This window comes from Dipodomys merriami, unplaced genomic scaffold (assembly GCF_024711535.1).
Source record: "Dipodomys merriami isolate MVZ:Mamm:240054 unplaced genomic scaffold, mDipMer1.0.p SCAF_2, whole genome shotgun sequence".
NCBI lineage: Eukaryota > Metazoa > Chordata > Mammalia > Rodentia > Heteromyidae > Dipodomys > Dipodomys merriami.
In genome coordinates, this window is record NW_027203381.1 from 12,384,202 (window position 1) to 12,528,380 (window position 144,179).

Sequence of the window (144,179 nt, forward strand, 5' to 3'; positions counted from 1 at the left end):
TTTTTTTTTTTTGGTTAGTCCTGGGGCTTGAACTCAGGGCCTGGACACTGTCCCGGAGCTTTTTTCCCTCTAATCTAGTGTCTTATCACTTGGAGCCACAATGCTACTGATCTTCAGACGTCAGCCTCGCAAATAGCTAGAATTACAGGTGTGAGCCATCGGTGCCTGGCCATTAGCTCCCATTTTTAGTTTTAAGAATATTGGCTAAATTGGTCTATAGTAGTCCACTAAGATAGATGTTGAAATTAAAATCATTTTTTGGAGAAAAAAAGAAACAATGGCTGGTTGAACCTTCGTTGCAAGCTTTTGGGCAAAGTCTGGGGTCCTGTTTTTGTTGCTTGGAAGTTATCACTTTGACATTTTGTCTACATAGATGCAGGCCTGCTCCTATAATGGAAACATACAGGCTGCCTTTTCCCCCTTTTGGCCTCCCTTGTGGTCAAATGCTTATTTTCCTGTCATGTTAAGAAATAATAAGGCTAGGGGTGGTGGTGGTGGTGGTGGTGGTGGTGCATTTGCATTCCCAGCATTGAAAGAAGAAAAAGAAATTGAGAGGAAAAAAAATAGAGCAAGAACTAAGATGAATAGACTTTACCACAGGAATTTATTACATAGTCTATATTTTTATTTCCTTGTTTAAAAACAATTTTTATATTGGCTGCCCCTGGCAGCTTATAAGCTGATTGTTACATTTCCAGTTTCATCATTCTGTGACATACACTTAAGTTATAGTAAAAGCAAAGGTGACCCTCAAACCCATCACATCCTATTTCTTTTTACTATAGCATTATTTTATTGGTTATCTGGACTTAAGAAAGTGATGGAGAAAATGTGAATGAAGTTTAAAAGTTGTCTCTACAGTCATTACATTATAGACATGTAAGGAATATTCTCTTGTTGGAAACCTATCATCCAGTTTTATCCAACTGAGGTTTTGATATGCAAAGCAGTTGTCTCATCTTTGCATTACTCATTGAGGAGAACAAAAAAGAAACAGCATTCATGGCAGAATTATACTTGCTGAGCATTTGCAGCTGTAGGTGAGCTACAGATGCAAGAACTTGGTAGATGAGCAAAAGCATGCTTGGGAAATCAGTTGCCTGTATGGAATTTATAGCAAAGAGTGTTGCGTATTTCATGATGACTTGTAAAAGGCGTGTTTCACATCTTTCAAGCCAGTTATATTTAAGATACACACTCACCTAGCCATGATTGGCTAGTTTGCAGATTGCTGGTTGGCAAGCACCTCCCAGCATGGTCCCGCAGGGGCCAGAAATAGCACATACCTGCCCTCTCCAGACTGCTTGTCTAGAGAAGTGGTTCTCCCCTGATCACCGCTGTGTGGGGTGAAAGCCACCCCATAGAGATGTAGCTGGCTCATCTTTCTAATACCATTATTTGTCTCCAACACAAACCTCCACACCAGTTGTACTAACAAATGCCTGGAAAGCAAATCCCACAAGAGCAGTTCCATCCAGAAACTGAGGGAGAACCTTCCCATGGCGAGATCGGGTTTGTACTCAGCTGGAAGATTGGCCAGAGTGAGGCCCACACACACAGCAGCTGGAAGGGAAACTGTTCATTGTTAGGACGAAGCAGAGGCTCTGCCCTTCTTTGCCAGGAGTCGCCCTTCACATCCAGTCTTCTGAAGAACCAGACCCTGGGGTGCCTATGCCAGCTGAGACAGTGGCGTTGAGGGAACCCCATGTTCTGAGCTCCCAGGTTTCAGGGGACCCCTGAGGCAGCAAGCTTCTCATCAATACCAGAGGCCTCTCAGCACAATGTCACCATAGTCCCAATGCCTCAAGTTGTACAGGTCCTATTTTTCTCAAAGCACAGCCATTCTGCCTCATACGTAGGCTCTGCAGCCCAGAGGTTTATTTGTGTTCTGCTTGTGTCAGTTACATGACAGAAAAAAAGGAAAAAGCTGTATCAAACTGAATTCCAATTTCCGCTCCCTCAGAGTTTGACCAAAACAGGACAGTTCAAGTCAGTCTCTCACCCTTCCCTGCCTGCTCTTCGGCTCCCATTCATGTTTCTGAGATGCCTTCTTTTGTTCCTGATACACCATTATCCTTTGCTGCAATCTTTTTGATTCCCAGGAGCTAGGAATATCTGCAGGGTTTGATTCCTCTGTAACCCCAAAGGCCACTCACCAAGCTAAGCCGTGATGGTGCCCAGGAGAACGGTAAGCCTGACTTTCCTTCCTGAGAGCTGACTACCTCTTCAGGAGGTGATTAGAGCTTTCATTGCAGCTTGGAACATGGATTAGCATTTTTTGTTGTTTTTTAAAATTTTGTTTTGTGGTGTTTTGTTTTTTGTCAGTCATGATCTTGAACTCTGGGCCCGGGCACTGTCCTTGAGCTCTTTAACTCAAGGCGAGCACTCTACCACTTGAGCTATAATGCCACTTTTGGTTTTCTGGCAGTTAATTGGAGTTAAGGGTCTCATGGACTTTCCTGTCTGGGCTGACTTTGAATTGAGATCTTCAGATGGGCTGGCTTTGCATTACAATCTTCAGACTCAGCTTCCTGAGTAGCTAGGATTACAGGCGTGAGCCCCTGGTACCTGGCTGAAAATTATTTTTAAATTAGAACGCAAAGTAGGTGAGAAGGGGGAAATCTTTAATTAATCTTAAAATACTCAATGACTATTTTGTGCACACTTTAAATTTATAAAAACATTCATATTGCTTTTATTTACATCCCATGGGTGGTCAGACGCCTGTGTCTTACACTTGTAATCCTAGCTACTCAGGAGGCTAAGATGAGAGGATAGCAGTTCAAAGCCTGTCCAGGCAGGAAAATCCATGAGACTCTTATCTGGAAGTGGCTCAAGTGATACAATGCCAGCCTGGGGTGAAAAAGCTAAGGAACAGTGTGCAGGCCCTGAGTTCAAGCCCCAGTACTAGCTTTCTCATGTGCGCACGCGCGTGCGCACACACACACACACACACACACACACACACCCCTCACACACACACACGCCCCTGGATATATTTTTGTCATTTATGTGTTATTTTGTAACATAGTTATTAATGGCTACACAATAGTGTATGGATGGATGTGCTCTAACTTGTTTAACAAATTGAATCATTAGAACTCTACTATTTTTTGCATATTACTAAACAACAATTTGATAAACATCTTTATAGGCACTATTTTGGGACACATCATCAATTATTTCCAGAAGAAAAATTTCTGGAAGTGGATTTGGGGGGGGTCAAAGTATATTCTAGAAGAATACAACTAAATAAGAGCCCATGTCTAATATATTTCGAGCTGTGTAACATTTGAGATGTGAGCACCTGTGGTATTAAAGCCTAATAAATGGCAGCTAATTTGCCTAGCAGACTATTGCTATATTCTACGAGATGAAATTCTAAATTCTACAGCCTTTTTTTGTTTCACAAAGAATGTGATGGAAAAATGAATTTTTTTTCCCTTTCCTTCCTTCCTTCCTTCCTTCCTTCCTTCCTTCCTTCCTTCCTTCCTTCCTTCCTTCCTTCCTTCCTTCCTTCCTACCTTCCTTTCTTTCTTTCTTTCTTTCTTTCTTTTTTTTTCCATTATTTTTTTTTATTGTGAGAATACTGTACAGAGGAGTTACAATTACATGGGCAAGATAATGAGTACATTTCTTATCAAGCATTGTTGCCTCTTTGTTTCCCCTTCCCATTCCTTCCCATACTCCCCCCACTTCCCCCACCCACTCCCCTACTCTCCCCCCCCAAAGTTGTAAAGTTAGTTTTTCAACATAAGGACTTGTACATCTCATTGTTGCAATGGGTCCACCTGTATCCCTAGTTAAACTATTTGTTTTTGCCCTTCCCCTCCACAAATTATACCAACATCAAATACAGTGAAAGCAGGGGTTATACTGTGGGGGATCATTACATTTTTTAATAAGGTTTCCTACTTAGGCCTCCCACAGGCTGGGAGTACTGATACTGGCCTTGATCCACAGTCCTTCCAGGCTCTTCCTCCTGAGTAGCTGGCCCTTCATTTTCTTTCTTTTTTTTTTTTTAATTTTTTTTTATTGTAAAGATACTATACAGAGGGTTACAGTTACAGGAGTGAGGTAATGAGTACACTTCCTCTTGAGCATTGTTACCCCCTCCATTGTTTTCCCCCTACCATCCCCTCCCTCCCTCCCTTCCCCAAGGTTCTTTTTTTTTTTTTTTTTTTTAATTGTGATTAAGTGATTACTTAATTTTCGGAAATTCACAGTATTGTGGAATAATGATGCTCATTTAAAGTCACAAGTTCATTCTAACTTTCCTGGAGCAAATTGTCTATCACAGTCTGTAATATATAACGGTGCTCACATGTTATATACCATATATGTGATCAGCAGCATGGGGATATTTGGTAGTGGTTCAACCAGATGAGTGGGAGTTCTTTGTTTCTTAAGTCCTGTTAGTTTTGTCATATCACCTAACATTTTGGATTTATCATCCACTTATCAGGGAGACCATGTACTGTTTGTCTCTTCGTTCTTGGCTTACCTCGCTCAACATGATTCCTTCTAGCTCCATCCATTTCCCTGCAAATGCCATTAGTTTGTCATTTCTAATGGCTGCATAATATTCCATTGTGTATAGATACCACAATTTTTGGATCCATTCATCTGTGGTGGGGAATTTTTTTATTACCAAGTTTTTTTTTGTTTTGTTTTGTTTTTTGTGGTCATGGGGCTTGAACTCTGGGCCTGGGTGCTGTCCCTCAGCTCTTCAGCTCCAGGCTAATGCTCTACCACTTGAGCTACAACGCCACTTCTGGTTTTCTGGTGGTTTATTGGAGATAAGAGTTTCAGGGCTTTGAACCGTGATCCTTATATCTCAGCCTCCTGAGTAGCTAGGATTATAGGCCTGAGCCACTGGCCCCCGGCTTTACAAAGAGATTTTATTTTGTAAATACAGAGACTCCAAAATCTGAAGCAATGTCTGAAATTTGAAGAGGAATGAATATTTTAAACTCAGGGTGCTCACAGAACCCCCTGGAATCTAGGGAACACTTTCCTTGTCCCTTTCTCTATGTTGTCTATTGTCTCTCTTTTGGTCACTTTCCCTGATCGGATCATGGGCAGAGAAAAGAGAAAAGATAAGACTCATCTATAACTTTGCAAAGATTTTGAATATTGGGGAAAAGCTGAGTTTCTGGTAAGAACAATTTGGGGGCTTCTGATGGATTTCATTTACCCTTTTCAGGTTTGCAGGCCCTGGGCATTGCCTGTGTGTGTTTCCAATGCCTGCCTGTCCCCATCCAGCTCTGAGCCGCTCTCACAGGCCAAAGCTTTCCATCAAAGCCAAGCAGGCCTCAGCTCAGGTAACCACTGCACTTACACAATTGTCCCTTTACAGAAGGTCAGTGGGGAACGTGTTCCTTCCTGTTTATTCCCTCTTGAAGGTTTTCATGTCCACGCTAACCCACTGCGGGCCTGGGCCAAGGCCAAGTTGCACATCAATATTTTAAAGTAGTGGTGTTATAAAATTTATGGAAGACGCACAAAGGACAATTCCCTGAAGTGATGGGCCCGCTGAGAAGGGATATTGGCTGAAAGGAGATTTCCCACTTTTGAAACAGTGTGAGATCAAGTGCCTGGCTGGAGAGGCCCTTTATATGCATGGAGCTCCAGAGCTCCGTGGAAAGTCTGACCTGGTTTCAGATCCCACCTACAACTGTTAATTTATTTGGTTATCTATTAACAGTCTCCTGGCAGCTTACTTTTATGTTTAAAATTAAGTGCTTGATTGATTATTTTCTAGAGCCGTGATGGGCTGTTGTTCTATACTTAAGCCAATCCATTAGTGGGCTCTCTCATTACTGATCTTTCCTTCCTCTCTTGGTTCAGTGTGTGTGTGTGTGTGTGTGTGTGTGTGTATGTGTGTGTGTGTGTGTGTGTGTGCATGCAAATGCACATGTGTACACCTCAAGACTGGAAAGGAGGGAAAGTGTAGAAAAAAGTGGAGCTTTTATATTCTCTTAAGTACTATCTATAAGGACCTTTCTCTCTCTCTCCCTCTCTCTCTCTCTCTGTGTCTCTCTTTCTGTCTCTCTCTCTTTTTTTCTTTCAGAAATAGTGGGGTTTGAATTCAGATCCTTGGGCTTGCTAGACAAGTGTTCCACCTCTTGAACCATGCCTCAATGATGATGCCCAAGGATTTATGGTTGAAGCTGGCATGTTCTTTCTTAGTTCTGGAGTCTGGAAGTCTAAAACCTCTTTCCTTCCCTTGGCTTTGAGGCAGGGTCTTACTTTTTGCCCAGGCTGGTCTAGACCACAATCATTCTGTTTATGCTTTCTCCTGTAGGTAGGATGACAGCCACATGATACCACATCCAGTTATTGATGGACCTAGGGTCTCTCGAACTTTTTGCCTAGATTGGGCTTGAACTTTAGCCCCTCCCTATCTCTACCTCCTGAGTCACTGTGACGACAGATGTGAGCCACCAGTGCCTAGATTCTTTTTGTTGTTGTTGGTGGTAGTGGTTGTGGGGCCTGACTCTGGGCCTGGGCGCTGTCCCTCAACTCTTCAGTTCAAGGCTAGTTCTCTACCACTTGAGCCACAGCGCCACTTCTGGCTTTTTTTGCTGAGGAATCGAACCCCCGGCCTCATGCATGCAAGGCAAGCACACTACCACTGAGCCACCTTCCCAGCCCCCTCTTCATTTTTTTATGAGGACATTTGTCATTGGATGTAGGGCCCACCCAGACAATCCAGCATGACCTCACTACGAAAGGCTTAACTGCAAAGATTCTTTGTTCCAAAACCAGGTCATAGCCACGGGTTCTGGGGCTTACGATACAGGTAGATGTCATTCTGTTCACCTCAGGGATGGGGAGCGATACAGGTAGATGTCATTCTGTTCACCTCAGGGATGGGGAGCTAGAGATCTGAAAGATCTCTGGAAGAACTGGTTAGTTCGGATCTCATAACCAACAGCGGGTAGAGGGAGCTGTGATCATCTTTCAGATTGTGCAGGACTGCAGGCCTGTGGTAACCACCCAGCTCATCCCTGAGACACCATGTCTGTGCTCTAACCATACAGTAGCCAGCAGGAGCAAGATTGTGGGCTACCAGGGCAGAGGAGGGGGTGGGCGTGGTCTTAGAAAAGACCAGTGGGGAGTGGAGAGTGAATTTAACACTATCTTCTGGAACAGTCCTTATTATGGGCAGGGGAGCTTGGTGTTTGGACTTTTCCCCTGACTGTCCTGTAGTCCCCATCCTTCTGAAGGAATGTGTTAAAAGTCAGTGCAAAGCTGGGACAGTTTCCCAAGCTCTTTTTTTTTTTTTTTTTTTTGTCGGTCTTGAGGCTTGAACTCTGGCCTGGGCTGCCCCTAAGCAGTTCAGCTCCAGGAGAGCACTCTACTACTTGAGCCACAGTGCCATTTTGGCTTTCTGGTGATTAATTGAAGAGTCTCATGGACTTTCCTGCCTGGGTTGTCTTTGAGCCGTGATCCTCAGATCTCAGCCTCCTGAGTAGCTAGTAGCATGAGCCACTGGTGCCCAGCAGTTTCCCAGGCTTTTAGCTACAGCTGGCCTGTGCCCTCTATATGGTAGAGACATTCCAGGAAGGTCCTGAGGCTCTAACTGTTTTTATGAACGATCAGCATGAGTTTAATTCACATCTATTTCTTTTCTGAGGCTTGAACTCAGGGCCTGGGCCCTGTCCCTGAGCTTCTTTGCACTTAAGGCTAGCACTCTACCACCTGAACCACAACGCCACTTCCAGTTTCTTCTGAGTAATTGATTAGGGATAAGAGTTTCACAGACTTTCCTGCTCAGGCTGGTTTTGAACTGTGATCCTTAGATCTCAGCCTCCTGTCCAGTTAGGATTACAGGCATGAGTCACCGGTGCCTGGCTAATTCATGTGTATTCTTCATACGAGGCTTCCAGAATAGCACAAAGAATTTTGCTGCCCATATATCGTTTGGAAAATTATGCTTTGCCTGGGAAGGAAATAGGTTGTGGAACCCCTAAGTTAAAGAAGAGTATGAAGGGGGTTATACAGTCTCTTCTCTTGTGATCTTACTTATGATACCCCAGAAGCAGAGAGGTCACACGGTATTATGCTTGACAGAATAAAAGATGTAATGGCTCCTGGACAGGTCTGTGTAAAGCAGGCCTCCAGAAAGCCACGTATAACTGAATTTACAGACAATGAATGGAAGCTCAGAGAGGTGAAGTGATTTGTCCAGGGCCATAGAGAGCTGACTTCCAACCCTATGGCCAGGATTCTTTCTTTCTAGGATGCTATTTCCTCTGCTTATTTCACTCTTATTTTTCTGTGGGCCCTTGCATCCACTTTTCAGTTTTTCTAGGCAAAGATACATAAATCATTTGCAAACCCAGTCTTCGCTTCAAAGAGTCTGAACCCTGAGCAGGTCTTTGGCTCCCATAGGCTATTTGGCAAACTTTTCAAGTTCTGTTTTCCAACATCAGCGTCTCATCTAGGGATCCAGATACACACACTTCGTCTTTCTATTAAGGGGGGGGGAGGACCCAAACAAAGAACTTCAATAGTCATGAAAAATAGGGACACATCCTGCTCAGCTGTCTATTTGAATAGTGTAGCTCATCAATTCACAAGTCCATCTGACCTTTGCCCTAGGGACATGTGTGCCAGGTATTAAGGACTGTTGAGAGACAATCTGTGTAGCGTGGGAGGGGACATCTGTTCTACAGAATGTCACCTTCTTTTGCAGGGTCTGTCACCTATGAGTCAAGTTCTTACTCTCCCTTCTTCTTTCTCTCCCTCCCTACCTCCCTTCCTCTTTTTTTCACTGTCTCCATTCCTTCTTTCTTTCTTTCTTTCTTTCTTTCTTTCTTTCTTTCTTTCTTTCTTTCTTTCTTTCTTTCTTTCTTTCTTTCTTTCTTTCTTTCTTTCTTTCTTTCTCCATTGTGGAGCTTGAACTCTGGGCTTGGGCGCTGTCCCTGTGCTCTTCAGCTAAGGCGAGCGCTCTACTGCTTGAGCCACAGTGCCACTTCCGATTTTCGAGTGGTTTATTGCAGATAAGAGTCTCATGGACTTTCCTGCCTGGGCTGGCTTTGAGCCGCTATTCTCAAATCTCAGCCTCCTGAGTAGCTAGAATTACAGGCGTGAGCCACCGGCACCTGGCTCCTTCTTTCTTTTTTTATGCCCATACTGTAGCTTGAACTCAGGGTCTGGGACACTGTCCCTTCGCTTTTTGCTCAAGGCTGGTACTGTACCACTTGAGCCACAACTCCACTTTCAGCTTTCTGCTGGTTAATTGAAGAATCTCACACATTTTCCTGCCCAAACTGGAAAGCTATTGAATTGTGATCCTCAGACCTCAGTTCCTGAGTCGCTAGGATTACAGGTGTGAGCCACTGGCACCCAGCTAGTTCTTTCTTTATTATTGGCCTTGCATTACTGGCTTTCAGTCTGTTAGGGAGAATGGTTCTAAAGGCCAAGGAGAAAGCACTTGGCCTTTGATGAGCCTCCCACTCCTCTCCATAGCAGGCTTAGCCCTGGGTAATGGTTGGGAAAGCCTTGATTTTCAGGGGTGGTGTGGTATTGGCACGTATAGAAGCATGTGCTGTGTAGATGGGGTGGGGGAGGGGGGAGAAACAATTTATAAATTACATCTTGCAAATCCTTCCATTTTGAGCCGGTTGTAAACTCATTTCTCTCCTTTTCTCAAGCTTTGATTTATGTATTGGGCTCCTGGGGTTTGTGTCCCTTCTTCAGGCTCTGGGTTTGGATTTAACAGTGCAGCTCCATGAAAATGTTGGGTGATTTGCATGCTCTGAGTTGATTGAGTTGCATTCTTTATAGGATCATTTCTAGATGGATTGTCTCTGTGGGCCTCTGTTCTTTTGTTTTCTGGGGTTCAGAGGTTACATCACAAACCTCCAGGCCTGCTGCCTGATGTGACCTTTGAACTCCAAGGGCACAAGATCATGAGGCCATAAAACAAGGCACAAACACTAAAGGTGTCATTCTGATTGTCCTCCAAGGACAGGAGTTTAAGGCCTAGCCACGTGATTCAGGGGAGGGGAAATATTGAGAGAGCAGAAGCAGCAAGCAATGTTCCTCCCAATCAGAAGAGCTGAGGGGGGGGGGTAGAAGGGGGGGGATGATGGCCATTGGTCCAATTGCTTTAAAAAAAGTGTGTGTGTGTGTGTGTGTGTGTGTGTGTGTGTGTGTGTGTGTGTGTGTGTGTGTATGTGGTCATTTTGGCTAAGAGTAGTCAAGAATGCTCAAATACCCATCCTGCACCTGTTAGGTGCGAAGTGTTATTGTTCCATTGTGTCAGCATTGGCAGATTCATCTTCTGTCCTCCACAACAGCCCTGCAAGAAGATGGCAGGAGTTTTGGGGAGGATCTGCCTGCTTCCTGCCACCACCACCGCAGGGTTCAGACTCACCGGAAGGAAGGACGGCAGAGCAAAGCTGAAACCTGAGACCCGCAGCCTGTGTGGCTTGGAAGGAAGAGCTCTATATTAGCTGCTGGGTTTTTAAAAGGGGAAGAAGGACTGGCTGTGAGTCAAACCTCCGACGCGCATGTCATTAGAAAGGGAAGATCTATTTGGAATAATGCTAAAAGTCTCCTAGTGGCCAGCTAGCCTTTCAGTCCAATCCAAACAAACATGCCAGGGCAACGCAGCAGCGGAGCCCTGCAGGGCTCAGGTGGGAAAGGGGAGGCCCAGGGCTCAGGATTCTTGACACCAAATAAATTATCCAGAATATTCTAAAACCATAAACGAACTTCTACTGATTTATGCAGAGGTTTCCAAGGTCTTTCAAAAATGCATGTGAGGAGCATTTGCTTTCCCTAGTGGCAGGGAAAATGTTCCACGGCAGCAGAAAGGAGAAACGCTGAACAGAGCTGAAAGCCTTTAGCTACAAATAAGCTGCCATGGTGGAAAAAAGCCCATAAACAGGACCTGGAGTGGGGGAAGGGATGTCCTTGGAGAGAGGGCAGAGGAGTTGGGTTCTGGATTTCACAGAGGGCAATGTGTGTGTGTGTGTGTGTGTGTGTGTGTGTGTGTGTGTGTGTGTGTGTGTGTGTGATACTTGGCTTTGAACACTGGGCCTTGCATTTACTAGGCTAATGCTCTACCATGCAAAACACAACCCCAGCCCCTCTTTGCTTTAGTTATTTTTTAGATAGGTCTCATGCTTTTTGCTGTGGCTCTTCTCAAACCACGATCCTCTCATCTCCACGTCCTGAGTATCTGGAATTACAGGTGAGAGCCACCTTACTCTGGGAAAGTGGCTGTTTTGAAGGAAGGGCCCAGTTTGTGAATTGCCTATGGGCTTCCAGTGTTCGGTGTTCGATGTACCTGTGCCTTGGGAAGGTGGCATCTATTTAGAGATGAGCTCAAGTCTCTCATCTAATTTACTCACTACCTGTGTCTCTTGACAGCTCCCTGAGCGATCGGAGGACCCCTACCACATCCTGTGCTTGCTTGTATTTGGACAAGTGGTAGGTTAGGCCCTTGAGTTCCTCTGGTTTTCATGAGGGCAGAAATCACCCTGTGGGAAGGGGGACAGGACCCCAAGGCTGTGAAGAAGGCATGAGAAGAGGAGAATTTGGGTTTAGGATAGGTCAGCGCTTCTCATGGGACCTGTTTTTCAGTAAAGTGGGGGAGACATTTTCTTTCATGAAACTACAGACTTTGTTTCCTCCTCTAGGGGTCTGTAATTAATTGCCAACTTTCTTCACTGCTCTCAAACTTACTTGTCTTTAAAAAACCAGGTGAAATCCTTCCACCTACAGGAAATCTGGACCAGCCTACGCCAGAATGGGCCTTCCTTTCTGATCATGTGCAGTACTATTTGTCCAGTGTGTGTCTTGCTTGTTTTCCTCCTGCTAATCAAATAGACTACTGTGCAGAAAACATTTATATATTTAGATATCAACAGCATCATCCAAAACCCTTCTCCAGCTAAATTAGGAGCATTGTCCTTCCTCCTATTCGTCTCCCTTTCTAAAAACATCTCTGGCTTAATCGATGTATCGACTTCTTGGGTGCACTGCACATCTTCTTTTGATGGACATCATTTTATTAGAAGTTTAGTTGGAGAATGTTGATTAAAAATGTTTTCCCCCAACCTTGCTAATGCCATACTCCATGAATCTGTGGGTATCTAGAATATCCATACCAAATACAGCATAGGCCCTGTCAATTCTGCACTGCTCTCCAGGGACACAGGGCTCAGGAGAGTTGAGTTTTCAGGGATATAGAAGTTGAAGCTGAACAAGACTGAAGCACCTCCAGCAGATACTCTGAGTTGTGATTCTGATTTAAGTAATCTTAGACGTTCCTAAATGACTCCTTTGTCCATCATGGCTTGAGGATCACTGGTTTTAGGGTAAAGCCAGACTATCTCCTGCCTGCTGGGTTTACCTTCTACAATTCTCATCCACACAGTTAGAATCTCAATCTCAAATGGGTTAGAGAGCAAATCTTATTGGCTGAGCTGGGGACCAGTGTCTACTTTGGCCCCCTTTAGCTATGTTCAGGGGGTAGGTTCATAAAGGATAAACCTGGCTATTGAGAACTCTATCTACTTGTGTTCTCTTTCTCTCTCTCCCTCTCTCCCTCCCTCCCTCTCACTTTCTTTCTTTCTTTCTTTCTTTCTCTCTTTCTCAAGATTATGTGCTTGACTGACATCTCCAAAGGTAACTGGCATAATTTCTGTGCAATTGTTTACTCTGAGGTCTGTGAACTCTTTAAGGGTAGGGATGATCATTTCTCGAAACTCCATCTATTAATCATGTCTCTTATTTTCTATATTTTATGATGTTTTGACATGTTGGGGCCTGGCCCCTGCCAGGGTTAGCAAATTCCTAGAGACAGCAAACAACTTGGCTGTAAGATCACCTTTGATATGCAAACGAACCAATCCCAAGTCCCTATCCTCATCTGCCACCCTTTCATCAGACACAGGCAGCTGACACCATCCTTTTGCCCCTGATCACCTCAAGACCAGGTACCAGACTACAATGGACTAGCCCTTTAGCCCAGTTAGCTCAGAGCCCACCAGTCATTAAAATTACATAGTCTTACACTTGCTCAGTAGCTCCCCCTGCCCCAAACTCATTCTTATGCAGAAGAACCATTAGCTTTTGCCTCACTCCTTTGCCTCCTAACTCACTCTGGGGCTTCCTTTTGTGGCTTTGTATGGTGTAATAGTATCTGAAGTAATGAACTGAAGTAATGAACCAGCTTTTTTTTTTTTTTTCGGTTGGTCATGGTGTTTGAACTCAAAGCCTGGGCACTGTCCCTGAGCTCTTTTGCTCAAGGCTAGTGCTCTACCACTTGAGCCACAGTGCCACTTTCAATTTTCTGGTGGTTAATTGGAAATAAGAATCCTACTGACTCTCCTGTCCAGGCTGGCTTTGAACCTTGATTCTCAGATGTCACCCCCCTTTAGTAGTTAGGATTACAGGTGTAAGTCACCAGTGCCTGGCTGGACCAGCTTTTCAATGGTGGTTCTTTCCTAATCTGTTGGCTTCATTATACCTGAATGAAATCCAAGTCCCAGGTACATTTAAAAAGAACCCAGCATCTGACATAGTACCTAGCACATAGAAAGCAAGTGATGGATATTTGCTGAATTACTTGAATGGATAGGGAATCAGGTGGATGGGTGAAGGGAGAGTAGAAGGGATGGATGAATGAGCAAGCCCCTGAGAATTTGTGGGGACATGGTATTATACTAGGTGCCTGATCTACTCCTAGGTGATGGATACCTGGACCTCCTCCCAGACTTCTTCCTGTGTTGTAAAAAAGAACCAAAGGCAATTACAGTGGAATAACAGAGTGGAGGGATCAGATGACTCTCAGAAAAATGGCAATCAGACTGTGGACCCAAGGCAGAAGTTGCCTGTTCCTGCTTTGATGAGAGTCCTTCACAGGCTTTGATATAGAAATGATGAATGAACACTCACTGACATTCATGTCTCTGTGTCTGGACTTTCTCTCCTGTTCTCTGCACCACCTCTCCCTCGATAAAAGAGGCTGGGTGTCAAAAAAAATTGTTATCCCTTCCCATCAAAACTAGGGAAACTGACAAACGCAATCCTGGTTCATTAGACCCGTGGATGAATTATGGGACTTGGAGGGAAATCGTGCCTGGCACACAAGTGATGAAGCCAGGCTATCCGGCGATGAATGGAGGGAGGGAGATGAGCATTCATCTACTCGCTTGCTCTGATGATGTCATTTTTAACCAACCATGAACTTCACCCCAGAGCCAACCTGGAGACAGAGCAGCGAGGGTTTGGGGTGGGGTGACTAAGGGAGAGATATGTAACCGGATTTCAGAATCCTCACAGTGAGCACGGCTACAAGTTCATTTAAATGCCCCATTTAGCTCTTGAATGAAAACTAGAAAGGGCTAAAACTTTCATCAATCCTGTTCGGCTGCCACACTTAGGCACAAGCAGGGAATCTAATGAAGGTCACAGGAGAAGTTTGAGAGAGAAGCTGACAATCTGCGCAGATGAATGGGGTTATGCCAAATGGCCTTGGAGATGAAAAAGAGGCCCAGGCCCTGCACCGTTCTTTTCGAACAGGAGTGGCCATCTGTCTATAGCTGGTGCCAGATTCCTGATGCCTGCCTTTTCAGGACCATGTGTGTGTGTGTTGGGGTGTGTGGTTGGGGTTTAGGGTATCTGGTGGGTGGAGAGGTGGGGTGTACATGTGCTTACCTCTCTGATTGCAAAAGTAAGAAACTGCAATAAAGGAAAAATCTTTCCCATGGTCATCCAATTAGAGACTGTAAGTTCAGGACTAACTACCAAAAGGACCATTTCATATTTTAGTGCATACATTACCTAGTCAGATGCTTTAGCCTGAATCTGGTTGTTTGTTTGTTTGGAGACCATAACTTGAACTCTCATTTTCTCATTGGCTGTTGCTCTACCACCCGAGCCACACCTCCAGCCAGCGAATTCCTGTGTTTAGGAAGGGATGATTCACTTACAGGCCTGGTGTACATCCCTGGTAGGTCTAGCCTGTGGCTATCTGGCCTTAAACAGCAGTTAGGGGGAAAAGGGGGGGGTGAAGGAAATGTTGGGGTTCAAAGACTAGCTTTGCCTCTGGGGATTTGCTAGCATCCTGCAGGCAGCTGCTACAAGATCCAAATGAGGCCACAGTCTGCTATGTGTGTGTCCTAATGGGAGGCAAGGAGGTCGATGGAGGAAAGGGACATGAGGCCCACAAAGGAAAGGCCAGGAGGCAGAAGGCCTGTGTGCAGCGTCCTCCACAGCTGCTGTGTCCACCATTTAGATTCCCTCCTCTTATTTCTCTACTGCCTCCGTCCAGAGCAACTTCATGTAGCCTCAGGCACAGTGGCCTGGCTCAAGTCGATCATATATTCTTCCAAATCTATTATTTATGCCTAAACCGTATGCCCTGAGTCCTTCAGGCCCGAGGCTGCTTCAGCTCAAAAGTCCGACTTTGAAACACAGAACGCTTCCCCTCTACCACCCCAGTCTCTGCTGTGAGTTTCCACAAGCCAATTTTGTAACACAGAAGCGAACGCTCGATTCCTTTGATTGCATTTTACCATGTCATCGCTTCCCTGCTGCAGGACTTGTGGGTGTCCCTGTGGCCACCGATCGCCGAGGCCCGCAAAGGGTGAAGAAGTGTGTGTGGGGGGGAGGGGTAGATCAAAATATTATCTGCCACATACTCTGTAGTAAACTGATTTCCAGCTAAGTATAGATGCCCTCAGTAAAATCTCCTTGAAAGCATTTTCTAATTGGTGCTACAGAATTAACAAACTAAAAATAATGAAGGTCAGTATTTGCTGGGGGTGGAGGAAGAGCCTGCAATGCTAACACTGCACTAATGTGTGTGTGTGTGTGTGTGTGTGTGTGTTCCTGGAGAGCAGTCTGGCCATTGAGAATTGAAGAGCTATGAACCAGTTTATCCCCTGATAATGCATTGGTAATTCCCCTGCTAATACCCCTTTGGGGAAATGTACTTCGCATCTAAGCCAGAAGGAGCAAATGAAAAAGCTTAATTTGTTCAGATAATCATGGCATTATTTAGAAACAATGGAACTATCCAAGACAGGAAAGTGGTTGTTAAGCTGACTCTGATCTGTCAACACCACAGGACGATCGTTGAGTCTTTGGGCTCAGGTGGCATGACCGCTTCCACAAACAACCCAGACCTCAGTGTCTTTAGCACAATGAAAGTTTCTCTCTTTCTTTTTCATACAATTTTGTTGTTATTATTAAGGTGTTATACCGAGGGCTTACTATTGCGTAAGTCAGGTAATGAGCACAATTCTTTTTTGGACAGTGTTACTCCTTCCTTCACTTCCCCCTAGTTTTCCCCCTCCTGTACCTGCCCACAAGTTACACAGTTCCTTTTTTTTTTTTTTTGGTCAGTCATGGGGCTTGAACTCTGGGCCTGGGTGCTGTCGCTGAGCTCTTCAGCTCAAGGCTAGCACTCTACCACTTGAGCCACAGCGCTGCTTCTAGTTTTCTGGTGGTTCATTGGAGGTAAGAGTCTCATGGACTTTCCTGCCAGGGCTGGCTTTGAACGGTGATCCTCAGATCTCAACCTCCTGAGTAGCTAGGATTCCAGGCGTGAGCCACTGGCACCCGGCACATAGTTCATTTTTTACATAGTTTATATTGAATACCATGACTGCATTTGTTCATCCCTCTTCCCTCCATTTCTGTGCCCTTCTTTTGCCCCCTTAGAAAGTTTATTTCTTGCCCACACCACAGTCCAGTTTAAGTGGCTTGGGAAAAAGGATTTCTTTCCTCTACACACTATCACGCAGGGATCCAGACTCCTACATTCACTGACTCTACCATTTCTTCTCTTCTTCTAACAGTGGATAAGGAAAGAGCGGGAGAACAAGGATTGTGAAGAAAGTTTCCTGAGCCACATCTGGAAGTCTGGGGGCACCATCACTTCTACCCTCATTTTAAGGTGCGTCATTTGGCTGCACCTGACTGCAAAGGAAGCTGGGAAATGTGGTGTAGCCCAATGTGAAAAGGAAACAGTTTGGCCGAGTACCAGTGGCTCAAGCCTGTCATCCTAGCCATGCAGGAGGCGAGCTCTGAGGATCATGGTTCAAAGCCAGCTGGGGCAGGAAAGTCTGTGAGACTCTTCTCTCCAAAAAAACTACACAGCAAAAGCTGGAAGTGGTGCTGTGGCTCAAGAGGTAGAGCATTAGCCTTGAGCACAAAGAGGGTCAGGAACAGCACCCAGGCCGAGTTCATGCCCCAGGGCCGGCAAAAATAAGAAAATAAAAAAGGAAACAGTTTGGAGAACAGATAGCAATAGGTATGTTGGTTATAGGGCATGTGTGAACTTACATATTTAGTAATATTAAACAGAAAAAGCGGAACACAGAAGCATGAAGTGGGGCTAATTACTAATAACCATGAAATCACAACTATGTCTATTGATCAACTCAGAAGTAATTTTACAGGTGAATTACAGGTGGCTCACATCTGTAATCCTAGCTACCAGAAGCCTGAGCTCCAAGAATTGCAGTTCAAAACCAGGTGAGGCAGGAAGTCTGTGAAACTGTTATCTCCAACCAACCAGCAAAAGGCCAGAAGTGGAGATGTGGCTCAAGTAATATAACACCAGCCTTTAGAAAAAAAAGCTCAGGGACAGTTCCCAGTTCCTGAATTCAAGTCCCAGTTCTGGCACAAACAACAGCAACAACAAAAACTCAACAAACAAAAAAAAAACACACAACAGTGCCTGGTGATGGTGGCTCATGTTTGTAATCCTAGCTGCCCAAGAGGCAGAGATCTGGAAGATCTTTATTCAGAGCCAACCAGGAGAGAAAAGTCCATCAGATTCCATTAAAATAATTAACAGAAGCTGGGCTAGAAGCATGGCTCAAATGGTAGAGCATCAACCTAGCAAGCACAAGGTCCTGAGTTCAAACTCCAATACTGCTAGGAAGGAAAAAAGCCCAAACCACAAAGCCTATTTGACACCATTGAGTTAGCCTGGAGGATATGATGCTAAGTAAAACCAGATACAGAAAGGCAAATATTGTATGATCTCGATTATCTGTTGAATCTACAAACGTCAAACTCAACGAAGCAGAGAATAGAACAGTGTGGATTCCAAGAGCTGGAGGTTCGGGGGAAATACAGAAATGCAAATCAAAGAGTTTAAACTTTCAGCTATGGAATGAGCAAATTCTGGGAACTTAGCCTGAATGGTGTCATGGATATTTGCAACCAAGATCAGGGCTGGGAAAAGAAGTTATCAGGACAGATGAACAAGAAAGCAAAGGGTTATTAGATAGACAAAACAAGTAGCTAGCCAGCCAAAGGGGTACAGACTGGAGAGTCAGGAGTAGGGTTCATGTCTTTAGTTAGGCTACATTTGGTTGGCCACTTCCTATTTTGCAGGACCTATTGATTGGTTGCCTCTCTCCTACTATGGTTGAAATTTCAGAGAGGGCACCAACAGCTTGAGTTGCCATTTCTCATATCTGTGTTCCATCTGACCCATTTCCTGGTCTTGATACACTTCCTCATTTCATCTGGACCTTAGTATTTTTATGTTTATCATGTCACCCTAAATGAAGCCTCCTCCATAGGTTGTGATGGGTGTGTTAATTAATCACACAGTGTAAAAACATAATAGTCATATAATACATACAGTATATCATAAATGAATACATCTAATCTCTGTCAAATATTTTTAAATAAAAAATTTTTAAAAATTAAAAAAATAAAATATTTTAAAATTAAAAATTTTTTTAAATTAAAAATTAAAAAGCAAATGAAATAGTATGCAAAAAAACTTTTCTCAATTATTTTGTTTTGCTATAAAAGAAATACCTCTCATAGTATAAAATTAGAAATAGATTTTTAAAAGTCTGTATCATTGCTGGGAATCAGTGGCTCATGCTTATAATCCTAGCTACTTAGGAAGCTGAGACCTGAGGATCTCATTCTGAAGCCAGCTTGGGCAGGAATGTCTGTGAGACTCTCCAATAAACTACCAAAGGAAAAAAAAGCTGGAAGTAGAGCTGTGGCTCAAGTAATAGAGCACTAGCTTTGGGCAAAAACATCTCAGGGATAGTGCCCAGCCCCAAGTTCAAGCCCCCAGACTGGCTCATGCACACACACACACACACACACACACACACACACACACACACACACACACACACGTATCATTGTTCTACTCAAGATAACCACTGCTAACAACCCTTTCCCAATTCTTTCCCTAGGCATATGCCTGCAATTTTTGTGACCCCCATTTTTCATTTAACATTATCACACTGGTATTTTTCCTTGCTACTAAAAGTATTTGAAAATGATAAGGTCTCCCCAATATTCTGTTTTAGAAATGGGCCACAATTGACACCATGATCACTGTTGCCATATCTTACTGGTAGTACTAATTCTCTAAGGAGTAGCTCTGACCAATATCTCAGCCCTCATTTCTGGCTACTTTTTAGAACAAATTCCTTAGAGAAGAATCACCGGGCTGGAGAATATGTGTGCTTCATGGCTCAGGATGAGAACTGGCCATTTTTCCTTCTGGAAAGGTCACGTCATTTATATTCTCTTTGCCACCTTGGCAGCATGTGGTGCTTTCAATATTTCTATTTTTTTTTTTGCTAACTTGATAAGCAGGAAGCTATATTTGGTGACTTTATTTCTAATGCCTTTGACTACCTTTGTGACCAAATAGCTTTCTTATGTGTATTAGCCAGGCAGGTATATTTTTTCTTCTGTAAGTTACCTATTCAGAACTTTTACCTATTACTTGTCTTCTTTATTGATTTGTGTAGATGCTCTAGAAAGTAAAATGTTAGCCTTTTATTTGTCATGTATGTAGCTAATTTTTTTCAGTCTAGTGCTTGTTTTTATTTTTTTAGCATCTAGATGATTAAAATCATTGTGTCTAATATGCTACATAGACCCTTGTATGCTGTACAAACTCCAACATGCTATACATCTTATTGACTTCAATGTTTTCTTATACTTTCCTATATCTTTTAGTATTATAATTTCAATATATATGGAGTTGATTTCATTTTATGATAGGTGATGAGGATTTAGATATTTCCCATCACCAAATCAGTTTCCCTAAAACCACGGCTGACTGACTCCTTCCTTTCTCATTTATGTCCAAAGTCTCTTTCACTAGCTTAAAATGTAGTAGGTGTGAGTTTCAGAATCAGTAAAATGGAAATAACCATCTTTTGTGAAAATGAGGAGATAAATCTGTCTGAAATAATTTGTCAAGCTATGAAATCGTCCACAAATGCTTTGGTTGCTAATAAAGAGAAAGAGAAGGCAAAGGGGAAATGAATTCCAACGTGCTTAGCATTTGCTTAAAGACAATGTGTATGAGCATGTGCATTCAGGTATTGATTACCTTGAGTCGGAGCTAACAGGAAGGTCACCAGTCCCTCTGCCTTCTCCTTTCTCATAATTGTGTCTCTCTGCTCAGATTCACATCTTACCCAAGTCTTATAAAGATGGAGAAGGACCTGTTTTATTTTAGTGTATATTGACTATGTGAAAGTCATTCTAAAAGAAAAAAATTAACAGCAGATATTAAATTCAGGCACTGTCTAGAAATTTCCATTCCTACTTATAATTTATCCCTCCACTATTCTAGGTCTTTAGATGAGAGCCGAGGATCTGCGAGGATGGAGAGAATGGATTATTAGTATGTAATAGTTTAGTCAACTGAACAAGGGTTCCCTGAGGTTCTTCCACAAAGGCCTGACTCCATGACAGATATGTTGAAATGAGATAGATTGCTGTGATTCCCAGGAGAGACCACTGTACTCATCACAAAAAAGCCAAGCAAGCTAGGGCAATATATAGCCAAGGGCCAAAATGGAAGCCACAGGAGGGCCAATGTCTATCCTACGTAACAGGAACTAGAAAACAGAACAATACATCCACGTGCCTTTCCCCAAGGAGGATGTCTAAAAAAGAAGCAATGACAGTAGGTAGCCTTAAGCTGAAAAAAAGCGAAGGTGACTGAACTCAAGTTTAGGGGCAGTCAGTCCCTGGAGAGCTGACCTGGCAGAGTGCTTGTCCTGTGGGGTCCTAGCCACTGAGTGCCGGGGTAGAGCCAGGACAAACGTGGGAAGGAGAACATGAGGAAGGGGACAATTTGTTTGTCAAGTCTCAGAAAGCTATTTCCACAGTGTCAAGACTTTAGGGACAGAAATAGTCTAATAGGGAGTGATATAAGGGTGAAAAGGGGTGGGGGGACCATCATGGACCAAAATGTCCAGTAGAACATTTTGATGGCATTTATTTTTGGTACACAGTCTAGGAAATCAAAGTGATTTTAGGGCTGGGAAGGTGGCTTAGTGGTAGAGTGCTTGCCTAACATGCATGAAGCCCTGGGTTTGATTCTGCAGTACCAGATAAACAGAAAAAGACAGAAGTGGCACTGTGGTTCAAGTGGTAGAGTGCTAGCCTTGAGCAAAAGAAGCTCAGGGACAGTGCCAGGCCCTGAGTTCAAGCCCCAGGACTGGCACAAAAATATATAAAATAGCCGGGCGCCGGTGGCTCACGCCTGTAATCCTAGCTACTCAGGAGGCTGAGATCTGAGGATCACGGTTCAAAGCCAGCCGGGGCAGGAGAGACCGTGAGACTCCTATCTCCAATAAACCACTAGAAAACCGGAAGTGGCGCTGTAGCTCAAGTGGTAGAGCGCTCGCCTTGAGCTGAAGAGCTGAGGGACAGCACCCAGGCCCAGAGTTCAAGCCCCACGACCGCCAAAAAAAAAAAAAAAAAAAAAATATATATATATAATAAAAGAAAGAAAGTGATTTTAAAACCTAACATACTGTAGTCCAAACATTTCATCATCTCTGGCCTAATGTAGTCCCAAATCCCTTGATCTGTGATCTTTCTGGACTTGGTCTCACTTGAATCGGAAATGCCAAGTATTCTTACTTTGCTAAGGTTTTGGCCACATCCACTGGCTGTATTGTTTTTAGTATTCACAGCCTTGCTGATGTCCCAGCTTTCCTTCTTCCATTTGAAAACAAAACAGTTAGATTGCTCACTATTCAGAAGGCTATGCATCTAGACAGCGCAATTATTAAGTGGGCATTTTTTTTCTCGTGGAGAACAATGATGGGATCTAAGATCTACTCTTAGCTCTGGGTAATTATTTTCTGTCATCTTTAAGGATGATGCACAATGTGTGAATATGGCCCACAATTGAGGCCTAATTACGATTCTCCAGCGAGCAAACGCACTGCATGCTGAGGAAGTCTTAAACGAGCACTTAAGCAGTAATGCCTCTGAGCACGCCACTGTGGGCATGGGGGGCGAACTCTGATGCCTGCACCAGGAGCAGCCTCCTCCCAGGCTGCTCCCACAAGCACTTTTATCACCAAGTTATTAGACCATTATGGTCTACGATTGTCTTTTACCGCCTTTGATTTTTTTTCCTGTTGTCAGACGTGAGGAAAGTGATGTGTAATATAATCTAAAATGCTCTTGTTTGTTTTAATCTACTGTTTTAATATATGATGGCTTCCTGCCATTACCCTTCTTGTGGCAGGGCCCTAGGGCCCCTTGGAGATAGCTTGAGCCTGGAATGTACTGGGCACTTTGGGGCTTTGGGGCAAGTTAGGGGCATGTATCTGTCCCCCTCCCCCCACCATATGGGGAGTCAGCTGGGAATGGATCAAGATGCTAGGTCCAGAGGCCTTGGGAGTCACTTCAAAAGACAGTGGCCTGGGTACTGGGTGGATAGATCTAACCCTTAAGAGATCTCTGGTAAGCTTTGGACTCGAGCCAGTACTTGTGTGGGTGGGGCCCAATTCTTTTTTGTGATGCTATAACTGAATACCACAACATAGTACACTTAATTCATAAAGAAAAAAGAAAATTTAAGGCCAAATAGGTTGGCTCATATGTGTAACCCTAAGTACTCAGAAGGTATAGATTGGCAGGATTGGAGTTCAAGGCCAGCCCAGGCACAGAATTCGAAACACCTCTATCTCAACCAATAGCTGGTGCGTACCTGCCATCCAAACAATATCAACGGTATCAGTAGGAGAATCAAGTTTCCAGGCCATGATAGGCAAAAAACTGGAGGCACTATCTGAAAAAGAATTCAAGCAAAAAAAGGGGGTGGCTGGAGGTATGGCTCAAGTGGTACTGCACCTGCCTAGTAACCTTGAGAGTTCAAATTACATTACTGCAAAAATAATTAAATAAAAATTAAATGAGGAAATTGATTTCTTACAGTTCTAGAGGCCAGGAAGTGCAGCAGGAAAGGACTACATGTAATGACGTCCCTCTTTGGGAGGGGCCCTGCTGTAGCATTCCAAGGAAGGAATCCTTCATTCATCCCACCAGAAACTGTTGGCTACTGAGGCTAGTGGCCAATGAGCTAAGACAGGCCACAAACAGGGCTAACATTGTGGTAATGGTGATCACCAAAGTCATTCTGGAAAGTTCCCTGGGCAAAGGAAGAACCTAGTCTTCCTGTATGCCACGCTGGTGCTACAGAGAGGGCCAGCACCCCTGTGAGCCTTTGGCCACGTGTCGGTCACAGCTTTAATGTGAGCCCTTGCCTTGAACCTTTCTTTTAATTAACTAACAAACACTTATGGAGTGCTGATGTCAGCACATTAGGTCTTTTCTTCCTTATATCAGCCCTGGGGTGAATGTGTGCAGAAAGATCATTTCTTCCTCTCGTTACAGATGAGGCAATGGGTTGCACCCCTGAGAGAGGGACAGGACCCTCACTAGAACAGAGAGAAATGGCAGGGCCCTGCAGTCACTTTTCTTTGCCAATGGGTCAGGGTTTCCCCACTACCTTGCAGATGACCAAACCCGGAGCCCTTGTTTCTCACTTTCACGAAGGCATTCATTGTTAGGAAAGTCTATCTGCACATCTTGTAACAATGCTTTAAGAACTTTGGGATGGAAAGTTAGGTCACACTCATATGCTTGGGCTCTGCTTAAACATCATTGAGATGGATTGCCATTTATCAGTGAAACCTAACAATGGTTTGGCCATAGTTAGGAAAAAAAATTGAACCATAGGAATCGAAGTTGAAAGTCAAGCCATATTGTCTTTGGGGCAACAACAACAGCTTGGGAGAAGGAAGAATATTTCCCTTAATGATGACTAGCTTGGTTCAAGATGGCAGATGAGCACAGAATCCCACAGTGTCCCCTGAAGGTATGTGAACATGAAAGCATCATAATCGCATCCAGAATTGAAGAGGGAAAAGCATCAGTGGTTCAGAGATTCTGATTTCTGTGAGAGAGTGAATCAATAAGCTAAAATGAAGTTCTTTGTATGAATGTACCGAGCTGGCTATAGAAGGCCAGGAGATTGCGGTGCCCCTCAATCGAACTCCTCTCAAATGTCAGATACCAAGTACGGGAAGGGATATAAGGAAGTGTCAGCTCTCCAGAACCAAGCTTACCATTAACTATGATGAAGACCCCTGGTTCAGGCAAGAGTGCTAGTTCTTTGTATAAATGTATCCCTTGGGAGAGGATTTATAAAGTTAATCAAAGTACATTATATGGGAATATCACAATGAAACTCCTTTGAACAATTAATAAAAAAGAATAAAAGGACAATACAAAACTGCTCACCTTCTTATAGGAAACCACCATGTTTTCCTATATTAATTAACCTTGTGTTTCACTCATAAATATGAGTGCAATCCAAGAGAAGACTAAAACAAAACCCAAAGGTAAAAACATTTCAAGAATGGAGGGATCTTTAAAAAAATCTGATTAGAATCCTTAGAGATACTCAAGAGCTTATATCTATAAAACAAGAACAGAACACCCTGAAAAAGAATTTTCAGAAAATCGAAATTATTACTGGAAGTGAAAGATAGCATTGTCAAAACAATAACTTTAATAAAAACAGTTGAAGATGAATTTGATATAATCGTCAAGAGCACAGAAAATATGGTGGAAAGCCGAAAAGTATGAGATTAAAAATTAAGAGACAAAATGTCAACCACACAAGATACAGCATTCATACAATAAGACACACACACACAGAATTATTAACAAACAATGAGCCTGTGACAGAAAGCAGACTTCTTATTAAAACACAGGAGAGCAGAAGATAGTGGTCTTTAAGTTTCTAAGGGAAAAAAACCAAGTTCAATATTTCATATCTAGCCAAACTATTAAAGTATGTGTCTTTTTTATCCAGTTGGTAGTGGGACTTGAACTCAGGACCTAGCACTATCCCTGAGCTCTTTTGCTCAAAGCTAGCACTCTACCACAGCTCTTCTTCTGGTTTACTGGCAGTTGATTAGAGATGAGAATCTTACCAACTTTCTTGCTCAGGCTGGCTTTGAGCTGCAATCCTCAGACCTCAGCCACCTCAGTAGCTAGGATTACAGATATGAGCTACCAGCAGCCATCCAAATATAATGATGAAATAAATACTTTGCAGACATGTTGGCTGGAGAATGAGGTCAATGTCTTCACTTACTAATCTGGGAAATTTTAGCTCATTAGAGAGGAATACTTAATTTTTATTTCTCCTTATAGAAAAAAGAAAGACAATAGAAAATGCCAGGGGAAGGGGGAAGGAAAAACAGAAGATGAAAGTGTTCATTCAAATACCAAAGTGGAAATACAAACTTTTGTGTGTGTGTGTGCCATTCCTGGGGCTTGAACTCAGGACCTGGGTACTATCCCTGTATTGTTCTGATGAAGGCTAGCACTCTACCGTTTGAGCCACAGCTCTGCTTCCAGCTTCTTGGTGGTTAGTTGGAGATAGGAGTCTCCCAGACTCTCCTGCTTAGAACTGGCTTCCAACTGCGATCCTTTCAGCTTCCTGAGTAGCTAGGATTACAGGTTGTGAGCCATAAGTGCTTGGCAATGTGGTCTGATTTTAAAAACTGAGAGACTATAGTAACAGGGAATCCACTTGACCTCATTCTTGGGACATTGTTCTTTGAAAGAATCAGATCATAGCAACCAATTTTCCCCCTAGTATATCAGATCACATACTTCTTCAATGAATGTTTACTGGTATCAATTTTCATAATCCAAACTAAGATTTATTTGTATTTATAGACTAGCACACGTATGCAACAATGGACACGTTGTAGCTAATGCTCGGGTGGTAGAATTCTGTTGGTAGAAGGGCAAATTATAAGGGCACAACTTTCTTCATTTTACTGTGGGATGAGACAAAAAATTTTGTGCAAAAATGATAGGCCCCAGAGGCTGGGAAGGTGGCTTAGTGGTAAAGTGCTTGCCTAGCATGCAGGAAGCCCTGGGTTCAATACCTCAGTACCACATATATAGAAAAAACCAGAAGTGGTTCTGGGCTCAAGTGGTAGAGTGCTAGCCTTGAGCAGAAGAAGCTCAGGGACAGTGCCAAGGCCCTGAGTTCAAGCCCCAGGACCAGCCAAAAAAAAAAGGGCCCAAATATAGGATAATGTATATTATTTACAAGTACAAAGATATATATTATTTAAAAAGATGAGAGCAACTAATTAAAGATTCAACATGGTAATAATAGTGCTAGTGAGACTCAGAAGAGGCAGAGATGGTTGGGCATGTCAGTGAACTAAATTCTTCTTCTATCAGAAGAGTGGCAATGATTTGATATCATTTAATGCTGGTGAGCCAAATAATTAAGACCTCAGCATGTTATTTAGGATTACTGTGGTAATGGGCCCAAAGAATTAAGAACAAAAGATGAAAAGGATTTCCTCTGAAGTATGGGGTGTGGATGGAGAGTGGATTGTTCATTTAATACCAGTCTGTACTGGTTGAATTTTTAACCTTATGCATGTATCATTTTATAGATAAGGTTTGTAAGATTTTTCAAAAATATTTCTGTAAAAATCGGTGATAACAATAGGTATAAAGAAAGTCCTAATTAAAGAATGGTTCTTCCCTGCTGTGACATTTGCTAGCTGGATCTGTAGCTAATGATATATCTACTTGTCCTTTGGGGGAGTCCCTTCTCTGCAGCTGAGTTCCTGTTCTTTGCGTTGAGCTGGTCCATCATTCTAAATCAACATGTGCACTTAACAGTGCTATTTAAACCTTAATAAATATTGTATCAGCATTCAAGGAGGATGACATGGAGATGAGATGAGAGCTCACGTATGAGAGAGAGACTTCTCTTGTTAGAGCCACTCTGTGTGTGTGTGTGTGTGTGTGTGTGTGTGTGTGTGTGAGAGAGAGAGAGAGAGAGAGAGAGAGAGAGAGAGAGAGAGAGAGAGAGAGAGAGAGAGAGAGAGAATATATATCAGCATTTTGACATATGTATGTATATGCATATAGATCTTAGCATTTTGACAATATATGTATACGTATATGTATATGTATGTTTGTGTGTGTGTGTGTGTGTGTGTGTGTGTGTGTCAGTGAGATGGACACAGAGAGGAGGCAAACTTTCCTCAAGACTTAAAATCTTAATGGAGAAACGTATTCAGTTCCTCAGGAGTGGGAGCAAAGTTAAGGGTTCCCTAGGCTGCCCTGGATGCATGCTCCTGGTCCCAGTCTACCTCTATCTGCTTCTGCATTCATCTTGTGACCTGTGAATGTTCTCGGGAGCTAGTCACCTAGAGGCCATGGTGTTGGGTTACTTGTTAGAGCCTTCCTCTGGTAAGTCAAATCCCTACCCTTCCTCTCTAGCTGGCATTGGGACTCGCCCTGGTCTATGGAAGATTGCTCCATCAGAAGCTGGCTCTTCACAGCTCAAACCAGGACACAGGGCCTTGCTTTCCAACAGAACAGGCTTCTGCCTGAGCTGAGTCGCCTCTATCCCTTTACTGGTAGAGCTCACTGCTAGCACTTGCCTCCCTACTCCTGTATGATTGAGCTCAGCCCCTCCCCTGAACTTGACTTTGTCCATTCTCATTGTTTCCACTTGCCTATAAACTCATGCTCCTTCTAATTTGGGTACCCTTCCCATATAAACTCTTGACTTTTTGCCTAGTTCTTGCTAATAAGCATTTGGTTTCTCATGGCAATTACCATGAAAGGCAAAAGAATGCACATACCAGGTGCTGGTAGCTCACACCTGTAATCCTAGCTACTCAGGAGGCTGAGATCTGAGGATCATGGTTTAAAGCCAGCCTGAGCAGGAAAGTCTGTGAATCTCTTATCTCCAATTAATCATCAGAAAACTGGAAGTGGTGCTGTGACTCAAAGTGGTAGATCTCTAACCTTGAGCCGAAGAGCTCAGGGGCTATGCCCAACCCCCGAGTTCAAGCCTTATGACTGACAAAAAAAAAAAAAAAAAGAAAAGAAAAAAAGAATATGAACACATATTTGGGTGTATGCATTCTAATCTCTTTGTTAAAAGTTCGGCAATACTATTTTATATTCCAGTTGGTTTGTATGTGGGACCTTTCCCTACAGTCAACTCTGCTAGATTCTGTTTCATGTTCTAAGTATCATCGCACTGTCTGTACCTCGCTACCCATACCAAAACAACTCAGCTTGAGAGGCTTCATGGGGAAATTTTCATGGAAATTCTTTCTATTTGTCAGGACTCTTGTTGGCTATAAGTCATAGGGACTAGAATCAAATTAGATTTACAAACAAAGGGAGTTTATTGCTTCTTTAACCAAATGATTTAGAATGGATATGAAATCATTCATAGCTGAGACAAGAGCGTCAACCAATGCTTCTGCCTCACCCCTCTCCCCCTCCACTCTGGCACAATCCTGGGGCTTCAATTCAGGGCCTGGATGTTATTCCTGAGCTTTGTTTTGCTCAAGGCTAGCATTATACCACTTGAACCACTTGAGCCACTGCTCCAATGTTTTTGGCAGTTAATTGGAGATAAACGTCTCATAGACTTTCCTACTTGGGCTGGCTTCAAACCTTGATCCTCAGATCTCAGCCTCCTGAGTAGCTAGGATTCAGGCGTGAGCCACTTGTACCTGGCTCAAACGATGCTTTTGTGCCTCATTGGCTGTCTCCAGCTCTGCTGTGCATTATGCTCCCTTCACACAAATGTCTCCATGTAGGAAGGGGGACAACTCCTAGGTTCAGGAGACATACATTCCTGTAGAATGTGATCTGAAAGGAAACCCAATAAATAGTCTCTCATTGCTCTTTGTATTTTAAAGATCACAGCAGAATTGTGATGGGCGCTACTTGGGACATTAGCCCTGTACTACTAGGATGGAATAAGTATTGTCATAACCTTTGTGGACCACATCCATCCTTTCTGCAGGCAGGTGAGATGCTCTATGCACATCGCGAGTCTCAGCACACTTCAGCTTATTTTAATTACTTCAATATATATTCACAGGATACTCACGGAAGCCAAGCCCTGGCCAGGCATTGAAGATACAAAGATGAACTAGCAGAGTCTTTCCACTGAAGATATTAAAAAAAATGCAATAACTAGTCATTTTTTTATAACACAATAGAGTAAGTGATACAGTAGAAATCTGAATGAAGTATGAGGGAGGAGGAGATTATAAAGAAGAAGAAGACACCCCAGCTTCCCTTTAAGGGGTAACTACATAGCTCTAGTATGTGTGACATGTTCTGTAGGGTTTTTTCTTCTTTTCTTGTGCCACTTCTGATTTTCTGGTGGTTGAAGGTCTTACCGACTTTCTTGCTCAAGGCTGGCTTTGAACTACAATCTTCAGATCTCAGCCTCCTAAGTAGCTAGGATTTCACATGTGGCGCCAGGCTTCTTGCCTTCTTTTGAGTTGGTTACTGTTACTGTTCTTCTTCTTATAAGTTAGAAAGGTCTGTATCTTTTTTTTTTGTTGTTGTTGTTGGTTGTAGGGCTTGAACTCTGGGCCTGGGTGCTGTCCCACAGCTCTTCAGCTCAAGGCGAGCACTCTACCATTTGAGCCACAGTTCCACTTCCAGTTTTCTGGTGGTTAATTGGAAACAAAAGTTTCATTGACTTTCCTACCCAGGCTGGCTTTGAACTATGCTCCTCAGATCTCAGTCTCCCGAGTAGCTAGGATTACAGGCATGAGCCACCGGTGCCTGGCATTTTAAATTATTTCTGAGCAAAGATTCCTCAGATTCCTCAGAAAAGATTCCTTTTGCTTTCACTGATAAACCTATAATAGGTGGATGATGGAGAAAATGATGTTCTACACAGTGGACTAAGTGTGGAAGACGCATGAGATGTTTAGGGAAATGTAGGCTACAATGTGTGTTTGGAGTAGCAGGTACAAAAAGAACTAGGGCCAAAGGCTGGGAAGCAGGAAAGGGACACATTCAATGGCATTGAGCACCAGTGAATGGTGCTGAGATTCTATTTTGTAGTCAAGTGAGGAAGCTGGGGGCTTTCAAAGGGAGGGACATTTACTGTAGCATTTTAATATTAGCTGTAGTATGGATAATGTTTTAGGGGAAGGGAGAGGTGAAGGGAATGAGCTCAGTTGGGAGATCAAGATATGAGAAAGAGATGAAGGGGTGGGGAATAGGTGGGATAAGGGAGCAGTGACATGAAAAATCTTGAAGGCAGAGATAGGAAGACTTGTTGGCTTCCATAAAATTCCCTGCTGAATATCAGGAGTCACTGTTGAGTGGTGACACAGATATGAGAATAGGACAATGGGCTTATAGACTTACCTGCAATCAAATAATCCGGGGCCCTTGAATGGCCAGAAAATCAGCTCATTGAGACCCTGAATGGAAAAGGCAAACATTATACATGCAGTCATCTTGGTCTTATGTAAATCTTAGGAGGGAGCAGACACTTCCTTGCTTGTGACAGAGATTTTTTTCCCTCTTCTTTTGTCTTCTTCTCCTTCCTTTCTTTCTCCTTTTAAAATTTCCCTTAGGTCAGGGAAGCTCGAGAAAAATGAGTTTAGTGTTTTGTGATGGGAGCAATTTTCAAGCTCAGATAGGAAGAGGCAAAAAATCAATGGGAAAGTTAGCTGTCATGAACTGGGGCTTAAGAATGACAGCTGACTCCCCTTGACCCTAGAGAGAATCACACTTACTCACCTCCCAGCTTGCTTTGCTGCTCTTGCTCCTCACAAATCTAGGCCCTTAGAGATGTCATTCAGAAAAATAATTTTAGAAGATACTTCAGTGTTCTTCAGGAGCTGTTTATATCTGATGGCAGGAGCTGCAAATTGTGTGACATCACACGATCTCTGTCTCTTGCCAGGCAGGGAGGTATGTTTTGGGAATTCTCCTGGAGTTTTTACTTTTCTTAAACAGCAGAATTTTTCTCTCTCACAATTCTGGGTAGTAAAAGTCAAGATCAAGATGCCTGCAGGTGGCTGTGGGCTGGGTCTTCTCTCACAGATGGCCGCCCTGCAATCCCCTCTTCTGGGCTTTTCTTTGGAGTATTCACCCCGCTGTTTCTTCCTCTTCTTATAAGGATACCAATCCTGTTGATTTGGGGATCACCTATATGGTCTTAGTTTTAACCTTAGTTACCTTCTTAATATCTCTGTCTTTAAATACAGTTACATTTAGAGTTAAGACTTCAAACCATGATGTTTAGGGAGACACAATTGAATCTACAATGTATATTGTAAATAAGATGCTTGAGCTCAGATCAATCATTGAGTGCCATGCAATAAGATAGCTAATACTATGCCAGCCTTTAGTATGAAATAATATGCATATGTAGATGTATATAATATACACATATATGCATATTCTTTGAGAGTCTCATATACTCAGGAGTATATGTGAAGTAGGAGTTTACTCTCAGTCATCAATGCCTCAACCTTATCACTCCTCTAGCCCTTGGGTATCTGCTGTCATCTACATCACCCCTTTGATTACTGTCCTGCCAAGATTACCAGCCATACCTCTTTGTGGAACCCAGCAGATCCCTTCCATTTCTATCTTACCATTTCTTTATTCAGCTGTGTGTGTGTGTGTGTGTGTGTGTGTGTGTGTGTGTGTGTGTGTGTGTGTGTGTGTGCCAGTAGTGGGGCTTGAACTCAGGGCCTTGTCACTGTCCTTTAGCTTTATTGCTCAAAGTTAGTGCTCTACTTCTTGGGCCATACCTCCAATTCTAGCTTATTTGGTAGTTAATTGGAGAAAGAGTCTCAAGGGCTTTCCTGCCTCCGCTTTGAACTGAGATCTTCATATTTCAACTTCCTGAGTGGTAGGATTATAGGTGTAAGCCATTGGTATCAGCTTTCTTCTGATTGTTAACTAGTGTTGGAGTAAATCCTACAAAGGATCCAAATACATTTTACGCCATAGTAGTAATGTTGGAATGAAGGCTTTGTTCTGCCTAGACTGTATGTATAAATCCCAGAAAATTGGTTTAAGATACACTCATATTACTTCATTGTGTTATTTAAGTACAATATATGTATTCTACTCCCATTTGAATTTCCCATTTGGATTACAAGCGTCTGAAAGACAGTGAATTGTCTTCAACTTGGTTTCTTTTTGGTGGCTAACATAAATGCTAGACTTAAATGAGAATGCTCCTAATTATTTGTGGGAGGAAAAAGAAGTGAATAGTATGTCTGGGGAGTAAATAGATGGTAAGTGCTGTTACCATAGGGAAAGCTCTGGGCACCAGCAGTTTTGATACTCTATTGCAAATCATTGAAATTCAACTGCAGTGCTAGCACATTTGAAAGAGGTCGGATAAAAATGCAAAGTTTATGCTGTCTCCAATGACTTCAGCTAAGTAAAATAAGCCTAGAGGGGAAAATAAACCTTTTTCTGAAAGTTCACACAGGGAGAAAGCAGAAACTTTCCCAAGTTTCTAAGGAATGACTGGTATCTACAAAAATGAAGTTTGATTAGGACTGTAAGAAGCCAAAGGTGTTATGAAAACGAATGGGGCAATTGGGAAGCACAAGTTAACTTATTTCATCAGGTCTGAGAGGGAGTGATAGAAATGCAAATCTAAAGCTGCCCCTGGATCTGCTGGCTGAGTAGAAACACCCAGAGGCAGAATCAATTCTTCACTGTTCAATGATGACTGACTTTCCACAGGGTGGAAGCACAGAGGTAGGAAACTTTCAAAGTTCTCAGGAAATGACAGGTAAATAGACAAATAATCGTTGCTTTAGCCAACCTACATTCCTTGGCTTCTGTTTCAGCCTGGAGAGGGTTTGCTATCTCTGTTCCATCCTTCCTGTCCTCAGCACAGTTGGCAATCCTGTGATTTTACACTGACTTAGGATGGAAGAGGGGGCCATAGGATTCAGTGGATCCAGAGGGCAAAGGGATCGATCCAGAGGGTCTGAAGAGGCAAGAGAGTCAAAGATTACTTCTGCCTGCTTTGGAATTTTGCTGAGGGCCTGCTCTACATTACACACTCTGTGTGTGTGTGTGTGTGTGTGTGTGTGTGTGTGTGTGTGTGTGTGTTATTGATTTAATAACTGTGTTTTTTTCCTCTGAGTTGAGGGTGAAGGCCTATTTAGGGAATGCTGGGTCCAAATGCTGAAATAAGAATTTTTCTAGAGACCCTAAGATATTGCCTCCGTTGGAAAGGTAGTGAGAGGATAGATAACTTTTTCTAAATAGAAGGCTGTTCTCCCTGAAATGAAGCTTGAGCAGGTCCAGGCAGCTCTGTGTCACATCTGCCCGGGGCAGGAATGATCTGCAGTAATGCTGGGTACCTGTGCCTGAGCCAACATTCCTAGCATTAGCAAATGAATGGATAAAAATACTGCTTTGCTAACATAGGCTGCATGGTTTCCCTCATTTGTGGTAACTAGAATGTGCCTATAAATCTTCAAGTAAACACAATGGATGGTTAGAAAAACAACAACAAAAAACATTATACAGGTCTCTAGACAATCACAAAGTGGGATATTCTTAGGAGAGGATCACAAAGGCTCAATTGCTATGTGTATATGATCATATAAAATAATATTTTACAAACTGAACTCCAAGAAATGGAAGTAGCCAGGTGCTGGTGGCTCATGTCTGTAATCCTAGCTATTCAGGAAGCTGAGATCTGAGGATCGAGGTTCAAAGCCAGCCCAGGCAGGAAAGTCTGTGAGACTCCTATCTCCAATAAACCACCAGAAAACTGAAAGTGGCACTGTGGCTCAAGTGGTAGAGCACTAGCCTTGAATTGAAGAGCTGAGGGACAGCGCCCAGGCCTAGAGTTCAAGCTCCACAATTGACCAAAAAAAAAGGAAATGGAAGTAAGATTTTGTTGTTGTTGCTGCTGTTTTTGTTGTCTTTTCCTTTTGTCGTGTTGGTTAGTTTGTCTTTGGGAGAGTAAGGGGGGCACAGAAAAGTGGGACAAAGGGTGAACAAATGCAGTAGTGGTACTCACTAAACACTATGTGGAAAATGAACTATACAACTTGTGGGTGAGGACAGGAAGAAAAAATTGGGAGAGTGTGAGGGAAGGGGTGATGGGTTCAAAAATAAATATACTCATTGTATTGCTTATGTAACTATAATCCTTCTGTATATTACCTCTACAATACAAGAAAATGTACTTTAAACAAAAAAAATTATGCTGGGTGCCAGAGGCTCATGCCTGCAATCCTAGCTACTCAGGAGGCTGAGATCTGAGGATCACGATTGAAAGCTGGCCTGGGTAGAAAAGTCTGTGAAACTCTTATGTCCAATTAACCACTAGAAAACCAGAAGAGGTGCTGTGGGCAAAGTGGTAGAACACTAAGCCTTGAGCTGAAAAGCTCAGAGACAGTGCCCAGGTCCAGAGTTCAAGCTCCACAACTGACAAAAATATAAATGAATACATAAATAAAAATTAAAAGTAAAATTTTAAAAATACTGCTTTGATTTTACCTTTCAAATCTCATCTAGCACATTTTATGACTCATGCTAACCTAGAGCTAAGCAGGGGAGATTTCCTTTCCTATTTTCTAGAAAGAAGATCCTATTTGTTATTTCACAGGAAGATATCTATTTTTTTTTTGTCTAAGACATAACTGTGACCCACCACATGACCTTAGCATCTTCTTAAAGAGCTCTTCTGTACCGTCTAAGCCATGACTGAAGACCCTTCATGGACCTTATTCCCCCTTTACCATGTTCCTACACTCAATAGCTTTGTTATTATTTTACATGTATATTGGTTTAATGTTTCCATGCTACTCACCTCTGTTACCTAGTAATATTGTCAGAATCTAACAACAATGATGGTAATTATGATGATAGCACTTAAATGGCAAATAATTTATACTAGGCCCCATTATCTAGATTCACCTAAATTCATGTGGCAATGGATGGTAAAGGGAATCCTAGTGGTGATCTCTGATTTTGGTGAAAATGAGGGAGAACACTTAGTAGCAAGCAGCTTGAGGTTTTCGCAAAATTCTTTTTCTTTTTCCCCTCTGAAGCTATTTATTGTGGAGATTTTGCCCTGATGTATCTCTGGGGATATAGGGCCCTCAAAAGGACTGCCACTAGTGGTGTACTGTCCTTCCTGCCTGTGGTCTGGGCAGCCTGACTGTTGTCCCTAAAGGTCCTTTCTGGCTTCTCAGTCCCATCTGACAGTCAGGGATCATTGTCCAGGCTGACTAACTTGGTAGGGATGGACTTGGGCTTTAGGACATTGCAGTAAGCCAATGTTGGCATAGAATGTTATTGAATCATCTTTAAAAGTTGCCTTTAAACACTCTTTGCTCATATATCGCTGATAGGCTTCTGTTATTTGTGGTTATATCGCTTTATTGATCCCCATGTCCTGCGGGCAAGCCTGATGACTAAAGAAGCATGAGTAATCACGGCTGAGCAGGAGCACCTCTCAGAAGAGTTTAAGCTCTCACTGCTTTGGAGCCTCTAGCTTGTTCTCTGGATTTATGCTGAAATGGTTGGGGGGAGAAAAATACCCTTCAAGTTGAAGTTATAAAAATATTTTTTTTAAAGTTTAATGATGAAGGCCAGGTACCAGTGCTTCATCCTTCTAATCCTAGTTACCGAGGCTGAGATCTGAGGATTAGAGTTTGCAGACAACTCAGGAAGACAAATCTGAGAAACTCTATATGTCCAATTAACCAACAAAAAGCTTGAACTGGAGGCAGGAATCAAGTGGTAAAGCTCCAGATGTGAGTAGATAAAACTGATGAGAGCAAAAGTCTCTGAGTTCAAGCCACAGTATCAGTATCAAAAACAAATAAACAAACAAAAATCCCACAAATACAAACTGGGCGCCAGTGGCTCACACCTGTAATCCTAGCTATGCAGTCTGCTAAGATCTGGAAGACTGAGGTTTAAAGCCAGCTTCTGCAGAAAAGTCCCTGTGAGACTCTTATCTCCAACTAACTATCAGAAACCAGAAGTGGCGCTGTGGCTCAAAGTGGTAGAGAGCTAGCATTGAGCAAAACAGCTGAGGGATAGTGCCCAGGCCCTGAGTTCAGTTCAAGCCCCTTGGCCAACCAAAACAAAACAAAACAGAAATTTAGTAATGAAAGACATTGTGAATGTCTTGCTGGATGGCAGCAAATTCACCAGTGAAGGAAATCTTGAGGGATGTGGAAGCTCAGATCTCTCTTCCTATTTGTTTCTCTTACTATTTGTTTTCAGCTTGGCCAACCAGGCCACATAATCTACTCCGGTGAGGAAAAAAAAATCTGACGAATTCTTCCGGGATGTGATAAGGACTTGATATGCTGCTTTTTGTTTTAATTAATTAATTTATTTTTGTCAATCATGGGGCTTGAACTCATTGTGCATGGAGAAGGTACAGTTATTCTTTATTTTCAGACCTGCATTGTTAGAAAGGAGCTGTCCCAGAGAGAACTGTCTGAGCATCCAGAGTGGATAATGGCTAGATGTGGTCTGGAAGATGCAGCTGTTACTCTGTGGGGGGACCAGTTGCCCCACTGTTACAATGAAGCATGAATTGTCCCTCTGCAGTCGATGGAAGAGTAAGAACCTTGATTGAGCCTCCTGTCTCCTCCTGGAGGAGACTGCGGGTCATTCAAATCCACCAAGCACTCATGACCCCCTTTTTCTCTCTGCTAGACTTGCTAGTAAAATGCTGAGCAGGCAGGAACCCAGCCCCGGAGGAGGCAGTGGACCAATAATAACCAGCCCTGAGCAATTGTGGGAAGGAAAGACAGTTTGGGAGCTGTCCATGGTTCTGAAGTTAACCTTGCTCTGGTAGCTGATCAAAGAGAACATTATCATTTTACATTGGACAATTTTTCTTAGGAAAGGAATGTCTCCAGTTGTAGAATAGGCCAGTTCTAGAAATAAGACGTCTACATCATGACTCCACTTAACTTCCTATTGCTTATAAAATCCACCTTAGATATTAGGTAGCTTAAATTGTAATACCATTGTAATATCATGGCATTGGATCCATGGGTGATCTTGGGCCTTATTAGAATAAGGCAGCTTTGTAGGTGCAAATACTTTTGGTGTAGGCCTGGTAAAAAAGGTCCCAGAAGTGCAAAATCTGCTCACCAATTCCAGGCTCCACAATATTACAAATGGCACAGTATTTTTATTTCATTTTTTTCTTACTTTCCCCTTCTCTTCTACTTTTTCTTCGGTCTCTTTTTTCCTTCTAAAACTTTTAAGAACAAATTATAAGAATATGTAAAATGAATAAAAGTTATAAATGGCAAATTCGTTAGCCATCAAATCAAATTAGCCATCAAATTCAGACTCAGGAACATTCATGTGTGGTGAACCTAATTCCCAATACTTAAGGATGTGTCTTTATTTGAAAATAAGCTTGTTACAAATATAATTCTGAGTAGGGTGAGCTCTTATCCAACATGATGTGTGTCCTTATGAAAGGGAGAACTCTGAAAACAGAAGTGAAGATAGAAATTAAAGGTATGCATCGATAGGATAAAGAATGGTTAAAGTTGCTGGTAGTTGGGTTGGGAAGGTGGTCCAGTGGTAGAGTGCTTGCCTTGCATGAATGAGGCCCTGGGTTCAATTCCTCAGCTCCACATAAGCAGAAAAAGCTGGAAGTGGTGCTGTGGCTCAAGTGGTAGAGTGCTAGCCTTGAGCTGAAGAGCTGAGGGACAGCACTCAGGTCCAGAGTTCAGGCTCCATGACCGACACAAGCATTCTTCCTTAGTACTTTCAGTGGGAACCTGGCCCTACCAGGTCTGGATTTCAGACTTCTGGCCTGGTTTGTGATACAATAACAGTGTTCTGCTTACTGCTGCATGGAAACAGGGCTTAATGTGTGACATCATTACAGCATTCTGTAGCTCTGCTCCACAGAGCAGCCCTGTGAAGAAAGCATACAGCTTATAAGTAAGAAACTTCAGAGAGCTTTTACATGGGATTGCCCAAAGTTACATGCATAATTAAGTGGCAATATTGAGAGGACTGGGATTTATTTTGTTTGTGGTAGTCATGAGGCTTGAACTTAGGGGCCTGGGTGCTGTCCCTGAGCTCTTCTGTTCAAGGCTAGCACTCTACCACTTTGAGTCACAGTGCCTCTTCCAGTTTTCTGGTGGTTAATTGGAGATAAGAGTCTCACAGACTTTCCTGTCTGGGCTGGCTTTGAACCAAAACCCTCAGGTCTCAACCTCCTGAGTAGTTAACATTACAGTCATGAGCCTCCATTGCCTGGCTTGGGATTTTTTTTTACTGTAAGTTTCTTTTTCATCTTATTTCCTCACTGGACCTACCGAGAAATATGATGTGAAGATAAGATGCAGAAATCGACTTCACAGGTCTTCCTTCTTCAGGATCTCTGACATCTAGCCATTAAATTCATCACTTCCTCCTTCAGGCATCATTACTGGTAATGCACAGGGAAGGAGCAAAAGGAAGCTAGATGAAGAGGGCCCAGCTGGGATTTCCTTCATTCTTGCATCTCATGTGGAGCAGTCAAAATTCTAGGACGAGTCTGCCCATACCACAGTAACACATCACCATTGGATGTGAATAGGACCCATGACTCAGCCTATGAATGATTCCTGTGCTGTAAGTTTCCAAGTTGTAAGTTGTTTTTGTTTTTGTTGAGTAAAATGAGTCCATGCTATACAATGGAAGCATCTGAAAGAGTTGACAAATGTGAGAGTTGGGGGTCGCACGACCAGGCATTGTGCCTTGAGCCTGTAATTCTCACTGTTTGGGAGGTAGAGATTAGGAAGCCATGGTTCAAGGCCAGCCGATCCAAAATAAAAAGGTTGTTAAGACTTCATCTCAACTGACGGCTTGGTATGGTGGCACATGCCTGTTCTACCAGCTACAGAGGAAGCACAATGGCTAAGCATAGATCTGTCATTTCAGCTATTCAGAGAAATGCAAATAGGAGAATCACAGTCCATATCAGCTCAAGAATATAGTGGGACTGCTCTTAAAAAATAACGAATATAAAAAAGGTGGAGGTGTGGCTGAAGTGGAAGAGCACCTGCTTAGCAAGCATGAGGCCCAGAATTCAAACGCTAGTAACTACCAAAAAAATTGAGGTTGTATTAATGCAACAGCGATATACAAAAGACAATATGGGGGCTGGGAAGGTGGCTCAGTGGTAGAGTGCTTGCCTTGCATGCCTGAGGCCCTGGGTTCGATTCCTTAGCACCACATTAAGCAAAAAGAAAAAAGCCGGAAGTGGCGCTGTGGCTCAAGTGGTAGAGCGCTAGCCTTGAGCTGAAGAGCTGAGGGACAGCGCCCAGGCCAGAGTTCAGGCCCCAAGACCGGACCCGAAAAAAAAAAAAAAAAAAAAAAAAAAAAAAAAAAAAAAAAAAAGACAATATGTTGGAAATGATCTGTATAACCTGGGGGAAGGGAGGGAAAGTAGAAGAAACTCGAGGGAAGGGGAACAAGGTTGCCAAGAAATGTACTCATGGGCTGGGAAGATGGCTCAGTGGTAGAGTGCTTGCCATGCAAGCCAGAGGCCCTGGGTTCGATTCCTCAGCACCACATAAGCAAAAAGAAAAAAGCCGGAAGTGGTGCTATGGCTCAAGTGGTAGAGCGCTAGCCTTGAGCTGAAGAGCTGAGGGACTGCGTCCAGGCCCAGAGTTCAGGCCCCACGACCGGACCTTCCCCCCCCAAAGAAAGAAATGTACTCATTATCTTACTTATGTTACTGAAATTCCTCTGTAGATCACCTTGACAAAAAAAAATTAAAAATTTAAAAAAATGAGGTTGTAGAAAACACGGGGAAAATCAAGATTTATGGTTGCATTTTCAAATTGGGCTGAACATTAGAATCTCTAGGAAAGCTTTACAAATATGGATTGTGCCTTTTAGCGAAGAAGAAAACAGAGTAAGAAATATGGCTGTGGTCTTTAGCTCTACTTTTGACAATGTAATCTTGTAGCTTCTCCCATTAAAAAGTGGAGTTTCAGCTGGATGCCGGTGGCTCACACCTGTGTTTTAGCTGCTCAGGAGACTGACATCTAAGGATTGCTGTTCAAAGCCAGTCCAAGCAGTAAAGTCAGTGAGACTCTGATCTCCAATCCACCACCAGAAAACTGGAAGTGGTGCTGTGGCTCCAAGTGGTAGAGTGCTAGCCTTGAGCTGAAGAGCTCAGGTACAGTGTGTCCAGGCCTTGAGTTCAAGCCCCATGACTGACAAAATGGGAAAAAAAGAAGTGGAGTTTTTACTTCTTCCTTGTGAATGTGGGCTGGACTTTGGTTGAGTATCAAGGGAATTCTGTGTACGTCCTTTGAAACGTAAAACCCTGCCCTGCCTAGCCCAGCCTGCTGGGAGATGAAAACCAGAAGAGCTTAGTTGTCCAAACTAAGGCCATTGTAATCTAGCCAGCTCACAGCCCACCAAATTGCCCATGGCAGGCGCATGAGTGAGTCCAGCTAGGTCCAGGGTAGCCACTCAATTGGGACTGACTCAAACTGATGGTGAACCATAACCATGGCCGTTCTTTTACTGTTTTAAAATTACTTGTCTTGCATACACCAGCAGGACCCATCAGCTGCACTGGACATTGACCAAAATGAACTAAGCAACACAATGGCAGCGATGGGAGGGAGGGAACGAGTGGGAAAGAGGGAACAGCTGATGCTATGCAAAACAAATGAAATGTATATATCACCCAATATGGAAGAAATAACTGTATTGCAAAACTCATAGAACTCATAAATGTTATAGACCACGATAGACAATTTGCCCCATGAAAGTTAGAATGTTTGTGAGTTTAACTAAGCATCACTATCCCACAATACTGTGAAATTTGGGAAATTATGTAACCACTTAATCACAATAAAAATTTGGAAAAAAATAAAATTACTTGTTTTGGAATTTTAATAGATATAGAATAAATATTTATACATCTTTATGGGGTTGAGTACATGGTTATTCTCTTAAGCCACTAAGTTTCAGAGTAGTTTGTCATGCAGCACAAACCGCTACACCAGTGTTCAAGACTCAGTCCTGTTGAAGCAGATGAATGGGTTTAGGATGAGCTTACAATCAGTCTATTTTCAAAGTTCTCTGGATTATTCTCATCTGCAGCCAGAATTGAATACCACTAACCTAGACAAAGGGGCTTAGTGCTTTGTGGGTTGAGTTACAGGTGGGTTGGATCAGAGGTTAACTTGAGACTCATATGAAGTTTGAGGATATGTAAGTTAGAAGTGAACTGAATGACTCTTAAGCTTATTAGCTTACAGAAAATAATAAGGCAATATAAGCTTTATACAAAAATATAGTGTTCAAAAATGTTTAATAAATAAAGAAGATGGAAAGAACTTTGAGCATGATTTATTCTCACCATAACTTTGTACAGTTGCAGAAACTGAAGCTTAGAGCATTTACACGACTTGTTCAAAAGCCACTTACCTAATTTTGGGCAGAGTCTAGATGGCATAGGAAGCCTTCTTGCTTCAACTTGTCTAATCATTTTCCATTTTAAGTAATCTTTAAGTAGCCAAACACACAAGTTTCAGTTCAACATCCTGGTCAATGTCACCCCTTCCATTGTTCTCCCCCATCTCCTCCAATCCCACCAATTCCCTCATTACCTGGTTCCATTTTTCACTTATATATGGTGAATATTATGATGCATCTTCCCAACTTTCCTCTCTCCATTGGTTCACCCCTCTCCTTGATCATGCCAGACCCCTGTTGTTTGTGATTGTTTTTTCCATGGGGTGACAATGACATGACTCCCCTTCAGATTTGCCACGTGATGGCATATAGAATCTATATAAGGATAAGAGAAGGATAGGAGATATCTAAAGTTGTAACAGGCTAAGAATGAGGTAATTTGTGAAGCTTCCCTAATCTTTTGTGACTGATGACAAGGATGATAGATTGATTGGTAATAAAAATGTGCCTTACAGCCTGCCAGGAAGAGAAGCTGCCCTCTCAGTATGCAGATCGGCACTGTTGTTCTCTATGAAATCGCAGTGGATTGCAACAGAAGGAAGAGTGCTTAGTTCTATCAAAAAAGAAAGAAGACAACTGAACCATGGGTCCAAGAATTAAAGCAGTTTATTTGACATTAATTGCGGAATTTACAGCACTACCATTTAGTGATAGGAATAAAAATAGAAAGAATCCAGCGTAAGCAACGTTGCAGAGGAAACATTAGGGTGGGAAATGAGCCAACTGGAAAATGCAACTAACATTCAAAGGAATCTTTCAACCAAAAAGGACTAGGAACTTATCAAGGGGAGAGCATCTCCTGGTCAATGAAGAGTTGCCCTCATCCCCATCCAGACTTCAGGGCAGCCACTGAACATGTACCCTGTTGGCCATCTCTGGAAACATCTTTCTGCACAGTCAGACTCAACACATTTGAGGTGGTGCAAAATCTGGGTCATAATAGGGTTTTGGAGATATAACGCAAGGAGAAAAGATAAAGAATGTGTGTGGGTTTTCTTTTTTCCCCCAAAGAGTACAAATTTTAAGTGTGGTTTTTTAAGTAAGTCAGGGGGACTAGGTGAAAATAACTCCCCCTCTATTATTTTTCTCAGAGATAATATCTGTAACAAGCAAAGAAATTGCAAGAGGTGGGCCAGACATGTGGGTTGTAACTAAAGGGCTGGATTTCTGGAAATGCTGTCTAAAAGGCAGAAGGCAGAGTATAGTCTTTGACAGGGAGACCTTCTACAGCAATTTCTCCATGGGTTAATGGATCTCTTTTCCATTTTGTAACTTTAAGCAGAGCGGGGCAAATTCTTTTTACCTCTTCCCTTTTTTCGTTACAGTCCTCTTTACCGTAAAGCAGTCAATGGTCTAGAAGAAAGTATTAAAGCCCCCCCCCCCAAAGCCAGCATGCAAAATTATATGGTGATATTAACATCCAAAATAAAATGGGAGACAATAGCCAAGACTAACTTGGATCAGAAGAACAAAACTTGATTAAAGAAGATACTCGAACTTTTTATTCACTTCGGTGGGAAGACAGTTTGTCTTGTATGAATTTGTTGATCCAGAAACAATCTATAGTGCCTGCGCTAATAAAGCATTAATTTGGGTAGAAATATTCAGGTAGGAAGAATGAAAACATAAGAATGGCTACTGTCTTCCTCTGCAGTCAGGGGAAACTTACTTTGAAAAAAAGCCAAGGAAGAAGAGAAGTCATTAGAACACTGGCCAATTTCTAATTATCCTTTGGCCATGAAATTCTTTGACATCCTAGCTTTGTGGAGTCATCTTGGATTGAGGGAAAACCTAAGATTTCGGCATAGCACCTAGCTTATGCCTTTATAGCTTCCATTTTTCTCTCCAGATTTCAGAAGCTCTTTACTGGTTTGTCAAGTGGGAAGTTTGTGTTCTTGACTCAGAACTTCAGAAGTGTTAGATATTTTACGACCTATCAAGGTGAGAAATCTGCTGGCACCATTTGGTATCATGTAACACAAACCAGGAGTTCAGGAAGGAAATTGTATTTACCTTTACCTAAGTATTTGTTAATAATAGCATCACCTGGGCTGGGATGTAGCTCAGTGGCAAAGCGCTTGCCTAGCAAGTGCAACGTCCTGGGTTCTATCTCCAGTACCAAAAAAGAAAAGACAAAAAAAAATACAGTTAATAATAGGATCACCTGTTTTATAGGTAGGTGGTCTTCAGCTACTTCACCTTTTTTTCTGAAGTAGCAGGCTTTCTGACATAATATGGAAAAAAGCCCTGTATCCTACATAGTAAGCCAAAGTAAGGAGTATGGGAGGGAAAAAAACCCACCAAGTTCTACAACTTTTTGAATAGGACTTTCAAGCAGAAATAAAGTAGACACTGCTGGCCAGGTTCTTGGCGGGCACACAACTGTGGCTCGGTCTGTCTTTAAGTCCCATCATCAGCATGGGAAACACGTATGGCCCACTGGGATGGGAGCAAGGCACAGAGAGACAGTGGGCCTCCTTTACTCTCTTGCGTGTTTCCAGATCCAAGAATTGGAAAGCTAAGGCATAACTAGAAGTAACACATTAGGAAACTCTACTCCTCATCTTCCCTTGCTTTTCAAATTGTGTTCTCTGAAAGTTACAGATGGGATGGTTAGCTAGTACGCAGAGAACAGCTAGAAAGGAGACTTCTGCTATGGAAGAGCCTCCCTCTCTGGGTCAAGGGCTTCACTGTGGGAATCAAGATAGTCAAGATGAACTCCTTCAGGGACAGCTCAGGAAGAGACAACCAGACCGATGACGATTGCCTTGGCTAGTCACAGATGACTTGAGGTTGCCATTTTCTTTTCCTTTCTTTCTCTAAATGAATTAGGGTCAGCCTTAATGTTGGCAGGTGCTTGTGAAAGGATTTCAAAAAAGTGTTAGGATCCCAAAAGACTGAGGATAGAGAGATTGGGCCCAGCCTGCTTTAAAGTTGAGAGAAATGGAGATGGTTTCCTAGTCCTCAATCTACCTTCCAGCCCAGAACACTTTCCATATATTTCCCAGGCCAGACCCATGTATACCCAATGAGGGGAGGAAAGAACACTAAGCCAAACTGAGGTCATTTCATAGTGGTGTCTCCAAGTAAAAGGACATTCACTGGCACAAAGCAGTTGAGTAAAAACCCTTTAATAACAAAATAACATTCACAATGTAGCTACTTCAGTTGTCCGGAAAACTTCAGCTTACACTTGATTCAACATATCACTTTCCACAAAGTTAAAAACCAAAAAAAAAGGACATATAATGGCATAACAAAATATACCTCAAATTCCATAAGACGAATGTTCTTGGCAAATCCTAGTGAGCCAGAGCCCCTGCATTGCCTGTGATATAAGGGGTTAGGCATACATGTGTCTCAGACACCCCTCTTTTTCTTTGGATGGCAAAATGCACTTGAACTTTGTAGATCCTACAACATCTGCATCAAGAGGAACAGTTTGTGGTTTTTTGAGTGTGAGGAGGATTTACTGAAACAGTATCACTTTGATTTATTGCGGAAGAACACATAAAGCTTTCTGGAAGATTAAACACCATTACAATCATCAAACCGTCTTACAAAAGCCGATTTAAAAATTCTCTATCTATCCCCATCTTTGGCAGATTAATAAAAGGAAAAATAAAAAGTCTATATTACAAAGCCTTCATTATCACAATCTACTTTATAAGGCCAAATGAAAATGTTTCTTCATATTACTAATGAAAGCATTTTCCCAATATTTTCTCATTGACAGAAACTACGAATGCTCTACAGTCTGGTGATTTCCAGTATTTTCCATTGCAGACTGCTGGGTAACCACCATTGTCTCCCTGTTTGCACTCTCCTATTAAAAACAAAGCATGTTTGGCTGTTGTTTTGGCTTTATGTCAAACATATCAGTTTTGGAAATACGTATGGAAATTCCAGAACCCAAAATATAATAGTATGTTTTCCCAATCTATCATAACTCTTTTTGAGATATAAAAACCTCAAATACTTGGGTACTTGGAAGCAACACGGGTTTCAGAACTTTGTCTTCTGCTCCCTTTTAGAAACCAGGGGTAACATTGGGAGGCAGGTCCAGAGTAAGCTGGAATCATCTCAGTCTCCAGGCAAGACAAAATATGACAGAACCCCAATAGGTGACATTTGGGGAAATGACTGTGTATTTTTGCCCAATCACTGGAAGAGTTCATTGGGTGGGGATGTCCATAAGAGTGGATTTTTTAAATGCCAGAATGAATTGTTGATATTGATGTTATTTGAGTTTCTACTGGGGACTTATCTGACAATAAAATACTCAAAGAAAACACCCAGTATCAAAAATTAGCGAGTCTTAAGCAGACACACAAGAGGACTAGCGTGCTAGATGAAGTAGCATGGCCAGTTAGATTTGAGGGTGTGAACATAAAGCCAAAAGAACTCATTTTACTAGAAAAAAATTTTAACAAAAATCACAGGTGGGTTGCTTTTCAATGTTCATTTTTCAAATCCCTCTTGGATACAGTGATAGATCTGGGTTCTGATGATTCCAATTTGTAGAATGCAAGTTGGCTAGCTCAAACTTGGAATGACCTTTCTCATTATAAAATTTGAACCCGATTCAATCTCACTTGGTTTGAAATCCCAATGGATGTAAGGGTATTTTCGAGGTGAGACATCTCCCAGTAAAACCAATATTACCACTGTGTGAGGATGAACTGTGCACACTCTTCACAGTTTAATGTACACACAACTGTTCCACGACAGCTAACAAACAATAGGTGCCCATGCATAAATAATGTCCATTGAACCAAAGGGGGAAGAGCTATTCAAAATGAAAAGTGTTGCTATTAAGACCACAATGCATCACACTGCTAAATTTTTAGCTTCATGCATAAAATTATAGCACTGATTGGCAGTTGCTAATTATAATACTACACTGTTAACACAGAACAATTAATTGCTCAGACCAAGTAGCACAAATGTAGAAAATAATTAATAATTATTATTCTTTCTCAACAGAGCAAATGAACACAGATTGTTTCTTCAGCAAAATATGAAACTGTAAACTTTGGGCTCATTCTGCAACTTTCCCCAATCCAGAATAAATAAAATCCAAATGGGGGAGGGAAGAGGAAAAAAAAAAAAGAACATTTTTTTAAGCGCACCTTTTTATCTATTACAAAAGCACAACCTAAAACGTATAAAGCTTTTTTTTTCCATTTTTTTGTTTTTTTGAAATCACAGTTACCAAAAGAAACAGTGAATAATTTATTACATACGCTATAATAACATTACTCTAACACTATTATCTATGAGGTATATCTGAGAAAATTCGGTAAGGAATAGCGCGGTCTGCATTGCCAACATGCCCAGGTTCATATTAAAGCTTTGGAACCATGAAGAATAGAAAAGGGGGAAGAAGGGGAGAGGCAGGAGGAAGAGACACAGAGAAAGAACCTTTGGTATTAGTACAAATCTTGTTCTTTGCAGGGTTGCATTGCAAAGCACCACAGTACAGTAAGACCACCAATTTACTGGATGGAGGCCCAGTGGAAGCTGAGGTATTCACAGGAAGGATTTAAAAAAAGCACAGAGAGGTCCAGACTGGCTAAATCGTTGCTTTGGTTCAAGCAAGGCACTCGTCCCGTGGTTTATGTCACACTTTGCAAGTGAAGCATGAGGCTGAGGGGGGATTGCTGAGGAGGGGTCTGCCAATTGGGGTGTTTTCTGTGTTCAGGCTGCCATTTTGCAGGTTCTGCTTTGTAAGGGTTTTGTGGGAGGAAGGCTGAGGAGGATAGCTCACAGGGGGCACTCTGATGCTTCATGAATTACATTATCTTTGTCATTTCCCAGGTATTTTGAGAAATCTATTTCTAATAAGAATTTGGGAAGGAAATGGAACCAATTTGCTGCTTGGAAGGCCTTACAGCTCTGTCTTGGAGCTTTGAGCTTATTTGGATGGGCTGGATTTTTCACAATTTTTGAGTAGTTCACAAAATTTGAGTGTTTCTTACAGCTTATTATACTACCTTGTACATTTCTTTCCTAGCTACACTCTTGATGTATGTATGCACTGATGAACTGACTGGGTTTTGCTTAGCTTTGTTTTTGTCTAAATGCTCCCTTAAAAAGCTCAGAGACAACAGCCATATAGAGGGGGTGAGTTTGATCACAGTATATTACATTCATCTATGTAAATAGTACAATGAAATTCCTTTGTATAATTTGTGCTAATAAAATTACAGACAAAGCTCAAAGATAAATTATGTGAAATCAAAAATGACTAGTACTCAATAAGAGCTATATTAGTCTAGAAATGGGTAGTCACATATGTCTAAACCCCATTTGTTCCAAAGCTAAAAAAAGACTCACTGGCTAATGTAAAGTCATTTTGATGAATGATCATAACAGTGATTTAATCACTTAATGGGATCTAAAGAAACTTAGGACCAATTAATTTTGTAAGAAAAAAAGAGAGAAGCAACTTTAAGTAACCATTATTTTTAAACTGGGATAGCCATTCCTCTGACATTTTGGGGTCATTTATTTTTTCATTTAGAATGAATAACCCTTCCGCATCAAACAATGTAAGGCTTAAACTTCTGGTACAGAGTTGACTCAGAAGTGAAATGTAAACACCCTCAAGTGAAAAAAGGAAAAGGAAAAAAGCTATATGGCTGAAATGTTATAATGGCAAATGGCAGTCAAGTTCTCTCTCTTGGTAAATAGACTTAAAAATACTCAGAATAATTAAACTCAATGGGCCAAGAGTAAAATTTCTCCACCCACTGAATTTAAAGCTTATTTATGCAACACTTTGTAATGGAGAGGTTCAAAAACAATCACACTGTTTGGATCAATGTCTTCTTCCCAGGGCAGAGCGTCCTGAGTGAGCCTTAATATTTCAAGGATGGCCACCTTACTAAGTAACTGATCAGATATATGACTCTGGAAATAGAACCTCATGGATATTGAAAGTGCTTGTGATTATTCCTGTGATAGAAACAGTGATAAGCCCTCATCACTGCTCATTGCTCAAGGATTACCACTTTCCTACTGACTATCATGTGACTGATCTCATGCCCAGCTGGCAGAGCATGAAGGTGCAGTCATGAGGCTTGGGGGTGGGGTGGAAGGCTTTGACTTGGGATAATTGACTTGGGTGACTATTGCAAGCCTCCAAGCCATAGGGAGCTAAATACTTATCCTAAGGCCCCTTCCAACTCGCCCACCTGAGGTTTAGTTTTTGTGGTCCAGAATTTGGAAAGCTCCAATGATAGCTCCAGATCAGGGACAGAGGTCCTGGCTAGGACTGAAGGCCATTTCCAACCAGTCTTCTTTACCCATTTGAAATCAGAATTTGAGCAAATCCAGTTACAGCAGCATTGGAAACGTGCATCCTGAATGTGCGAAGGAGACAGCCAAATGTGTGAGAATCACAGAAAATATCCCTTTCCAAATTAGCAGCCGCCGTCGCATAGACAACTATTTCTTTGGGGTATCTGAGCTGTGGCTGTACATACCATATGGCAGAGAGAAGAGTTCAAATGATAAAAGAGCACAAGCAAAATGCAGACCGCACAGAGAAAGAAATCTTTGGTATCTTTGGTGTCATCAACACGATTAAAATTACAAATGGAAAAAGTCAGTGAGGTAGCCTTCTTTGGTTCTCACTAGAAATAGAAAGTTTTTTCCTTTTTTTTTCTTTTTTTATGCTTTTTTTTGTTTTTTTCCTTTTTTGTCTTGTTGCTTTACACACACACACACAGAGTTCATTCTTGGAAGCAGCTACGTGTCAGAGTTTTTCTCTTTTTTGGTTTATGATTTTTTTTTAAAACTTCTTTTTCCAGTTTCTGTATTGAAGCCCCGAAATCCAGGCTGGTGACACAGGGTGTGAAGCTCATGTTTTCTGAAGCAGGGTTCAGGTTGAATAGTCATTGCTTGTCCACAAAATTTGCTGTTGTCCTGATAACAAACAAACTGTAGTGCTCTCTGTTGTTTTAAATAAAAATATCAACTATACAATGCATCTTTCATGGATGCTAAATAAGTTAAATAAATAAGTTACAATATAAAGGCTCTGAGGGCCCCAATAATTAAGAGGTGAAGTTCGCCTGGTACCAGGTAGGGCTGTGAACTTAAATTAAATAATTTAATAATCATTACATTATTTTAAACGTTTATTCAAGAAGGAAAAATAACCCAAATTCTTTTTTTTTGTAACCAGTATTTCTTCCCTATCTGTAACAGAATTTCATTGTTTTACAAAGCAAACTAAACTTCAAGATTTTTCTAAATAGGGCTTTGCACCTCGGATGCACCACTGCTCTAGATTTTGATAAATAAGAACAAAGAGTAAAAATCAAACTAAGGAAAGATGATTACATAATTACCCCCAATCCTATATATTGTGTACTAGAAACTAATTGAAATAAATTAATTACAGTAATGGTACTTAGCTTATTGGGTCATTATTAGAAGAATCAAATAGGTTTTTGGGAGGTGGTGGGATGGGGGGTGGGAGTTAACCTTCATTTTTCAATAGACCAAATGTAGACTCTCTTTCAATAGTCTAAATAAAATGAAAGGAGAAAAGTATAGCCTCTAAGGCTCTCTCACATTAAAGACCATTCTAGTCGTGACAAGCATGAGAAAAGAAATCACCACTCCCTACTAGCTAATGTGGCTTTCCCCAAACCACATTGCCACTGTCTTAACCCTGGAAAGCAGAGCCCACTTTCTCCCACTGGTTTGAGCTTTGTGTTGCTAGTTTTTCCTTTTTTTTCCTTTTTTGTCCTTTTTCAGGTCTTTGGATTTAGCTTTAGTTATGAGAGATCCGGAATAAAGCTATTCAAATGAAGCCACCCAGCACAGGTGTCACTAGAACACAGACGGTTACATGACAGCAAAGTCCCTTTACAAGCTGAGTTTCTCTTGGGTGTGCCCAGATGAAAGTCATCTCAAGTAGACATGAGGAGGATGGTGGGATGCTTTTGTTGTTTTATATTCCTGCACTTTGGTTTTCCATGTTACAATAAATAATCATGAAAGCAATGTACATCGTAAAAGTACCACATACAGGTCAAAAGGTGATTTGTAATTTATTTATTGTAACAGATTACAGTATATATGTGTGTGTATATGTGTGGATTGAAGCATGTCTGTACACACTTGCATGTACACAGTCTAGACACCTTTAGATATCTGGAAAGACAACTAAGAGAATACATGGTAAAATATGTATCCAAATCTGTATACATTCAAGCAGACAGAGTATATAAGCTTTAGGCAAACTTAACTACCCAGGTCTAGGCTTTGTAAAATGCCTGCTGTTCAAATGGAACCAAGTGGAAGACTTCCATGGAATGACGCAACCTTCAGCGTGTTTTTTTTTTCCTGTACATATTTTCTCCAATAAGAACATATTAATTGCTTAATTCCAATCAATCGAACTCAAAACTTGTATGGGACAACTGGGGCTCCAGTTCTCATTTTCCCCAGTCAGAGTCATTGTGGCATCTGAGAACAATGAGAACTGAAGGTCTTGTGAGAGTTACATCCTGGCCCGTCAGCTAGCCCATCTATCCATGTGAGTTTCTTCTATTATTTTTATGCTTTCACAATTATTTTTCGGTAGTTGGGGACCTTCTAAAACCCATAATCAACCCTCCCACACCTTGCAAAGAAACAAATCACTGAGAGAAAAATAGGCAATTGGGGGCATCTGTATTTAAAGATGGTGTCATTACTTTATGAAAGCTATACAACCAACTGAGATGCCATACTTTTTTAGAAAGCATTTTTTTGTGGCACCATTTTGAAACTGGAATCTTTTATTGTTTCAGAGATTATTTGGCTTTTGTTAAAGGTACAAAATTACTAAGCTATCCGGTACTGCCGTGAAAACAACGGGTACACCAGCGCTGTCCCTTCTTCCCGTACCATTTCCTACTCAGTCTTCTTGGCTAAGCTGACAAGTTCTCAGAGCATCAGCAAGCTCAGCAGCAAAAAAGTCAGCCCTGAACTGTTAAAGATCCAGAGTGCTATTGTCTAAGTACTTGTGTTTGGACCTTGGAGTCAACCTTAACCATAGGTATTACCTCTTTTTCTCCAGTTTAAAACTCTATTATTCTGCAGCAGCATTGGAAACCAGGCTGTTCTTAAACTTTTGAAAGATTCCAATTTTAAAACCACATGAAAATCTATGCTCACTCCAAAGGCATACTGTATGAGGTTGTATGATACTCCCATAATTCTGCAGACAGTTCTTAAAATGGAAACTTTTCTCCCTGTTGTAGTGATTGTTTACAAATAAATCTTTTTAACTTGGAATTTATTGGTACTAAATGATGGCTGCCCAGCATTAGCAAGATGAAATAGTCTTGTATTTAAAAGGTTTTCATATTTGGCTTTGACGTACATTGTTTGACATAGAAAAGTATGTGTATGTCTCTGTCTAACAGACTGATCTTCCTAACTGGGGGTTTCTTTTAGCATGAAAGGAAAATGAGTTAGATTTCTGAAGCCCACAGATGCCAAATACCTATGGGAAAAAGAAAGCTGTATAGGCAATTTTTCCAGAGAAAAGTATCACACTGGGTCCATCCTGCCTCAAGCTAGACTGAACCTTTACGTGTATAACCTAAACATTCTTTTACATTTTGTGGAAAAACTTTTAAATATTAATGTTGTTTTTTTTTAAAAAGAGAGAAGTGTATCAGTTTCGCTTTATAAAAAATATTCTGCAATGAATGAATTATCCTAAGTACCAAAACCATATTGAAAACAAAAATGGAACCAAATTATATAAAAGCATGGAGAAAAGTATCTTTCTACTCCATAGTTGTGATCATATGGATTTTGGTTGCCCCACAAATGTGCAATTGTGCAATTGGGTTGAGATTTGTTCCTTTATACTGTGCCTTTTTTTTTTTTGGCTGATGGCAGCGACATCTGGAATTTTCCTTGATTAAATAAATTGATTCTAAACTATAACAGAGCTTAAATAGTTTCCTTTCCCTGAAATAATTAAGTTTTTAAAAAAATGTTTGAGGAAACTCGCTGGGTTAAATTCTATAACCTTTCAATATAACAAATCTTTTATTTCATCTTACTAACAAATCGAAATTCAGCAGGGCTTAAATTTTGATACATAGATGTATAAATACTCATATGCATTTATATATGCAAACTTTTTTTGAAGCAAGCACTTCTCTCTCTGATGTGACATCAATGATCTGGATCGATCTAGTATAAGACATTTTATCAAGAGAAATTCTTACATTTTTAAAAAATATTATGACATCTTCCTCAGATTATCAGAGCACTGGTTTGACCAGTGTTGAAATGTCAGGCCACAGGGGCAGCCTCTGTTTGCGGACACATCTTCAGAGGATGCCGAGACCCAAACGCTGATATTATTAGTGAGCCAAAGAATCACTAATCAGCCCAAGACACTTGGTTCCTCAACCTGTTCTCAAGAACAACCATTTCCACTGGTCCCAAGTCACAGGGACTCAATTAGACGTACTCAAGTTCAAATTCACTTGGATCCATCCATTTGGGAACAATTCCCAGCTGAAATATGCTCTTTTCCTGGGTCCTTAGGAAAAAGGATACAGGAATATGAGGGAGGGACCAAGGGGGCACAAGGGAAAAAGTTACAGAATGGTGCCTCAGATGGGAGAAATCCCAGAAATCCCAGAGCTCCATGCCTGCTGTCCATACAAAGGGCAACCCATGTGGTGGGAGAGTGGACCGTGGGGCTCTCTCCCAAATCTGCTGTGTGTTTTCTCTCCTCTGAGATTGAGAAACTTCTCCCCAACAGCACCACCGCTGTCCCACCCCAATGCCAGCAGTAGTTGCACACAGGCTTGTCAATGCAAATTGGTAATTACCACCCTGAGGAAACCTGATCAACCCAATGCAACACAAGTTGGACTTCTCTACAAGAAATCTCCAGTGGACTGGAAATACCCTGATGGGCGGGGCATCTCCTGGAGAATGGATTTCTGAGTTGGCATCACACTCCACAGCTGGTGGGAATGGACCACCAAGCCTTCCCAGCAGTTTCAGAAGATCTCCCTTCCCCTCCCTCCCACTGTTAATGGCCCAGTTAGAGGGCCAGTCTGGTGGATGTATCTCACTCCCCCGCCTTGATCATGGTTGAAGTGTGATTCATTTAGATGACTCTAAATAGAAACAAAATTCACTTATACCATGAATCCACTCATTGACAAGTGTTAAAATGCTTGAACTTGAGTTTCAACCCTTCCCAGAAATTTTCATAGAAATCTGAATGCTCCAAGTCATCCCCAGTAGCAAATGAATGCTAGAATGGCATGAGAAATGGGCAAAATTCAGAACTGAATACAAATAACAAATTAAACCCGTGACTAAAAGAAGATATGAACTTGGACAGCAAGTACTTGGGGTTATCACCGATGTCAACTTGCTCTATATATGTATTCATATATTATATATATCTTTCTTTAGAAATGCAACTTTATAGCTGATTTTTAAAAAGCTAATAGAAAAGTAGAAACTGGCAATATTTTTTTTTACATGTTTCCCCACCCCTAAATGAAGCCCTGTTAAGATGGAGCGATCACATGAAAAACGAGGCTGTAAATTCCTCTATAAATTCTTTGGTTCTGTGGCTCCAAAGAGGACATGTCATCAAGACCTCTACCCTTGACCCTCACTCCCCTTCCCTCCCCTGATGATGAGACTCTGAACACAGAAGGAACCAAGTCTAAGGGTTAAGCAAAGAACATTCAAGTGACAATGTCATTCCCTACACTCTACTGAATGGAGAGAAGTCATTCAGTATCCTAACATCTTAAACTTGGAGTCCATGGAACCATTTACGAGATTCCACGTAGGAGTAAAAAAGCCATAAAACAAAACTAACGGGAAACAATAACAGCAAATAAATGACCCTTTCCTTTCGTTGCTCGGAGAAAATAAAATTGATTACCTTTATACAGATCAATGGCGCTATTAGTATTTTAGCCAGGCAAAAGGAGACAATGAACTGAAAAGAAAAAAAAAAAGGTGTGAGAAATCCTCATCTTTGGTATTGTAGCTGTTGAGGTTTCTGTTGCTCTGTTCCGTGTTTCTTTTGAAAAAACTGCATAGGCACAAATTAAAGACAATCTTCAACTTTAAGATTACCGCATGAGTTGTCATTTGAAGCAGCAGCCACTGAGGAGGCGTCTCCTGATGTTCATCTGTGTTTCAACCCTTTCTTTCAAATCTGCTTCAAAAAAAAAATGTCCCAAGAGATCTGTTTGAACACAGTGTGTCTTTCTGTTGTTTTGGGGTTTTTTTTTTGTTGGTTTGTTTTGTTTTCTGGCGTGCTTCCTTCTTGAAGGTGATGATTTGCACTGTTTACGGATTTTCTCATTCATTTAATGGGACAGTTGGTTTGTTGCAGAAGTAGGTGCAGAAAAAATTTCTTTGGTTTCGATTAAGTAGTTCATACAAAAGTCAGTCTCAAGTGTCTGTAAATCACTGCAGCGTTTGGCTTGCTTTGAACACCCCCACGATGTCCATCTGGGGCCATTCACTGGTAACTATGCACATCGTGACCTTAGCAATCTCCCCGAGTTCTGTGGGCACGCTTCAGCTTGCTATGGGAAGGAGACAGCCAGAAACCAGAGCTGGCGGGGTCAAGCCACTGACGGGGTGGCTTGGCTAATATCCTTGGCATAGCTGGTCCACTCAGCCGGAGGGCGAGAAGAATTCAAGAGCTGAATGCCATTTGGAGTTGCAGAGGTTTTTTGATTTCTAAAAGTAATCACAGTATTTTTAGGCTAGAAAATGGCAAGTAGTAAGTGTCTTTGGTTTGCAGTATTCTGCTTCTTTGGTGTGCTGTGTTTCCTCCAGTTTTATTCAGCTGTTTTGCTAGGATGAGTCAACAATGGAAGAGAGTTAAGACTTGATGACAGTCATGAGCAACATGGATGGTGGTTTGATTTTTTTCTCTTTTCTTTCTAGAAAACACTGGATACATCCTTCCTAATGGGATGGATGTGGGAACAAAAATGAGAGTGAGAATGAATGAGGTGGTGGTCATAATGCACAATAGGAGGAACCAGATGATGAGTAAGTAAATCAAAAGGGACACATTAACGATCTAAAAAAATCTAGATCTTTTAAAACGCTGCATTGCTCTGTGTACCGTAACAGTTAAGGTGGCCTTCTGAGTGTGCGTCTGTGTTATGTACAAACAAAATTTGTATCAAACTGCAAAATGTGCTTGAAGCCACGCTCCCAACAATTCCCTAATGACTTCACAACAGGTGTCCTGAAAATCCAGATGTGGTGAATCCAGAACCTTCTTTTATTTCTGTTCATCTTCGTTGTGCTTGATATTTTGAGCTCAAGTGAACTAATTTTATTTTTATTTTTTGACGGATCCAAGACCACATGAGATCTCCAGGAGGTTAAAGAAAAGAAAATCATAATCTGGGTCAACTTAAAGCTTTCTAAACCATTCAATGAGAAGGTGCCTGAGTTTGAAAAAAACAGGTCCTTGGACTTCTATTATTTTTACTTTTATCTTTTAAAGCTTGTGCTCAGTAATTATCATTCTGATGTTTTTTGTTTTTAAATGTTATGGCTGTGAACTTTGGTATACTGTGAGAGAATGAGGCTAGCACTTGGAAAGCAAATGAGGTCATTCTTGTTGCTAGATTCTTCTCTAATTGTAGTGTCTTTGAAGCCTAAACTCAGAGTCCTCACACAGGCCAAATCCACATGGTTTTCAGTGAATCAAGAGGTTTGACGGGACCTGAAGTGGACTGTTGACACTTAATGCTGAGTTTAGTTGACACCATGGTGGAATGAAGTTGCTTCAGGAAGGCCCCATTTGGATTTCTGGGTTGCTTAGTCTGCTCAGAGGACAGTGTCTGGTCCAAAGAGATTCATTTTCAGCTTGCACTTGGACTCTGTAGCCATTACAAACAACAAAACAAAACAAGACAAAACAAAAAAACACCTGGCCTATGATTACAGCTAGAAGTTTCTTTTCAAGAGAATTGTGCTTTCGAATCACCAGTGAAGGGCCCCAGAAAAAGAATCCAACGTCTTTTTCCTTTACGTTCCTTTTGGTATATCTGTCATCGTCGCGTTGGGAGGTGACCTGTGCCCGGGTGAGAATCCTCACATCATGCTTTGGTACAAGTGCTGGAGGTGGACGAGGAGCCCCCTGTGCTCAGGTCATCTTGCCACTTCTCCAGGCTGCGGCGCCGGGCGTTCATGAAGAAGTTGCTGACGGTGGTGAGCTCCAGGCCCAGCTGCTGGGAAATGGTGATCTGCATCTCCTTCGATGGGCGCTTATTCTCCTTGAAGATGGCAAAGAGTGTGCGGCGTTGGAGGTCAGTGAACACCAGGCGGGATTTCTTCTGGGAATTGTTCCTGTCTTTGTTTGGTTCTTGCTCTTTGCGTTTGCATGCTTGAGGGGAAAGAGAAGGAGAGAAATCAGTGATGGTGGCTGACAACATCGACAAAGTCATGGGGCGGGGGGGGGGGGAGGGGGGAGGTAAGCTGTTCAGCTTTATTGTACAGACTGCCCAGTTGCCAGTAACATTCCTTCCCAGTTCATTCTGGTGATGGAAGGCCCTCTGTATAGTTGGGGGTAGGAGAAAGGCGAGCCAGGGCTGGTTCCCAGTCTGCTCTGGAACTGATTGTGATTATCTTTCTCTTTTAGTCACTGCTCCCATCCACCACACCCTGAAATTTCTTTTCTTTCTTTCTTTCTTTTTGATTCCTGGTGTGATGGGGAGAGTGACCTTTCGCCAAGTCCCCAGCGGGAAAGAAGCCTGGTGGGGCGGTTCCTCTTTCATATTCACCCTTTAGAATTGTTTTCAGCTGAGCTGAAATTACCTTCTGCAGTCAAAACTTAACAAGTGCCTATTTTCCCCTCAAATCAAGGCTTTCTATCCATAAGACTCTAAAAATTGTTAACAGAGCAAAATTAGAAGTGACAGAATGATGGTATCATCTTGACCCAAATCCTCTTCATCTAGACTTTTGAAAAAGTGAAAAGACAGGAAAGGAAAAGAAAGGAAAGGAAAGGAAAGGGAAAGGGAAAGGCAAGGCCATGAAAAAGACTAGCTTAGCCTATTCTACATTGGCTAGCTTGAAGAGAAACAGGTACAGGAAGACAGGAAGTGAGGGGGTGGGAAGAGGTCCAAAGTGTCAGTGGCAGAGCTTTAGGGCCCCAGGTAAGTCCACGACTACTTGTAGAATCGGGTTTAGCAGGAATAGGTATCTGCACCTGACTGATGTATGTAGACAGGACATTGAAATCAAAATCCTATGATGTAACTAGCAAGTCTGTCTAAATAGTCCTCATGGAGTCTTTGCATCATGGACCCAGGGAATGTTCAGGACAATGTTAAGTGGCATGGTGACTCTTTCAGGAAATCGGTGCACATCCCAGACAGATTTGGCTTCTCAGAAAAGTGACCAATAAGGCTTTAATACAGGAGGACGTACAAAGCATCAAGTTGAGACGCAAGAACATTTAAAAGAAATCCCTGCTCTTGAAGGCAGCGTACAGCCTTAGGAGAGCCGTGGCAAGCCTTAGGAAAGGCAGTGATCTCAAAAGCCCTGGTGTGCCAGGGGTGGGGTGAGGAGGTCTCTAAACCTCAATCCAGGTACTTCCTGCTCAGCGTATTCTGCAGGGGAGCATCCTGTGCGGAGGGGCCCCTTGGGCATCTGAGGAAACATCCAGCCAGCCCCAGGTAGCAAGCCCAGGCTGTAGTCTTACTGTCTATGTTCTTCCCAAATCTGCATGTTGAACTCCTAGCTGCCTTTCATTTATATGTAGTAGATATCAGATACAGATACATGGTGCTTAATTTCAGCATTATGTGTCAAAAGTACATAAATAAAAATCCTAGCTTTCAAGGGGAGAGAGGCCGTAGGTGAAGCCCTCAGAAATGGGATTAGTGTTCCTATCCAACAGACCCCCAGAGAAGCAGTGAGCCCCTTCTACCATGTGAAGAAGCATCGAGAGCTGCTAGCTCTGAACCAGAACATAGGAGCTCAGCAGACAGGAAACCTGCCAGCACTGTGAGAAGTCACAGCTAGGCAAATCTGGCAGAATGTTTTCCATTTTGATAAGAAATAAATGGAGACTGAGAAAGTGAAAATGATAGCCCTAGGGCCACACCCCAGGTGTTCGGCTGACTGGCACCATTCCCTACTGCCCTGTAGGTGAAGCTTCTTGTAGGGCAACTTTGCAGAGCACAGAGCACATTCTGCATTCTGGGCATTTACAGTCCCCCCTCAGGCCCTTGACCTCACTGCTACTGCAGCTTCCTAGATTCCCACCCCTGCTCTCAGCGCGTGGGATGCCTGGCACCGAGCTCTCATCTGGAGGATTCTCAATAAGCCATGCTGCATGGTAATCTAGGCCAATAATTTCTGCAAACACTGGCTGAGGTCTTGTGCCAACTGCTATTTTTTAGAGCTAATCATACAGCCCTCAACTTTCATACTAATATTAATTATCCTCTGATAGTACTGTTGTTGTGCTTCTAATAGGATGTTTTAGATCACTTCTTGGCTTTTTAGCTAAGATTAAATGTAAGTAGGCTAATACAGGTCTGTATTGGCTTTGTCAGGGTATATTTTGTGAGACATAGATAGGCTAGATGCAATATATATATATATATATATATATATATATTTTTTTTTTTTTTAAGAGAGAAGATTCTTAAAATGTATGGCAACTGCAAAGACAGAACAGATCAAGATTTCTGCCCAGGCATTCCTAATAACTCTCTGAAGCCACCAGATTCCACACCATCAAATGCAAAGTGGTAGCCAGGCACCTGAGCATTCAAAACCCCCAAATAACTTGTCCAGAGTCCTTAAAGTTGTCAATTGTCAGCCTATGATTCTTATTCACAAAAGTACAGTCAGGAGCTGAAGGAAAGAAGGGCTTCGCTTGCTTTGAAAATCTAGGAAGCAGGGCTGGGAAGGTGGCTCAGTGGTAGAGCGCTTGCCTTGCAAGCATGAGGCTCTGGGTTCGATTCCTCAGCACCACATAAACAGAAAAAGCTGGAAGTGGCGCTGTGGCTCCAGTGGTAGAGTGCTAGCCTTGAGCTGAAGAGCTGAGGGACAGCGCCCAGACCTAGAGTTCAGGCCCCATGACTGGCAAAAAAAAAAAAAAAAAAAAAGAAAATCTAGGAAGCAGCTGATGGACTGAATACTGTCTAGTATGAGGTTGTGAGCCTCAGTATTCTTAGAATAAGCCATGGTGCCAGGTGTTCCCAGAGGAGGAGCAGAGGTGAACTGCACTCTGCAGTCCCTCTGAACCCGTTTCTGAATAGCTAGGAAAGTGCCAGTGACTCTCTACAGCCTAGGAATGTGTTAGAAATCCAATGTTGAGACAACAAACGCTCACAGGTGGTACTGTCCAAGTCCTGCCACAGCCTCAGGCTGGTCAGTCTCTCTTGAATGAAATCTGGCTACAGAAGGCACAAGGGTAGCACTACTCGAGACCTTTCAGATCTATTCCTCCTCTTTCTTCTGGAGGGAGGACATGCTATGGGCTGATGAATGTTCTGTTGATGGGGTGGCGTGGCTTATAGATCTTGAAGGGCGTCAGTATTCTTGACATCCCTCTTTCTCTCCCCAGGACGGGGCTTCTTTGTGGGGCATGAGGAGCAACAAGAGTTCATTTCTATTGTAAAGACTCAGAGAGATCATTTATGTCCCTACAATGGGATGACCTACCCAGGCTATTGTGTCCTTCCTCCCTTTCCTTCACTATTTCTGTCTGTCTGTCTCTGTCTCTCTTGCCAGACCTGGGAATTGAACTCTGGGCCGAGGCATTGTCCTTGAGCTTCTTTTGCTCAAGGTAAGTGCTCTACCACTTGAGCCACAGAGCCACTTCCCAGCTTTTTTGAGTGGTTTATTGGAGCTATGAGTCTCTTGGAGTTTCCTGCCTAGTCTGGCTCCAAACTGTGATTCTCAGATCTCAGCCTCCTGAGTAGCTAGGATTACAAGCCTGAGCCACTGGCACCCAGCCTCCCTCCCTCCCCTCCGCTCCCCTATCTCTCTCTATCAGAAAGAATAAAGTTGACTCATTTTAGTAATACTGAAACAGATTTGAGACGAACAAGTGTGCACAGATCTGTGTATAATCTGTGATGAGTCACAAGGGACACAGTCACTAGTAGATGCAGGTTCCTTAGTAGAATACATTTTTACACCACTCACTTCTGAGGGGGGAACTGTAAGGGAGAGAGGTTCTGGTTTTGACTACCAGCCACTCCTGAGATCCAGAGATGTCAACTTGTCTTTGACTTGGTGGCCATCAGGTTGGTGGAAAGTTTTCCTAGGCTCTAGGAACTTAGCTGCAGCATGACAAGCCGAGACCGGCCCACTGGTGGAGAAAGGTGACCCCAATCCCAGCTATCTGGATCACCCTGGTCAGTGGACCCAGCCGCTGGCTGCAGATGCTTAAGTGAGCCCAGCTAAGGCCAGCTAAGTGTGGTCTGGACTGGCAGGACCACCCAGCCAACCCACAGATTGCTGAGCAAAAATAAATGCTGTTTTACGCCAACCACCTTGTGGTTCTCTATTGGATATAATGATACGGAAGCCAAGAACAAACAACCCTCCTTAAGGGAGGAGCCAGACAGTGGAGAAGCCTCAGCTCAGAGTCAAGATAGTTTCTAATTCTGCGCCAACCAGCTATCAGCCTGTATGACCTGCCGCCTCAGTTTCCTCACCTACGGACTGCAAGTTCTAGTGCCCACAAGGCCAGGATGTGAAGAGGCTAGCTGGACCGCTTAGTGCATGGTAGGTGCTCAGTAAATGTGACTATTCTTTTTTACTTCACAGAGGAAAAAAAAAAACAGGAAGGTGTTAGGTAAGGTTAAAAATTCATGATCTCAACTGCTTCTCCAAGCCTTACTCAATCATAAACTTCGTAAACTTCCCAGAGGACTAAATGGCAAATAAAAGGTTAAAGATTTTTGTTTCCCTCATGTAATTGTCTCATAGCCAACTCCCAGCCTTGGAGAAGAGGTAAGACTGTAGGATGTGTTTTTATATATGTGTCAGAGATCCTAAGAGGTCCTGGACCACTGGTGTTTCATGACATCACTAATTTATATCTAAATAGACTCTACATAGGGTGGATATTGTTAGCTCATAATAAATAATGCAGAAGTGCTCCTTGCATTCAGTAAATATTTGCCCTGAATAGTTCAGGAGGATCTTGCCAGGATAGACGGTGGGAGTGGGGGAAGAAAACCACCCAGTGAATAAGGGAAATGGACTCGCTGTACTTGCCTCCTCCACGAGTTGGTCTTTTGGTACCGACAGAACCCCATGGGAGAGGCGTGCTGTCTAGGGAGACCATTCTTCCTCTGGAAACTAATCTTCCATAGTCAAGAGTCTCTCAAATAAGTCCAATAGGATCCCTTGCATTGAAGCGAGGAAGCAAGAGGAAGAATGATACACTGATGGTGCATATTTAATGCTCAGTAAGCCATCAGTGCTGGTAAGTCTTAGTCATGCAGCCTCTTGCGCCAGCAGAGAGACAGATGCCAGCACTTTGCTATAGGGACCTGGGATGAGGGGCCGACTCACAGACTTGGGCTCAGGGTCTAAGCAGTTCCATCAGCCAGTGAGGGCCAGTGGAAATCGGGAGCCCTGGTTATCACCTGGCAGGAAGGAGTGCTTGCTGCTATTATTTGATTTCTGTGCCCCCTAAAATTTTGTTAATTAAATGGTTTGCAGCTTAATGCTTTGCATTTTTCGCTGCCTCTCTGGTTCCTGGCTAATCACCAAAGCCCACCTTTTCCCACAGAGTGAGGAAAATTGAACTCTTCACTTCCCCTTTATTTCTCCCAATGTCTTTGGTCTGAGTCAGATGGGAAACATAACAGCTCTGCTCCACGCTGGCTCTCCTCTGAAACTGTCTCCACAGACCAAATGCTTCTCCACTCAGGCAGGAGAGCCAGTCACCTTGAGACCAGCATCCATTTTGGAAGGCCAAGAGCAAAGACAGGAGGGATGTGCTGTGCAAATGGACTTGGACCATTTCTGGTTGATGGGTTCCCTGCCTCCTTTTACTCGCTTCTAATTGTAGCTGTAGGCAAAGCCTTGGAAGACTAACCTCTAAACCATTTGGCAAAATATCTTGGGCACACAAGATACTCCAGGAGGAACAAACCATGGGCCAGTCTAAGAGCTGCTCTCAGTCTAAGAGCTGCTCTCCCAGCAGCCTGGCTTATTAGAATAAATAAATGAATATTTAGAATATATTTTTGAGAATGGGGGTAGGGAGGCAAGTGAGGAAGAGAAGAGAGTTGGAGAAAGAAGCAAGAGAGCACAGGAGGACTATATAATCATGAGCACACCCCACCTCTTCTGGTGTCTGTCTTCTGGACAGCCCTAATTAGACAGACTAGGGGAGTCCTCAGATTCAGTGAAGCCTGGAGTCTGGAGGCTTGGTGCTATCAGACATGGAATATATTCACCCTGATACATTTCTGACCATGAGGTTATTTCCTGTGGTACCCCTTCCCCCCTCACTTGGAAACTGTGAAAGATCAATGATAAGTTACCGGCCTTTCTCCATACTCCAGAGCCCCTGCTTTCTCTTGAATGTTGGATAGGCTATTATAAGCATTTTCTGTTTAACAGAAGGCAAACAGTACAGTGACCTTTCTCAGTTGGTGAGCCTCAAAGACATTCTTTCAAGTTTTATTCCCTGTCCCAGTGGAAAGTCAGTGCATGTTAGGGATCAGGAACAGAAGGCTCTCAATGCCTGGCATCCTGCTTTGCAGGGGAAGGTGTGGCAGAGGCCCAGGGTGGCCACAGGGCAGGAGGAAGGTACAGGTCTCTGTGCCCTGGGCTGCAAGTTCTCTGCCATCTGCCAAGTCCTCGGGCAAGAAGAACACAGGAGTGTGCACACCAATTGAGGATGTGCCACTGCTTCTACTTCCCTCTGAGCAGGAATTCTGAGAGCAAGAACAAGGAGCTCCCAAGAGCACGTTGCTAAAATCCAACCAGGCTGCTAGGCCAGAGCAGATAGAACACTGGGGTCTCAAGGTAGGAGGACTTAAGAGACCATTTGGTCTGATCTCCTAATTTAAAGATAAGGAGACTGGATAGCATGATTCACTCAACCTAAAGAGAGCTAGGCAGCAACAGAACCCTGAGAACATAGGTGCCCTTCTATCCATTCCCGTGGATGTTTAGGAATACACGGGGCACTCAGCCATGGAAGTCTCAGTGGTCAGCTGTCTACTCTGCCTATGCAAATCCTGCAGAGAAGGGTCTCCAGCCGTGCTGCATAGCTGCATCCCCCCAACCCATCCCGGAAGCCACGAGCTATAAAAACAAATACTTGATTCTAGACAGGAACATCTGGCTTCCAATGGCCAGAAAAGCCCGGGGTAACCTCTCTAACTTCCCACTATAATCACTTCAAAAATTTAAAATAAAAGCTTTAACTTACCACACTAAAAAACGACAACTGCAGTCAACCCGTTCTGAACATTTTTGGGGATTTTTTTTTATCTAAACCCAAAGCCAATGGAGTTAGATTGAAAATGACATCTGGATTTAATATTTTTATTTTTTATTTATTATTTTTTTGCTCCAGTTGTGGGGCCTGAACTCTGGGCCTGGCCGCTGTCCCTCAGCTCTTCCCCTCAAGGCTAGTACTCTACCACTTGAGCCATAGCACCACTTCCGGCTTTTTTCTTTTTTCTTATGTGGTGCTGAGGAGTCGAACCCAGGGCCTCATGCATGCAAGGCAAGTGCTCTACCACTGAGCCACCTTCCCAGCTGGATTTAATATTTTTAAAAAAGAAAAAAACCACCTGAATCCCTTCTCAAATTCCATAGTGATCAGTTTGCTTGGACGGTGCTGCCTTTTGCAAGGCCGGCTGTCTACTCCTGTCCACCTGCCCATTGAGAACTGCGACTTGAGAAAACTGGCAAAGAAAACTGGAGATGAGGTGGAGGCAAACGGACACTGGGGGTAGTCCATCACTTCTTTAGAGAATATTCCAGATAAGTAAAGGACAAGACGTGATCCTGATGTGTTATGAGTATATTGGGGGAGCCGGGTGCTGGCAGTTCACGCCAATAATCCTAGCTACACAGGAGACTGAGATCTGAGGATCAAGGTTGGAAGCCAGCAATCAACCAGAAAAAAGCTGGAAGTGGAGATTGGCTCAAGTGGTAGAGCACTGACCTTGAGCACATACACTAAAGGACAGTGCCCAGGTCCTGATACAGGCACCAGGACTAGCTAACAGAAAAAAAAAATCACCAAACAAAAAAACAGCAAGTGTATGCGACTGGATAGCTTATGGACAGCCAAGGCATGGATGTAGACCATGGATCCATGTCTATCCAGTAGGTCCCAGTGACAAAAAATGCTGTTGGAATAGAAGCTAAGTTAAATGTATTTACTGGCCATTCAACACCATCTTATAATGAATATGCTGACACCCAGAAACAAACTAATGAACAACACACACGTCTTTCTACTGTCTACTTTAAACTTGAATGGGCTTTTTGCCATTTGTGGACAAATAATCAGGATTGAAGAGATGAATGAAAAATAGTGGAAACTAGGAAAAGGGATTGTGATATGCAAATCAGAAAAATTTCATCTGAAAACATGAACATAAAGATCATTTTAAAGAATCACTTGATATCACAATATAATGGCAAAGAAGCAATGGCTTTTGTGAAACAGAAAATGGAATTTATGAAGAAAAGCAGAAATCTATAGAAGTAGGTGTCATAAAAAGGCAACAAGATAAAGAAGTTTCAGGAAACTAACAATTAGTAGGAGCACTGAATAAAATAAAGAATAAAACAGGCAATGATTTCAGGGCTAGGATTTGCAGCTTAGGTGGTCTTTCCTGTTGGGATGCATTCTTAGTTATATAATGATTCACAAACTCTACATACTTTTCATAAAAGCAAAATAGCCTGGGCTAGGTGCTGGTGGCTCATGCCTGTAATCCTAGCTACTCAAGAGGTTGAGATCTAAGGATTGTGGCTTGAAGCCAGCCTGGGCAGGAAAGTCCAGAAGACTCTTATCTCCAAACACACACACACACACACACACACACACACACACACACACACACACACACACACACACACACACACACACACTTAGAGACAATGAACAGGCCCAGGACTAGCACAAGTTGTAGAGTACTAGCCCTGAGCTTAGAGACAATGAACAGGCCCAGGACTAGCTCAAGTTGTAGAGTGCTAGCTCTGAGCCAAAGGAGCTTAGAGACAATGAACAAGCCCCAGGACTAGCACAAATAAAGAAAAAAAGAGAAACATAGGTCCTATGGTTTCCCTTATTTGCACTAACTAGTACATGTGTAGGACAAGTAGAAAAGGTCAAAAGCTATGTACATATGACCATACAAGTGAAATGAACCCTAAGATAGGGACACAAATATTTTTTCTTGCTTGCTATTGTTTCTAACGTATTTATAATATACCATGTGGGTTTTTTTGTTTCTTTGTATGCTCCTCCCCCAGGGTATAACCCGTTTTCACTGCATTAGATGTCGGTGCCCTGCATCTTGTATATATATGTATTTCTCTGATTCGGGGAGGGGAAAAAACAAAATGCTTAAATAGCGATACAGGTTTGCCCACTGTAACAATGAGATGTACAGACACTATGTTGAAAATTAAATTTATAACTTTGGTGGGGTGGGGGGAGAGAGGGTAGTTGTGGAGGTGGGAGGAAAGGGATGGTAGGGGAAAAACAAAGGAGGAGGCAACAATGCTCAATAGGAAATGTACTTATTACCTTGCTCATGTAACTGTAACCCCTTTGTATATTTTTACAATAAAAAAGTACAAAAAAGAAAGAGAAAGGGAGGGAGGGAGGATGGGAGGGAGGGAAGGAAGGAAGGAAAGAAGGAAGGAAGGAAGGAAAAGAAAATAACCTGAAGAATACTCTTAGTTTACTAAAAATGTAATCAAACTTAAAAGTGTAAGAATGTGATATTGTCCAAAGGGAAAAAGAACAGCCAATACCCTTGGGCTTTTTCCAGACACGCTTAGGAGATTTATCACATCACCAATGGACATTTTTTGGAAAGGCTACACTAAAAGAGCTGCCAAAGGGAGGCTAGCTTGATGCTCCCTTTCACAAGATCTCAATGATGTGAAGTTTCTCAGAGTGAAGCACTAGATTGGGAAGTCTAAAGATGAGTTTAGAGGTCAGACCTGGAAAGCCAAACAGCTGTGCCTATAATAAAACAAGAAGAAAATGTTTCAAAGTGTCAAAGTTTCAGATGAGACCTACAAGCACTACTACTGCTCAATATTATGTCAGAAAAGCAGCCAATACAATAAGAAAAACAAAAAGTCAAAATTTAGAAAGGAGTGAAACTGATTTTTTTAATGGCAAAGACTGACATAAAGTGAATACATTGGCACTAATTGTGCCAACCGTCCTAATTGTGTAAACTAATCGTTCAACCACTCTGAGGCTGTTTATAATGCATGATAGCAAGGTATAAAGAATTCAACCAACCAGTTGAGTTTCATAGTAAATGATAAAGCTGGGATTTGGGTAGTCCAACTCCAGACTCCTTCCACTTCGCAGCTATTCTATATTGTTTCTCCAGTCAGAAACAGAACCTTCATAATTATACACTAATATGATTGTTTTATTCTTAACTTAGAAAACCTGAGAGCTTTCAAGACAAATTAGAAGTAATCAGGAAGCTCAGCAATGTGGCCAGTTACCAAACATAAAAAATCAATATTGATTATGTGTACATAGAAAAATCCAAGTGAACACACAGATAAAAATGTTAGAATAAAATATAAAATGTAATAAGTTTTCCTAGATTCATAATCAGTAAACAAAAAATCAATAGTCTTTTGATATAACAAATAAAAGGTAAAATTATTATTTATGTAACTAATAATTTATAATTATGATATTTATAAACATTTATGTTTGTATATATATGTAAGTTTGTACTTATATGTATATAGTACCATATAAATATAAATATTTGTACTTAAAACATCAAGGATATAAAATATATTTAACAGTAAGTGTGCAAGTTTTTTGACAGAATAAACTTTTTAATACTTTGTTGGAGAAATCATGGAATAGCTAAAGATTAATAGACTGGAAGACAGTACTATAAAGAATTTAATTCTTTTCATATCGATCTATAGATGTAATGTAATTTTTCCTCAGAATCCCCATGGATTATCTCCTTTCCTTCCTTCCTTCCTTCTCTTCTTCCTTCCTTCCTTCCTTCCTTCCTTCCTTCCTTCCTTCCTTCCTTCCTTCCTTCCTTCCTTCCTTCCTTCCTTCCTTCCTTCCTTCCAGTCTTTGGAATTTAATGAGCTGATTTTGAAATTCATATGGGTATGTGAAGACCAAGAACAATGGACTTATTCTTTAAAATTTTTAAAGAATTATCTTGAAGTAGTACAAAGGGGCTTTGATTCACTGTGTCAATTTATGAGTATAATGCATCTTGATCAGGATCACCCCTTCCATCATTCTCCCTCTTCTCTCAGTGAAGTTATTATATGAGAGGCCTGACTCTATCAAGTATCGAGGTCTTCAATAAGGCTACGAGGGCATCGTACTGGGACAGAGCATGTGAACACTTGATTTCATGACAAAGTCAGTGGTGCGGAGCCTGGGGAAACTTCTATCTCCACATTCTTCCTAAGAGTGGAGTCAGCTGACTGGCTGGATGGTGTGATGTAATGCTTGGCTTCTACTTCATATCATACACAAAAACTACGTGGTGCATGGGTCGCAGATAGTAATGTCAATGGTGAACAAGAAAACATTCAGAAAAGTAGCACGGGGTAATATCCTGGGAAAGTTCTCTTAAAATTCAAAACACATACCAAGCCACAGGTAAAAAAAGATTTATGCATTAAGGCCCGTTAAAATGAAGAGCTTCTATTTATCAAAGACAGTGAGGAGGGTGAAAAGGATATTTGCCTTGGATATTTGCCACATGTGATTGGCAAAGGACATGAAGCCAGAGTACATGATATCTATTGGAAATCAATAAGAAAATTGCCGACATCCTAATGTGAAAGACTGGGATTGGCACTTCGCAGAAGAAGAAATCTGAATTTCCAATAATTACATCAAAAAAATGCTCAATATTATTAGCAATCCAAGACAAATTAAAGCAACAGTCCCCTACCCGAGTGGCATTGGCATAAAGTCTGAAGAGTGGGCAAGGACATGACTCTAGCAGAAAGCCTCCTGGGCTGCTATCAGGGTACAAGTTGGTACAGCAGGTTGGGAAGCTGCTAGGCAATATCTGTAAGGTTGAACATCTTTGTGCCTTGTGATCAAGACATTCTGCTCCTGGGCAGACTCCCTTGTAGAAGATGGTGGCATGTGCCAATACGCATGACCTTGGCTTCCACCACTGCACTCAACGCTGGCCCCACTTCCAACCACCAGCACCTCCAAGCCCCGTCCAGACCCTGCCCTGGCCACAGGGAGAAATGTCCAAGATGCCCAGGGAAATACTGTCCACTCCAGCACATTTCTCCATCAGTGAATGATTGGAGCTGACAGACAAATACCCTAGCCCCCTTGTTCTTGTGCTGGGACACCAATTCGGGTGTGTTGTCTTTGGAGTGTCCCAGTTACCCCACAGGCAGAAGCACAAACTGCCACACTGGGAAGGTGCTGGCTAAAGCAACTCTGACTGAGCTCTGCTTGGCTTCTCCACTCATCTACTAGTGTTTTCTTAGAATCATCTTTCAAATAATCTAGCTGTACCTAAGTCTTCACTTCCGGCCTGTTTCCAAGAGAACACAAACTAAGGAAACCTACAAAAAGGTACATGTACATTATAAGTACTTGTGCCAGAATGTGCAGAGCAGCTGTTTGTCATCAAAGCCAAGACAGCCCCATGCCCTTCAGCAAGAGAATGGATTTATCAGGGCACACTGGTAATGGAATAGAATGAACAGCTATGGGCTGGGAAGGTGGCTCAGTGGTAGAGCGCTTGCCTTGCATGCCTGAGGCCCTGGGTTCGATTCCTCAGCACCACATAAGCAAAAAGAAAAAAGCCAGAAGTGGCGTTGCGGCTCAAGTGGTAGAGCGCTAGCCTTGAGCTGAAGAGCTGAGGGACAGCGCCCAGGCCCAGAGTTCAGGCCCCATGACCGGACCCCCAAAAAAATTAAAGAAAAAAAGAATGAACAGCTATGAAAAAGGAAACTACTATGACATGCATCAACATATATCAGCATGGATGTTGGGAAAAAACAAAGCCCAACATGAAGAAATAAACACCAAGTGGGTAGCATTTTTTTTTTTAAGTTAAAGACAGCAAAATACAGTCATTAAGGGTACTTAGCTGAATGTTAAGAACTAGGAAATACAAGCTACATATGGTGGTGGTTGCCTGTAATTCTAGCTACCCAGAAGACAGAAGCTTTTAAAGCCAGCCTGAGCATAGATAGCAGGACATTTTCTCAAAAAAAAAAAAACCCAAAAACAAGTTTTAAATAAAAGGGCTGGAAGTATAGCTCAAGTGGTAGAGTGTTAGAAAGTAGTGAAGAGCCAGGCCCTGGTGGCTCACGCCTATAATTCTAGCTTCTCAGAGGGCTAAGATATGAGGATCCTGATTTGAAGCCAATCTGGGGAGCAAAGTCTGTGAGATTCTTTTTTTTTTTTTTTTTTTTTGCCAGTCCGGGGGCATGAACTCAGGGCCTGGCCACTGTCTCTGAGCTTCTTTTGCTCCAGGCTAGCGCTCTACCACTTGAGCCACAGCACCATTTCTGGCTTTTTCTGTTTATGTGGTACTGAGGAATCAAACCCAGGACTTCATGCATGCTAGGCAAGCACTCTACCACTAAGCCACCTTCCTAGCCCTGTGAGATTCTTATCTCCAATAAACTACCGAAAAAATTCACAAGTGGAGCTATGGCTCAATTGATAGAGAAAAAAAAAAAAGCAGGGAAAGTGCAGAGACCCTGAGTTCAAGTCCTTGGACCAGAACAACAATAACAATAACAAAACCAAAACCAAAAGAAAGGGGTGGAAACTTGGATTCAAGGGGGTAAGCAAAGGGAACATTTATCCCGATCATTAACATTTTTATTTTATTTTATTTTTGTCAGCTATGAGGCTTAACTCAGGGCCTGAGCGCTGTCCCTGAGCTCTTTTGCCCAAGGCTAGTGCTCTATCACTTTAAGCCACAGAGCCACTTCTGGTTTTTGAGTCGCTAATTGAGGATAAGAGTCTCAAATGGGCTTTTCAGCCCAGGCTGGCTAAACCACAATCCTCAGATCTCAGCCTCCTGAGTAGCTAGGATTACAGGCATGAACCACTGGCGCCCAGCTGTTGTTTTCATTTTTACAGGCTGAATATTCTGTGTCTTATGTAAGTAATTAAAAACAATTTCAAGTAAGGTGTGGTGACTCAGGCCTGTTATCCTAGCTACTCAGGAGTTTGAGATCTGGAGGATGATGGTTCGAGATCAGCCTGGGCAGAAAAGTTCACTTAGACTCCATTTCCAAACTAACTAGCAAAAAGCTAGGCTGTATGTGTGGTAGTACAGGGTAGCCTAGCAAGTTCAAGGCCTTGATTTCAAACTCCAGTACTACTAAAAACAATTAACAAAGGCAATATTATTAATGTAGTTGTCTTTGAGTAGCAGAACATTTTTGTTTTCTCTTCTCCAATTTAGAAATATTGAGCATGCATTACACTGTGACAATCTTTTCATGTTGTTTTGAATCTGTGGCAAATGCACAGTGTAAAGGTTTTCATCTCAACCTTTTTTTTTTTTTTTCTTTGAGACAATATCTCACCAATATCTCACAATAGCTCCAGCTTGGCTTAGGACTGTGTAGCCCAAGCTGGCTTCCAACTCTCCATCCTTCTGCCTCAGCCTTCTGAGTGCTGGGATTACAGACATGCACCATCAAGCTCAATTCTCATCTTAACTAAAAACAGAAAAATTTCACATTGTAGAACTGAAACACTGTGCCCATTAAACAACAACTCTAATTTCCTTTCCTTTAGCCATTCTACTTTGTATCCGTTAGGCTGACTATTCTAAAATGAAGTCACAGGCTCTAATTGTTTATAGTGACCAGCTTATTCCACTTTAATATGCTCCAGGTTCATCCCTATTGTAGTATGTATGGTAGGTAGGATGGGAGTAGTAATGGCTCCAGTGGTAGAGCACCTGCCCAGTTGAAGCTCCTGAGTTCAAACCACAGTACCACAAAAAAGGGGGGGAAGGAAAGAAAGAAAAAGATACTGTAAGATACTATCACATGTATTACAAAGTTCTTCCTTTTACTGTGTGTGTGTGCTGGTCCTGGAGCTTGAACTTGGTCAGGCCTAGGCACTTGCTCAAGGTTAGTACTTCTGGCTTTTTTGGTACTTAATTAGAAATAAGAGTCCCACAGACTTTGCTGCTTGGGCTCACTTCAAACTACAACCCTCATATCTCAGCCTCCTGAGTCGCTAGGATGACAGCATGAGCCACCAGCCCCTGGTGAACAATATTCCTATGCATATATGCATGTAAGCACATTTTGTTTCTCTATTCTACTCTTGAGGGACACAAATTCTGCTGTCATAACCATAGGTATGTGTACAAATATCTTTTTTAGACCTTGCTTTTGGCCCATACCAAGACATGATATTTCTAGATCAAATGATCTGATTTAAAATTTTGACGAAAAGCCGAATGGTTTCCACAGCAGCTATTCCATCTAACATCCCAGCAACAGTGCACAGGTTCCGATTTCCCTACATCTTCACCAGTACTCGCGTCCTATTCTTTTTTTGGGGAGGGGGTTCGGTTGTGGGGCCTGAACTCTGGGCCTGGGCGCTGTCCCTCAGCTCTTCAGCTCAAGGCTAGCGCTCTACCACTTGAGCCACAGTGCCACTTCTGACTTTTTTTTCTTTTTGCTTATGTGGTGCTGAGGAATCGAACCCAGGGCCTCAGGCATGCAAGGCAAGCACTCTATCACTGAGCCACCTTCCCAGCCTGCGTCCTATTCTTTTTGATAGCAGCCAATGCAATGGATCAAATAAACTTTTAATTGAGAGAACTTGATGTTAGAGCTCTAAGAAGGAGCCAAGTGTCCAATGGGCCACTCAATGCCTGGCCCCACATCTGTTGAAATGGAGAATTCATCTTCCTTACTCTCCTGTATCTGAGTTCCCAGAGCAGATATGGCTCCACTTGTCTTCATCTCACATCACAGAAGATGATCATATGATGCTCTTATTTCACAGCTCCTCCCCTCATCTTCAACTTCCTCCTCTTTAAGAATCTGCTCCTCTCGGCTGCCCTGGACTGTGTCCTGAGCACTGGTTCTAGCTGTGGGCCTCCTCCCTCCCTGCAGCTGTAACTGGATCCCATCAGAGCAGCCTGAGATCAGAACTAATAGCATTAGATGATCACTCAGGGAACAGAGCTGCAATTACCCCTTGGATGCTTTTTCTAGGATGACCACATGCAGAACACCAAGAGAGGAAGAGTAATGAATCACCAAGTGAATTAACTGGAAGATGCTCTAATTAGTGTTATAATTTTTCATGAAAACACTAATGAATATGAAATAATGTGGCCATGAAACCACGAGGACAATTAATGCTGGGGAGTAATTTGGGGTCAGGAAAGGATACTGGAGATTGTTTAAATAGACTGGCATGTTGACAACTCAGAGGCTTTGGCTTCAAAATTTTTTATTAGCAAGTGGTTTGTTGCTTCAGCAAAACAACAGCTGGGCTGTCTGAGTTTTCTTTTCATGTTAAGGTTTTTGGATTTGGAAACAAAGTCACTGGTATGAGCCAAACCAGCAATCCCTTCAAGGAATGGGATGAAAGACACATGGAATGGATTTGGGGGATATAAGAAAAAGATAGGGCCCATTTACGTTGAGACCAAAACAGACATTGCATAAGAACCTATAACCACAGGATCACCTGAATGTCCATGAAAATAGCTTCTGATAGGATACCTGCCCTCTCAAACCTGTAATGCTGGATACGGACAGGAGAAACTTGCTGGTTCAGCGACAGTTTCCAGACATAAAACGCTACGAAATGTAGATTGTTTGCTCAACATGTACCTTACTTCCATGGACAAAGAGTAAGGATTCAGTAGGAACTTACTATGTGCACAGCAGGCTTCTAGGTTCTATGCACGCGTTTAGAAGAAGGCCCATAACTCTTATGAGTCTTCAAAGGAGAGTGGCCAGTAGGGACTGAATACTTGTGATGCACATCTGACAAGTCTGCAAAGATGATATCCAGTGACCAATGTAGAGTCTGGGAATTTTGCTCATCATCAATTCCACCACTGAAGGTGGGGTGGCATGCAAACCATGCTGATGAGAGATGAGATATCCTTTGGCATCTCATTAAATCTGTACACCAGCCAGGGAAAGGAGCGGGTACTCTCTGAGGTCAACCTCTCCTGAGGTCACAGAGCTAATAAACAGTGGCTCACAAACTGCATCTGTCTGACTCCAAGGATCATGTTCCCAGACACTATGCAAAGCAACCCTAGTCTCCTGCTGAGATCTTCCTCCAGAAAAGGTCAAGTCAAAAACCTACGAGTAATAATAGCACCAGCTAAATTCACAAGCACTTGCCACATAATAAGCACCTACATGCATTTACTTATCCAAGGCTTACAATAACCTTCAGGTGTACCTACCATTATTTGAGACACCAAAATAAACAAGCTAAATCTTGAAGAGCCTCACAGCTCTTAAAAGATTCTCAGAAATTTCAAAATGTTTAAACACTAATTAACAATGCAACCCAAAGCAGTTTTGTGGGATAGCATATTTGTAAATACAAAATCAGCTGAGTGCCAGGGGCTCACACCTGTAATTCTAGCTACTCAGGTGGCTAAGATCTGAGGCTTAACATGGGAAGACAGCCTGAGCAAATATGTTTGAGATACTTTTGTCGCTAATTGACCAGCAAAAAGCCAGAAGTGAGACATGGTCCAAGTGGTAGAGCACCAGTCTTGAGCTAAAAAAGTAAACAAGGATGGAACACTCTGAGTTCAAGTCCTAGTATTGATGGGTGCATGTACACACATATACACAATAATGACTTTAAAAAGAAAACAAACTATAAAATAGTGCTTATGGAATAACACCTCTCCCATTATATATATATTTTTTTTTTTTTTCAGGGTCTGGGCTCTGTCCCTGAGCCCTCTCTGTGCTCAAGGCTAAAGCCACACTGCCACTTTTTCTGTTTATGTGGTACTGAGGAATCAAACCTAGGGCTTCATGCATGCTAGCCAAGTACTGTACCACTAAGCAATATTCCCAGCCCTCCATTTTATCTCTAGCATCAGAGTCCCTTGCTGTGGAATTAATGGGATGGTTGTCTCAATGAGAACCAGGATGAAGCAGGAGGTTACTGATAGCAGGGTGGATAGAAGAGAGAAGGATTTGCTCTAAGCCTTCTTTCTAAAGATTCAAAACATTGGAACTCAAGTCTCTTCCATAAAGGAATTAACCTCTGACAACTTCTCCTATTTGCTTTCAAATCCAAGTGAAAATCCTCTCCCCTTACCCATGCAAATCAGACTTCTGTATGCCCCTCCCCCCTCAAAAAAAGCTGGCTGCCTGAGCTGCACAGCTGGGGCTGTGAACTTGTACGTTAGGATTTCCATGATTCTAAGTCAATCCAGGAAAGGAATGAATTTCGTTCTCAATGCTCAGCATTTTAAAGAATCAGCCTGCCAAACTTCAGGCACAAAACACAAAGATTTTTATGGAATAACTGGGTGAACAAGCTTAATAACCAGTGGCAGCTTGTTATGAATAACAGGGGTGGCTTTTCCTCCCATAGAGGGAGGTGTAAACTCTGTGTATTGATTCATAGGATGCCATTTCATATATATGCAGAACAAATCCAGCCAAACAAAGTTATCTGCCCATTGGAACTCAAAAATATTTCTCAATTTAATTTTAAACAGACCTTGAAGTGAAGGAAATTCAATTAGGTAAGTAATATAGAACACAATGAAATGTCCATCAAAATTGCTTCGAAATGTTTAAAATGTTTTTCCTTGCCAGACAATGTAGTTAGAGCAGCTGAGATATCTATGTTAGTGCCAGGCCTTGGAAATCAATGTGATCACCTCTCTGAATTAAGTATGCACGAATGAGAGGAACTGAGATCCATATAAATCAGCTCAAGTAGCCCTTGGTGTAGCTGGCCATTAGGACAGAGGTAGAGAAGAAGATGCAAATGAACACATTATCTGGGCCTACTCACTAATGGGAGGCATCTTGTTATGCCTGAATAGAGAATCAAGACAAAATGGAGAATCAAGTATTTTTTTTTTAAACACTGCTTATGAGACTAAAAAAAAAAAGCATGGCCCAGATGTAGCACCTGGGGCTTAAACACCAAGTAAACCGTAATTTAGGACTTTGGTAGTGTCACAAATGAGCAAATCTTTTTGATATCAGCTCTAAATCATATCTGTCTTCAATGGCCAAATCCTATACAACATCTGCATGGTTTGGATTTTGTTGATATGTAGAAGAACTGACATCTGAATTGAACATCTCAACTTCTTCGTTGGGGGAGCTAAGACGGGGACTTTGGTTCTTAGGTGTTTAGTGATGACTGCAGTGGAAGGAGATTTGAAAGTTTAAAATGAAAGCCTGGTTTATAATACATGCCAGGCGGCAGACAGGGTAGGCCCAGAAGGGCCTCTCCTCTGACACTAGAGCTGTGTTCATGGGAGGAAGGTCATTTCATCTTGTGTGTTCACTGGGTGCTGACTATTGTGTCATATGCTTTCCAAGGTGGACATATGATTCCCAGTTTGTAAAGGAGGAAACAGACTCAGAGGTGAAGTTAGAGCTAGTCAGTGGAGAGTTAGAATATACCTAAGCCTGTCTGTAAGACCAGCTGAAGGAGAGGTGGGAGGGAGAAAGGGAGAGGAAGAGAAAGAGGGTGAGGAAAGAGGAGGAGGAAGAAGAGAATGAGGATTGCTGCCCTCCAATCACTTCCTAGGAGTCTGGGAAAGGAAAGGAGGGAGGGAAAGAGAGGGGGGGAGATCTGGTTATATACACATGCACGCACACACACCCGCGCGCGCGCGTGCGCGCGCGCACACACACACACACACACACACACACACACAGGTCTCAGAACCCTCTTAGACTTCCTCTCTTAGCTTGAGGTTCTTCCCTCATTTCAGAAAGGGACCTTCAATATCTCAGGATTTGTGAAGCTCAGAAGAGGCAGAATACTTATATTCCTGAATTGGAATTGCTTATGGTAGTCAAGTCTACCTATCTATATGATGCATTTTCTTCCCTTCTCATTCCAACCCAATCTCCTACCTACTTCCCACCCTGCCCTTTTAACTGACTTTCAGACTTTGCCTATGGAAACCTGAATTTGAGGTTTGGGGTGGAAATGGCTTAGAGAGGGATGTGCCTTGGAAGTGCTGATCCTCTTAGTCCCTTAGCTTTTCTTGGGAGGATGGCATGGTGGAGGAGGAGATGGAGGTACTAGGCAGATAAGAGAAAAGCAAGTATGGCCTTTGGTGCAAGGGATGGCCCTGCATTAGCCAGAGAAGAAGATGGCTTCTAACACTACCCCCAGTAGGGTCTAAGGCCCTTGAGAGTAGAATCTGCCCAGTGCTGTCCCTGTCTGCCCCAGTATCAAAAGAAATTTGTTTTGACCATGCAAGGCCCACAAACGACAGTCTCTCAAGTCATTTGCTTACCATGAACACCTAGTTATCATGAAGCACAGTGGGGTATTCAGAAAAGGAATCCAAACACAAAACATTTGCAATGTTCTAATTTTCTCACTATATTCTATCCACATGGCTTCTCTTCATGGGTTTTTACTCCTATAATATAAATGTCAAGGCCTAACCATAAAAAGGATAAAATATCACAAGACAATATATTCTTTCAGCCTGGGATGTATAGCAAGCAATTAGTGTCAGTTTCTCACTAAACTTGAGGAAATAGGAATATCCATCCATATTTAATCCCATACAAATATTGTAAATGAAAAGGAGGATTTATTCACTAGGATCTTTAAAATTCAGTGAAATCTAATGGGAAAAAGCTTTTTTTCCTTAACCATTTAGGTCTGTACTGGGTCAGTAGAACTTTAGTCCTCTAAAACATTTGAACGATAGAGTCTGAAACATCTCAAGTCATTCTTGTCGTATATTTATTGAAAGATAAAAAAAATGAAAAAAGGAGAGTACATTTTAAAATGTGACCTTTGGAAATTCTGGGGACAGTATTAAGAGTTTGAACTCACACAACGCCAGCATCTACCACTTGAACTACAACCTTAGCCTTTTTTGGCTTACCTGTTTTGTTCTTGTCATTCTTTGGGGGTGTAGGGACTTGAACTCAGGGCTTCTTGGTGAGCAATGCCTATAGTTTTTTTTTCCCCTAGTTATTTTTGAGAGAGTCTCACCTTCCTGCCCAGGCCTGTTCCTGGACAGCAACTCTATCATTTTTTGTTGAAGCTGAGATGATAGGAGTATCCCAACCATTCTCAGCTATTGGCTGAAACCGGTGACCGGAAATTTCTTTTTTTTTTTTTTCTGCCTATACTAGCCTTGAACCATTTTTTTCTGATCTCAGCCTCCCAAGTATGCTTTTTTTTTTTTTTAGATAAAGTCTCTTATTTTATTACAGAGTTGGCCTAGGACTATGATCCTCCTCTCTACACTTCCCACGTAGTTGAGATTACAAGTATGCACCACCATATCTGGTCCAGATAAATTTTTTTTCAGGTAAATTGAAGTTAACACCAATCTATAAATCTGCAGGATATTAAGTAATGGCCAGTGAAGTGTAAATTTTCTGTACTGATAATTAAAATTATATATAAGAGGAAAGCAGTTCCACTGCTTTGCTGATCAGATTGCTGGCTCAATTGCTCTGAAGTGAATGACGTTCTCAGCTTTAGATGAGGCAGAACAGAGTTGGCTATTAACCAAGCCACTATAGTGTTTCTCCGAATTCAGTTTATGTCTAAGTTCAGGTTATCACTGGAATCCATTTTTATTATGTAAGCAAGTATTTCCAATATTTAAGGACAAATCATTTTCAGAAAAGAATACCCACTTTAAAAGAGAAGCTAGAAAACAATGACAGGTACAAATAAACACGCACAACCTACTCCTCCCAGAATAACAAAAGATTCTGCATCTACAATCAACTCACTTGGAGAAAAACTGCCTTCATGAGTTTGACCATGCGACATCAGCAGAGAGAAGGACAAGAATATGCTATGCTTCTTCGAAAGCCCAGAAGACACCTGGAGAGAATTACATGAAGTGTTTTAAAGCTATACTATTAACTGAGCCCTGGTGGCTCATGCCTGAAACCCTAGCTACTCAGGAGGCTAGGATCTGTGGATCATAGTATAAAGTTCATGATCTCTCATCTCTAATTAACCACCCAAAAAAACAAAACAAAAAAAACAAAGATGTGGCTCAAATGGTATAACACTAGCCATAAGCAAGAAAGCTCAGGGACAGTACCCAGGCCCTGAATTCAAGCCCCAGGACTGGCACATACACAAAAGCTATACTATTTAGTTTAGACCAGAGATATATAGCTGGTGTTCAAGAAAGGGAGCGGAAAGAAAGAACCATACTCAACTAGGAAGGCTATACAGAGAAAGCCAGGAAGAATAGAGAGAAAGAGATGAAGCACTCCAGACAGGAAGAACAGATAAGTAAAGATATGGACGTGACCATAAGGATGTACATGGACAGAGTAACAAGGAGAGCTGCCTAATTGGGGCCAGTAGCCTTGGAGGACTAGAGGCAACAGGGCATGGGTGTCCAATGGTTGTCATTTCACAACCTTTGCCTCACTACTGATCATCTGAAACTTTGGATAAGACAACTCCACTGAAGACTCCCTTTGAAATTGATCTGTAGCTTGAGAGGATGTTCTTTAAAAAGAAAAAAAAACCACATAGGAGAGACTAGAGCACAAAAAATGTTGATGGGAAGAAACTAATGGGAAAAAAGAGGTGATAAGTAAAGGATGGAATCCTGAGAAGGTAGGAGAGGCAGGGGCCCAGAACAAGTAGAGGATTGAGCCTTCAAAAGAAAGATCAGCACTTCCTCTTCAGAAAAATGGAGAAAGGGTGAGGATGTCAGACCCTAGAGCTGAATAAGAATTTACTCTTACACTTTGAGTGTGAGCTGTACTGAACTTTGATATGATGTTAGAAGGAGCTCTATCCAAGATAATGTATTACTTTCTATTATCTCTTAAGTGAAAATCTAGGACACTCACTTGCATGAAAATAAAACAGCTTCACATGTTTTAAAGTATTTAAACTCAAAGACTACAGAATTGATTTTGGTTACATAGCAGTCCTGTCAAAATCTCCTTTAAAAACCACACTGAAGCTAGGATCTGGTAGGCTCATGCCTGTAATCCTAGTTACTCAGGAGGCTGAGATTGGAGGACTGCACTTAAAAGTTAACCTGGGCAGGAAAGTCTATGAGATTATTACTTCCAATTAACCACAAACAAAGCTGGAAGTGGAGCTGAGGCTCCAGTTACTGGCTTTGAGCAAGAAAGCTCTGGGACAGCACCCAGGCTCTGAGTTCAAGCTCCTGGACTAGCCAGTGTACACATGTTCACACACACACACACATACACATATCACCACCACCATACTGTGTTCACTAGGAAGAAAAATTTAGAGCATATTCTTGCAGCGTGTAATGCCTTATTTTTAAAAAATACAGTGAATCACATAAAGTATTTTTAAAGGCTTTACTTAACTGTCAAATCCATGTTTTACTGGAAAAGATTTTGCTAGTGTAATTCAACAACTACTTAGAAATGCAAGTCTGCAAATTCAACATGACAGAGCTTAAAGAAACTACTTTTGTCAGAACTTACTGAATACACAAAACCAGTTTTGGGGTTGGATTCGGATATTTTCCTGCTCATTTTAAGAGAAATTTTAGGTGTTCAAACCCACAGAAAGTCTTTTGTCAACACTGGCTATGAATGCTCTACCAAATTTACATTATTTATGACTACATTTTCCCTCTTTTCACACAAGAGCCACTTGGAGTTCAAAGATGAATTGTCCCAAGACAGGAAATCTCAATCATCAGACCCTTTGCTTTCCTGTTTCTAGGCTACACCTTCCTGAGAGCCCCTTAGCAACAGACAGGGTCTGAAATGAAGTTCCTTAAAAAAAAAAAAAGCAAAAGTTTTACATTTTCATTAGCTTTCAGAAGTCAAGGGTCATTTGCAAAGAGATGTGAGCTGCCCCCAATCATTGACCACAAGGACACACCTGCCTCTTTTCTCTGGAACAAAAATACAAATAAAGCGGAGTTAGTGATTGACAAAGGCCAGAGCCAGGGGTCAGTGCAGCAAGTCAGCTTTCGCTCTGGCCAGGGCCTTCTGACTCCATTGTGAAGCCTGGGGAAAGTGACTCAACATTCCCTAGTTCTTTGAGGCAAGGGGGAGGGAGGGAGCAGTAGTGAGGATGAGGGGCTTCTTAAAGAAATACACACAATCAATAACTCTCCAGCAATCAAACCTAGTTTCTAGTTTTATATGAGGCAGAGATATTCTGCGATACTACTGCTAACTTCATGAGAGTGTTGTAAATGAAGACCACGGTGGTGGGAAACAGAAGATTTGTATATATGTGCTATATGTATGTGTTTTTGTGTATATATACCCATGTCTGTATAGGTGGTGGTGGGTGTGCATAAAGGCAGCAAAAATTGAAAGGAATCACTAAATTTTTAGCTACAGTGGCAGATGGTGTCTACAAAAGGCAGAAACAAGGACAGAGCTCAGTTTCTCTGCCCCACACCAGAGATCTTGCTCTTTCTTCCTTAAGCATCTTTTGTCTTCTCACCCAGCCTCTACACTCTTATTATCACTGATCTCACACAGAAAATCTAAGAAAGCAGGAAGGAAAATACGAAGCTCTGTTCTTCTTGGGGAAATGGAATCTGCAGGACTGGGGTGACCGATCCTCTTCCAGACAATACTGAATTCCAGTACCCGGGCCATCTCCCTTCTCTTGAGGATGCTCCATGGTGCTGTTCGTGGTGCTGAAAATGGCGCCACTTCACAGAGCCAGCAACCCACCAGCAGGCTTTGGGCTGACAGGGGTAGCAATGGATGTAAAGCTAGTCAGGGAAACAGTTGCTGTCCACAGCGCTACCCGCCAGCTCCACACCTGGGCTCTGTTCTCCCTCCTTGGCAAATATAAATGGCTGGTTCACTTTTCCCAGAGCTTACCTTGAGCTGGCTGATTTGGTATAGCTCTTTCTCAATGGCCTCTCTGTCTTTCCTATCCTCTCTCTTTTGTGCTATAGTTTAGCTTTTCCAAGCACACAGGCCTCTTTGCCCTCCTCCATAGAACCATTCTCCTTTTCTTTCCCACATATATTTCTTGCCTTTTCTGCTTCTCCTCCCAAACATCTCCCAACTACACAGGACACTGTCACATGTTAGCAAGAGCAGGGGGTGAACCACCTCATTTATGACAGAACTTATCAACTAGTTTTTCCTTAGCAATGAACTAGGAGAGAGAAAAGTCCAAAGGATTAGGAAAAAGCCCCTTATGATCTATCTGGAAGGCAGTGTTTGCACGGTTGACCATCAAGAGGTAGAAGAAAAGAAATACTAGGAGTAACATGAAGGAAGGAGGACCTCGTGGGAGGTACTGGGCTGATTGCAGTTCAGAGACTCCCAGCAGGTGGCACGATACCAGCACTGGGAAAGTGCTGGTATCTGGAGGTCTGTATTATTGCCCCAGCTCTTCTTTGAACCTTCCATCTGTCCAGCACCTCCTTCCAGCTCCTCCACTCCTACCATGTTTGGAGATCTGTCTTCCTCTTGGTCCAAGTACTTATCCAGACTATATTCTTGCTAAAAGCACTGTGTGCACAGGTTTTACTTACTGTAATGCACAGTAAAGCAGGGAACACAAATAGAAAAGACAGGGTCAGTGAAACGGACTTTTTTTTTTTTTTTGGTGTGATTGATGGTACTCAGATCAAAACTGTTTAATCATCAATAACATGATTCAGCAGTTGGGAAATATAAACAAATTGTGCAACTGCCTGCTTTGGTCAAGGCTCTGCTGGGGCCAACCCCCAGGAGGGCAGTGCCAGCAGGATAAAGCAGAGCTGGCTGTACCTACAGACTGACTGGCGTGACCTTTGGCTTTTGCCGCACACTCACAGTTGGGCTGGGGTTAATAGCACTTTGCAGGAAGCTCCAATTGAGTAAACAAAAAAATGCCTTGCCCTGTTCTAATGGAGCACATTATTCCGAAGCCTAAACCTTCATCCAAGCCCCTGCAGCTGCTCTGCAGGTCAGAGCTACCAATAAAGCAATTAGCCAATGAGAAAACTCTTCTTCCCTGAGGGGGACTGGAGGGTTTTGTTGCAGTTGCTGGGCTTTGCTTTGGGTTTTTAAACAAGCAATCCAAGTTGATCTTGGCCTCTTACATTAGACTCCAGGTTAAGGACAGTGAAATTGTGTATTTGCTGAGTGTGATATTTTAAGGGACTGGTCTCTTGGTCAGCACAGGCTGGAGAGCTCACTGCTTCCTGTTCAATTAACCTGAACCATAGCTGAACTCTGCCCTCTGAACCCGCTCCGCAGATAAATACATTAGCTCACCTAAGGAATCATTAATATTTTTCAATCACATAAAAACAAACATGAATGTCCCCAAACAACCCAAGAGATATTCAATTAGGAATAGCTCATGTATTGTGTAGAGGGGTGAGATGGGGGGAGAGTGGACCACATCACATCATGGATGGTATTTACAGAGCAAAGAAGGCTCAGGAAAGAAATGAAACAGATCCTGTCAGTAGCTCTACAAACAAAGAAGACTTTGATTTTTCAAATCTGCAAGAGGAACACTAAGCAACATTTAGAAACTCCTGTTCCATTTACACCTGTTCTCAGCCCTGGACTAGCATCTACCCACTTCCATCAGAATGCACAGCTAGCACCACAGGCCCTCTCTCCCTTGGGACACCAGAGGTCATGTGCATATGTAGAGTTCAAATTGTTGTGTTTCTAGGGACAATTCCTGGTTTTCTACAACTGACCTCAGAGATTTCCTAGCAGTATCACTGCTGTTTAGTGAACCAGCTTAAATGAACCAAATTCACGTCTTGATTGAAATAATTTTTACAGTAGAAAATGGTGTTCCTCAATTCAACAGTGGTACTCACTACACACTATGTTGGAAATGAACTATACAATGTGGTGGGGAGGGAGGGGAAAAACTGGGAGCAAATAAGAGAGAGGCTGACACTGTTATGTGACCATAACCCTTCCGTATATCACCTTTACAATAAGAGTTTTTAAAAGGAAAGAAAATGGTGTTCCTATGGCATTGTTAGTCTATGCATATGAACTGAGTTTTCTTTGTGGGGTAGAAAAGGAAAGAGAGGGAGAGAAAGGAGAAATGGGGGGAGCAGACTACATACAGCTATTTGGTCTTTATCCATGCATGTCATCTTAGAAGAATGAGAAAAACATCCCTAAGTCATTACTCATTTCTATTTAACTTTACTTCCCACAATTCTGCCTCCTGACACTCCCTCTTCTCCCACCCCCTTTTCATTTTTGTTTGGTTTGGAATGTGTGGGCTTAATGCCCAGCTATCCTAGATGAGAACACTTAAAGGAATATCATAAGCACGAAGGGTAAATCTATTGAACGAGGGGTCTTTAACTATGTGGTTTCCTTAAAGGGAAAGGTTGGATCAATAGGATCAATATGAAAGGTTTCCCTGGCTCTGCATTAAAGGGTAAGGGCTTCTCTTTTCACTGGTTTAACTTTACTCTCTGACAAATGCAAATCAATGGATCTGTGTTTACAACAGATTCCCTAACAGATTCAGATTGGGCAAAGCCCAGAGCCTTTCCTTGGGGGTTATGGAAGGATGACAAGCTGCTTCATGCTCCAGGGTGACGCTTTCGTGCAGGAAAGAAGGAGCTGGCAATGGCTACCAAGCACTTTTAAAAGAAGAGGCTGGCTGCCTATGACCTCTGCAAAAGAAGGTAGCAAAACAGAACACCAAAATGTCTTCCTTTAAGGATGTCAAAGTAATATAAATATACAGCCTACATTCTGGGATCCAATGAACTAGTCAGCCTGGCTTCCTATCCATATAGATCTTGGAGCTGATTGCACAGAGGAAGTGCTAGTAAAATACCTGCAATTGGAGAGGGAGAGAGCATTTAAGCTCTAGGAGTGCTTTTTCTACCCTTTCTTAGGTGGTTAACTGGCCCTTAATAATAACAAGGCAAACCAGTGAGAATTTTTCCTCCCTTAATTTTGCCTTTCCCTTTAAAAAATGTGATGCTTTCCAGAGATTACATGACTTCAAGTCAATAGCAGTTACAGAGAAATTATTTTTCTTCCTGCAGGAGAAAGTATATGTATATTTGATTACATGAGCCAAAGTCCAGTGCTGATTAAATTACATCGAAGGTGTGTTTCCAACCCAAACAAAGTCTGCTTTCTATTGAAAGAGTAATGAATCCTCAAATGGTAAAAGAGGTGCCAAGGTGGAATAAAGATCCTCCCTGCCCTCTGGGACAACTTGTGTGGGACAGTTTTTCATAATAAATGTCCACAGCTGCTAGGACTCCCGCTCCCCAACCAAGACAATCTCTACTGCACAGTTCACAGCATGCCTCCATACCCCACCCTTTGTCTTCTGTCTTGGCATCAGATGGCTGGGTTAGGCAGTCAAAAGTCCTAGTGCTTTTTATCACCCCTTGCTTTGCATGGGTAAGTTTTGGATGTCAAAAAATCTTCCCCAAAGGCCAGAGGTTGGATAGGAGAAGTCTGGGTGAAGAGGAGCGGTGATGCTCTCTCCTGGCTGGGCCAGCTGGTTGGGTCTGCGTCTGATAGCACCACCAAGTCTATAGAACATTCTCATAATAGACTCACCTTGCTCCCCAAGAAGTGCCATCCCCCTGAAAGAAGCAACTTTCCTCGGTCCAGAGAAAAGAAAGAGGTTCCTAAAATATGTAGGATAGGCACAGCCCAGAGTCTGAAGATAAAAGTCTAAAAAGCCCAGGATACCTTTATCTTCACCCTCTTCCCCAGGGCCATGTATCTGGGCAATTACTTCTATTTATGCCCTCCTTATTTTCTTCCTTTGGCCAGAACCCAGAGAGCAAATCTCTCTGATTTTCCTTGGAGGTTTTTTTTATTTCTCCAGGGATACCTCCAGTGGGATCACTTTTCATGAAGACCGTTTTTACCAACTCCAGCCACTAGCCATGATATTGGGGGCTCAGTATTTTCTTTCTGAGAGTTCTCCAACCCCATTCCGCTAGATTTCCTTTAGAAATATGTGTTAAGAAAACTGAGAGGGGGAGGAGGAGGGTTTCTCCCTGAGGTAACTTGAGAATGAAGTCCTAGAACGCTGCCAGAGGATCCTGATGTTTCAGGGCGGAAGTGGCTCAACAGGAGAGTGGAGGGATGCTGAGGTGTGTGGGGCAATCCTCTGTTGGCCTCCTACCCTTCAGCAGAATCTGGATGTCCAGGAATTCTAACATGGGGAGGGGGAGGGAGAGCACTCATCAAAGGCCCACTCTCCCCTCCCAGTGCCAAGAAGTCCTTTACATGAGGTGTGCGGTGAGAGGGCCACTTGCCTTCCACACCAAAAGGAATCACCTACCATCCTCAGTGCCTGTATCTGGCCCTTTGATCTCACTCATACCGTTTTGGGGGGAGAAAGCAGAGGGCATTTTCTGACAAAGAGCTAAGGTGGGAAATTCCTTTACAGAAAACCACTGTTGAGAAGGAAAAAAAACCCCACAAAACCATCTGTGCAGAATATGCAAGATTTCTCCCCATCTTTCCATCCCCCCACCTTTTTTTTTTCTCAGAATGGAGAACGTGAGAAAATACTCCTATCTCACCAGAATGTGACCTTCTCTTGAAAGGGGAAAAGTTTAGTTTTTCAAGTGGAAGGGTTTACAATTAAAAAAAAACAATTTATTCCCATTCTGTCCCTGCTATAAAATTCGCTTCAATGCCCTTCAGAAAAGACAAGACCTGGCAAGTGGGGGTGCTATCAGGAGCTGGGGTTTCCCTCACAGGCAGAAAAGGTTTCTTTTCTAACCAATGTGGGTGTCTCAGAGAAAATTCCCCTGTCTGCTATGGGCCTCGGAGCCCCTTGAGAGGGCCGGAACTAGAAATAATTTCCTGGTTGACTAGCTCCTGGGAAGGGGCGGCATGGACCCTCTCCAGTCTGCTTTCCCTACAGTCTGGCCTGCACGCTAAGAGACGAGATAGTTCCCCAGTTGACCCAATTAGCTGGGAGAGCCCGGCTACCCATTCCTGGAGGGTTGCACTTCAGGCTCGTGGACACCGGGCCTGTGTTTAACTGGGCCCAACGATGGCATTTGCCTACAAAGTCTGGCGAGCCAGAATTCGAGGCCGGGGTGGAGAGGAGACTCACCGACTGTGTGTTAAGGCGTGACTTAGCTGGGCTAAGCTTTAGCCCGGTCATTTTCCACCACGGCGGCACATCGGACTTCGAATTTCGAAACCCAAGCTACAGGGCTCTCTGGGATAGTCCCGATGAAAGAAAAAAGAACAAGAGGAAGTGGGAAGGAGGAGGCGGAGGCGGGTGGCGATGGTGTTAATATCAGTCGTGTCTGCCCGCCCACGCTGTGGGACCAGGTGCGGGCCCCAGCGATCTAAGAATGACAGCTGCTCAAGAACCGGAGAGCCGGGAGGATGTCGGTGCCGCGTCTTCAGGGAGGGAAACAGCCTAGAGATTTGTGCACCCGGGGGCCTGGGCGAAGGTGTGTGTCGGTGGCGCGGGGGAAGGGTCCGAAGGAGTCGACCCTGGTAAGAGAGGGAGCTGGCGTGCACTCCGGGGAGGATCTGCGGTCGGACCCGAGGAGGCTGGCCCCCGGGGCGGCGAGGCGGCGCAGCTGGAGCGCCGGGAGCCCGGGCGCTGGCGAGCGCTCTGCTGGGAAGAGCGCGCCGACCGGCTTACTGGAAACGCGCCGGATCAGGTTCCAGATCAATGAAATCTGGGTCCACACGTTTACGTGACTGTTGCCAGCATTAATGCTCTTTTAATCTTCTAAACATTATCAGCATCGATCTCCCTCCATATACACATTTGTTTGAGAAAGTGACATAACCACACGGTGGGAAGCCTGGAGGAGACAGAAGTGCGCCCGCCACTCGCGCGCGCGCGTCCGAGGCGCCCGGTGGTGCGGGGTACTTCTCACACGCTTGGCTTCACCCCCTCTCCTCGCGTGCCGCCTCCTCGGCCCACTCCTACCCACCCTACTGGGTATTCAGGAGACGGCCTTCGGGACCCGGACTCGACGGTCCGGAGCTTTTCAATGATTAATCCCGATCAGCCAGAAGGCGGGCGTATCCCCTCTGTTCGGCACCGGTGTGGGCTGCGTTTAGCCTTTTGGGCCCACCCAGATCTTGAACTAAACTTCGGGTACAGGTAGGTTGGGCAGAGAGCCCAAGAAGCAGGAGATGGAGGCTGGGTGGGAAAGAGGGAGTGACTGAGAAGGAAAGAACCGCGTGGTTTTGGAGTGGATAAAGCAACCTGCTTTATCCACACGCATGCATGTCCTGCGCCTTAGGAGATAGACATGCGCTTCTGAGACCCTGGCGGGAGCCGCGATGCAAACGACCACCCCGGCTTTAGACGCTACAACTACCCCGGCATTAAGCACTATGGCGACTAACTTCCCCAGCCTTAGGCACCACCTACACGTGCCCTACGGTGGCTGTGCCAGGCCGGACAAGACACATCCTGGGTTGGTTACCGGCCTTTGGCCGTCTGAACTGAGTTAGCTGGAAATCGGTGGTGGTTCTCAGCTGCTTGGAACTACTGCCTGGAGACGGTGGATCTGTCCACAGGGGGAGTCAGGGGGCAGACTAAGGGCAGGCCACCAGGGAAGTGGGACTCACCGAGATAGAAACGTAGGCAGGGACGGCAATCTAAGACCTGCTCTTTTCCACTGTTAGGAAAAAATTAAGAATCTCCAGCCAGAGAGCACCCCTTCCCCCCCCTTCTACGATTAGGCACAGGTTCAGTTCTTGACTAAGTTCTCAGAGTCCCTCTTGTGTGTATTTATGCATTACCGAAGGCCCTACCGCTCAAAGCTTGATTGTTTGTGTGCTCAAACCCAAGGTAACTGGCCCTTATTGTTTCTTTGGAGGCAAGTAAAAGCAGACCTGTGGGTCTAGCCTGGGGACTCCTGAGTAGAACCTGCTGGGTGGGGCACCCACTTGCTGCTCATCAACTTTACCCAAGGAGAGTGGGATTCCTTTCTCTGATGTCTAAGATGTGGGCAATCTGATTTCCCCTGGCATCTCTCCCCTCCCCTCCCCTCCCTCTTTCACGTCCTCACCTGGATCTGACCAGGCCTGGACCTGGCAGACCAGAGAGCCTGGGAGCAAGCAAGGGGCAGAAAGGTCTTGTCTTCCTGGTGATGGATAATTCTTGGCCCAAGGGTGAGGTGTGCTGGCGTCCAAATCAGACTTCTTGCCAGGGGGGCCAAGGGGGCTGCTAAGGCCTCTGCAGGACCCAGTGGGACCCAAATGGGAACAAAAGGGAGGGAGGAGGAAGAAGAGTGAGAAAGTTAGAGGAGAAACCCAGAGGGAAAGGAGTAGGAGAGAAGCCACTGACTCGAGGATGGGAGTGGTTGCCCCCGCGGGGCGGTTAGGGTTGACAGTCCAGTGGAATCACCCTTTGGAGTAGCTGGGTTGTTTAACTAGTGGGACTCAAAAGGCACAAGTCCTCCACGTCCTCCACCGGGATTCCAATCAATACTCTTGGCCAGAGAAGGCCTCCCTTTTCGTCTCCATTTTTTCCCTCCTGTCTCCTAGCGCTTCAGATCACATAATACCTACTTACTAGTCCCAGCTTCTACATGTCTGAAGAGACTGATCTACTGACCCCAAACTGAAAAGCCTCCTATGTAATAATAACCACTCAACACACTTGTAGTTGCAGATAAAATGGCCAGATAAAAAGGCTAAAGCTCTTGTTCCTTTTCAAACTAGGGCAATAAAACAGACGCACATCTGAATGCTTGAGCAGAGCCCTGTCCTCTAAGGCACTTCTAGCTGAGGGAGGAGGCATTCACACTCCTTCTGGGAGGCTTCGGTGGCCGGCAGGCCAGAGTCCCAGGCTTGCCCCTGAGGGGTCATCCCTGGAGCTCCCAGAGAGGGTCAGGCACTCTTCACCATCCCAGCCAGACGTGGGGCCATGGCCAAAAAAACAGAAGGATGCTGATCGGTGACCATTGCTTCCATGTAGTTTTCAGATCTACACAGGCGGAAGGCCAAGAGTTTTCAAAAAGCTGCGTCCTTTGCAGGGTAGGCATGAGCGCTCTAAGAGGGGCCGGAGTAGAATAGTTTGTCACTGTGTCTTTTAGCTGTACCCCAGAGCAGCTGCTAAGGTCCTGCTGGCCTGAAGTGTTCCAGGAAGCCAGCCGGTGTGGGAGCCCTTCTGAGAGGGTCCTGCCTCGTTTAGGGGGACGTGACACAAAGGCGCTTTAATAATGGAAGCTGTCATTAAGCCTCCAGCTTATTCCTCACCTGCACTCTCTCTTCTCACTGCTTTATCTTTGCTAGGAACCAACGAGGGAAGGGGGGGGAGGTTGTAAGAGCAGATTAAGAGTAAACTAAAGAAGAAAAGAAGATAGACTTCTAAGTCCACTCAAACGTATCCTGAGCCCACCGGTTTGGGAAAGCTCTTTGCAGGCGAAGCTTGTTTCCTTTGCCTTTTTAGATCATCATCCCCAGAGCCAGTTACCGAATGGACACTGAAGTCAAAAAGACTTCAGGAAGGGGGTGTTGGAGGGGAAACGCCCACTCCCTAAAACCTGAGTGAACGCACTGCCTGTCATAGTCCCCAGTCCTGTGGGGAGTCTGTAGCGTACACCCCACGAGCCGGGTTCAGCGCGGTGTGTGTGTGTGTGTGTGTGTGTGTGTGTGTGTGTGTGTGTGTGTGTGTGTGTGTGTGTGTGTTGGGAGGCTGGGGGGGAGTCCTGGGAATCGGCAGTGGGAACTTGAGCTAGCAGCTTCCGGAAGCGCTCTGGACACCGCCGAGGTTCGGAATCCGCTGCGTCCCGACATCCGCGCGCTATGCAAATCAATGCCACCAAGAAGGACTCTTCTAATGCCGAAATCGCCGCGTCTGAGACGCCCTCCCTCCCTTGCCCAATGAAGAGTCTCCCATCCTGACTAGCACTGGGGTATTATGTGTCCCTCCTGTGGTGCTGGGGGGGGGTCTGGGCACTTTGCTCCCCCCCCACCGGGCTCCGTGCTGTGAGCAAAGCAGGCGCCACGCGCGCCGCGCGGGGTCTGCGCGCACAAAAGCGCTCCAGTGCGTGCCAATCGCAGCCACCGCAGCCCGGTTCGCTCTGGCTCCGGCACCCGCCGCCCAAAGGAGGCTTCTCCGTGCTCCTAGAACAATAGAGGGTTGTACCTCGCGGCTCGGCCGCTAGAGGAGGCACAAAGAGCCGAGCCCGCTCCAGAACAATGTAACCCGTGCGTCGACCCGTCGCCTTCCGCCCGCCGCCCGCCGCCCGCCGGCTCTCCCCGCTGCCCCGCTCGGCGCACGGTCGCCGTCCGCTTCGAGCAAAGGCGGAGCTTTACCGCCCGCGCTCGAGACGCAGGAACGAACCTGCATCTTCATTTCTCAGCACCAATTCCAACGAGTTCCCCAACCCTCTCCCGAGTCCCGGCCAACCTCGGCCAGTCCCCAGCGACCGCTCGGGAGCCTGCCGCTCCCCTTTCTACGCGCAGCGGCGGTGGAGCTGTCCAGGCTCATCTCTTTCCGTGAAGCTCGATCGGAAAGTCCCGGCGTCACCACCGACGCCGGAGGTGGCTCCGGAAGCGGTGTTTGCACCCCGAGCGCCGGTTCCTGGCAGGGGCAAGGCTGTGCCTCCTAGCCAAAGACCGAAGAAGTTTGCCTGCCAGAGCGGCTAGGAGGAACGGAGAGCGCGTTTCTTTTTTTTTTTTTTTTCCTTTTCTCCTTCCAAGGAGGAAAAAAAAAAAACCAAAACAACCAAAGCTCTTCAAGTGTCTCCATCTAGGGAGACCAAGCAGCCTGGAAAACCGAACGGGGTTATCAAAGAGTTCAAGTGCACACGGTTTTGAGTAAAAGAGCAGTTCTACACGGGGTGGGGGGAAGGAGGAAAGGGAGGGCAAAGGTTGGCACACGAGCGTAGGGGCGCATGGAGTGGGGGGCGACCATCTCCACGAAAGCTAAGGGGCAAGGAGAGAGGGAAAGAAGAATTTTTTTTAAAAGAGAGAAAGAAGAGGGAGACGAGGAGGAAATGGAAGCATGGGGGAAGTGTGCAGGAGGTAGAAGAGAACTAAACGCCGCCTCTCCGGCAAAGGCCGGGTTCGGGGTCGCCCCCCTCTCCCTTCTTCTCCCCCACCCCCAAGCAGCTCCGGCCTCGGGAGGCTTACCTGCCAGGCGTAAGGCGGACATGCGCTGGAACTCCGGCTCTTGCAGCCACTTCCACATCCTGCGAAAGGTCTCCCTGCCGGATTTGAGTTTACTCCAGGGTTTGGGGTTCCGGAGCAGGTCGGAGAGAGTCCCCTGAGAGCGGCACAGCACCCTCTGGGCGAAGATGGCCTGGGGGATGCTGTAGCGTTTCAGCTCGGCCGTGATGCGCTGGGCTACCTCTTTGGTGTTGATCTCCTCCAGTTGGCCCGACGTGGCCACCTGCGAGCCGGACGAGGACGACGGGGGCCGCTCGCGGCTGGGAGCCAGCACCGGCCCGTGGGACTGAGCGTGGCCCGGGTGGTGCAGGCCATTGAGATGCGACATCATGGCCGCGGGCGGGGTGCCCAGGCCTCGGGACAGGTGCTGCTCACCTCGGGTCAGCATGGCAGTTTGGTGCGCGTCGAAGTTGGGGCTGAGCATCTTGTCGTGGCCCGGCGGGCCGTAGTTGGGCAGGCTCTGCTGCGCGTTGTGGAGGCCGCCCAGCCCGTTGCCCAGCGGCGTGGCGGCCAGCGGGGACAGGCTCTGGCTCATGCCGGGCATCTCCTTGTAAGGGCTGTAAAGGTTGTTCATGGCCGGGAGCCCGCGCTCGTCGCGCATGAGGGTGAAGCTGCCGCTGACGTTGCCCGACAGGCGCTGGTGGTGGTGGTGGTGGTGGTGGTGATGCGGGTGGTGGTGCGGGTGCGGGTGGTGGAACTTGTCGGAGACCGTGGAGATGGGGGGCAGCGGCTGGAGCGGCGTCAGCGTCGTGTAGGTGTTGCTCATGCCCATGCCGGGCGGGGACGAGTCGCAGGACATGCTCATGGCGTGGTGCAGTGGGATGGAGAGCTCGGGTCGGTAGTCGCTGCCGTCCAGGATCGAGGCCATGCTGGTGACCATGGCCGAGCGCGACGCCGCCGCGGCCGCCGCCGCCGCCGCCGCCGCCGCGGTGCCCAGCTCCTGGTGCGCGGTCGGCGGGGGCGGCGGGCCCCGCAGCGAGCCCGCGGCGCCGCGGCCCGCGTGGTGGGGGCTGGGGCTGGCCAGCAGCTCCTGCTCATGGCCCGGGCCCCCGCCGCCGCCCCCGCCGCCCCCGCCGCCGCCCCCGCCGCTGCCGCCGCCGGCCGGCCCGTGCAAAGTGCCCAGACTTTCCATTGTCAGCTCCGGGTTCATGGCGCAGCCTTCTAGGTCTTTGGTGAGGCATCGATAGGCGGTGTAGGCAGCCTTCATTCAGTCCATCGGGGCCCGGGGGCGGCGGGGGCGGCGGGGGCGGCCGGCGGGCAGGCGAGGCGCGCGTGGCGGGACTCGGCCGCAGGAGCGGGGGCGGGCACGGGAGTGCGTGGCTGTGCGCCCGGGGAGCTCGCGTGCGGGTGTGTGCCCCGGGCTGCCGGCGGACGGGCGGACGGGCGGGCGGGCGGGCGCGCCCGGGGTGGGGGCGGGGTGGGGGCGGACGGGGTGTGCGTGCGTGCGGGAGAGGGGAGGGGCGGGGAGGGAGGGAGGGATCACCGGGCCCCGCCGCTCGGGCCGGCGCGCGGCCACCTCGCCATGTCCGAGCCCGCTCCGGCGCCGACGTCTTCTGTTTGGGTGAGCGGGAGCTGTCCAGAAGGGCTCTGCCGCTCGCTGGGGCAGCCAACCTACCCTCCCGGACCCGGGGCGGGGCCGCGCCGGACGGGCGCCGCGAGTGGCCAATCGCCAGCCGAGCCTTCCCAGGAGGGTGGGCCTTCATAATGTAGCTACCAATGGAGACGGAGGGGGTGTGGCCGCGCGTTTCAGGTTTGGCTGACGGCTCGGTGCCTTTTTTTCCTCCTTTGCTACAGGAATCAAACGTCAAGGAGAGGGAGGGAAGAGAAGGGGGGTGCTGGGGAGAGAGATTAGAGTGCGAGCGAGGAAGGATTAGGTGAAAGATGCTGTGTTTCTGGGCAGCTGCGATCTGGGGAAAGGGGCGATGCTCCGATCTCCTTCGCCTCCCCTCAAAGCTTTTCTTTAGCCTGCTGAGCCTGGAGGAGAGGACACCGCTCGCTGGCTCGTGCTGGTGTGAAAACAAACGCGCGTCTCCTAGCAAGCTACTTCCTCAGAGTCCCCCGGGCGGGAGCCGCGAGTTTTGCTTTTAAAATGCAGGCGCTAATGTATTCTAATGCATGGTAAATTCCCGAGACTGGGGCGTGCGTAATCTACCCGGGCCAAAGCAACTCCATCGCCCGCGAGCTGCGGCCGCGCGCCCAGGGCCCACGGGTGGCGCGGGCAGCCGTAATGCATGCAAAGTTAACACAATAATATCGTTTAATTACTTGGCAAGCTCGTAAATCTCCCCGTTGTGAGGCTTCCGAAGGGCTCTGTGAGATTGCAAAACAAAACTAGAATTCCGGGAGCGGCGATTTCAAGGTGATCCAATCCTTGCTCTCTCCTATAGCGATTGGAAAAGAAGGGGGGGGGGAAGCGTTATAGAGCGGGAAGGGTGGGGGGGTCGAAGGTTGCTGCAGATGTCTATAGTGAGCAAAGTTCGGGGGGGTGGGAGGTGTGCACAGGCTAGCCCGGACAATACCAGCGGATTTTTCATTTCAAGCCACACACACACACACACACACACACACACACACACACACACACACACACACACGGGGAGGCACAAGGGGGAGAGGGGTACACAGGCAGACACACAGACACACGGCTTCTCTCAAATCCCTATTGAGGAGCCTCCCTGGTTTCTGCGGTGACTGGGTTATCACCCTGACATCTATCTGCATGAACAAACCCTGTTTCTGAAAAGACCAGAGTGCCCGAAGAAGGCCCGTAGTTATAAAAAGTGATCCTAAAGCAATATGAGGATTTACGTTGTTTGGTAGGGTGGAAAAAGAGCTGGAGGAAAAAAAAAAAAAAGAGGTGGTGATTTCCACGGCCTATGTTGGGGGATGCAGGAAGGGTTTGGAGACAGCCTTCGAAGCCAGCGCTCGGTATTGGGGGGAAAAAAGTAACAGATTCTTTCAAAGCTGGTTATGCTGGGGCTGTGTTTGCCTCCGAAGATTCAAGCTAGCTGAGGTTGCGCAGATGTTGCCTTTGTTTAAAGAGACAGTAATTAAGGACAGGGTGGACATAAGTTTGAGAAGCGTGACCTATTTTCTTTTGATCAGCTGTCAAAAGAAGAGCAGGAGGTCTCCTTAAGACAGCCCCCTCCAGCCACTTCCAGCTGTTAGAGAAAACTTGATAAGAAAACAAGGACAGCCTACCATACTGTAAGTGGCTTCTTAGGGCTGGAGAAAACGTTTAATTCATTTGGAAAACCGTTTCTTAGTTGCAGTGAGTGACCTTTTCTGCAGCCTTCGCTATCTTCTAACCACAGAGATCCTACCACCACCACCCTGTCACATGAATGTATAGTGACGTTATTCATGGATCAGCTTTATTGAGCTCTGGCCAATACGTGGCCAATTATTCTTTCAAATAGCACATTCGGTGGTATCGAAGCCTGGGTGGACAAAAAAAAAATTCTCTGGCATATCCCCTGCTCTGCCAGACATAGTTTTCTGGCTGTTCACATCTTTAATGTGTTAACAAGAGACAGGTAAAAGAACCCAATTTTCTGTTGTTCTGTTTTCCTCTTTCCCTGACTCTTTCTACTGTATTTCCTTCCACTTCCTGCATTATCCATGGTATAATTGTAAACCAGCTAATGTTTGAAAGTTGCTCGACAGTAATGTGCTATCCCCCCCACCCCACAAAGAGCAGGATTGGGAAGGGGGCATCGCTTCACTCTACCTTAACGCTTAAAGGTAAGCCTCTACTGCCTTGGCTGCAAGCTCAAGGAATGCCCAGGGACTTGCAGGTTGGTGTTGGCTCCTTACAAAAAACCTACGTATATAAATCGCCATTTAAATAAATTTTCTAAATGATGAACTCATTTAGCAGTCCACGAAGATAAATCTGCTCCTGGAAATTGCATTTCAGTGTGCTTAGGAGCAGAAAGGTGAGTTGCATTTTCTCGCAGCTTCCTTTCTTCCTTTCTCCCTCCCTCCTGTGTCTCTCCCTTCCTCGCTCTGTCCTCCCCCTCCTACTCTCGATCAATATCGGCGATCTCAGGGAAATCATGAAATCGTATTGGCTTCTTTGTATATAATTTCATTGGGTTACATTAAAGCACATTTTTCACCTTGTTTTTCTAATGGTGGTTTGAGATTTCATGTTTCAAGCCAAGCCCATTTAAAAGGAAAAATGAAAGTACTTGTTTAGTCAGAACCCTAATTTTAACTAACTTAGGTTTGAATGCCCTTTCCCCTTTCTTTTTTAAAAGGAGCAAGTATTCATTTTCTACCTCAAGATAATCATCAGATGACCCATGCAAATAGGATTTTCAGCTACCTTTTAATAAAGCTTTTTTATATGTTTATTTACACCACCAAAAGGGTGAGTTGCTTTCTAATTGTCCCTTGGTTGGCATCTGTACTGTAGCCATCACAAGTTCTGTAGTCAAGTTCTGTGGCTCAGAATGCTGTGTTTTAAGTTGAAATTACCCATGCCTCTCTCCCCTCCCACCTAGAGCATTTGATTCACAAATAGACTATAGAAATGTGGCATCACAGCAGTTAGTTCATGACTATTAGAATCTGGACAGTTGCACCAGGAATAGCATCAAGACCAGGAAACCCGTATCGGCACAGCACATCTGTAGATCATACATTCTTAAGACAAAAAACTTAAATGAATCCAAAGAAGCATGTAAAGGAAGTTTGAATAAGCTATTGCATTGTAAAAAAAAAAAAGGAAGAAATATATCTAAGCTTAACTTAGCAATTGCAGGAAAAGATGGGAAATACTGTCAGAGTTTTTCATATGTATTTTTTCACATTTGAAGAATTATTGTTAGAGAGAAACATTCTATTAAAACTGAAACTCTATACATTATTCATGGGAGGGAAAAGACCACAAGTAAACAAAATCTGGATAAGAGGCCAACACCTTTGTTATTAACTAAACAACAGTAATTATAGCCCAAATCTAGGGAAGAGGTGGGCTGTTCATTTTTTACCTAAATGTTCAAAGTCTCTTTGGGTTTTGTGTTGACCAGAACACATTTGTGCTGCAGCTAGGTTTACTAGACTAGAGCAATAAAAAAAAAAAAGAAGACATAATGGTGGGTTGATTTGGAGTATTTTATTTTTGTCCTTTCCCAAACCATCTGGCGTGTGAGTGTTGGGGTATTGATCAGGATCTGTGAGCTGCAGACCCCATGCCAATCCATAGCGTTTCTGGCAATCAGTGTCGCCCATGAATTGCAGCTGTCTGTGTAGCTAGCTCCTGGACAGAAATCTTCAAAAAAAAAAAAGTCCCCCCCCCCTTATCAAACACATCATCTGTTTCAGGGTAAGTCAATATCATTTCTTTGTCATTCTGAGAGCAAGGATTATGCAGGAGAGAAAGTTTTTGTTGTTTGTGTAGCTGCTGCTGCGCCAGCTCACCCCCCTTTTCCCCTCTCTCTCCCTTCCTTTCTCCCTCTCCCTCCCCCCTCTTTAAAGGAAGGAGAGCAATTTTCTAGCCATTGAATGGTAATGGTTTCCCAGAAAGGCCTCAAGCATTTGTAAGTATTGGACAACAAATGCTGTTTCAATATTGTGGGGGAATTTTAAGAAGAGAAAGAAATTCTTATGTTGCTATCCACAAATAATGTAATGGTAATAGAGGGTTTCTTTTCACAATGGAGAATTTTCTTCTTCCCCTCTCTTTTCTTTTTTTCTCTCCGAGTCCTGGTAATGAAGACCCCACAGGTCTCTGCGATTACACGTGCTGTTGGATAGTGGGTGTTTGTGAGGGTAAAAGAGCCTTCAGCATTGTGGCTCTGATATCTCCATTAGAGTCAGTTTTCTTCCGTCTGAAAGCTCAGGTTGGTTGAACATAGGAAGAAGAAAACTAAAGTCCAAATTCAACTCGCCTAACGAACTCCTTTCTTGCTCTCATCCCAGAGATACAGTGACACGGTTCGCATTTTCAGTGGGATGTAGGAAGTTTTTGGTTTTGTTTTAAAATAAAGTTTTCTCGATGGCGAGGCTATACCTCCCCTCCCTCCCCCATCTCTGTCCGCCTTCGAGACTGCCCAGTTCAAACTCCAAATGCCAGGGGTCAGCCCAGTTTCCAAAGGAACTCCCCCCCCCCCCATTTCAATTTGCAAAAGCTACTCGGCACTGGGGTGGAGAGAGTGGGATTTGTGGAGTCTTTTCCTGTGCCTCCTCTATTCTCTTCCGCCTGGAAAGGTTCTGTCCGAAACTCGACAGAGCAAAAGACATTCCCCCCTGCAGTCTGGACTCGGGGAGTGGGTGGGCAAAGAGGGGTAGTAGTAGCCCTTACCCCACAGGCCGGCCTTCACCTGCTCCAGAGGCGGTCAGTCTGTGCAAGCAGCCGCAGCTAGAACTTGGAGCTCAGCTTCGCGGAGCAATTAGCGTGCCCACCTGCTAGTTTTAAAAGAAAGTCAGGGTCTGGGGGTAGCCAGCCCCGACCCTCCTTCTCTATTCCCATAGGGGACTGCAGAAGTTTGCAGTCTATCTTCTCCCCTGCCCAGCACACATCCGTTTCTTTGCCCCCCCCTTTGCTTGGGGGAGTTTGGGTGGGAGAGGGTGCCCGAACCTCTGATCCTCCGGACAGACCTTAGCTCTTCCTAAGACTGAAAAGTAGGCACTGCGGATCCTTTCAGAGCATTTTCCTTCTCCAGAATTCTGGTCAAAAGATTCCCCCTACCCCGGTGCGCCCCTCAATTCTCTTTCTATCTTACCCCCCTCCCCCAGGACTGCTAACACTGTGGAAGCGGGTTGGTTGGGAAAAAATATTTTTTCCCCTTTTAGGAGAAAACATAATTTAGAAAACTAAACGGGTGATGTTAAGGATTCGAACCTGAATACTCTTGGGGGGGCTGATGGGGAACATTTCCTTACAACCGATACTTTTCTCTAAAAGAACGTTGCACTTTTAAATAAGCAACTTGTTAGCCCAAGAAGGAAGAAGAGTTTTCTCCCACGACTTTCAGTTCCCTTTGCACGCTTTTATCCCTTCTCAAAGTCTCCTAACTTTGATTAAGATGGAATCTTACGTTGGTGTTGCGGTTTCTCTTCAAGGGGTTTCCAAGAGTACAACTGAAGTCTGTTTAAAATAAAGTTTTCCTCTCTTCCAGTTGTTACCTCACAAAAGAACTGGCGTGAGGTCCCTTTGTTCCGGTCAAGTTGTGCGTGAAATCTTTTTGTTGTCCTTTCCAAAGGAAGGCAAAATTTGCTGTTGATTATGAAAAGGACAAATTTAACTCTCTGAAAGTGGAGCTGTTTTGAAGTTTTCCTGAGACACTAAGCACAGGCGTGGCATAGAAAATATATTGCCCGCAAAAGAAGATCATTTATTTGTTCTGGAAGTAATTTTGTAAGGATTCAACGTTGTTTAGGCATCACTTCGAATATGTCTCGTAAAGAATCTAGGGGAGTTAAAAATCTTGGTGTAAAATTTCCATTTATCTAGCTCACACGAAAAAGAAAACCATTTTAAACTACAGAGTATTTTTAAAAAAAGGAGTTGGCCAGATTTTAAACTTAAGAAACATCATTTTCGATGTACAAGATAATACTTCTCGTTGAAAACTAACAAAATCAACCGAGGGATTTAAAGTATTGATGAGAACCAGGTCAGGTTTTCTCTCCCCCCCGACCCCCTTCAATCGCATCATTTTTAGATTTTTCAAATATGAGCTCTCAAGGAAATTAAAGCACCGAGTGGGTGTGACTTGATCCTTCGGGGGTGAACGCGATCGAATGTCACAGAACGTGTTGGGATTCTTTCAGGAGCTTTTTCTTACTGGGACAATCCGCTTCGAGGTCACTTTAGGAGTTGTTTGGCTCGCAGAGACGTAGGGGAAGGGAGCCGGGCCGGGGGCATCGGGAGGTGATGCTCGCCGTGGAGTGGGTGGGTGGGATGTGGCCCACGGCGAGCCCAGCTCCGGACAGAGCCGGGCACCCTGGGTGGGGCTCCCTGGAAGGAAGCAGAGCTCGGAGGGCGTCGGGTCCCCGGGTCGGGAGAGCGCTGCTCGGGCCGTGCGGACGCCCGGGTCGGGGGAGACCTGTTGGCGAGGAAGGCGGCGGCGCTGTCGCGGGCCGCTGCGGCGCGGGGCGTCGAGGCCGCGGGCGAGCGCGGGCCGCGGCGGCGCCGAGGTTCCGGCGGCAACCCCGGCCTAGCAGGGCCCCGGCCCCCGCGGCCTCGAGGTTCGTGCGGAGAGGCTTCCCGGGAGGAGGGCGGCGCGGCCGCGCGGCTGGGCTCGGAGGCGGAGGGAGCCGGCCAGGATTGATGTCTAAATCAATGCGGTTTCCAGGCGCTTCTCCCGGCTCCTCTCCCCCTCTCGCTCCCAAGAAGATCGCCTGGCTCGCCCTTCGCCAAGTCCGCCGAAGGACGGGGTCCGCCCGCGTCGACGCCCCTCGCGCCCTCCGGGCCGGGCCCTGGGTGCGGTGGATGCCGTCTTCCACGCGCGCCCGAATCGCCCCGTCCCGCGTCCTCCCAGCACCCGGGCCGGCGCTTCCAGCCCGGGCGCCAAGCGAGACCTGACCCCACCCCACCTTCCTAGCGCCCCATGGTCCCCCACCCCCCATTTCGATGGGATCTGGGACTGGGGGGGGCCTAGCCTCCGCAGGCCTGGCTGCCTCTGATTTAATTATTCACTGATGAATTAGACAGCTGCAATTGTCGTGAAAAATCAGCGGCCGCTATTGATTCCAGGATGGAGTGGGGGGTGGGGAGGCCACGGGGGGGGGCGGGGATGGCAGGAGAGCCCGCCGGGGGGTCCTGGGTGCCCTGCCCAGGCGACCCCCGCCTCCCTAAGCTGGGTGCCACCCACACCCAGCTTTCGGGGCCAGGACGCCCCTCTAAGCTCCAGCCCTCCCCCGCCCCTCCGGGACGCCTGCACCCCCAGCCGGCACTCAAAGGCCTCGCTGCTCCCCTGTGGCCTGCGCCCCTGGATGGAAGGCGGCCCACCACCGTGGGCAGGGAGTGGGGCAGCGAGGCCTACCTCCGCCCCGACTGCAGCCAGCCGCCCCCTTTTGTCCCCCCACCCCATTTTCCGTGGGGGTGTTTCTTCTGGCTCGCAGGGCGGGAGAACGTGCCACCCAGCACAAGTCCGGGTGTCTGGGCCCCCCCCCCCCCGCACCCCGCCTCCAGGGCAGTGGGTGGCCTGTTTCTGCCCTCAGTAATCTTTTTGTTCTGAGGAGAGACAATGTCCACGTGTCCTCACCACCACCAGGACACAGTTGCGTGGGGAAAACACACCAAGGGATCCATCAGGGGTAAGAGCTGAGGACGGGACGAGCCTTTTCGGTTTTGTGTTGTGTGTGTATCTGAAGCCAGTGCTTTCACGATAGGACTTCTTCGTGGGTGGACTTGGAGCCAGGTGGTGTGTGTGTGTGTGTGTGTGTGTGTGTGTGTGTGTGTGTGTGTGTGTGTGTGTGTGTGTGTGTGTGTGTGTTAAAATTACAATTTGGAATGACTCCTTCAACTACGTTTTATGGGAATCACAGATCATGCAGGAAAAAATTAATATCTAGGCTGTGTAAAGCAAAAACATTCGCGATTTCAGGAGTCAGACCCCCATTGCTTCATACTTTTCTCCTACCACTACTCCCGAGTACTAACTCTCTTCTCACACACTATTTAATTCAGACTTTATTCTGGAAAGAGTTGAGCATCGGCTCCCTGAAGATCAGATATGGAGAAGTAGAAAAAAAAAAGGGACTTCACACTAAATCGCCTGTCGCATAATCCATGGGGCTGAGGGAACATAGGTCACTGAGCACAGAATGGCCTTGCATGTTTACTGAGATGCTTCCATTGATTTTGTAACCGTTTTCCAGTTTGGAGGAACCTGGTTTCGAAGCTTTGTGTCGACACACACCAAACAGGATGCACATTGTCAAATCCTTTACCTTGTCAACATAAATTGCTAACAAGAGAATGGAATTCTTTAGGGAAATTCTTTAGACAGCAAATGGTAAAACACCAACTATAATTATACATGGGTGACGTCTGTAAAATTTCCCTGTTTATTTTTTTTTGGGGGGGGGGTGCCTAGGGAAGGGACGAGTCATAACTGACTTTAACTTCTTGTAGAGGTGTGCTTCCTGTAAAGGCAATTTTAAGGATTAACTGACCCAACTTTTACCTAGTTTAATCAGGCTATATGATCAAAGGAAAAAATTTTGTTGGAAATGAGTTGGAAAGGACATAATTATTTATTTATTTTCTTTGCAAGAAGCTGTTCTCCCAGTGCCTGAACTATTTCTAACCCCAGGGCACCTGGTTTTATGATGTCAGGTCATGTTTAAACTTTCAGTTATGGTTTCGATATAAACTCTTCTTTTGGGGTTGGAGATTGAAACCCAGATCTTTACCGTGGTTACTATGGAGATTACCCCCCCCCATCAGACCTCTTCTTTAAAGCTATTTGCATATATAATTTCCTTTGGTTTGCATACATACTTTCCTTTGAAAGTTTTCCAAATTTCCTTGCATGGTCTGCACTTTTCAACTCCAACTCCTCAGCAGCTTGTTTCAGTTGTTTTTGTTGTTGTTCTTTTGTCTTTTGTCTTTTTTTTTTTTTTTTAAAGATTCTTTCCCTATCACTTAGGGTATAGCATCCTCAGTGGAAACTAACACAAAGAGATCTCAAAGCATTTTTGGGAAAATGATGTGTAAGCTTAGTTTTGATGAAAAAAAAAGTTTTATTTAAGTCTTGCATCAGATTTCCCCCCCCCCCTTATTAGATACTATAAAGTAACTGGAATATAAATGTGTCAATGACCGGTTGCAGACAATAGAACATAACAGAATGGAAACTGTAAGGTTTTATAACAAAATTGTAATGGTGTTTCTATTTATTAGTTTTTTTTTTTTCACTTAAGAGGTATTTGAGTATCTATTATGTCCCTAGGAGGATTTTTTTTTTTTTTGCAAGCAAGAGAAGCTGCTGCCTTAGATTAATTTAAGATTGAAAAATAACTTCTGTGGAATAAACCAGACAAGAAGCAAGAGCCAGGAGAGAACAAAGCATGGAAGAGAGTCAAGTTCATGCTGTTGCACAGACTGGCTAGGAGCCGTTCCTGACAATGTGTCTCCATTACTGCTGCCCTGACCCTGTGGTGATCCAGAATTTCTATGCCATGCCAGTGTTTTGTGTTATGGCCTTCCCTAGTATGTATAACAGGGTCCTAGTCACCAGGGAATGATAAAGAGGGCATTATATTCCTTATGGGCTGAACATGGTATAGAGTCACCTCAGAATGGAAGGGGTGTTTGAATAGTGAGCACCAAATCAACAACAAAACAAACTAAAAAAAAATCAGAAACACAGTACCCCTATAAGTGCTGGGATGATACAGGGAATGAATGACCATCCCTGTTCCCAAGGACATTTCCTTTTTTTAAAAACTAAGTTTATGATGCTAATAATTCTTTTTTCATATAAAGTGAATAGTAATAAAAACAAAATGCTTTGCTTCTGTTTCAGAGCCAAGGGCTCTGCTTCTCTCCTTTTCCTTCGCTTCTTGTTTGGTAGAGTGGGCTATTGGTAAAGGGAAGTTAACATTTACTGATTGAGGAGGGCCTGCATGGAGCCCACCATTTTTAATGTCAAGAGCAAGACAGACAGGGGCCTGCATTCCAGTTTGATGCTGTTGGTGCCTAGTTGGGTGATGGGGGACTTTTGTTTCACCAGGAGATGCTCTTCAAGGTCTCTGCACATTTATTTAATGCCTGATTGCAGTAGATTGCCCTTTTAAAAATCAAAACGGTATTTCATGATAACCAGGAAAATTCCTGGGGGCTCTTTACATATTTGAAATCTGAATTCAAGTAGTTTGGAAGCCTCTAGCCTTAAAAGTGATTTTCTTGATGAATATCTACTTTAACCCTTGACTTCAAATCTTGACACGTCTTCAGAGTTCCGTTTTTTAAAATGAGTCTTGTTTCTGATTAGAGGAATGATTCACCTCTATGAATGGGTTTGTTGCTTTCCATTTCCATGATGACTCTGGGGCTTCCATCTATAGCCAGAGAAAGCAGAAGGGAGAAAGATGAGGGAAACCAGAAACTGCCAGAATCGAAACTGATCAGTGAGAGCAGAACTGTGTCATTTCTTGTAACTTTAACAGATTTTGAGAGGATTTTCCTTCTGCAGAGGATTTTAGTCACATGTGAAAAAAATTACTTGACAGGGTTAAAACCCTTACTTAAACCCATTTCTTCACTCTGGCACTATGGTAATATTGACTAGAATGTCAAAGTATCCTGACACAGAAAGATGTGAGGGCAGTTTCAAGGGTCATGTTTAACAATAGATTTGTTACCCAACATAAGCAAACAGCAGCAACCCTGAATATTTTGCATTCTAGTGCTCTAAAAAATGAGTTTAAATCAAATGAATGCATATTAAATACTTCTTACAAAGCAAGAGTTGTTTTCCTTGTCAATGAGTCCTCAATATAAATTGTTTTCAAAGTGAATATTCCAGCCATATAACAAACAATTATTTAAAGATATCCTTAAAATGCTCGTTTTTGTGTTTTGTGTTTGCTTACCATGGTGGACGATGGCTGGAGTAACTTGTACCCATTGATGCTGACAATGGAGTTAATTTGAAAGGGGCTAAGATTTTTCCTTGGCTTATTCCACCCTTCTCTAAGCCACAACAAATCCTACTCATCCTCTAATACTGCCTTTGTAAACTTCTGATGGAGATCCATAATGGGAGATGGATTTTATGCTACCATTCCAGTTCATATGTATTTGTTCATTTTAGAAAGGAAAGACATTTTTATTTTTCAGTGGCAAGTAAAAAATATGTGATTGTAATTCACAACATATTGTTTTGAACGATATGTTGTAGTCAGGCAAAATGGAGCTAATGAGCATACATACTGGACCACTTTGAATGGGTGTGCGTGTATATATGTAAGGACATGTCAAAATCTTAGCCTGCCTCTGTTTTCAAGTACACAATATGTTGTTTCAATGATACTTACTGTAGTACAATCCACATCTTCAATTCTTTCCTCCTCTCTAACTGAAATTTTGTAGTCTCTGACCAGTATCTCCCCACCAGTTCCCCACCCTCCACCTTTCAGTTTTTGACAATTGTTTTATTCTCTGCTCTATGGGTTTGGCCTTTTTAGATTCTACATATAAGTGAGATCATGAAGAATTTGTCTTTTTTATGCTTACCTTACTTCTTTTTTAACATAATATCCTCTAGATCAATTCATGTAAAATATGACACATTTTCTCCTTGGTTTTTTTTTTTTTTTTTTTTAAGGCTAAGCAGCATTCCATATGTATTTCTGTCACGTGTTCTTTATCTACTCATCTACTGGTAGGCAGTGACATTGATTCCATATCTTGGCTATTGTTAAGAATATGGTAATAAAGCCAAAGCAGCTATGGCTCATGCTTGTAACTCTAGCTTGTAACTCTACTCAGGTGGCTGAGAGCTGAGGATCAAGGTTCACATGGACAGTCTGTGAGACTCTTATCTCCAAGTAACCACCAAAAAGTTGGAAGTGGAGATGTGGCTCAAGTGGGAGAGATCTAGTCTTGAACAAAAAGCTCAGAGACTGCACCCAGACCCTGAATTCAAGCCCCAGGACCAGCACACACACACACACACACACACACACACACACACACACACACACACACACACTAATGCTGCAGTGAACGTGTGAGGGCAGATATCTCTTTGAAATATTTATTTCATTTTCTTTGGATATATATTAATAAATTGATTACTGGGTCATGTGGTAGTTTTGTTTGTATTTTTTTGTCTTTTTTTTGAAGGAAAGGCATCTTTTAATGATTTATGGTAGCCAAACTTGTGTTTGAAATTGAGCACTAAAGTATAGAGCTTTTTGTGATGATCCGGGATGTATGCTTTTCTTTCATTTCATTTCTTTCTTTCTTTTAAAATTTCTTGGTGGTATATCAGTTTGAATTCAGGTCTTTGTGCTCTCCTGGCTTCCTAGCTCAGTTGGTGCTCTACCACTTGGTCACACCTCCAGCCCTGCTTTATGGTGGGACTAGAAGTGTTTGAATTTTTGACTTTTGGAATATTTGCATCTACATAATAAAACCTTCTGGGGATGAGACCCAAATCTAAACATAAAATCCATTTATGTTTCATGTTTCCATAGTCTGAAGGTAAGTTATATACTATTTACAATTCATTTGTGATCAGTCACAGGAAGCCAGGTGGAATTTTCCACTCAGGACATCACGTTGTTCAAAAAGTGTTATATTTTCAGATTAGGAATGTTCAACCTATATAAATACAAAATGTCTCAAGAATAGTATGCTGTATTAAAAAGATAAAAGAATGTGCAGCCTACCAGGGAGGTGAAAGGTTCTCTGTATTCTGGGGTGGATATTTATCCAATTCTAGGCATTTTAATTTTAATATGAGCATTGATAGGAACTCGGCATAGGCCATCAAGATATGAGGAAATAAGAAGTCATGTTTTATGTGGAAGAGCTAGAGTTGAGCCTGAAGAAGGGGACACTATGAGGTACCTGTCTGCCACTTCAAATATTTGTTTCCCTGTCACATGGTGGAGTGGGGGGGGAGTTGGGGGTTCCAGGAGTTTGCTCTGATTCTAGGTCAGAGTTAGGACCAAAGGGTAAAAGTGACAGAGGGGCTGCTTTGATTCCAGGTATTAAAGTTGTCCAAGAGTCCAGCAGGTTGCCATATGAAGGAAGAAACTCTTTACCCATAAACAATATTTAGCTAAGGCTAGTGATTACCTGGCTAGGATGTTATTTGCAGGTGATAGGTTAATATGGCCACAGGTTACAATAGCAGATCTCTCTGATTGAACTCCTCGATTTGCTGAATTGAATAGAAAAAAAAAAAGAAATTGTGAAAGTGATTTATATTATTTGAAGAGAGAGATTAAAATTAACTATCAACCTGGTTTAAAAAAAGCCATATGGCTTTTTATGATCTTCCATCAGAAGTCACAGTGTCACTTCTGTGATACCCAATGTCTAGAATTATTTCAGTTCCATCCAGATTCAAGGAAGGAAAGACATTGAAGCATGAAAGTATTTGAGAGTGTGATTTTAATTAATCATACCATTTATTAAGAACAATAGAACAGGGGCTGGGAAGGTGGCTCAGTGGTAGAGCGCTTGCCTTGCATGCATGAGGCCCTGGGTTCGATTCTTCAACACCACATAAGCAAAAAGAAAAAAGCCGGAAGTGGGGCTGTGGTTCCAGTGGTAGAGCGCTAGCCTTGAGCTGAAGAGCTGAGGGACAGTGTCCAGGCCCAGAGTTCAGGCCCCACAACTGGACCACCCCCCCCCAAAAAAAGAACAGTAGAACAGGTCAGGAAGATGGGAAGAAAAACAAACCAGGAGACAGGAGAGATCAAGTGTTCATCTGTGTTGAGAATAAGTGAGTATTAGTCATACAAGAAGAGAAATTGGACAGATAATTGGAAAAGCCCCAGTGACTATTTTATTTTCCCACCAGCAATGCTTGAGTGATTTAGTTTCTTCCCCCCCCTTTTTTTTTAACCAGCCTATTGGTAATGTTTTTATTTAGTGTAATATTTGTAAAATTTGTAATTTGTATACAATTTGTAAAATTTGTAATATTTGTGTAGTAATAGCTGACTATAGTTTTAAGTAAGTTTCCCTCATCTAGTAATATAGCACATCTTATTTATTTATTTATTCTTGTTTATTTGTTTTGTTTTGCCAGCCGCGGGGCTTGAACTCAAGGTCTGGGCACTGTCCCTGAACTTCTTTTGCTCAAGGCTAGCACTCTACCTCTTGAGCCATAGTGCCACTTCTGACCTTTTCTGAGTGGCTTATTGGAGACAAGAGTCTCAGGGACTTTCCTGCCCCAGCTGGCTTTGAACCACGAACCTCAGATCTCACCTACTGAGTAGGTGTGAGCCATGGGCTCCGGGCAATATATCTTTTTATAAACTATACTGTTTGTGTAAATGGTTCAATGAAATGTCTATTTGTGTATTTTTGCACATTTTCTAACTGTGGTTTTGAATTTTTTTTACTATTGAATTTTGAGAGTCCTTTTTATGTTCTAGGTAGCAGTGTGTCAGATATGTTATTTGCAAATATTTTTACCTAGATTATCTATTCAGCTTCTAAATAACATCTGTCACAAAAGAAACATTAATTTTAATGCAGTTCAACTTATTAATTTTTTTATTTTATGGCCCATGGCTTGAGTTTGAAAGCTAAGAACTTTGCCTAACCCTAAATCCTGAAGATGGTCTCATGTTTTTTTTCATCATTTTATTTGACATTTGATATTTAAATATACAATCAATTTCAAGTTAAGTTTTGCATAAGATATGAGAGATACAGCCAGGTTTCTTTATTTTATTTTGTCTATACAGATAATCAAGCACTTCAGCTTCATTCAGTGAAAAGGCTGTCTTTCTTCTGATGACTTGTGTTTGCACCTTTCTAAAAAAAAATTAGTTGGGCATGAAAATAAGCATTCTCTATTGATGGTTTTTTAATTCAATTAATCTATGTGTCTTTTCTCCAGTAACATGCAGTCTTGATTACTGTAGCTCTGTAGAGGCCTTGAAATCAGGCAGACTAATTCCTTCTATCTTGTTCTTTCCTTTAAAAATTGTTTTAGCTATTTTATTTCCTTTAACTTTTCACTTCGATTTTAGGATAATCATGTCTTACTAAAGGTCTTGCTGGGCTATTGATAGTAATTGTGTTAAACCTGCATGAACCAATAATAACAAATAAAATAATTGACATTTTTACTATGTCAAGTCCTTCAATGCATAGACATAATATGATTTTTAAAAGAAAATTTCTCTCATTCATATTGTTTAGTTTTCAGTGTGTAATTCTTATATTTTCCCTAAATATTTCATTTGGGGATTATAAGAATAATAGATTATATCATATTTTAAATCTACATATTCATTGTTGTGTATAGAAATGTAACTTATTTTTGTTTATCTTATCTTTTGCAACTAGCTAAACTGAATTATTCTATTTTTATGGGTTTATTCAGATTTTTCTATGTGAATATTCATGTCATCTGCTAATAAGGACAGTTGTATTTCTTCTTTTTTGATCAGTGTAAATTTCTTTTTCTTGCCTTATTTTACACATGCTACAGCTTTTAGTACTGTGTTGAGTAAGTTAGTGAGAACAGGCATCCTTGTCTTGCTCATAGGCTTAGTGGGGAATGTATTCAGTTTTTTATTATTTAATATAATGTAAGGTTTTCGTGGCTGCTTTAAAAAAAATCAAATTGAGAAAGTTTTCTTGTATTCCTATTTATAAAAGTTTTATGAATGGTCATTGTTAAAAGTTTTATGCATTGATTGATATGATTGTATAAATTTCTTCTTTAGCTTGTTAATATGGGGAATTACATTGATTGATTTTTCTAATATTGAACCAGATTTGCATCCATGGAATAAAAGCCAGTTGATCATAGTCTTTTTTTGTAACTGATGAATTCTATTTGCTAATATTTTGTTAAAGATTTTTGCGTCTACATTTATGAGTTTCTTTTATACTTTCCTTTCTAAGATTGTCTCTGATTTTATTATCAGGGTGATACTAGCTTCATAAAATAAATTGAGAAATACTTCCTCATTCTTTCTTCTATAACTTTGTGTGTGTGTGTGTGTGTGTGTGTGTGAGTGTGTGTGTGCGTGTGTGTGTGTGTGTGTGTGTGGTATTGAGGATGAGGATGAAACCCAGGGTCTCATTTATGCTAGGCAAGTTCTACAGTTTGAGTCATGCCTGTAACCCTAGTATTACCTCATTCTCAAAGAGATTGTACAAAACTGGTGCAAATTCATTGATTACCCCACACTTGTTAGAATGGCTATCATAAAAATGACAAGAGCTTGTAAAGTTTGGAGTGTCTATAGAGAAAAGGTATAGTTAATTACCATTAATATGAATAAAAACTCATACAGATATTATGAAAAGTAGTATAGAGATTCTTCAAGAATTAAAAATAGGACTATTATACAATCCAGTAATTCAGCTTCTAGGTACTCATCCAAAGGAAATGAAATCAGTATGTCTAAGAGACATCTATACTCTTGTGTTTATTGCATTATTAATAATAGCCAAGGCATGGAGTCAAACTGAGTGTATACTAATGGAAGGTGTGTGTATACATGTCTATGTATATAGACATGTGGTTTAAACACTCAATGGAATGTGATATATATATATATATATATATACACACACACACACACACACACAAATACACAATGAAATACAGTAAACATTGAAAGCTATGTTTGTTGAGATAACTTTATTATTATGTCAAGTGTCTTTCTGGTGTTTTTCTCTGCTCTAAAATTCACTTTAACATTAATACAGTCATACTTGTGTAATTTGATTTATATGTAGAGTATATCATTTTTTTACTTTTAATATCTGACATATATTGTCATTTCTGGTAGATAGTATGTAGTGGAGTCATGGTTTTTAATCCACTCTGCCAATTCTGTTTTTTAAATTAGTGTATCTATTTAAAGCAATTGTTGGTCAGATTTTGATTTTCTTTTTTTCCCCCGCCTTTCAGTGTATTATTTGATAATTTATTAGAATTCTATTGACTCACAATATTTTTGAGTTTATGCCTTTTAAGCTTTTTTAGTAATTACCTCAAAATATACATAACTTATTGTAGTCTGCTAGTGTTGATATATTACCAGTTTAAGTGGAGTGTAAAAGCTTTATTACATTCACATACCTATGAGAGGATTACAATTTTTTGCCTTCACTGTAATTTCAATAGCTCAAAAGCTGAAGGAAATGTATTGTATTCATTAAAATTTTTAATTTTTAACAATATTATTTCTTTTATAATTTTCTTTTAGTCAGTCATTTTAGGGTAGGTATGCCAGTGAAAGAATGATCAGTTTTCTTTCACCTAAGAATATCTTGATTCGGGAGGGAAGGGATGGTAGGGGAAAAACAAAGGAGGCGGCAACAATGCTCAATAGGAAATGGACTCATTACTTTGCTCATGTATCTGTAACTCCTCTATACAGTATTCTACAATAAAAAAAACTTATTAAAAAAAGAATATCTTGATTCTTCTCTCACTTCTGAAGGGCATTTCATCCAGACATAGAATTTGGGGTGGACAGTTCCTTTCTTTTTTTCATCATTTTAGCAATATTACATTATATTTCTTGTTATCTCCCTAAATGATTGATGAGAAATCTGTCATTTTAATGGTTTTCCCTCTAAGGGTATTTTCTCTATACATTCAGGGTTTTTTCTCCTCTATTTTTAGTTTTCAAAAACTTGACTATAATTTACCTTTGAGTTTATCCTGTTTGAGGATTATAGTGTTTCTTGAAGCTGCTGGTATATGCTTTTTGTTGTTGTTGTTGTTGTTACTGTTGGTAGTAGGACTTGAACTGTGGGCTTTGAGCGCTGTCCCTGAGCTTTTTAGCTTAAGGCGAGTGCTCTACCACTTGAGCCACAGCATCACTTCTAGTTTTCTGATGGTTAATTGGAGATAAGAGTCTCATGGATTTTCCTGCCAGGGCTGGATTTGAACTGTGATCCTCAGATATCAGCCTCCTGAGTAGCTAGGATTACAGGTGTGAGCCACTGGCACCTGGCTGCTTTTTTTTTTTTTGCCAAATTTTGAAAGCTTCCTACATGATTTCTGCATGTGCTTTTTCAGTACCACCTTCTCTCCTGGGTCTTTGATTCCATGAATATTACCTCTTTTATTCTAGCTCCAGAAACCCTCAAGGTCTGTCCATTTTTTTTTTCTGTTTTGTTTTTGTAGTTCAGATCACTTACTCTCTGTTACTTTGTCTTCCACTTGATTGATTCTTAATTATCTCGAATCTGTTGGCAATTTTGTTTATTTTGACTTTTATTACTAAATTCTATATTTTCATTTGCTTAAAAAAATTGCTCATTAAAGTCAGAACCTCATGCTTGCAAGGCAGACACTCTGCTACTTGAGCCACATCTCCGGTTCCTTTTGCATTGTTCTCACTTTGTAACAGGGCTAACCTGGGCTGCAACCTTCCTACTTACGTTGCCCTTGACTCTGGGGATGCCAATTGATTGAGATATATTCTTATGGACTTCTTTTTGCAGAGGCTGGCCTGGAACCCGAATTCACTGATCTCTGCCTGCCAAGTACACGGGATTATAGGCTTCACACTGTCACTACCTTGTGTGCTTTTTTTTTTTTTTTTGCATACCTTGTGCTTTTCTTTTCTGAGACTATTCATTTGTTCCAAGGTGTTTATAATTATTCAGTAAGGGATAGTTATGGTTCATGCTTCAAAATCTCTGTAAATTCTAATGTCTATCAACACTATTTATCAATATTGACTTCTTTATGAATGTCAATTTTTTCCTAGTTATTTGTATTCATGATCTTGTAACAAAAGGTATCTTGAGTATTGAGACTCTGGATCTTATTTGAAAGCTTTGTTTTAGCTACCTTCTTCTGATACTTCCCAGAAAAGGACAGGGGCTATCTCACTATTAGCAGGGGGAGGAGAAGGTCCAGCTTAGTCTCTTGAGGTATGGGAAGACTAGTAAGCATAAAACATTGAGGCCAAAGCCTTGAAGGGAAATAGAAACGCAAGAACGAGAATTAGAAACTTAAATAACTCAATAAATTATAATTGAATATTAAATATAATCAAATATAATTATATATAATATAATATATAAAACATTATATAACTCAATTAAATATAATTGACATGTATAATTGAAGTTGGAAAATAACAAAGGGAAAAGTGGGGTAGAGACAATACTGATAGAGATCATAGCTCCAAATTCTCCAAAGCAAAAATGCACCAAGGAATACCTTTAAAAATTCTATCATCTTCAAAAAAGAATGAATGCAAAGAAAGTTGTCTTTAAAAAGATGCTGAAAATCTTAAAGGAATAATGTGAATAATGTCAATAAAAAAATCCAAAATAAAACTGACAGACCATAATATGGAAGCCAGAGGCAATGGTACGCATGTTCCGGAGAGGGTGATGGGATCTCCAAAGGCTCAAAAACTCTCGGTTTTGAGAAGTGACTAGATCTGTAGGATTCAATGGATTAATCATCCAGCAGTGATCATATCTATTGCAGGGAAGGGGTAGAAAGTAGCAGTGAGAGCTAGTTGAAATAAGTAGGTGACTGAAGATATGATATGCAAAGATGGAGCTTGTCTCCTGCCCTTCTTTGCCTGCTTCCTGGTCTCCAACGAGAAGCAGTGCTCCTCCACTGTTACCTGCCATAATGTTTTTGCTTTGTTATAGCCCTTAAAGGAATGAAGCAAGGCAACCGTGGACTGAAACCATGAGGTTTCTTTCAGGTGTTTGACACAGTAAGAAAAGTCTGACTAGCACAGAGAGCAAAAACTAGAAATTTATGCCCAGTGGAAAAAATGCTCCCCAACTGTGAAGGTAACATCAAAATATTTCTAAGAAGGACAGTTGGGGCTGGGAAGGTGGCTCAGTGGTTGAGTGTTTGCCTAGCATGCATGAAGCCCTGGGTTTGATTCCTCAGTACCACATACACAGAAAAAGCCAGAAGTGGCACTGTGGCTCAAGTGGTAGAGTGCTAGCTTTGAGCAAAGAAGCTCAGGGACAACACCCAGAGGCTGAGTTCAAGCCCCAGAACTGGCAAAAAAAAAAAAAGGATAATTGAGAGGTTTACTGTGGCAAGCATACTTTGAAGTTTTTTGGGCAGAAGGAAAATGAGTGTATATGGAAATACAGAAATTTAAGCAGAAGTGAAGATTGTTGAAGGAGTACATGGAGAAATAGAAATGAACAGTGACTATACACAACAATGATGTCATGTGTAAAAAGATACAGAATTAAAATGCATGGGTAAAAATAAAAGTCAAGAGGTAAGCAATTTGCATTAATATGCAGTCAGAGGATTTCTTAGATGTGTAAAAATGACTTCTGATCAATCAAATTTATTTCATGGAAATGGCTTGTGTGATTACTGGAGAATTTGCACTCTGTTGGGCAGAAGAGCAGGTTGGAAACAGGGCTAGAGCTTATTTCCTGATGTAGAATTTCATCTTCAGGTAAACCTCTTTTTTTTTTTTTTTGCCATTAAGGCCTTTCAACTGATTATATTTACTATGAGATAAAAACTCTCTCTCTTTCTCTCTGTCTCTCTCTTTCCCCCCTCTCCCCTTCACTCTACCAACCTAAAAGATTTAAAATGATTCTTCTCATTGAGATAAAAATTTGAGTGAGATTAGAAAGATTTTACCATGGGAATTTCAAATGGTGATGATCACTTTATTGGCTTGGCCATAGAAAGGATACTTTACAAATGCAAACTAATAATGACTAAAAATAATTGGCTAGCCAATTACAATTCGTATAGCATAAGACTACAGCAAAGACTTTCAGCTCTAGTTGAGAAGATTTCTTCTTTATTTAGAAGGGCAGAGGGGTAACCCCCCTCGAGTTATGAATACTACTCTCTAGGCCACTGCCTCAATAAGGTCATTTGACTGCAGTTTGCCAAGGAATAAATCATACAGCTATCTTTCACCTGACGGTATTGATGTCTGATCATATATATCACTATTACTTGCTGAAGTGATATTTCATACCTGGCTTATCTGTGAAGAATATGAAGCCTAGAAAAGGTCCCCGGGTGTCCTAATCTCAACTAGTCACTTACAGGACAAAGCAAGAATCATACTGATTGAAGCTCCTGGTACTGGCTCAGGGTTGTCTCCCTGATACCTTCAGCCGTCTTTTCAACTGTGGTGGAAAAGTCAAAACTAATGATTGTTTTGCAGCTGGTTTATTTATGTAATGGCTAGATTTCTAGGTGGCCAACCCAAAGCAATACATGAATAATCCCTTATGATGTGTGTGTCATGCTGACCTTACCTATTCTGTCTTATTTAGTCCTTACAACAAACCTGTGAGGTAGGAATTACTATCATCTCCATTTTACAGAAGGGGAAAACTGAAGATTAGGTTTAGTAATATTATCATACTACTAATATGTTGTGAAAATGGGATCTGAGCAGAGGTCTGCCCAACCAACCATGCCTTTCACTAGCACTCTAGATGTTCAACCTATCCTAAGGTCAGGTATTTTGGAGGATTAAGGCTAGATGTGAACTTGGGGGAATGAGAAGGCAGGAGTAGGTTCTCGAACAGTAGCATTGTGGACACTGTGTCACATCTCTTGGTCACAAATCCTTATCTTTGAAGCTTCTTATGTGTTTGCATGGTTGGGCTAAGAGTTACAGACTTGGCTTGATATACAAGTGACCATTTGCAAGGTTAGTCTTGATAGAGTTTCTGAACTTTATGCTCAGAAATGACTGTATCACACCTTGCCACAGCTTCTGGACTTGCCATCTCTTTATTTCTGTGAGGCCAGCCGGTGAGGACTTCATGACTCAAACAGGAGCTGTCCTGCAAAAGCCCATGTGATCAGCCATTGAGACGTAGAACCAATGGTTCAATCACATTGTTCTTCTGGCGTGCAGCAGTAAGGATGAGGACAGAACTCAGCTAGGGTATGTTTTCAGGAACTATACAAAAGTCAAGACTAGGTATGGTGGTGCATGCATGTAATCCCAAGGAGGAAGGCTGAGGTAGGAGGGCTGTGACTTTGAAACCAGCTTGGGCTCCTAGCAAGATCTTGTCTCAGAAAGAAATAGGACAAAAATAAAAAACACCCCCTCCAAGTCAGTTTGAAACATGGGTACTGTGTTTATGGGAATCAATGTTCAACTTATGAGTGAATCTTATAAATCTTCCAGTCTAATATCAAAATAGATCATCAATGGGAAGAAACATTCATAAGAGGAATGAGTGAAAAACATTCTGCAGTGTATCTCCTCTGCACAATGAAGAGCCATCATTCCAAACACACACACACACACACACACACACACACACACACACACACACACACACACACACCAATGTCTACATAATGTCTTAGGCAATTATGATATCATTATTGTAGTTTTTTTTCCTTGATTGCTGGCTATTTCTGCTTGGGCTAGTCTTGTGGAGAAGAGCCAAGCTTGATTACAATTCCTGGCCTGGTTTCTGCAGGAGGGTCTTCACACATGGGAGGGGCTCTGGGAATTAATGTGGGTTAAGAAGGCATTTGGGGGAAATAAGATTTGCAACAACTCTGGGGATACAATAACCGGCGGATACACAGACTGAGGCTACTAAACACAGATAAAGAGAAGGAGATGAGAAATGAGTTGAAAAGTTAGTTTGGGTCTTTTAAAAGATGAGATTAAGTGGGGATGGGTTAGACTTGATAGAGTTTTCCTCTACCACCCTGTTGTAGAGACACACTGGCATTTGTCTAAGTGTTTTTTTCCTTTTAAACTTCCATCAGTGTGTTTCCTCGTAACACATAAGCCAACATTGAAGAGGATCAGTGACATAGAAGCCCAGATTCATGGGATAACTTTAAGGGGACATGTTTTTAACCATGCAGTTATTTGGCTACCTTCAGATTCCACTTAACAATATCACCCGGATTTAAGATAATCCTTGGAGGATTTTGATTCCATTAAAAAGTTCGAGACTAGGATAGATGCAATCCTTGATTCCTCCTTTAATAAAATTTAAAGGAAGATAGGTGGGCATACACACCAGCACGCTGAAATATCAGATGGTTAGAAATAATTTTTGGTTAGAATGCAATCAGACAAAAGAGGAGTATATTTGAAAGCACAGGATGATGTTTCTAGTGATCTGGGGGCAATGTAGCCATCCATCTCTTTTTCAGTTGAATTTGAACAAAAGCAGAAAAGCAAAGCAATGACAGAATGTCTCTCTGAAAGAGCATCGGACAGGGGCATTGCCAGTTTTAGAAGTCACAGGGTGCTGGGGCTTGGTTTTACTATGTCAGGCTAATCTTTATGGTATCTACTGCACATGTTTACTACTTAGGGAAATGAAATGTGTTTCTGTTGAAAAGTTTGTTAAAATGTGTTTGTTAAAACATTAAAATGTGTTTCTGTTCAAGAAAGGCCATTTCTCTAAAAAACCATGTAAAATATTATCTATCAGCTATGTTGTGTTATCATAATGGCATGTTTTTATGGCATGTAGAGTTCTTCAAGTAGTTTTGTAAGTATCTTATATGATACTGGCCATATATAGAGTGTTTACTATGTGCCAGAAAATATAATATATTTTTTCTCTTTTTAAAAAATATTCATTTTATTTATTTATTTATTGTTACTATAAAGGTGGTGTACAATGTGGTCACAGTTTTGTAAGTCAAGTAATGAATACATTTCTTTTTGGGTGATGTCACCCTTTTCTTCGCTCTCTTCTAATTAAATCTAATTTATTTATTTATTTGTCAGTTATGGGGCTTGAACTCAGGGCTTGGGCAGTGTTCCCCAGCTTTTTTGCTCAAGGCCAGCCCTCTACCACTTTGCCCACAGCATCACTTCTGGTTTTCTAGTGGTTAATTGGAGATAAAAGTCTTACAGACTTTCTTACCCAGGCTACTTTGAAACATGATCCTCAGATCTCAGCCTTCTGAGTAGCTAGGATTATAGATGTGAGCCTTTAGCACCCAGGCTTATCTATTTATTTTTATTAAGTAGTTGTACAAAAGGATTTCAATTCCAAAAGTCAGGTTATAAGTACAATGTATCTTGATCAATGTCATCTCTTTCATCATTTCTCCCCATCTTCCTCCCCATTCCATCCCTACCCACAAGTTACATAGTCAACTTTAACATAAAGTACATGGAATATAATGTTTGACTCTCATTGCCCTCCACCCATTTATTATTTCATTTAGTCTTTCTAGGAACCCTAGGCGATATGTGCTCTTATCTTTACAGAGACATCTCATGAAAGTTTGGAGAGAGATTGGAACAAGTTTTTACAGACACAGACTCATGGAAGATGTCTGCCTTCCCATAGGCTCATTCGCCCTTACTGTTCTACTCCTCTTAGCCCTTTCCTATGGGTCAGCCTACAGTGATGACACCAACACTTTGTGACATTGGAGTGTGCTTCACTTACTACCTTTATGGCTCTTTGTGTTGAAAGAAGCAGGATGCACTATATAAATTTGGTCAATAACTCGCACCAACCAAATATCTCAATCAGTCAGTATGAGGCATGTAGGATTCATTTTGCTAGATTTTGAGGAGGCAGGTAGGTTTGATTAAAGGAAAGAACTATGGGAGATAGAATCAATACAAGAAACATTCCTTCAGCCTATTCCTGTTGTGTCTGCTTTGGATATGTATATGTGGCTAGCTATTGTGTACTCTGAAACAGACTTTGAGACAGTTTTCTTGTGTGTGTGTGTGTGTGTGTGTGTGTGTGTGTGTGTGTGTTAGGAGCTACAACTACAAGGCTGTTGGGAAGGCAAGAATGGGCAAGGTGAAAAACATCCCTTTGTTCCTGTCAATGGAGATCTCCTCTGGTTCCACAGGGAGCTTTGGTGCTAGGATGGTCTTTCAGAGTTGAACCCCACATAAAGCACTAGGACCAGATCGTTGTGTCTCTTAGAAGCCAGGCCTTGGTCACAGGTTGTCCCCTAGGAGGCGCCATCATCCTTAACAGGGCAGCGTCCTCCAGGGAGGACAGCTCCCAGTGAGGCACTGGGCTATGGGTCCCTAACACCCAACAGTCTTAGCAGTTAACACCTCAGTGTGCACAAACTGTCACACAAACCCATTTTACTGTTCAGTACAAATTTATCCTACTGAGAACGGCTATTGGATTGTGGTGGGTTTTGTTTCCTGTGAATGAACAAGAGAAGGTTTAGGACTACCACGGCTTTTACTGCTATCGTTGATCTCAAGGCTGTACAGTTGTCCCTGAGTGTTATTATTATCTACCTTCCTTTTAACTCTGATCCACCTCTGTGCTGCTGTAGGTGATTGTGCTGCTGGAGATAGCCAAATTCCTAGCCCATGTCACATGGCTACTTCTCAGGCTGTGGCTTTTCATCTATCTATTTACCATGAAATAGCGATCATAGGAACACCAGGATGACACCCTTCCCCTCCCCTCCCCCACCCTGCTTTTTTTTAAGTTACATTGTACAGCAGAAGCAAAATTTCTCCCGTCAATCAGAATCAATTGCTCTTGGGAGGGTGGTTGATTCTTTTCTTACCTATTGGTGTCTTGACATATAGGTCCCATAGTTTTTTAATGGCAGCAGTAACTTAAAGTTCAATGGAGTTCTTAACTAGGAAGGCTCTTTCTCTAGGTAGAAGTAGAAGGAATTCTTCTTTGACATGAGTATCTTTAGACACACAAAACCTAAAATTGCATGGCTAGAAAGCAGAAATAGCCTGGAGTTTCTAGCCTCTGTTGGAAATCCTACCATCTGCCTTTGTCCTGTTAAATATTTTTTCCCCAGCTACTCCTTCATTTCCTTCCCATTCTCTGTCGTACCAGCATGGTCTCCAGTTCACTTATGCTACTTAGTTTGTCCTCTCTCTCTCTCTCTCTCTCTCTCTCTCTCTCTCTCTCTCTCTCTCTCTCTCTCTCTCTCTCTCTGTCTCTGTCTCTGTCTCTGTCTCTGTCTCTGTCTCTCTCTCTCTTTCTCTCTCTCTGTCTCTGTCTCTGTATCTCTGTCTCTCTGTCTCTGTCTCTCTGTCTCTCTCTCTCGTTCTCTTCCAGTTAGCCTCCTGAGGTGAATTCACTCCTGTGAATCCTTCTCTTTTCTTTACTATTTGTATCAGATAACCAAGCCACAGTGAGCACAGGCTGGCTCTCTGCCCACTTCATTGGTGTTTTTTTTCATGGGTTGTCACTTGTCACTCTCACATCTGACTCTATCTTTTCATTTTGGATAATGAATTAACTCCTTTCTTTCCCTCCTTTGTGCTTCTTTCTTTTATTCTTGTTTCCTTATCTTGTCTTCCTCACTTACACATGAGCTCCAAGAATTGAGAGCTCATGTTTCATTTTCTTTCTTTTTTTAAAAAATCATGTTTCATTTTCACTTGCCTCTGCAGCACCCGGCACCTAGTAGGTCCTCTGTCAATATTTGCTCAATGAATATGTGAGGTCCACTCAACTGGATATATACAATTAGTAGTTCCACTTCACCATCAGCAGAAGAGGTTTTGGAATTTATTTCATATTCCATCTAGGATTACACACAATTGTCTTGGCTAAATGGTGGAAGTACTACTGTGAAATCAGCTGCTCAGGGACTTACATTTGCCATGTAGTTCCTCCTGACGCTGTCAGAACATTGGCTTCAGGAACCACATGCTGCTGCTGCTGCTGCTGCTGCTGCTGCTGCTGCTGCTGCTGCTGATGTCTCCAGCCTTTTGGTGATGGCTGAGGACCTATATGAATATGTATAATCTTTGGATAAGCCTTTACTCTCTTTCCAGGCAAGGCTGGAACAGTTGTTTAGGAAACCCTACTGATGCCTTTTGAAGAAAAATTGTGATGTCCAGTTTCCATGGTTTTCTAATAGCTTGTTGGTTCATTTGTGTAGTGGTTAGTTCCCTCATGACTATTTCTGCATTTTCAAAGGAGAATAGCATTTGCCATTGGATATAGCTGCCAGTCTTGCTCTATTGGAATTCTGGAGGTAAACAGCTCTGCAGACAAAGGCTTCAGGCTTGGGAGTAGTGATGCTTAGTTTACTTTCTGAAACTGAGTGTTTGGGGTAGGATGTTTTTCTGGATCAGCGAGGACTTTTAAGATGGAAAGCAGAATCAATCTTACTGAAATTGCAGTCCTGGGGTGGAGGAGGGATGATGGATATGTGGTAGAGATGGTTGTACATCATTTTCTCAGTTAATCTCTTGGCAAAACAAACTAGAAAACCAGTGCTCATCAATTTAAAGGCCTACCAATGAGTAGTCTGAGCGAGTGACCAAACATGGAATGGGCTGACCAAGAGCTGGGGCTTTCTCTTTTCACCATGCAGTGCCCAGAACAGTGCCTGGTCTGTAGTAGACACTTTGGAAGTGTTCACTGAATGAATAAATGAATGGATGAATATTGCCCAGCTTGTTTTACTCCTGTGCCATTTTCATTTCCATGCTTTCTTTCTTCTCTAATACAGAACGATCAGTTCCTCCCCTCTCTTCCCTGACTTTGAGGCTAAGAGTTTGTCATTCTTTCCTCTCTCAATCATCTGTCATTTGCCCACTCAGCTCTCCAGCCATCTATTCCTCCTGGTCCCACTCTTATTCTTTTCAGGAACATGTCTTTCCTAGAAAGTTGGTAAAATTACAAATGTCTCAGTGTTTATGGTGTTCCTTGTCTGCTCACCAGGGTTATTCTACAGCTACCTTAATCTAGAGGGGTATATCTGATGGCCATTGTCTTATATATGGCTGCAATTAGTCAGAGGAGTCGGCCTTGCGTGGGAAGGGATTTGAATTCAAATGATCCTCTGCTGTTCATTCTAATTCCGTTTAATGAAGTAGAATCAAGAGAGAAACCCAGTTGCAATAAGAGTGTGTGTTTAGGAGATAGAACAGGGAATTTAAGGACATTCCTGCTGTGAAAAAGAAATCACTAGGAGTGTTCACTGTTGAAGAAATACAAAAGCCATAACTCTCCTCTGGACCTCTTCCTTTAATGAAACAATTTAACGAATCGAATAGGGATTTTGTTTCCTAGTTCTTTCAGTGACTCTCTATCATAATCTACTCTATTGATATCATAATGATATAATAATGTGTAATAATAACATACCATCATAATAATCTACTCTATTGAATCATAACAGGGGCGTTACAGCTGCCAGTCTCTGGAGTTTTGAAGCTTCCAGGCCACCGTATCAGTGGTGGGTACTAAACCTCTACCCCCTAGCTGCCTTGGGTACCTGCTTCTTGGATCTGAACAGGGGACTGAGCCCTAGAGACCATGTCTTCCCAATATAGAAATCCTCCAGTCCTTCCTATAATATCATCTTCCACACTTCCTTGTCCCCCGAGTGATCGCTTCTTGGTGCTTTCTCTCCCTGGCTTCTGTTGGGCCCTTATGAGAAAGAGACTCGAGTCTTTAGCAGCCTAATGCTTCAATTACTTATCCAGCATGTGTAGCCTTACCTTGCTAAGGCAAAGCACAGAAGGCATGGTGAAAGTTACTGATGGCGCTTTGACTGGTCCACAATGGATAAAAGATTCAAATAAGAATTCCAATTTTCAGTTGACTGATGGAGTCCAGCAGTCTCTGTCTCTGGGCTGCTACATTTTTATTTGGAGTTTCAGGCTCTATATTAGCGATTATATTTAGGCTCTGTGTTTAGCATATGTATGTGTGTGTTTGTCTGTGTGTGCATGTGCATATACACACATTTGTGATGGCTGGGGAAGGAAGTTAGGAGGGAAGAATGCTAGAGAGCCTAGATTGTTCTATAAGGAAGACCCCCCCTCCCTCATCCCCAGAATCCTTAAATAAAATTGCTATACACATTATTGCCATAATCATTCAATTTGATATGTTATTGATGATGGAGCCCAAATTTCAAATATTCTTTCTCTGGCAAAATAAATAATGTCTACTGTGTAGATAATCCTGTTGCTTGCTCTACATAGATTTAACTAAATTGAGATTGACTAGAAAAGTCAATGATAGCAAAATAATAACAGTAATAGTAATAGCAATAATAATTGTGGCTTCTATAGGTTGAGTGCTCATCGGGTAATTTGTATAATGTGCCCTGGCCCCACCATGGAAAACCTTTGCAAAGTGGATGTTTTCAAAGTGTGGGGCCAGTTGTGCCAGGGCTGAGGCTGAATCAGGCTGTTCGGATGCACAATCTTAGCTTGTTCCACAGAACCACACTGATTTCTCACAGGAATGGGTAGACAGGCAGAGGACAGCAAGAACAACTTTGTGCTGAAAACCTTGTTCTAGACCACACAACCCCATTGTGCTTTCTTGGGTAAATAGTCTAGGCAGACATCCTGGAAGAGATGTGTCCTTGGCTAAATAAGTCAAGAAGTAGAGAGTTAGAATTCAGGGGGAAATGGACTCAGCCTTAATTTGGATTTATTTGCTTAAGCGTCAAACAAAATTAACAAATAGTAAAGTTGTGTTCTTTCCTCTCCCATCCCCCTTTTCCCTACCAGCTTAAAGGAAGTGGCAGGGATCCCCTCTACCTCCAGGTCTTGTTTTCACTTGTGCCTACTCAGGGAGGCCAGGTTTTCTATTCATCTGCTGCACTCGGTGGTTTTCATTTAACAAAATGTTAATGAGATGGCATTGTAACCACTGGATTTTTATAAGTATCTCCTCCACAAATTGGACCACCAAACACAAATGAGCCAGCTGAGCATCTGCATTCCGTGAACCAGCATTTCTCCCACCGTCTTAAATAAAGGATGTAAAACGTGTCCTTGCTTTGAAGCGCTTTGGGCCCACGGGTGTTCAATGCTGTTGATCACTGGTGTGTGCCTGGGTCCAACTCAAGTGGCTTGCTGGGTGTGAACTTTTCACATAGTCCTGGGTGATGTAAGGGATTTAGGCTTGATCAATTATACCCTTTTCAAGTTAACGCTAGAAAAATGAGAAATTGATTTTTTTTGACAAAACAATATTTTAGAAATTCAGAATATAAAAAATGGGATTTGACCTCTCTTATCAAGTCAGCTATCATCATGATGATTACAGTCCACAATTATGCCATATTTTGTATGGCCTGGCCTAACACGATCAGCTTGTCAGAGTTGTTCAGAGAAGATGCTTCATCCTCTGGATGATGGAGCATTCAGCTGCAACTGCCTTGTGGGCTGAGGGAGAGGCAGGAGGGATGATCGTGTTCAGCAAATCTGCTAGAGTGAGCATCCTGACACACAGGCATCCGATTCTAATGATCCTGCTTAATCTCTGCAGGGACCTAAGAAGCAAAAGCTATATCGAATACCTTAATTGGAATTTTTAGACTTTTAACTGGTATCATGTATGTTTACTCATCATGCGCTTATGATTATAGCCGGATAATATGATGATATAAACTAAGAGGTGACACCTATTGCAGATAGTCTGTGAACTTAACTGATAGGGTTTTGGTTGGTTGGTTGGTTGGTTTTTGTCCCAGTACTGAGACTTAAACTCAGGGCCTGGGATCTGTCCCTTAGCTTTTTCATTCAAGGCTGATGATCTGCCTCTTGAGGAATAGCTCTGCTTTGGCTTTTTGCTGGTTAATTGGAGATAAGAGTGTCATGAACTTTCCTGCCCAGGCTAGTTCTGAACTGTGATCCTCCTATCTCAGACTCATGGATAGGTAGAACTACAGGTGTGAACAAACCATTGGTGCCTGGCAATAAATGGCATTTTGAAGGTAGAACCGAACCTTGCTCATTTCTTTATCTTCAGTACCTGATCCACTGCTTGCTCATAGAATCCCCTTAATATGTATTTGTTCAGTATTTGTAAATAATCTTTCAGCCCTAGACACACCTGAGAAATATCCTGTAGGGTTTTTTTTATTGCAAGCAGGAGAATGAGAAAGAAATCCCAATTCTTAAATAACTTGGCAGTTAAAAAGCATTGTTTGCAATACTCTCATTTGCCAAGTGGTCATTTAATTCAAACATTTGAATGAATTGGTAAACAGTTCCTGAAAAATGAAATAGAATGGTAACTTCCTCTTAGAATGGCCATAACTAACTTTCTTAATTCTTCATTCCCAGGTGCTAGGCCCTTTGTTTAATCACTGACTTAAAATGTTATTATTATCATACACCAAAGTCTTGGATCTCCTTTCAGAATTTTTGTTCAAGTAGAGAGCATATTGATGTTTTTTCTGTCTACTCATTCACTAATAATACAGTACTAATAATCAACAGAAGTTTATCTCTCACAATTTTGCAAGTTGGAAATCAAGGTGTTGGCAGACTCAGCATATGGAGAGGGCCCCGCTCCTCGTTCATAGATCGTACATTCTATCTAGGTCCTCACATGGCTGAAAGGGAAAGGCCCCTCTGGGGCATCTGTGATGGCCTCATAACCTACTCCCTTCCCAAAGGGCTCATCTTCTAATACTATCTCATTGGGGATTAAGTTTCAATTTATGAATTTTGTGTTGTGTGTGGGGAGAGGAAGGGACACAAATCAACATTCAGACCATAGAAGATCCTTTAAAGGGTCTGTCAAAAAAAAAATTACCCTCGCTGGATACCGGTGGCTCAGGCCCTGTGATCCTAGCTACTCAGGAGGCTGAGATCTGAGGATCATGGTTTGAAGCCAACTGGGGCAAGAAAGTCTGTGAGTCTCTTATCTCCAACAAACTACTCAGAAAAGGCCAGAAGTGGCACTGTAGCTCAAGTGGTAGAGTGCCTGCCTTGATCACAAAAAGGCTCAAGGACAGTGCCCAGGCTCCGAGTTCAAGCCCCAGGACAGGCAAAATAAGTAAGTAAGTAAATAAATAAATAATCCTCAATAAGAAGAGTATAGGTATTCCATATTAAGAGATAAATGGAGTGACAAAGATAAAAAAGAACAATCAAATTCTCTGGTCTTTTGTCGCTGGCTGGTAGTTCAGGAGTTTCTTCTTTAAATAGTATTCATATCAATCTGACCATCTTCTTCTATATCACTCACCAGAATTAATTTCTCTAGCTCCCCTTCTCCTTCTCTTAGGCTCACTGGATTTGATATGTAGAAAATTCTCTCTCTTCATTAGGGATGGACTGGGGTGAAGATGGATAAGCCTTGTAGTATTCCCTGGCAGGAGGGAACCATTTCCTGATATGTATATTGTGTGTGTGTGTGTGTGTGTGTGTGTGTGTGTGTGTGTGTGTGTGTGTGTGTGTGTGTCTATGAGATGTAGTAGGCATGATGTCTGGATACCCCCGTCTGCACAAAAGACAGGTAGGACATGGCTTTCTTGTTACACTCTATTTTGTGTTCTAAGAATGAAGGCTCTAAGCTGTCATTCTAGCCTTGACACACTTGAAGACAGAAAACTTCTTTGTACAAATTCCATTCTGAATAACACAGTGCTTTCAGCAGTATGAAACACATTTTGTGGCTGTTTTCGTTTCTGATTTCCTGTTGAACTGTGGCCTTTCTCTCCTCCAAGTCACTCAATCTGCCTCTGTTGCTGTCTACGCGTTGTTAAAGACGGTTTCAGTTGTTAAAGACAGTTTCAGTGTGTCCCATCTCTGAGAAAAATATCTTCAACTGAATTTCCACTTTCATTCCCCATGGACTCTGTTTGCTGATTAGGTCACAAGGTTTCTGGAAGCTAAATCAGACATATTAGTGTTTGTGACTAAAGTTGTTTAGATCTATATCTCTATATCTGTGATATCTGTTGCAAAGATGAGAATGAGTTTTAAATTGATCTTTAAGGTGTTGAACAAATGTGTCCACTGAAACATTTTAGACATTTCTTCTGAACTTATCACTTCATGTCATAGGTTGGTCAACTTTCAATATTTTCTCCACCTGTGCTTTTTTTCTATCAGATATTGTGCATGCACCCTAGCCAGAAAGCTCACTTACACGGGATCAATATCCCTGACAGTGAGCATATCCTTGGTGTGGGGCAGAAGTACTTCTTTATAAGGGGTGTTTGTAGAATTTTGGAAGTGACATTTGATTTTTTACTGAATCTGTTGTTACAAGAACACTCATTTGCTATCCATAGATAATGGAGAGCTTTGTAAACTCTTAATAACATGAAGATATTGTTTCTATCACCCAATAATACTTTGTAGAATGGGTTTGCTACCTTGAAGGTGGGTAATCCTACCTGAGTGAATCTGATACTGTGCATTACCAAATCGTGTTCTGTGGGCTCTAGACTATAGGTCCTCAAATTCTTTGTGTCCGTTGGGATCAGACATAAATAGTAGTGGAATTTTGCCCACTCAGAACATATGTCTACCTCAACATTCTGCATGTGACCTTATTTATTTAACAAGTGTTCCTATAGATGTAGAGTATTTTGAGATGAGATTATCCTGGTCTTCAGTGGGCCCTGTTCATTGGTAGGTCCTTAAGAGAAAAGAAGGCAGTGGTCGATTGGAGTTATGAATCTACAAATCAAGAGATGCTAAGAGTTCTGGTAGCTACCAGAAGCAAGGAAAGAAGCATGCAGAAGGAAGTAGTCTGGTTGATACTTCTATTTCAGACTTCTGGAGTCTGGATCTGTGAGGGAGTAAAGCTCTGTTGTTTTAAGACAACAAATCCTTAGCGAGTAATTATGGCCATCATTGGAAACTAACATGGTGAAAGTCAAGTGAAACATTGTACATCAAGTAAGGAGCTTTATTACTAGCATTGAAGTTGTCAAACTATAGGTCTTTGGGCTAGATTTGGTGTTGCTTGTTTTTGTCTTACTGAAACACAATCACCACACTCATTCATTTTTGTATCGTCTATGGCTGATTTTGTGCTTCATATAGTTCATTGAGTAGTTGCAATAGGAAATGTAAGGCCTGCAGAGATTACTTTAGATTTACCTAAGAAAGGGACAATGGTAGGTAGGAAATTTTGTGATGGTTGCTCTAGTTACTCTTAACAATGTCTGCCTTGAAAACTTGTAAGCTCATATTTCAAATTTGCTTAGGTTATCTCTCCCCTATAGAAGTGGAGATATTGATTAAACAATGTTCAACCCAAACAACTGATCTATAGGATTGTGTGGCCTCAAGGTAGATTGGTTCAACCTCCTGATTTTGACTTGGCACACTTAATGTGAATTGGAAACATTATTAGGTTGGTAGGATTGAGTAAGCAATAAACATACTCTTAGAATAAGAAAAAGAACTATCTATCACTGTATTGAAGGGCCGTCTCTCCCAGAAGGTCCTGGGTGCCTCTTATTTGATTAGTAATGAGAATACAATTGGATGAGCTATGTCTCTGTGGTATGTGAATTTCTCCTAGCTCCTAAGCAAAGAGATGTGGTAGCTGAATCTAAATAGCACACCAGTAGCTTAATCATTTACTCAAGTTTAGTATATAAAAAAGGGCATATTTCTCTGTTGAGGAACTCATCTTCAATGATGACATATGCTTTTCTCCTAGTTTTTTTTTTTTTGGTATAAGTTTTCTAGGGAAGTAAGCATTTAGAAATTTGGTCATTGAATTTCTAGTTGAACACCTTTGCCTAGCTTTAAGGAAAATTCCTCTTTTCAAAATTGTTTAAAGCTCTTGAAACTTCATTCTAATGATTTCCTCAAAAATTTAAACATCTGATTATAAAATGCTTTCTAGAACATTCTTTATAATGATGAAAAGTTACAAAGAACCTAAATTTGAAGTGATCATAGAGAATTGGTTAAGTGCCTTGTGTTCTTTTTGTGCTTTCATGTTCTATGAATTTGTCATAGAATATTTAATGGCATGGAAAGACACTCGGTATATGTTTAGGTGGGGAGAGGGAGGACAAAACAACAGAATGTATAGTGCTTAACAAACATGTACTCAGAAAACAGGTAACAGGTTTGTGTGATTTTAAAATATTTTTACTTATCCAGATTTTCTTGTATTCATATTAGAAAAGCAAATTAAGGAAATTGAACACTATGTCCTTTTGAATAATTGTACTTAGAATTGAGAATTGTTAGTTGACATGAAAATAAATTTCTTTTCTCTTCTTTTCCTAGGAATATCAACAAGGTGCTTTAATCGTGGCTTGTTAAAAGAACGCATCTAGTCATGTCATTTTTCCTCCCCAACTCTGTTTCTCCTTGGAACTTCATCAAATCTCCATATTCCTGATCACCTATGACATTCTGAATGATATGACTGAGTCTTTCGAGTGGCCTATCCCACTCTCCAGTGACACTGACAATGGCTACCGCTTGACCTGAGGCTGGCACAAACTGTTCCTACAGCCTGCAGAAGCCTTAAATGAAGTAGGAACTTCACTCTTAGACTGAAGCAAACCCCCAGACTTCCTTATTGGTCTGGGAGCCCTGGGAGCAAGTTGTTTCTTTTATGAAAGGGATTTCTCTCTTTTAAAATATTCTGTAAAAATGTTACAGCTATATGTATATATATATATATACACACATATATATATATATATATACACACACACACACACACACACATATACACACATAAACACTTAATGGAATTTTATACATCCCCCAGGAAGAATGATATTACATTATTTGCAGAGAAATGAATGGACCTGGAATAAATTGTGAAGTCAGGTCCAGAGAGAAAATGGACACGTTTTCTCTCATATGTGGAAGTTAGATCTAGTTTATAAGTATGTATGTAAAATATGCCAGGGCCATATGCATATATATATATATATATATATATATATATATATATGTAAAATCATTACCTAAAATAAGGTAGATGCAGGGGAGAAATCCTGTGGTGGAACTCCTTTGAATAGCTCAGAGTCTAACAAAATAAAACAGGAAGTTGAGGTGTCTGGGGGGTGAGGGTGAGGTCAAGGAGACAATGGAAAGAGGAAGAGTGGGGAAAGGTAATCATACTATTCAAAGTATACATGAGGAAAAGGAACCAGGGAAATTGAGGGGATGAAAATGGATGGGCTGGGCTAGATGGGGAGAATGATGAAAGGAGTGACATTGAGCAAGATGTGTTGTACTCATAAATGGACATATCGAAGTAAACCTCCTTTGCACAGCTACGTTAAGATAATAAAAGCAAAAAAAATCCTTGTTGTCTCAATCAAATAGTGACAGTACATCTTCTTAGGAAAGAATTTTCTTAAAAAATGTTTAATTTGTACTAATCATCCCTAGGCAATAAACTTGGTGTCAATTTCATGTTTTGCTAGTTTGTGAAATGTTTGGGAACTTGGAACAACTCTCACCTCTCTCTCTCTCTCTCTCTCTCTCTCTCTCTCTCTCTCTCTCTCTCTCTCTCTCTCTCTCTCTCTCTCTCTCTCTCTCTCTCTCTCTCTCTCTGCCCCCCCCCGCCTCTGTGTGAGTGCTTCTGTGTGTATGCATGTGTTTTAGGAGGGGAGCCTTCACGCTAGCAAATCATTCCTAGAAAAGATAGATTTGAGCTGGCACCAGTGGCTAACACCTATAATCCTAGCTACTCAGGAGGCTGAGATATGAAGATCAAGGTTTGAAGCCAGGCAGAAAAGTCTCTGTGAGACTCAGAAACTGGAAGTGGCACTGAGGCTCAAAAGTGGTAGAGTGCTAGCCTTGAGCAAAAGAGTGCAGAGACAGCACCCAGGCCCTGAGTTCAAGACTTACAACAGAAAGAATGAAAGAAAGAAAGGAAGAAAGAAAGAAGGAAAGAAGGAAAGAAAGAAAGAAAGAGAGAGAGAAAGAGAGAAAGAGAGAAAGAGAGAAAGAAAGGAAGGAAGGAAAGGAAGGAAGGAAGGAAGGAAGGAAAGAAGGAAGGAAGGAAACAAGGAAGGAAGGAAGCAAGGAAGGAAGGAAGCAAGGAAACAAGGAAGGAAGGAAGGAAGGAAGGAAGGAAGGAAGGAAGGAAGGAAGGAAGGAGAAAAGACAAGACTCTGACATTACGTTTTGCCCCTAAAAGTTTTCTTGTCTGCTTTACTAGAATTGAATGGGGTCACCCTTCCCCCATCTCTCATCTGCCTCTCCAACATCCTCTGACCTGTCCAGGATAAAAGATAACCCCTTGTAATATAGCAAATCATTTCCCCAGTGGGACTTTCTATTCCTTTCATGATATGAATTGTGATTTTGCTAAGTTTGTATCTGGTGCCCAACTCCATGTTATATGAAGTAAGTGACAAGAGCTTTAGATCTGAATTAAAGAGTAACAATCCCTCTCAGATGCAGTCATACCGACTGAAGGCAAGATTTAAAAAAAAATCAGTCTTTTGGTTCTTCTTTTGCTTGAAGTTTCAGTCTGCTAGGGACAAGAGGATGGATTGTGGTGCGCTAGAATGCTGGGACATTTTTGATGTTTCAGCATGGATATTGAGAAAGAACATTCCCAGGACTGTTCATTCATTCATTCAGTTTATGAATATTTGTCTAGTAGAGGAGAGGCAAGACTTTTGGTGTCCGTGGTATAGGTTTGATCATGGGAAGAGAGGTTTTAAAAAAGGTTTGAATTGAAACACAGACTAAATGATGCATCCATCTGTCCATCTGTCCATGTATCCATCCCCCTGTCCATTCTGTAAATGTTGGTTCTGAGCTGACTAAGCTTCTTATATTGTTCTAGATCCCAAGAGCATAATAGGAATAAAACAGGTCAAGTTACCAGCTTAGCAGAAGGTAGAGCTTGTAACACAGCGAAGACACACACCATGAATAAATAAATACTATTTCTACTGATGAGAGACCTCACACAGGGTGGATGCAGAGACCTAAGAGACTTTAGGCTGTCATGGTATGGGAGATGGAATCAGACAGGAATGCTCTTCTTGTGGAAAAGCACACACCAAGTCCATTAGCTTCTCTCCTTCAGCTAATTCTTTCATTTTTAATTTTTGTGTTGCTGAGGACTGAACCCACGGCTTCAAACACATGACACAAGCACTCTACCATCTCACCCAATTCTTGATTAAATAAAAGGAGCTACATGGTTGTAACTATCGTAACACTTCATGAATAGTAGCAATGTTATAATCTGTTGCATGATTCACATTTAAAAGATCTATGAAAGAAGTGTTCATGAGGGCAGCTTGTTATTTGCTACTGGCTCATGGCTGCAGACAGACAAGTCCAACCTGCCCAGCATTGTACAATCATCCAGGAGAAGGCCTCACAATTACTGAGAATGATAAAAGGTGATGCACTGTCCCTTCATGGCATGAAGTGTGGGTGAGTGAACATGGCGGGGGTGGGGGTAGGGGAGGGGGAAGGGACTCCCAAACGGGGCACAGACACAACCAAACAGTGTTTTCCAATGCACAAGAAAACAAGTTTATTTAAAAACAATGCATTCAGTACTGAGTTTGGCACATGAGGCAAAGAGGCAGGCAGTCACATGGAACAGGTACATTTGGGGGCGAGCTGTCGAAGCAAACCATTGCATTGTCTTTACAATTTACACTCACAATATGCACGTGGTTACCTTCTCTTAGAGTATCATCATCCTTGCTCACCAAGAAGGCAGAAGATATTTACATGGTTCTCAGTCCCATAGCCGCTGGCTTCTTCCAGGTCTCTGTGGCCCTCACCTTCAGGCAGCTGGTTTTTAAGGGCCAGGTTGCCTCTCACCAGACACAGCCACGTCATATTCCTGAGGACAGCCCTTCCAAAGGGCGAGAGGATTTCTGGTGTGGTTGTGCGTAGGAGTGAAGTCTTCCTGACCAGTGTCTCATCAGAAAATGGCATTTTCCAAAAATAAATGCCATCAAATGTGTGTGCATATATGGGGGGGGGTGAGGAAGTAAGAAGTAAGGAGGATATTGTAACAACAGGACAAGAGGCATTTAGTTTCCTTGACATATGCTTTTTGCTCATTTCTTTAATAATTTACACTTACTCTCCTCTCAGTGGGTTTCATCATTCTTCTAGTTTTCTTCCTCATTGTGCACTCATATGTGATGTAAAACTAGTTCTTAAATGAAATAGTGAACCCAAAAAGATCACAAACAGTCGTTAATCTCAATTTCAAATGTACATGTTCACAATGGATTGTCAGCCTCCTATTTAAAGACTAGAGACAGCAGAGTATGGTCATGATAGCAGTTGAATTCCAGCTGGGCAGAGAAGTCATTCTGATCTTCTGAACCTCAGTCTGTATTGAGGATGTGGTGATAGGATCTATACCTAAAATACTGTCTAAATCGGTCAAGTTTTACTATGGTTTTAGATGACTATCCTATGTCAATAAATGGTTCTACTTTGTGAGTTTCAAACATGTTTGTTCTGTGTCCTGGGAAAATTCCAGTGTTAATGTTGAAAGTAAAGCTAATGCATTTCTAATGTGCAAATTGTCCTAGACTCTAGACCTCACAGGGAAATCCTCCCTCTTTTGTATTTTATTACACTTGTACCTGTTGACCAAACCTCTCTCCCATTGTCTGCCAACTTTTTCTTCCCTATTTTCCTAGCCAAAAATATTATGGGAATGGCTAGTTTGTTGTGGATTTGTACTAATAAAAATAGGGCTGATCAGTCAAATGCTTGTAGCTATGGGCATATCTCTGTGATGTCAGGGGAAAAAGCCAGAAGATGAAAGTGTTACTTTAGGAAAAACAACAACAAACAGAACACATACCTGACTCATTTGAAACAAAATGGAGTTTGCTCAGTATAGAGAAAAAAAGCTATCAAGAAGAACAGGAAACATAGGTATACCCCTAGCCCTTTAAAACATAACATTGCAATTAGAGTCCAACTAGAGTTTCAAACATGTACCTGGTAGAAATGCCCTCATTCTGTAGGCTATTATAGCTAAGAAAGTAGGCTTGGTCCTTCACATTCTAACTTTGAGTCACTACATGCAGAATAAAAATCTATGTCCATTCATGGTGTCTGAGGAATTGAATACATTTTTTTCCAACCCTGCTTTCCAACGAATCTAATTAACACCTAAAAATGACTTTGGAAACTTTCAGTTTGCAAACACAGCTTGCTCTGTGGGTTAAGGGTATCTGATTTCTAAACCTCAGTAGGGAACACGCAACCAGTGGTGAGGAAAGAGTTGCTCTACCACTCCATATCTCAGGGCTACAGTAGCCATGTGTTTGTTGATATTTTTTCTCTTTTCAGGGTGTAGCCCTCTACTTGCTAAGCCTAAGGGCAAGTTGAACAACATGTTGTTCTGAAATGCCTGCTCACTCAGCACCTAAAAACCCCAGAAATTCTGTGGTGTTTCTTGATCACTAAGAACTTTTCTGAAGATGAGTTCTCTGTCTGTCTGTCTGCCTGTCTGTCTGTCTGTGTCTTTGTCTCTGCCTCACACACACATATTCCTGGCATGGGGTTCTGCTGAAGGTCCCTTGATCAAATAGACATCTTATACTATGGAGCTGTTGGAGTTTGTGGGGGTGGGTGCCCTGTTCTTCCCTTTTTATGGCTATGTGTAAATCTTGTCTTGTCTCATCAGAAGGATAGCAGAGAAAACCACAGAATCAGGGAATTAGGTAACATCATAGGGTTAAAATATAAAAAAGGAGAAAAGATCAGCCAAACAAGGTTTCATTGGCAGCTAAATTGGGAATATTTGCCTGGTAGGTCAATGAAATTAGGAGAACTATGGTTGACAATCTAGGGTGCTGAAGATTTGTTGAAAGGTTTTGATAACTTGTCCACTAAAAAATTAGTGAACTTCTGAGTGGAAAAGGGAATTTGAGCATCTTCCCCCAAAGCCTTTGCTTCTGTCCTCTGTCTGGTACTCATGGATATAGAATAGCCCAGGCAGTGCTATGCAGGAGCTGACTTGTATTGAAGCCAACTCCTATTTGCTCTTGAAAGCAGTTCCATTTTTAGCTTGTTGACATTAAGTTTGTAGCTTGAGATTGGCTATAATGTAAGTATTTACACCATGGAAATAGGTAAATGCTAGCTCTGCAGAGCTGGCCATTAAACATTTAGCAGCACATCAGAGCTAAAGCTGTTTCTGATTCACACAGAAGGAAATCAAAGGAACTCTTGGGTACTTCTGATGATTAAAGGCTTTGTATGTGCACAGGTATAGAGAGAAGTCTGGCCAAAAGGATGGTGTTACCTTACCCAACAGAGGTGGGAAGAAGGAGGTAGCTAGGAACAGCTCACCACCTTGATGGTATGAGGCAGGTCTTAGATTTTTTTTTGTTCTTTAAACTGCCTTTTTTATTGGCTTCTTTTTTTTTTTGCCAGTCCTTGGACTTGAACTTTGGGCCTAGGTACTGTTCCTGAGCTCTTCAGCTCAAGGCTAGCATCTACCACTTGAGCCACAGCACTACCTTCATCTTTTTTTATTTGGTGATTAATTGGAAATAAGAGTCTCACAGACTTTCCTCCCTGGGCTGGCTTCAAACTGATCCTCAGATCTCAGCCTCCTTTGAAGCTAGGATTACAGGTGTGAGCCACTGGCACCTGGCTTGGTTTCATTTTAGTTGGGAGATCTTTACATCTTGGGCGTGACTTGGAGGTTGAGAAATCAAGATTATTTTGGGATCTGGGAACCACTTTCCAATTGAATTTGAATGAATCATTTAACTTCTCTTTTTCTCAATGTATCCCTTCATAAAGATGAATGATTTACAATCTGAGTCTGAAATATGGAGAGTGAACTAGAACGAACTAGCCTTGGAGTCAAGCGTATCAAAGCAGCAATGCTTACATTTTTCTCAAGCTTGCCTCCATTCTGCCTAGCTTCATCAATGACTATTCACTTACAAATTACAAATGGCCAGTCCAATCCATTGAGTTAACAAGTTGAATGGCCAAGTCTACCTTGCCGTGTGCCATACTTATTTTAGGGAACATTTGATATGAGTTGCCTGAAAAGTAATAAGCATTTGGTTGTTCTTGTCAAAATGGCATATGGTTTCCAAATGCTGGTCACATCAAAATCACCTATAAATCTATTTGAGCTGGATTTATCCCAGAACATTATGAGACAGAGGTTTGTGGTGAGGAGCACAAATGGAACTGTATTTTGAAGAGTTCCTCATTCTATACCTTTGTTAGAAAATGGATCGGAGGCATAAACCAGGTTTTAACCCCAGAACCCTATTGTCATCTTAAACTACAGTCAGTTATTCTGCAACAGGCTGTTTTCACTGTGATTCCACTGCAATCAATCAGAGAATGAACTTCATTGAGGATAAAAACATCTATTCAAACACATATATTATCAATAAATCACAAGAAAATAAATGTTCAGAAATGCCGCATAATAACAATAATGACATTCTAAAATGTGTTCCATCTCCAATATGACATTTATGTGGCAAAGCAGTCACAGTGAGAGGGAGGAAAAACCATTTGGTCCTTGCCATCAGCTCATCTGTGGCCTTGATTAAGTGGGCCACAGAGTCCAGACAGGCCAAACAGCCAGCCAAGATTCCCTAAATCCCCAGCACCCGTGGAGGTCCATCCGGGTTCTTTACCTTTTGTGAGCAAAAGATCAGTTATGCACACTCAAGAAGGAGGAGAGAGGCTAGACAGAAATTTTGCCTGGTACACCCCAACAATGATGGAGAATAAAGGCTTAAAGGATACAGAATTATACAGAAAATTGCTCAGTCTCATTTTGAAGACACATAGACCCACCCAAAGTATTCATTGCTATTTGTACATCTTAGCACATTGAACTAAGTGCCGTAATTCAAAAGTATTCTTGAAATGACTTACAATAAAGAAAGCATCTCTTAAGGGGACCCCTGCTAAAAATTATACAAGAGCAAAGTACATAAACATTTCCAAGCTTCAGCTTCTAAATTATGCATACAGATGACCAAAACATCTTTTATTAAAATGAATAGATTACTGGATAAGATTTCAGCTGTCAATAGTAAACCACCAGGAACAGAACTATGACGTCTCAAACAGTGGTTTACCTAGGGGAGTTTCTTTCTTTCATTTGGGGAGAAGAACATGTTATCTCTGAGCACTTGTGTATGTAGGCATGCTGTACAATTAAGAATATTTAGAATTTTTTCACAGCCATTTTATTTACTTTTTGTACCCTGAGGATCCCAGGAACCCCCCAAATCACTTTCCCTCTGAGCCTATCTTTGTTTTATACCGAGGTCAAATGGGGAGTTGGAGTTTTTTCACTAACCACATATGCACACTTGGACAAGCCGCTTGGTGTGTCTCCATGCGCTCATCTGTAAAGTCAAAAACTAGAACTAGAAAATCTCAAAGGCTCTTTCCTTCAGTGCCCTGGCACTATATAATACTGGGATAAATGCTTTATGTACCTATTGTATCTTTTTTTTTTCTTTTGGTCATGACAGTGATTATATAGGTTTAATCTTTGAGACAGTCTTTATAGAACCCAAAAAGAGATTTTATACAATCAGCTAGTATCTTATTTTTGCTAGGTTGTACCTACAAGTTCAGGGGACAGCCACAATAAAAAAAAGTAAACGCTGCCATATACTATGTGTTGAAAACTGGGATATATGTTTTAGCCACATAGTGCATCTATTTTTTTCTACCCTTTTTCTTTTCACAATAGGATTTAGGCTGTAAATGATTAAATGATTCTTTTCTTTTTTTAAAGTGCCAATCCTGGGGCATTACACTCAAGGGCAAGAGTTCTGTCCCTGAGTTCTTGTGTTCAAGGCTAGCACTCTACCACTTGAGGTACAGCTCCACTTTTGACTTTTTGGTGGTTAACTGAAGGTAAGAGTCTCATGGACTTTCTTACCCAGGCTGGTTTTGAACTTCAATCCTCAGATGTGAGCTTCTTCAGTAGTTAGGATTATAGCAGCATGAGCCACTGGCATCCCGCTTGTAAATAAAATTTTAAACTATGTGAACTGTGATTAAGTCCTATAGGAGAGCTTGGAATCTTCTGTTTTATTTTTGAAACAGGACCTTAATATATAGCCCAAGATACCCTTGAACTCATAATTTCTCTGTCTAAATCTCTTATGTGCTGGAATTATAAGCACACAGCATCATGCCTGGCTTTTCAGAAAACATTTTGACAAAGGTTATCAGTGGTCTTTTGGATCGGCTCCAAGACATCTTGCCTAGAAGCCAGGATGAGCTGACTTCTAAGGCCTTTCTAGCTCTGGACACAAGTCTGTTCCCTCACTATTTTGAGCTCCTGTTAAATATATAGTTAAAATGATAGTGAGGGGTGGGAAAGATGGTATAAAATGCTTGAAGATTTAAAAAAAAATCTCCCTGAACTTAAACAAACAACACAGCCCAAAACCTTGGCATTGTAATGAGGCCAAATTTAAATAGCTCAGTGTTTTTGGGGATTCTGTTTTTTTTTCTCTCTTTAACTTGCCTAGTTCAAATAATCTAGGTATTTGGGTTCAGTAAAAACAAAATGGGTACAATGGGATCAAAACTCTGTAGTCAGAACCTTGTGTGGGTAGTACTGGCCTTAATATCACTTAGCTGTAACCAATGAACAAAGTTTAGGAAGAGCCAACGACTCACTCCACGCAGTTATCAATCTTGCAGTGGTCCAAACCCAGCAAAGCATGGAAATGGTAGTAGCATCCTCTGCTTCTGTAAGCTGACAAGGGCCAAATGTGATAGGGTATTTATACCCATGAAAACGTACCCTTGACATTTAGGATGTCTTAAAATCTTCTCTTGAAAGGACTTCACATATTGTGTTGTTTAGTGTTTCTCATTTTGAAATGTTCTATTTCTCCCCATCTGTCTGGACAGTTGCCATTCCCACATATTGTAAGACCTGCCACAGCTGATACAAGATTCGAAGCTGGAAGTTTCTTTCACGACTTAACCTCTGAGACTGTGTAATCTGCTTTGACTACCTTTCAGAAAAGAACAATTCAAGGACCAGGCAGATCATAAGCAGAAGGATGACAGTCCTGATGGTATTCAGTTTGGGGCATAATACCTTCACAGAGAGAGGACAGGAGTTGGGCATGAAATAACAGCAATTTTTAAAACCAGTATTTGTAACACAGTAAGCAATCTAGATGAGATTTCTGGAAGAGAATGAGCTAAGCCACTCAAACATAGAACAAATGTGCTTGACTGGCATTTGGAAGGGAGAAAGAAACTCTCATTAAAATTTAACATCCACTTGGCCAGACTTCGGGCTGAACTGGAAGAGCAAAGTACTGCTTAGTAAAAAGCCAGCAATGTGGGAGTGATGTGGTTTCTACTCCGACGGACTGAAGTAATGAAAAGGGAAAGTGGCCAGCACATTCCTTCATGGCAGGTCTACAGAATCTCAAATTCCAAGAGCTATTTCCTACCAAGTTTTGCCACTGCACCATGGCTTTTCCTTTCAAAATGCTTAATTGAGAGGCACATAGACTAGATTTCAGTGGAAGCATGGGATACTCAGAGTCTACAACTGTCTAGAAGGAAACAAGCAGGTGTTTATGTGGGTGGTGGTCTGCACAGTTACTGAAAATGATCTCACCTCAGAATTATTCACACGAGGGCCTACCTGGCCAACCCCATGGCATTTCCCCTACCCCAACCCTTCTGTTTCTTAAAAATCTCTGAATGGGCAACACAGTCCTAACACTTGATAGAGAATACAAGATTCAAATGGCCTAAACATGCCTCTTCTTTTATGTGCCCTGAGCTCTTAAGCAGACTCGTCACCTCCATATTCGGGGAAATGCCCAGTACAACGCCTGGGTTGGGATTACAGGAGGCAGTAAATCTAGGCCAGAATACCCTTGGCAGGTGAGCCCACAGTGCTATTATCTGCCACAATTGCACTCATGCCAACAGATGCGATGCCACCTGCCAGACACTTTCTTTAGGCTAGTGAAAGATGTACTACATCACACGTTACTCACCCAAGACGGACCACCTCTGTTAAATGACCCTGTGGATGAGGGAGAACTTCATAAGAGGCATTTCTTATAAAAGTCATCACGAGGGATTCATCAGTTATCAAAGTTACCCAGAGCCTCGAACACATCAAATACAGGTGCAACACACACAAGCAAAGCTAATTCAGTAAGGATTCCTAGCAAATTACTAAACACCATGGTGGTTCAGCAAGGGAAATGGAGATATTGAGAGGGGTAGGTAAAGGGAGAGAAGGAGAAGAGGGAAGGGGAGAGGAAGAGAAAGGTAGGAAGGAGAGGAAGGAGGAAGTGAGAGAGAAAGGGAGGGAGAGAACAAAGGAAAGAAAGGAAGGAAGGAAAGAAAGAAGGAAATAGATCCCACTGGCAAAATAAATTCTGCCTTAATTGTCCAGAGGCCTCTGATCATTTCCAAGTGCAGCTCTACACCTCAACCAGTGGGAGGCAGTTTAGTAAAATACAAACACAAAAATAATTTAAACCATTTTGTTAGCAGCATACTTCCAAATGCAACATTCCCTTTTATCAACCAAGTTTAAATTGTGTGGCTTCAATGCTTCTGTCCTGTTAAGTCTGCTAAGTCCATTCAGAGAGCAGTGCGAAAGAGGGAGAGAAGACATCTTTCCTTAAGTGGCAGACTTGCCTTCTAAGACAGTCTCTAGGGCTCTACTCTGAAGACTATTCAATTCGATTTGGGGCACTTTTTAAACACCATTTGGCACTTTCCGTTGGAGTTCTTAGGCACAGTGTGACAGAGTCAGCTTGGTGAGCCCCTCCCCATGCATTCGGTACAGTAGCTGAAACTCAGCAGGAAGCTGGTGGGACTCCTGCCACTTGGTGGTAAATTTGGTTCCTTTTTTATCATAGTAATGGTATGGAAGATCTTCCTTGGTGTTGGGGTCAAATCCGAAAGGCCAGAATCCATACAAGTGTATCTCTTCACATATTGCTGATGCCAGGGTGTACATAAGAATGCCTGTGCTCAGCCGTTTGGGCGACAAATGTTTGTTTCTCCAGTACCTGTGAAACAATAAGTACATGTGGATTCAGAGGCCAGTGTTGGAAGGTTTTCAATCAAATAGGTCAACAGGACTGGGCTGGATGGGGATTGTCTAGACTGGTCAAGTGGTGGGGATAAATCCATCTTGCAGTACAATCCTACTGACATTTCCCCTTCCAGATGAAACTTAAAGTCAATGACATTGAACATATGGGGAGAAAAATAATGAAGTCGAATGACACACAACAGGCTAGCAGAAGACCTGACTTCCAATTCTGGTTCTGCTCATTTGGGGAAGTGACTTTGGGCAAGAAAAAAAAAAAAAAACTCCTGCTCCTTGTATGTCATTTGACTCATTTTTAAAGGTGAAACATTGGCTCCCATTACCTCTTGGAAAGGTATCCATACTTCCTGGGAAATGGGGACAGTCCCAATTTATGTCTGCTATCCTGCTGTTCCTACTAATAGTATCCCATTCTCTGCCTCTCCTCAAAAAGGTTCAAGATTGGACTATAAATTATGGAATTATCCTTTGTTCTGGAGACACACACAACGACTCTTCCTTCATTGGGAGATTAAGTGAACTAAATTTGGAAAACTTTAGGGGAAAGCAGGATGAGACTAATCTACAAGGGGAAAAAAAAAATCTCTAGGATTCTGTGGTTACTAGAGAACTCTCCAAGTGGTCCCTATATTCAGACAGAATTGAAAACCAGCAGATTAGATAAAAATTTTATATTAAGTTAATCAGTCTATCGAATTGTAAGAAATCAACAAGTTCATAAAATATTCCACATGGTATTTTGTTGTTCTTTTTTATAGGCATAAATACACTATAACTTGCAGTCATGTTATAAAGGCAGAGGTACAAATTATGACTTAATTAGTTGGATTTAAACAAAAAGAACCATTTTAAGCCAATTGCCTGTTATTTAAAAAAGGAAGTATTTGTTTGGTATAAGTTAACCATTAGGAGACAGCGATTCATTTAGAGAAAATTCTTGAGTTGTGGTGATTTTCGTGTCTGCTCATTAAAAAGAAGACAAAGACTAGAGAAGGGAGACAAATGAAACATCAATCTGTCTAACACTTAGCTACCAGCTAGGAGGCAGATCAAACTTCTTAACTAGAATTACTCATTCATTCATTCATAGAAGAAAGAAAAATCTCTAAAATACTAACCTAACAAAACAAACTTGAAATATTAAAGGAACCAAACATATTACCCACCCCAACAGATTACAATATTGATTTGCTATCTGGTGGGGTAAGAGCTAAATTTAACAAAATATACACACCTGTTGACATGTTGCATTATGTTTCCAGGCCAAGCCAATTGGACCTTTAACTGACCTCTGTGTTCAACAAAAAAGTCAACTAATGTTCTGGTAACAGTTGCTGAAGTGTGGAAGAAAAATGCAGGGATCCAAAGAATGGCCCCATCAAGCTTTTTTAAACTGAGGAAAAAGTTGTTACGGTCCTGAATGGTCAAAAGATTGTTGTAATATTTTTCCAAGATGCTGGGGTTGAAAGTGGTAAGGTTGGTTTTCCTTCCAACATCTCTTTGGAAAGCCTCCGTAGGGGCAAAATTGCAACGAAAAACGAAATCGGATTTATCTATTTCTTGTCCACACTGGCTCCCTGTCAGAATCCCACTGTTGCCAACCACAGCACAAATGTTATAATGCTTATTCACAATGGGCGAAACATCTGGAAGTAGTGACCGGAAGTTATTGCTAATCGAGAAAACATATTTATGGCTGGAATAATCATAGTGCATCAGCTGTCCAATCCGAACACTATTCTTGGTCAAAGAAAAATTTTTTATTACATCGACATGCTGAAGAATTTCTTGCCTAAAATAAAAAGAAACATTAAATGCATTCCATTCAAAAAGAACTGAGTTGCCATTCCATTCAAACAAGAATCTCAGCACACGGAGTCTAAGTGAAACTAGACATTCATTACCCAAGTCTTTGAAGAGATGTACACCCATGTTCTCGCTTTTCAGTCAAGTTCTGGATATAACCTTTTTTTTTTTTTTTTTCCAATTGGTTGTGGGGCTTGAACTCTGGGCCTTGGAGCTGTCCCTGCGCTCTTCAGCTAAGGTGAGCACTCTACCACTTGAGCCACAGCACCACTTCCTGTTTTCTGGTGGTTAATTGGAGATGAGTCTCAAGACTTTCCTGCCCAGGCTGACTTTGAACCATGATCCACAGATCTCAGCCTCCTGAGAGCCGTGAGCCACCGGTGCCTGGTCATTTCTTAGTTTTTTTTTTTTTCTCTACTAGAGAGGCATATTTGACCACAGAGGAGATAGATGACAAAACTGTGTCAGTAAATTCAGGGAGAAAATTTACAAAAGCCCCAAAGAGCTTATGTTAATGCATAAACATCGGTGACTTTGAGTTTTTAAACAAAAGGACTACTTGTTTGCAGTATTCAAGAAATATCAAGTATCACTGGTATCCAAATAAGAACTAAGTATGTGAGTCAGTACAACACTACGTATTTTTAAAATATTAAAAATGAGAATGGCATTGGGGATAGATGACTAATAAAAATGAGGTATCTCATCTAATACATTTGAATAATAAAATAGGTATTTTTCTGCTTGATTTTATATACAACTTAGTGTACATAAAATGTACTATAAAATATATTTAAAAAATTTAAAACACATGTATACTCCAATGTGAAGCGTGTGTATATGTACTCTGTATAATGTCGAACATAAGCAAGGCAAGAGTGATATTTAAAATGATCTTCATGTTGCTTTCATGTGGGCTTAAACTAAAATTGGGTGTCTCTTTTTAAAGTCTCAACATTGAGATGTGATTAGGATATATGGCATCAATTGACATGCTGAATTGAAACCCCTTGGTACAACTATTTAAAGATGGCATAAAATAAGTTAAAGAAAAACAAAATATTTAAGGGACCAATATCATACGACTTTGTTGGTAAGCTTCTCCAGTGCAAAAAAACCACACTGAAACTCCTGTGCCTTTTGCCTAAACAGTTGCAGGTATGAAATAAGATGCTTTGCATGTTATGAATTTTAAAAAATGAATTTAAAGGGCTGGGAAGGTGGCTCAGTGGTAGAGCGCTTGCCTTGCATGCCTGAGGCCCTGGGTTCGATTCCTCAGCACCACATAAGCAAAAAAAGAAAAAACCCGGAAGTGGCGCTGTGGCTCAAGTGGTAGAGTGCTAGCCTTGAGCTGAAGAGCTGAAGGACAACACCCAGGCCCAGAGTTCAGGCACCACGACCGGACCAAAAAAAAAAACAAAAAAGAATTTAAAAATTATCTTTAAGTAGTTGTACAAAGGAGCTACAACTTAATGAAATAGTTTATGAATGCAATGCATTTTGGGCAATGTCACTCCTGTTAACATTGCCACCCATCCCTTCCAACCCATCCCTTCTCTCACTTTTCTTAATTTTGTAGGATATACATTTCTCCCTCGCTTCTTCTCTTCATTTGTCCACCCATTTCCCCTTGATTCCACCTCACCCCTTTCAAGTATCTGCTTCCTGGTGATTATTTTGTTGAACTTTGAAAGACTTTTTTTTTGCCTTTCTAAGGAATTATACTATTTGAGTTCTCCCTTGAATGTGCCACATTTCA

At 42.6% G+C, this 144,179-nt stretch overlaps 2 protein-coding genes across 2 annotated transcripts in view; both read right to left on the minus strand.

Annotated features, from left to right (window-relative positions):
• Positions 1-53,758: 53,758 nt before the first annotated feature.
• Onecut2 (one cut homeobox 2) lies at positions 53,759-93,440 on the minus strand. Its single transcript, XM_070029064.1, has 2 exons — positions 92,182-93,440; positions 53,759-57,082 (listed from the first exon to the last, which is right to left on the minus strand). Exons 1-2 carry the CDS (start codon positions 93,422-93,424, stop codon positions 56,796-56,798), a joined length of 1,530 nt encoding a protein of 509 aa, XP_069885165.1. The 5' UTR covers positions 93,425-93,440; the 3' UTR covers positions 53,759-56,795.
• Positions 93,441-134,912: 41,472 nt separating this feature from the next.
• The window catches only part of St8sia3 (ST8 alpha-N-acetyl-neuraminide alpha-2,8-sialyltransferase 3), a 12,886-nt gene continuing 3,619 nt past the window's right edge, over positions 134,913-144,179 (minus strand). The window contains exons 3-4 of the mRNA XM_070029066.1: positions 141,849-142,406; positions 134,913-140,570 (exon numbers count right to left, since the gene is read on the minus strand). Of these exons, the coding sequence (XP_069885167.1) occupies positions 140,288-140,570; positions 141,849-142,406 (841 nt within the window). The 3' untranslated portion in view covers positions 134,913-140,287. The remainder of the gene's footprint in view (positions 140,571-141,848; positions 142,407-144,179) is intronic.

Coding starts and splice junctions, on each gene's coding strand:
- Onecut2 (XM_070029064.1), bottom strand. CDS start 93,424: ATGAAGGCTGCCTACACCGCCTATCGATGCCTCACCAAAGACCTAGAA. Junction 57,083..92,181: donor GTCCGCCTTACGCCTGGCAG/GTAAGCCTCCCG, acceptor TTTCCCCTCAAG/CATGCAAACGCAAAGAGCAA.